The 141,919-nt window shown below is 47.6% G+C and overlaps 4 protein-coding genes across 7 annotated transcripts; 1 reads left to right on the top strand and 3 right to left on the bottom strand.

The window, feature by feature from the left end:
- Nucleotides 1-32,178: 32,178 nt before the first annotated feature.
- Cntn2 (contactin 2) lies at nt 32,179-49,296 on the top strand. The gene is made up of 23 exons (XM_051204019.1): nt 32,179-32,254; nt 36,004-36,148; nt 36,252-36,427; nt 36,610-36,705; nt 37,023-37,232; nt 37,546-37,645; nt 38,604-38,779; nt 39,138-39,274; nt 39,614-39,743; nt 41,170-41,320; nt 41,431-41,558; nt 41,805-41,980; nt 42,401-42,521; nt 42,982-43,140; nt 43,554-43,703; nt 45,338-45,408; nt 45,713-45,947; nt 46,173-46,285; nt 46,655-46,841; nt 47,151-47,263; nt 47,533-47,732; nt 48,092-48,298; nt 49,053-49,296. The coding sequence occupies exons 1-23, from the start codon at nt 32,179-32,181 to the stop codon at nt 49,294-49,296; spliced, it is 3,501 nt and encodes a 1,166-aa protein (XP_051059976.1).
- Nucleotides 49,297-55,131: 5,835 nt separating this feature from the next.
- Tmem81 (transmembrane protein 81) lies at nt 55,132-57,428 on the bottom strand. Its single transcript, XM_051204179.1, has one exon. It carries the CDS (start codon nt 56,338-56,340, stop codon nt 55,564-55,566), a length of 777 nt encoding a protein of 258 aa, XP_051060136.1. The 5' UTR covers nt 56,341-57,428; the 3' UTR covers nt 55,132-55,563.
- Nucleotides 57,429-58,327: 899 nt separating this feature from the next.
- On the bottom strand, nt 58,328-86,018 carry Rbbp5 (RB binding protein 5, histone lysine methyltransferase complex subunit). Of its 4 annotated transcripts, none has more exons than XM_051204177.1 (14): nt 85,798-86,018; nt 79,183-79,208; nt 78,241-78,413; nt 73,779-73,868; nt 72,857-73,019; nt 71,652-71,761; nt 69,877-69,996; nt 69,637-69,790; nt 69,469-69,540; nt 68,837-68,954; nt 67,484-67,553; nt 66,738-66,967; nt 65,579-65,770; nt 58,328-60,200 (listed from the first exon to the last, which is right to left on the bottom strand). In XM_051204177.1, exons 1-14 carry the CDS (start codon nt 85,814-85,816, stop codon nt 60,172-60,174), a joined length of 1,566 nt encoding a protein of 521 aa, XP_051060134.1. In that variant the 5' UTR covers nt 85,817-86,018; the 3' UTR covers nt 58,328-60,171. The 4 variants fall into 4 exon arrangements, with proteins under 4 accessions (XP_051060134.1, XP_051060131.1, XP_051060133.1 ...); XM_051204174.1 differs by having other exon boundaries at nt 73,728-73,868; nt 85,798-86,016; XM_051204176.1 differs by having other exon boundaries at nt 58,328-60,197; nt 73,728-73,868; nt 85,798-86,016.
- Nucleotides 86,019-91,199: 5,181 nt separating this feature from the next.
- Nucleotides 91,200-134,119, bottom strand: Dstyk (dual serine/threonine and tyrosine protein kinase). The gene is made up of 13 exons (XM_051204170.1): nt 133,826-134,119; nt 120,414-120,802; nt 108,507-109,170; nt 103,814-104,046; nt 103,061-103,144; nt 102,276-102,452; nt 101,212-101,341; nt 100,672-100,828; nt 100,179-100,311; nt 98,723-98,836; nt 97,240-97,354; nt 94,962-95,096; nt 91,200-94,637 (listed from the first exon to the last, which is right to left on the bottom strand). The coding sequence occupies exons 1-13, from the start codon at nt 134,088-134,090 to the stop codon at nt 94,450-94,452; spliced, it is 2,784 nt and encodes a 927-aa protein (XP_051060127.1). The 5' UTR covers nt 134,091-134,119; the 3' UTR covers nt 91,200-94,449.
- Between the last annotated feature and the right edge of the window lie 7,800 nt (nt 134,120-141,919).

Raw genomic sequence — 141,919 nt, 5'->3', positions numbered from 1 at the left:
TTTTATTTTTGCTTTGTGCATCTTCCCTTTCCAACCCATTGTCTCCGTTCTTTTTACTTTTGGAGAAAAAAAATTAATAATGTCCCTGGAAAGAAAGAATAAGTGGGCTCTCCCCCCCGGAAAGGAAAAGATGGGCAAAAAGGATTGATCCATGACCCGACGTGCAGAAAAGCTGTAGTATTCAAGCTGCCGCCAGGCCAGTGTGTTTCCGAAGGATGCCTTTCGCCATATGCCTCCCCCACCCCCACTTCCCACCCATCTGCCTCGGCCTCGTCCATGCTGAGCTGGGCTTGGCTCCTTTCTGGAAAATGACAGTGTTTTTTGTTTTTTTTGGCAGGGAGAGGGTGGGCGGGACTCCTTGCCACGCTCCGGTTAGGATGGGAGTGGGGTTTACCTCTTGCTCCTCGGTCTAACTCTGCCCCTGCTGCCGGAGGGTCTGAGAGTGAGCTGCAGACGGTAAGGATGAAGAACGGGTACTGATGAGAAGTCCTGGTGACTGAGCCCCATGCAGAAACAAGTGATTCTTGGATAACGGAGAAAAGAAAAGAAAAGAGAAAGAAAAGGTCTGGGTTTGGGCCTCTTTTGTCTCTGGCCGTGGGACCCAGAGTGAAGGGGAGAGGACCACGCTGCCCAGCCCGTCAGGATCTACGCTGCTACCCTCCGAGAGCTGGGCCCCTGTGATACAGGAGCATGGCTGGGGTGCCTGGGGGTAACAACGCTGCTCCCCGTCCCGTCCTCTCCTTGCTCGGTTGTGTCTGACGTTGACTTGTGTTTGACATGGTATATGAATGGGGATCTGCTGCCCCCAGACTGAGCCTACCCGTCCTTTCATTAGGGTACACATACCTGTCAGGGGACCACAGGTGCACCATTCTCACAGTGCCGCCATGCCATGCCCCTGCCTGGAAGGACGCAAAGCTCTTCGTATGCCTTATGCAGCTCTCATCTAACCCTGCAGTTCCCAGGTCCCTAGCCCTACTCTGCAAGCCTTGATGCCTCCAGTGATGTATGTCTCGGGACCAGGGCAGCCTATGCAAGTGTCCCCTCGGGACCAGAAGCAGCCACTCCACAATTGCCCCTTAACCCCCACTGCCCTAACAGAGACACATGCAGGCCTGCAGTTCCCGCCTTCATCCCCCACCTAATCCACTTTTGAAACCAAAGGTACCTTGCCTCAGCGACAGAGATGAGAGCTCTTGAGCCACAGTGTCACCCTGTAGCTGTGTCTGCAGCCTGAGGCAGTTGTGGGAGGGCGAGGTTGACCACTGCGAATGGATCACCTGCCATTGACCAGCCATTGGCATGGCCTCCAACTTGAGCTGCTAGCCAAGGGCCTAGGCAGGACCGGGGCTGTGCTCTTCAGAGACTTTCCAAAAGCATCATTTGCCATACGTTTAAACCGCAGAGGTATTAGCAAATGCTTGCATCACTTGATAAGCATCCGGTTGAAGGTCAAGCCCATAGGCACACACTCTCCGCAGGTAAGAAACTACATCCCAGAGATGAGCCAATAATAACGTGTGAACCTGAGAATGTGTCACGGTCCTTTAGCCCGACCCATGGCCAGCGCTGCTGCCTGGAGGCCCAAGGGACGGCTCTCAGGGTAAAAGGGGACAGGGTAAACAGCAGAAGGCTGGGGAAGGGGAGTGTCCTCAGGGTCCCCGTCCCTGGCTCTAGTCTAGCCCTTCCTGAATGCAGCTAGGTATGACTGCAGTGTAGGTCACCATTCCTGGAGGGAAGGTTGAGAAAATGTGCCTGTTAGCTCAGGAGAAGGGTCACCCTTTCCAGAAAACACTTTGGATCTGAGCAGAGTGGACCATTAGCTAGTGAACTTGTTGAGCCAACATCAGGCTTTTAGAGGAAGGGACTCTTAGATGTCACCGGGTCTACCTCCCTGCCACAGACAGCCTGGAGAGGGCTGCTTTGACCTTAAAGGTCTGGGGGCTCGGGGGGAGGGCAGTGAATCCGTAGGCTGTCTTTGTGCCTCATTCTAGAGTCCTGTCACGCTCAGTACCATCCTCCTCTGTATATAAAGAGAAGGTCCAGCTGTTGTTTTGCGGGTACAGATAGCTACTCCAGCCACCACTGATCACAGCTCTCCCTGCAGGGACACATCTGGGCTGAAGAGCCAGCTTTTCCCAAATAGTGGTGGTAGGTGCCGCCCGCCCCCCCCCCCAAACAGGTGCATCTGTGTGAGGTTGCAAAGTGGAGGAGGCCGCTCCTTCCCGGGAGGGGAGAAGCCATTTTCCACACAGCCTGCCTGCCAGAGTGTACCCCAACTCAGCAGGAGAGCGGTAATATCCCTCCCTGCACCTGGATCTCAAGCCCTGCTAGTATTTCCCCTGTCTGGTGGAGACAGGGGAAGGGTATGGGTCATCTTGCAGTAATTCTGGGTGTTTATCAAACGCTCTGGGCCAAGGCTTGAGCCCTGCATACCATGTTAACGAGTGAGGTCAGATGTGGCCCCTGCCGGTACAGGGCTGATATACTGGAAATGAGTAAATGAGTTACAGGGACATGGTGCTCTTGTTTGCTTAGACTTCTGATTGCTGTAAATTAGATGTACAGGTCAGGATCAGCTGCCCCCCACCCTGCCTAGGAGATGCTAAACAGGACACATGTGTCTCTGCTTGTGGACACTAGAGGGAAAGCCAGGCCAGCCCCTGCCCTTGCCTATTTCCTCTACCCCCACAGGTTAGGCTAGGAGGGACGACCCCCACCCAACTATGTCTGGGATGATCATTGGGCCTAGAGTTAGCCACTGACTCAGCTCACCTCACAAAGGCAATAAAAGAGATGTCTCTGGTTTCCCTGAACAGAGTCAGCATTGAGAAGGGAATAGAAACATCCGTGGGTATTTGTAGAGTTTCTGGACAACCTCCACACCCACCACACACCTGTGCATACACACACCTGTGCACACACACACTCACACACACGCACACACACAGCAGATCTATACCCTATTGCAGAACACTTCCAGTAGGGACCAGTCTGCATCATGACGTCATCTTGCAGGATATGAGCCCATATCTGGTTCACAGGAGATGAGCTACTAAGGCCTGGGGGAGGGGGCACTTTGGGAAGGGAGAGATTCTTCGAGTTGGTCCTTATTTTGTGATTCCTGTGGACTGAGTGTAGAGAAGAGAGCTGAAGGAGAGACAAACAGGTCTCCATATTTCCTGCCCCCCCCAGGAGCTCCCGGTTAAGCTAGGCTGTCCTAGAGCCACCTTGACATGAGGGGAAAGCAAGCTTTTCTTGCTATTTATAAAGCTGATTCATTGCCCTTTGCAGAGGTAAAGCATCTTGGTCCCTCCATGGTCTAGGACTGAGGCCAAGACTCACTTCTCAGTGGGAGGATAACGGGTCGCTAGGATGCCACCCCAGAGCCCATTCCCCACTTCTGTCACATTGGGGTGGGTGTCCTCCAACCAAGTCCAGCAACCTCTGTCCAGTGCAAGCCAATGTCCACCCAGCTGGGCCACAGTGCTCCCTTTTGCCCAAAGCAAAAGTCCTTATGTGAATTTCACCGGGTAGCCTAGGTAGGAATCCCATGTAGGCTGTCCCCAATTCAAAACAAGAAGTCTCAAGCCAGCCACAGAGACTTCGGAGTGGCAGGAGCTTCAGTGCCCTGGGGGACACAGGTGGGCTGGGCAGAGCTTCCTGTCAACTCAGTGGCCAAATGCCTTTTAATACTAATGCGCTGATAACAGCAGCTGCTGCCTTGAGGACGGAGACGAAGCAGGTGCTAGGCATGTAGCTCCGGACAGAATCGGAAGGAACCTCAGAGCTGACCTGATTGACATGACTCATTGTGCAGACAGAAATGACAGTCCAGGGAAGAAAGCTGGTCGGTGAGGGCCCTGTGGGGACTTGAACTTGGACCTTCTGACTCCGTATCCAGTGTTCTTTCATCTCTACCACAGCTGCCTCAGCAGGTGTTGCTTGAGATCTTTCCTGCGTATCACCCCTCCACCTCACTCTACCATTATCCTTGTGCTCCCAGAGCCTCCCGCTGAGCAACAAAAAGGCTTCTCCTGAAGCCGAGGTCAGCCAGTCTGTGACAGCCCCGTGGTTAACTCAGCCAGGGAGTTACAGGCAGCCCAAGGCCGGAAGGTGGACTGATGAACCCGTAGGTGTTTGTTACTGTGAAACCGGGACAGGGCAGGGCCTCAGAATGGTGTCTCTTGCTTCATCACACACCAGGCCTTCCTCAGAAGTGAGGGCATGGAGGGGGGCTCTGTGCATTCTGCCCTTGACCATAGAGTCCGCAGGTGCTGAGGGGTAGCACGGCCCAGGCAAGTTTACCACCCTGGGATCTGCTGAGCTGGAGTCCGTTCAGCAGATATGAAGACTTCCATGAAGCAATAAACACAAAAGTCTGGGAGTAGATATCCAGAATTTTGTGCACTCCTGTTTTGTTTCTTTTCAACGTTGTTGCAGATCAGACGACCCTGACCTGCTTGCTCTTCTGAGTCTCAGATGTGATGTCCTCGGCCAGTGTTTTCCCCTCTGCCCGGATTCCCAGCTCTTTGCCAACTTCTTCTTGAGCTGATTAGCGGTCACCTGTCACACGCCACTATCTGTCTTGGTCCCCACCACCACCACCTCAACCACACTGGATCCTGGAGGACCTCTTGCCCTGCCCCCAAACACATATACACCTCTCCCTTCCAACATGGTGTTCCCTGTGTCTCCATCAGGCCCCACGTTCCTGCACACATGAGTTGGTCTAATCTTTTTTTCCATTAGTTACACATTTAACTCTCCATGGCAGACACAGGTTAATCCCTCTCACATCCTGCTCCTCCCTTCTTGTGAGTTATTTGTCGTTAACCAACTTTGTCAGCCACAGATGTATATCTGACTGCGTCATGCACGGCCTTCAGCAGGGACTTCTGGGCCATGGAGGACTGTCTAATACATGGACTTATAACCTGACTGCGTCATGCACGGCCTTCAGCAGGGACTTCTGGGCCATGGAGGACTGTCTAATACATGGACTTATAACCTGACTGCGTCATGCACGGCCTTCAGCAGGGACTTCTGGGCCATGGAGGACTGTCTAATACATGGACTTATAACCTGACTGCATGAGCAATGAAAAGGCCAAATTATTCAGATTTTTTTTTGAATCACTGTAAAAAAAAAAAAAAACTGATTTCTTTTGTATAGAGAACACTAAACGTATAATAAAAGTTGTTCAAAATGGCCTTTAGTCATACGATCTGCTTTTTTCTTTGACTAATAGGTAAGAGAGATGTCAAAAGATTAACGACAGGAGTGAATCTAAGGGTTAGGCATGGTGACACACGCAAATAATCCCAGCCCTCAGGAGGCTGAATCGAGAAGCTCAAGGATAGTAAGTTCGAGGGCAACCTGGGCTGTATAGCAAGAGCCTTCGAACAGCAGCAACAAAGAGGGCTCAAAGGATTTCCCACGGGCACCAGGCAGCGTTCACCGTGGTGTAATTCTGCCGTTCAAGCCCTCTTCGTGAAGTTAGTCTTTATTTGGAAAACTCAGCTGTGCAGTAGTGTGTTTTAAAAGTAGAGTGACTGAGATGGGATGTGTGTGGTCAAGGAGACACCTTCTGGTTAGGTGTAGCCATGTGCACACACCACCTAAAACCCATCATACTGGGGAGGCTGGGACGAGACCAGGAATTGGCGATGGTCCCCTGTCCCTGCTCCTCCTGCACCCTGTGCCTGTCCCCTTTTGTCCCTAGCCTGGTGTAAGCAGTCTGGTGTAAGTTCCGCTCTGAAGAAAGAGAACTTGCAGTTCATAGGTAGAAATGGGAAGGAAACAAAGGCCAAGGACTCCTACAAAATGTAGACCCAAATCCCTTGAGCGAAGAATCAACAAGTAACCCCCAACCACCTGGCTCCTCTCCTCCTGAGACACCTCACAATGAATGGGTCACTGCCTTGAGGGGTCACTGTTTCGCTAGGCCGAGTGGGACTTTTATTTCCGGGTTGGGGGGGGGGCCTCCTCTTGAACTGTTAGGTGACTCACTGACTTTTCACACACTACCTCCGAACCTTCTAGTCACCCTCTGAAATTGTTTCCTATGTCCGTTTGCTTCTGTCTCACTCTTGGTTCAAGCCGATAGGGAGAAGGGGCTGGCAGCACTAAGTATGGCCCAAAGCTCTGTCTGATTCATTCATCCTTTGATAGTTGGTTATTTAATCTCCATGAGTTTGTGTACACCTGACTCCAGATCCTGCCTCTTTCCAGGCTCCTCTAAATGCTTCTCTCAATATACCTTCTGGACTATTCCTCCCAGACTCCTCCAAGGCAGCTCTCTCTCTCTCTCTCTCTCTCTCTCTCTCTCTCTCTCTCTCTCTCTGTGTGTGTGTGTGTGTGTGTGTGTGTGTATGTGTGTGTGTGTGTCTCATACACACACACACACATACACACACGCACGCACGCACGGTCTCACTATTGCTCAGGCAACCCTCCTGTCTTAGCTTCTAGGACAGTTGACACCACCTTCCACTCTATTTTATCCAGCTTCACATATCTTCAGCCATCATCCCGGGGGTGGGGGGCATCTTTCCAAGTAGTCTTCCCCGACAGCTCTGTGTTCAGGGGTTCAGATCCCCTCACCGTTGCCTCCCTAGCATTTACTTTATGTGTCATGGGGTTTGACGTGTGAGATTGTCTATTTCTTTGACTACACTGTGACTGTCCTGAGCGCAAGAGACTCTTTTTTTTTTTTTTTTTGTTTCCCACCTCTGCTTCCAGACACCAATGCCTGACACTGGGCTAAATGAGTGAGTTGGTTGACTGAGCAACACCGCCATTCCTTTGAAAAAAAGTAGCTGGGTAAATTCAAGAATCTGTCTTCTTCTCTGCCAGTACTGGATAGACAAATATTGAACAAGCAATGATGGACCTCAGGGTGTGGGGTGTGTGTGGGGTCCATTAACTAATGCGCAGAGCCATCCAAGGAGACAGAAGAGACAAGGGCTCGTCCTATTTGAAGAAAGCCAACCTCCATCGGACGGAGGCCAGACAAAGCACCTGCCTCTCTTCAGAGCCCTGGGGACCCCTGAATATGCCATCCTTCATCCCTATCTCCTGAAGCCTGCACCTCCCAGCCCATTAGAAATGCTAATCTCCAGCTTGGAGTTGGTTTAACAGGCCCAGTAGGGAGGAGACAAGCCATCTACGGGTGTTTATTAAGAGCAAAGTCTGCACCAGCCATTTCCCAGCTGCCCCCAATAGTGCAATCAGGGAATTCATTCTGTCCCTGTATTACATACAGAAATGCGGGCACAGCCACTGCAAAAGCCCCTCCCCCATAGACGCAGCTTAACGCATCAGGGCCCATTTGTTTGATGTCAGTCCCTGCTGGAATAAGGACTAGGCAGTGGGCCTCATAGCAATTTGGAGCCACAGCTGCGGCCCAACAGCCCAGCCCCAACCCTCATCTCCATCCCTACCCCATAATTTGCTACTGATTTGTCTAGACCCCAACACAGAGAAGCAGGACACAATTGACCCAGACTCAGTACATATGGACCATGATCCCTGGCTTGGGCTCATTAGGAATTCACCACAATGAACTCAATCAGGCATCCTAACTGCAGAGAGCCAGCAGCACAGGGTGGGCTGACTTTACTCTAAGACAAAGATTCCCAGTATGGATTTAAAAGTTCCCAGAATTGACTGGGAGCTGACAAATAGCAGGTGTGTGTGTGTGTGTTGATGGCGGTCCTGTTTAATAGAACGGAGACTGGAGACTTCTAGGCAATCAGGGAAATCACTGGGATAGTTGAGACAGGCGGAGGAAAAATCAGAGCAATGCTGTCCACGTGTGGCTCCCAGCTGAAGGCACACCAGAATCTCTTGATTCTGAAAATCCCCAGGCCTGATGTATCAGAAATTCTGGTACACGCTCTAAAACCCTTCCTAGTGCAGGTGGCACGAGCTGATGCTTGAGGGAGATGGGAAAGTGAGTGACCAGCACCTCCATGCCCTCCCTCTGCACTGACATCCATCCTACTCCATTCATGAACTGGCTCTGAGGAGGTCGAAGTTTTAGCAAACCATGTGAATCCGACATCCAGAAAGGAAGGAAGAAGAGGAGGGAGCCTGGATTTGGAGTCTTCAAGGGTGACCAGAAAATGTGGGAGAGCCTCTGACTTTCTCAAGCCATGCAGCTTGCAGAGAATCGAGCCATTTGTAATACTAATGGCAAAGAGGCAAGACGGTACCAGATGGCCTTTGGGTGACGGTACAGTCACATTAAGTGCTGACAGCTACCACTGTGCACTTTATGTGAATGGCCCCTACCCTTTTGCTCCCTTGCAGGGCTGGGGATCAAAATCGGGGCCTTTCCCATGAAGCAAGCACTCCGACACTAAACTATGTCCTCAACCCTAAACGGTCTCTTTTGACCTTCTCACGGCCCTTTGAGGCAGTGGCTCTATCCCGTTACGCATAAGAAAACAGCAGGATAATGAGGACCGATGCCAGAAGTAGGTGCCAGGCCAGCTCCCTCACACACGCTGCTCCCATTACTACACTTGGGGCACGCATGAACATCTGAAGAATCACCCCGAAACGTACAGTTCAAGGTCGTTGTGCCAGCGCAGCCCCTGCAACACCTCTCAATGTGCCGTGGCAGAAATGCACCCTTCTTTACTCACCCTACAGTGGCAAAGGTGCCCAAGAGAAGTCCTGGGCAGTAAGCAACAAGGGCAGGGAAGCAATAGGGTCCTGCCCCTCTCTAGCCTATCGTGAGCTCCAGTAAGAGCTGAGACCCTGCAGGCAGACCAGGCTCTAACTGCGTGACAGCTGACAAGTTACTTACCCTCTCTTTGGCTGAACTTTCTCATCCGTGAGACAGGCCTTGGTAACTACAGCGCAGACTGTTTGTTGTGAGGGTCGGGGCAGTTAAGATGGGACTCCAAGAACAGTGTGTGATTACACTTTTCCTCTCCTGCCTGAAAAAGAGAGTCCTCCCCAGCCTGAACTCTGCCATCAGAAGCCCTCCCCACTCTGTTTAGCATGATCACATCTGATGGTTCTCAAGCCCAGTGCTGCCTGTCCTGGGGGCTTTCTCCTCTCTTGTTCCCTGCTACCCCTGGCTCCCAGCACAGACTTCAGGGTACTATAGTAACGCATCTCTCCCATACCTAGCCAGGCCGCAAGTCCCTGGAGAGCACAGTTAGTGCCCTGTACCTCCCACCCCTCTGTGGTCCCCAGCCTGTCCCTCACTAGGCACACTGTATGATCCAAATGATGATGTTGACTGATCTTTGAGACCAGAGTCCCCAAAGCTGCCAGGCGCTGTCAGTGTTTAAGCTGTCAGAATAACCATACATACCGCCCGGGTGGTTTAGTCTTTGTGGTTTGGGGTAGGAGCGTGAGGAAGGATTTGGGTAATACCTGCCTTTCTAAAATTTAGCAATCTCGGCAGGGTAAGGGCAGTGATAATTGCCAGGAACTGAAGACTTGTCTTGCAGCCCCATTAACTAACTTTCCTGAAGTTCCCCAAGCATCGTGTCTCTCATTCAAGCCTTGGAACCCACACTCATTTATCTAAAAGCACAATTCATTTTTTACCTCTCCCGCCCACTCTTTCCAGTACTGGTAGTTACTGAAGGGACACTAGCCCACTAGTGCGTGTGACTCTAGCAGCCTGGCCTTTCTCCCCCATTCCCTCTGCCTTGAAAAAACAAACAAACAAACAAAAAACTGTTAGATTACATTGCTAAAGCTAGCCACCAAGATCTACTCCCTTATTGACCCAATTCCTCCTCCTGAGACTACCGAGGTCCAGCTGCCAAAGTACTGAAGTCCAGCAATCAGAAGCCCCCTTTGGCTCACCTAGCTAACATGCCCAATTAAAATTAAATGCCTCATCTTAACACAGGGTTTCCACTTTTGTAAGCCACCTATGGGCCATGCCTGTCTCCTCCCTATCTATCCAGGGGCTGTCAGTCGTTTGTCCCTCTGGGGCAAATATCCCTTACACCTCTCGCTTGCTCCTTTTCTCCCCCTCTCTCCTGTTCCCTCCCCCTTCTACTTCTCCCTCTATGTCCTGCCTTTGTCCCTTATACCTACCTGTTGTCCCTCTGGGGCAAATGAATTTCCTTTGTGCTGAGAACTTGGTCTTGGAGCGTCTTGAGCCAACTTCAGGGTTCCCTCCAGGTAGAGCCCACGTGACTAAAGGGTACCCGGCTAGAGGTCTGGTCCTGCTGTCAGTTACCTGGGGCAATTAGAAGGCCAGTGTTTATCCTAGGTAAACTGACCGCAGGGCAGGAGTCAGCGGGGGATTCTTCCTAAAGGGTTTTACAACATTGGCTTTGAATTAGAGTAGTTACTTAACCCCCTGGGGCATTTTACACCGGAGTCTGGGAGCCTAATTCTCCAGCTGGGAGCTACTTACAGACCTTGGGTTTAGGGTTGAAGGTTCCTCCCACCTAATCTCAGGGAAGGAGACTGACAAAGACAATTGCCGGTTCAATGAACCACGCCTACAAAGGAGTTCAAGGTCAGCCTGAGCTACATAGTAAACACCCATTTTAAATAGCCAGAAGAGTTGAAGGCTAACCAGTGCCAAACTACCAGGTCCTGCACAACATCCCTGAATGGCAAAACCAAAGTCCTTCTGAGCCTTAGTTCTCTGTGGGGCCCTGCCTGGCACAGCCAGGTAGTCAAGGGTAACTGGACTAAACCGGCACAGGGTCTCAGAGCAACACATGGTGGGCCGCTCCCCGGGCCCACCCCTTTCTGCTTCCAACTCTCCAGCCCCTTTCTAGAGCCATCAGATAACTCTCGGGGGTCCATCAGTGGCTTTTAACTGAGCCCCCAGCTTTCATCCTATTAGTGAGCCGGGAGTAATTATGACTTCATTAGCCAAATAGGTTCTTGGTTCAGAGACTCTCTCCACAAAAGCAACACATGCATCGGGCTTCCTTGCTTCGAAGAAGTCTTTCCCCCAGGGCCTCCAGCTAACAATGCAGGCGGCTTGGGGGAAATCTGGCAGGAAAGGGGGAAGAGGCCAGGATGCTGGCCAATGAGAAAGAGCCCCCCTCCCCCTGCCCTGCACCGTGGTACATCTGTCAGTTACCCCTGGAGAGGCTTGACAGAGAGGAATGGCACTCAGCAAATGAGGGGCATGATCTCTTACATCTGTCTGTCGCTCCTTGCCCTCTGGCCTGGTTCACCCTCCCAGTCATGGACATAAGCAATAGCTGGTTCACTTCCCAGATGGACAGGCAGTCTGCTTGGCTAAGGGCTCTCCCAATTCCCAGCAACACTAACAGCGTCGGGCATCCCTGGCTTTCTTGCACCCATCTCCTATTGTACACTTCAACCCCTGTAGTTCTTAGGGCAAGAAACCTCTAGGGAAAACGGGAAGGACAAAGTGAGGACAGACTGCTGGGCCGGAGGACCTCTAGCCGCTCCTCTACCACTAGGTCGGACTGGTCCTTGACACCTGGGAAAACCAGCTCTCATGGTACATTTCTATCTCACTCCTCAGCGTCAGGAAATGCTTTCTTCGCAGCTAAGTTAATTCTAAACTGAATTAGAACTATCGACACGAGAAATTGTGTATCACCTTTCTCTTTTCCTATACCTTTAATAGATTTAAACTCCCAGAGCCCAACCTTCCTGCCTCTCAGTGGCACCCAGCCAACCAGATTTACCCCCACACCTCTCTAGATCCTGCAACAGTGCAAGGCTGCTATTCTTGCAGGTCAGAGCCACATCCTGGATGAAGCTGTTCTGGCTGCCTACTCCCCTCGCCCCCATGAAGAAAATGCAGTTTCCCTGCAGACCCTCAGACACGTGCCCTTTTATCCACAAAGCTTCCAAAGAGATCTGGCTGCCTCTTCTGGGGGGCTTTGCAAGTAACAGCTGGTGAATTCTCATTCCTGCTGAGGGCCCCTCTGCCTAGGTCCTCTGCTGGCAGGATGCCATCTGCTGGGGCTGAGTCCAAAAGCGGAAAGATGGATGAGATGACCTCCAGACAGCCCTGTCACTTTCAAGACTCCAAGCTATTGGCAGTCTTGGCCCTGGCTCTGGCTCTGACCTGACCTCTCATTCTGGCCCCAAGCCCGATGACTCAGCCACCTCTGCCCTCCCTCCCCCAACTCCACCCAGAAGCAGCCCAGAGGCTAGGCAGGAGAAGCCCTCCAAGGGAAGGGAGTCCCTAGAGGCCATCCCAGCTGTGCATCCCCTGCCCCCTCCCCACCCACCCCTGTCCCTGCCTGTGTTCCTTCAAAGCGACCATCCTTTTGTTAATCCTGCAATTTTCCAAAGTGCCAGGAGCCTCTCGTCTGACAGCCACAGCATCTGTTCCTCACACTTCTCAGAAGGCTGGTGGGACCCGTGCCAGCCTCTTCCCCACCCCACCACTCCCCCAGCCTCACACTCCCTCCGTGTGCATCTGAATCCAGGCCCCCTACACACCTCGTCTTAGGTAACTGCCTCCACAGCTCTCACCACACCCATGTCCGTGGCCGGAGCCCTTCGTCAAGCTCACCTGACCAAGCTCATGGGTACCTGTGCCGGGTCCTTAGGGGACTGAGGAAATACACTCTTTCCCCGTTTGAGGGTCACCCTGGGCCCTAGCAGGTAGAGGAGACACAGGGCACCAGAAAACTCCCAGACTCCCTTCCCATTACCCCTCCATGCCCATCACCTTCCGGATGCTAAGTTCCAGGATAGTAGACATGAAGGCTGGGCCCCATCCCAGGTAACCTGTGGGGACCTGGCTGACCCTGCACCCTACTGTAGCACAGAGCACCTCAGGCCAGCACTGGGGACATTTGGGATCAGGAAATTGGACATGAAGGACTATCCTTGCAGTGGAAGGTGCTTAGCAGCATTCTAACTCTTCACTCACTAAATGCGACACACATACCCTCTGGTGACAACCCCGAATGTCTCTAGACAGTGCCAAATGTTCTCTGCTAGACAACCACTAAGCTAAACCAAAAGACAGATACCCCATAGTTTTGGATCTAGGCTCCAAATGACAGAGAAATGACCTGACCCAAGGGTTAGCAAGCATTTTCTGTAATGGACCAGGCCATAAATATTTCTGCTTTGCAGCCATACAGCCTCCATTGTAACTACTTATCGGCTGGTGTGGTGAGAAACACGTGAGCATGTGGCTATAAGCCAGTCCACCTCATTTATGGGCACAAGATGCCAAATGAATGTTATTTTCATTGTCATGAAGTATCCTTTTGAATTTTTTCACCATCTAAAAATTACAATGCGTTCCTCACACAAGGACAATACCCCTGGTTTTAAAGACCTCAGAGATCAAGTGGATCAACATGGCTGAAGTGAGCTGAGCAGTATGGACTAAAGAATCATGATGTCACAATCCCTGAGTGTCAGGGAAGGAGCTGGGGCTCCAAACTGAAGGAAGAGTCAAGCTAGGAAGTGCTTTCACCTGATTCAGACTGAATCTTAGACTTCCAGCATCCAAAATTCCAAAATGGTGAAAAGTAAATATATACACGCACACATACATATATACATACATACATACATACATACATACATACATACATATATATATGCCCATCCTATGGTATTTTCTAATAGCAACCTAAGATGCCCAAGTCAGGGAGCTGGGGGACCAGCAGAAAAAGTGAAGAGCCTTGTTCTGGTTGGGTTCTCCAGAAAAACAGAACCACATTGTACATAGCGACTCCTGGCCTTCAGGTTGAGTTATGTCCCAATAAACTCATTCAGATCAAAACGGTAAGTTAAGGTTTATTTAAGGGCTTGAGGGGTGGCTCATCAGCTAAGGGCCCTTACTGTGCAAACACAAAGGCTTGAGTTCGGGCCCTCAGCACCTACATAAAAGCTGGGTGTGACCAAGTGCTTGTAAGCCCAGCACTGGAGCAGGGAAGGGGGTGGCCAGAGACAGAATTGCCGGCCAGGGGAAAAAAATTAAAAATCCAAATTTGAAGTATTCTCTCTATTGAATGAGCCTCATTTTTTAAAAATGTGGTATTAAAAAGTAAAAACAAAATCTCAGGTCAAGAGCTGTGAATGTGTATACACAAAGTGTGTATTATACGCTACATGTATTTTGAGGAATTGGCTTGGGTGACTTTGGAGACTAGGTGGTCTGCATTCTATGAATGGAAAAGCCAGCAACCTGGAAAGTCTCGGGCAGGAATTGATTCTGCCACAGCCAGGCTTGGTGGTACACACATGCAATCCAAGAATTTGGGGGTTGGAGGGATGAGATCAGGAGAACAAGGCCAGCCTCAGCTTCGTGAGACCCTGTGCCAAAAACCAACAAAACAAAAAACAAGACAAAACAAAACAATAGTGAAAGCTGCCATCTTCTGTCAGAGTTTCTTATTTCTCAGGTACAGAACAGCCTTGGTCTTACGGACAGTTAACTCACTGGATAAAGGCCTGCCCCTTTGTCAAAGGACATGTCCTTCCTTGAGTCAATTGATTACAGACATTGGCCACATCTACCAAATGCCTCACAGAACCACCAGGATTTGTGGATTTTGGATTAAACAAACCCAAGCACATGAGCCCATAAAAAAAAGCGACCATTATAGCTCAGGGTTTGGGTTCCCTGGGGTCCTCCACCGGCCCACAGCCAACACGCTTCAAGGGTGTGGTGTGGCCAAGGAGTCTACCGTGCTGCAGGCTGGAGCCAGCTGTCCTGGCAGAGGAGGAATGACCCCAGATCCGGCCTTCCTTCAGGGTCAGTGTGACTCTGTTGCCACTTGAACAGGGACCCATGGTGGTGAAGTGACCTGATTAGGCTGTGCCAGGTACTGATGCTCACTCCAGCTCTAAAAGGGGGCCTCTGTAAAGGATCCCTGAGGGAGAATTGTGGTGATCCCACAGAGACAGAGAACATGAAAGCCAGCCAGCAGGCCAGTCACGTTCCATGTCCAGTATCTCCATCAAGCTGTCTCCTGTTGTGTAGTGGCCATACCCTTTGGGCGTGGTTTCGGGTGCAGACGTGAATCCTCTGCCTTAAAAGAGCAAGATGCCATTACACTTCTGCTCAAGTCCTGTGTCTCCATCAAGCTCTCTCCCTCTGTCATGTTCTGTCTTCATTAATTCTCAGTGTGATTTTAGCAGACCAGATCAACCTTACTCTGTCCTTGCCCCTTATTTCTTTTCCTTGATAACCTTTTTCTTTTCTCCTCTCCCACAGAATGCACTGCGGCTTTGTTTTCCAGGTCTCTGTGCCTCAGTCTCCAGAGAGATGAGACTGCTCTGTGTCATCTGGTAGCATCTCTTTCTTTAAGGAAAACCCCCTTGTCGCCATCCTCCTCCGCTTTGTTGTTCCTTCAATTTCCTCTTCTACTCATATTCCCTCCTCTACTCTCTCTCTGTGTCATCCCAATGAAATCAGTGATCTTACTGTTCTTTTTCTTTCCACTCACACCCATAACAACTAATGCATTACCACACACAGCACTGTCTCTGTCCCTTTGCTTCCTAAAATACGTAGCACTTCAAAGGGCATTGTCATTTATCTTTCTATAGTTGATTATTACTACTCTATTTTCATGATGGAGCTACTCCGGGATAGTAGCTTTTTAATGCAGATGTATTCTGCTCACTGGAGGAAATGGATGGAGAACATCAGAGGAAAACAACCCTTCGGTCCTACTATACCCCACTCCCTCATGAATACAGCAAACACTTCCACTGAAAGAAGGAAAGTGAACTAAATTTTAAAAAGAAAATCGACCAGTGACCTAACACCCGATGGGCAAGTCTCAACACAAAAACAAGTAATATGAAAAACCAAGAAAACACGGCTCCTCCAAAATCTAATGGCCCCCAGTGAGAGCGACTTGGATGAAAGTCCAAAGAATTCAAAGGAATGATGATAAATATGTTCAAAGAAACGAAATAGGACATGAATAAACTCCCAAAAGAACACAAACAGCTGAAAGAAATAAAAAAAAAAAGTCAATGCAGGGTATGAAAGTGGAAATCAATAGCAAGAGAGAAATACTGAGGGGGGGGGAACCAAACTGAAAAGGTGCTGGAAATGAAATTCTTAATAAGTCCAATAAAAAGCACGGAGAAGGGTCTGACAATGGATAAAGACATTTGCCATCAAACTTGATGACCTGAGTTCAATACCCAGGACCAGCATGGTGAAAGGAGAGAGCTGACTTCTACAAACGGACCTCTGACTTCCACACATGCATCATGATGTGTCCTCATAATACACAAAAATAATGCTATCAGGTGGTGGTGGTGCATGCCTTTGATCCCAGCACTCAGGAGGCATAGGCAGGCAAATCTCTGTGAGTCTGAGGCCAGCCTAGGCTACAGAGTGAGTTCCAGGACAACAACAAATATTAAAGTTGAATGACATCATGGATCAAATGCACTTAACAGACATCTATAGAACATTCTATCATAATATTGTGAAATATGCATTCTTTGCAGCCCATGGAGATTTCTCAAAAAATGATTCCTGTCTTAGGACACAAAGCAAGTCTGAACAAATATAGAAAAATTCAAATAACCGTTTGCATTCTATCTGGCACCAATATGGTTAACCTATAAATCAATAAAAAAAAAAGTACACAAACTCATGGAGATTAAATAACCAACTATCAAAGGATGAATGAATCATTGATGGAACCAAGAAGGAAAAACTCTCAGAACTGAATGAAAAATTAAGATACAGCATACTGATGGGAGATGTCATTCTGTATATATGTTTCTCATACTGGTTAATGAATAAAGCACTGTTGGCCAATAGGAAAGGAAGATAGGAGGGACTAGGAGACAAGGAGGAAAGAGGAAGTAGTAAGGAGGAGTCAAGATGGAGAGTCTGGGGAGACCAGACCCTGGCCCACTCCCCAGTAAGGTGAAACCATGTGGAAATACATAGGTTAACACAAATGGGTTAATACTTAAGACAGAGCTAGCCGATAAGAAACTAGTACCTGGCCAACAGCATTATATCAAATACAGAGTCTCAGTGTGTTAATTGGGGCTGATGCGGCGGCGGGACAAGACCAGCGGCCGGCAGAAAAACCTACTCCTTACATATGGCGCCCAGGCGGGCAGAAAAACCTTACTCCTTACAGCATACGAAAACATATGGAATATAATGAAAGCAATCCCAAGAGGGAATCTCATAGCTGTAAGTAACTACATTTACAAAATCAGACAGGTCTCAAATAAATAACTTAATAATTTATCTTAGGGTATGAGAAAAACAAGAACAGGACAAACTCAAAAGCAGTAGATATAAAGAAATAATTAAGATCAGGATTAGAAACAAATCAAATACAAGCAAATGAAGAGAATCAATGAAATGGTGGGTTGTTTCTTTGAAAAAGATAAACAAAATTGGCAAACCCTTAGACAAAGTAACCAAGTGAAAGAGAAGATTCTGAGAAAGAAACTAGAGCTAAAAATGATACATCACAGCAGGTCTCAGTGAAATTCAGATAATCTTAAGGACATACCTTAAAAATCTAAACATCTCATGACTATTAAAATCCCCCAAGAGACTAGGAATGGAGGGAACGTATTTCAACACAATAAAGGCATAATATATGTGGAGAACTTATAGCCAACATCATGCTAAGTAGAGAAAAACTCAAAGCATTTCCCGCTGAGGTCATGAACAAAGCAAGGATGCCCCTCTCCTCTCTCTACTACTGTTTGTATATGACTTTTAAGTCTTTAGCTGAGAAATGGGATAAAAAGCACACAGACAAGGAAAGAATTCAAAGTATTCTCATTTCTGGTTGATTGATTCTATATATCATAAGCGACACTAAGGATGCCACCAGAAAACTCTTAGAGCTGATAAACACTCCCAGCAAAGTGGCAGGATACAGAATTAACATACACATGAGATAGTGGCTGTGTTAGTGTTCTATTGCTGTTAAGAGACACTGTTATAAAGGAAAGCATTTACTGGGGGCTTAGTTCATTGTCCTCATGACAGAGAGCGTAGTGGCGGGCAGACAGGCGGATGCTGTAGCAGTAGCCACGAGTTTTACAGCCTGATCCACAGGCACAGAAAGAGACTGGGCTTGGAGTGGTGGGTTTTTTGAAACCTCAAAGCCCTCTTCCAGTGACACACCTCCTCCAACAAGGCCACACCTCCTAATCCTCAAACAATTTAGCACAGGTGGGGTAGATAACTTAAGCATTCAAGCAACCACTGTGTCTTCCTATGTCAACTTGCTGAAAAAGAAATCAAGGAAACAATCCCATTCACAGTAGCCTCAAAAACCAACCTAACCAAGGGTGTCAGAGGACTCTACAATGACAACCTAAATACTGAAGAAGGAGTTTGAGGAAGATAGTAGAGGATGGAAAGAGCCACTCCCATAGTTTGGGAGAATTAATATTGTGAAATAACCATCCCATCCCACCAAAAGCAATCTGCAGATTCAGTGTAATCCCCATTAAAACCTCTGTACCAACCTTCAAAAAAAAAAAAAAAAAAAGTAATCCACGTGGAAATACAAAAGATTCCACAGAGGCAAAACAACCCTGAGCAAAAAGATGAATGAAAAAAGAATAAGTCAAGAGATTGAACAGAGCCAAAGTAACAAAAGTGCATGGCACTGTCAACGAGAACAGACATACTGGGCCCAGATACAAGCCACACCGCACCTTGGTTGTCCACAGAGATGTCAAAAGCACACATTAGAGAAGGCAGTGTCCTCAACAAATGGTTCTGGGGAAATTGGGTAACTACATGTAGAAGAATGAGACTCGAGTCTTGTCTCTCAACTCTGTACGAAAATCAACTCCAAGTGGATCAAAGACCTTAAAGTAAGAACTGAAACTCCAGGACTACTAGAGCAAAAAGCAAGAAAATGATCTCAAGACATGGGCACAGGGGCAATGTCCCTGAAAAGTGCCCCAGTCACTCAGGGAAAAGCCCAACCACCCACAAATGTCGTAAAACCCAAAAGCTTCTACAAGCAGTGTGAACAGAGGTACCCTGCGTGGGTGGATAACGTTGATCAGAGGCCAATGGAAATCCTAGCAGCAGTGGTAGGCTACCTTCCTACTACAAGTTGTTGATCAAGGAACTCCCCAAGGCCCCTAAAACACTACAGGTAATCGCCACAGCTCCTGGGTGCCCATCAGAACTAGACAGGAAGACCCGATGGCTGAAGACACCACCAGCCCTGATTGTCGGTACGGCAAGAAACCCAGCTGGAACTAGGCTTTAAGCTTCCTCCCTGTTGGCGAGCCCTCACAGTGCCAGAAAGGGCTGTGCCTCGGCTGAGGGGGAAAAAAAAACCTTATCAATGGTCTTAGTTGTGGGCCCTGTATGTAACGATGCCAAGTGGCAAGCAAAATGACCCCACCAGTGCTACAGTGGCACTGGTTAGATCCGATGCCGGCTCCACAGGAGAAAATTCACATCTGCCATTATAATAAACACAGTCGAAAGCCCATGTCTGGGGAGGTGATAGGTCCTGGTGTGGGAACTACTACTGTTGTTTTGCTGAGTAGACATGATGCATGCATAAGATTGCCAAAGACAAGGTTCTAGGACTAGATGGATACCCAAGCATAGTTGGACATCTCTATCACCCCTCCAAGGCTCAGAGGAGATCCCAGAAGAAGGGGAGGAAAGAATGTAAGAGTTGAAGAAATGGGGGGAAGTGGTATGGAACACTGACTTCCCGGTACAACATAACTGTGGTACTCTTGAACTCACAGTGTCGGTGGTAACCGGATCTGCATAAGATTGGGCCCAGCACATCCTCCCTAAGAATTTAGCACACCTTTAATCCCTGCACTTGGGAGGCAGAGGCAGATGGATCTCTGTGAGTTCCGGGTCAGCCTGTCTACAGAGTGAGTTCCAGGACATCCAGGACTGTTTCACAGAGAAACACTGTTATAAAAATCAAAAAATAAAACAAAACGCAAAGGAGAATTTATCCAGTAGTCAATGGTTGATGAGGCTGGAGAAGTACATTAGCATAGCCACTTAAAAGATGCCCCTGTAAACAAACTCTCGCCATGTGCCTGTGAACAGCCCTAAAGTAGAAGGGAGGCTGGTTGAGAAATGGAAGATTAGCTGGAAGGTAAACTCCATTAAGTACATGTATGAAAATAACTAATATAGGCAATAAAGGCATACACACACACACACACACACACACACATATACATATATATATATATGCATTCAAAGGCTACCTGCCTATTCAGGGCCACCACTGCCCTTAAGCCTGTCCCCTCATTCCCAACCCCACCCTGGAGGGTATGCCTCTTGCCAGAACCAGACCTGTCCCGCTGGGATCTTAGTGCAGGGCAGAACTCAGGCAGGTACCATCAGCACCAATACTAGTGCAGCCTTGTCCCACTGCCCAGCACACCTGGCCTGCTCACTGATCTTTGCTGGCTCCAGCTTCCTGGTACCTTGATTCCTCTCTACTCCCTTATTCCCGTTCTCTGCCAAACTGTTTCAACAAAAAAAAAAAAAAGAAAGAAAGAAAGAAAGAAGAAGAACTCAGGGTTCTTTGAGCTAGTGGAGAGACCACATAAATGCAGGCATTATTAGCATCATTACCATTAAATATTAATAATGGCATTAGCATTGTCTATTATAACCCTTAAAAATAAGCTTGGGGAGACCAGGGTTGAAATGGCAAAGAGAATAATTAGGCCCCTCTGGGCCATGGACCCCTCCAGGCCCTGAAGTGAAATTAGGAAGGCAAATGCAAAGATAGAATATGGAGATTTCCCTTCTGGACCCCAACTCAGGTCAACCTGACCCCTCCTGACACTACCTAAATCCTGCTCCCTACACAGGCTCTGCCCACTCCACTCACCCTGGGCGCTGTCTACTGTTCACCCAGTCAGCTTGTTTTCCTGGGTTTCGGCCACGTACCAGGCACCATGCTATGTAGGAGGGTGGGGGCTGGGTAAGGTGCCTCTCTCTCTCCAGATATTGCATGGCCAAGATAGCAGTAGATTGGCAATGGAATATTTGGATAGCAGCTGACAATCCATGAAGTCCTTTTTAGAAATTCTCTGGTTAACCCGCATAGCCACACAACCATACCAAACAGAAGTAAAAATCACCCCCATTTTACTGAATGGATCATAGGGACGGTAACTGGAAATGTACTCCCACTGATGGAGTGTTTGCCTAGTCTGTGCAACGGGGCTCCATCCCCAGTCCCAAGTAAAATCGGATGCAGTTTGCAATTGTAATTCCAGCACTGGGAAGGAGGGGCAGGAGAATCACACTGTCAGAGTCACGCTAGGCCATGCAGCCTGTTCGAGGCCAGGCTCAACTGCTTAGAGACCCTATTTTTTGTTCCTAATGTATTTATTTGCTTTTCCAGGAGAGTGCATTCTTAGAGCAATCACGTCTTAGTCAGTGATAGGAGTTGCCGAGCTGGGACAGGCTATTCTCTCCGTGGCAGAGCTGCGGACACTCCATTCATTGTAGCAGAGAAGAAGAAAGAAAACAAAACCAAAGTGTCCTTGTCATGGGCACAGGCCCTTGTGCTACAGTTGGGCAGTCTCCATTCCAGAACTGCCAAGGGAAAGCCTACTAAGTTAGCTCCTTCGAGTGTATCTCTATGCTGACAACAGCCCTCAGTGAGTGTGCTGGCCCGTCTTTTTTTGGATGGGGGTAAGAAGGTCACATGCCCACGGCCATACAAATACTCAGAAGCAGGGTGGAGAGCCAGGCTGCTCTGTCTTGAGTATCTTGCTGCCGTATTGCTATGGCTGTGGATGGAGAGCCACGAACAGCTTCCAAAATGACCACGGGCGCCTTGAAGGTAGACCACATTCTCTGGCTCTTGAAGCCCTGTCGCGCTAGGCAGCTCGTGGGAGCTCCAGAAAAGACTGTGGAATCTGAAAGCAGAGGCAGCTACGTTACTGGCTTAGAGCAGCCAAAGTAGACACACAGAAACCATGCAAAGCTGCCAATGGCAAGAGGCCATAGCAAGGTCTCGTCCTCCCCTGTCCCCTAGGACTGGGCTCAGGCCCTTGTGGACCGATGGAGCCCCTCTGGACTCCAGTGCTATTGATCTGGTGGGACTAAGGCAGAGAACAGCAGATGGTCTTGGAAGGACTGAACGGTCCTCAGATTGCCTCCTGAGCCTTCCCAGGGGGACACCAATGTTTACAGCCAAAACGGTGGCCCACTTGATTAGTCACTTGGCTATCTTCGGCTGTGTCTTTATCAGTCACCCTATTTGACTCAACTTCAGGTGCCGTGGGCAGATCAGAATCTGATTCTCCATGTAAGAGAAGGTTGCCTTGACAGTCAGCCACAGTGGGGATTCCAGGCAACAACAGGCACCCCAGTCAGGAAATGACCACCTCCTCTATTTCGCGTCCTCTTTACCATCAATAGCAGACGGCTGGCATGCTCAGCAAAGAGTTAAGCCAGAAGCTCTAGGTCAGCCACTCTGCTGCTTTAACTATATATGGACAGCTTCGTAGATGAAGTGGGGAGGACGGAGGAGAGGAGGGTGCCTCCTAGGTGAGTGTGTCACGTAAAGTCCTTAGCACAGCTCGGAGCCTTCTGGAGGCAGACAGCACTTCTACCTCTACGGAGCCCATAGCAAAGCTCTGCCTGGGTCCTCACATGTCCATCTCAGGCACACTCCAGAATAAGAGCATGCCAGAGACTGGCACTGAAGACCCCCGGTGCCCCACCCCACCGCACCCCACTCATCTGGACCAGGCTAAGTGAGCATTCTATACAAGTGAGAAGGCACACTTGGGACCTGTCTTTTGAAACGGAGGTCCTGGCTTGGGAAATATTCTTGTTTCTACCCTGCCTATCAGGATCCACCTGCGGTGGGGCAGGCTGGCTGTAAGGGGCTCTGAGAGAGTCTTTGGGAACAAATTTGCTGACACTAATGACCCTGCCCTAGAGACCTGGTCTTCACCACAAGGGCAGCAGTTGTCCTAAAATAGAGTCGCAAAGACAGCTGTCTCTGTCTAAAACGATCCTGCAAGCAGTTCTAGACCCCGTGGCTCATCAGTCCCACAGAAGCAGAGATGTCACCCTGTTTGACAAGGATTGGCTCCTACTGTCTTCTGCTACAGGCATCTTGTAGAGACCCTGGGTAGAGCAAGGCTGACTCGGGGGGTATTAGCAGTGTGATGTACCTTGGGACCTTGGGAACAGCATACTAGTCCCAGACAGACAGGACCACAGTATCAGAGGCAGGACACACAAGGGGAGTGGGTGTGGCTGTCTTGTCAACAAAATTTAATTCAAAATTGTATGAGAAACAGCTTGTTAAGAGTTTAGGCATCTCTGTATCAAAACAAAGAAGTTGAGCATCCTAGATGTGCCTGCCCTCAGGAGGGGCCCTGGAAAAACAGAGGTGTAAGTGTCTCTAACAAGCATTTGGATGCCTTCTCCTCTCCAGGCCCACCGTCACTGGCCAGTCAGCAAGATCTGGAGCCATGTTCATATTTGACAAGTATAGCATTTAAAACTCAGAGGCTGGCTAGCCTTGCCAGCTGTTGCAGCATCTGGACCACTATCCAGTTTTGCCCCGGACAGCAGGCAAACCAGAGTGGGGTTAGACAACAGTGACAGCCTGTCAGGGCTGATTGGTGCTGCAGATGGCTGGTCCCTCTGCCTGCAGGCTTCAGTCTTCCGGGCATGTCCCCACAGGACAGGAGCAGGGCAGGAGAGGCGTGCTATTACCCAGGGTAAGCACCTGGGATCTCAGAGCCAGAGGCCCTGGCAGTCTCTAACCCTTTTTGATTACCTTTCGAAGGCAAGGTGTTTAGCCAAACACACAGAGCCCACCAATAGCAAAACCACAGAGTACCTACTCAGATGCCAGTCTCAGGAGCTGTTCATTAAGTCACACCATTCGCTGGCAGAAAATGGGCTGGATCTGGGAGTACTGGTGTCCAAGCTCAGTTATACAGTCAAATATATTTTGCAAATTTTGATGTATTTTGTGATCCCATTTTCATAAATGAATCCTAATAACCGATGTAATGCAAATGAAAACATAAACCTAGAGGCGGGTACCTAAATTTTTCAAGAATGGGGGTTGAGGACGTTTGCTATCTATTTTTAATTTTTTTTTTTAACGGTTTGACCATTTTGATTGATAAAAGATCCCATGTTACTTCTGGGCAAAAAACGAGGAAGAAGAACGTGATGGGCGAGGGGACAGGGGTGACAGAGGCTAATTGCTCCATCACTCAGAATTGCTGCCCCACTCAGAAATCTGGAGGTTTGGTTTGGATCCCATCCTCTAAGAAGGGATTAGGGAAGGCACAAGCTAGAAGCCTGGTGCTCATGTGTCGCCAGGATTTCGGGAGCGAGAGACACTTTCTTTGTGCCTCCTCAGCGCACCCCTCTGCAGCCTGTCAGTTCCGGGCTGGGCACGGAGCTGGCCAAGCCTGATGGAAGACGATGGTGCTCCAGCTCGCTCCCTGGTCCTTAAATGACAGCAAATGAGGTAGAGCCAGGAGGGTGGGGACGGCGGGGTGGGAGGGGGCAGAGGAAGCCATCTCCGGCCGAGCGTTGGCTGAGGAGCCGAGCCAGCCAGTGAGCGGAGCCGGTGAGAGGGAGGAGCGCATCCTGATGCAGAGATGCCGCAGTGGCTCGGGGCGCGCTCACACTTACGCACCCTCGCCCGCTGCCGCCGCGCCAGGACAGCCAGTGGCTAAGGCCCGAGGGACCAAGCTGCTGCGAGGCTGGCGGCAGGGTCTACTCATCGAGTGGCCGCAGCATCGCCCCAGCCAACATCCCTCCCGCACTCCAGGTAGGTGCCTATCGTTTTTTTTGTCTGCTCCAGCCTAGGGCTTCCCCTGGTGCTCAGAGGAGGTATGCAGGGCTCAGCCCTTATAAACATCTTCCTTGAAACTTGGGAGGGCACAGGGAAACGCAGCAGACTGAGTCCCGGTTGACCTTTCACCCTGGCGCTACAGTGGCCACCCCTCAGGTTCTTCCCTATCCTGTCTAGGTGGGTCGCATTCTGCAAGGCCTGGTTTACCCGCCCAGGAAGCTGATCCCCAGGAGGGTCCAGAAATCTGAGCAGGCAGTGGCAACAGCCTGCCTAGAAGGCAGCAGCTCGGGGACCTGCTCTGGACCCCAGCTGGTGCCAGCTAGCTCGTGTACGGCCAAGCCCTAGCCTGTCCCTGGAAGTCCTTAGATGGACCTAAGCCTGAGATCCCAAATTTGAGGTCATATGGGGGCCGCTTCTGCCAGATGACCTCTTTCCAAAGTCTTGGTTCTACTGGACTAGGTAGGCTAAGGAACGCAACGCAAGTCTGGGCAAAAGCTATCCAGGAGCCGGGACTTAGGAGAGACACTGAGGCAAGTCTTATCCCAGCGGCGAGGCTGGAATCTAGCCTGCAATTCTTTCTCCTCCCTCCTCAACCTTGCTTCTCCTCAGATCCCTCCCCCTCAGCCTCACTGGTGGGAGGGAAGGATTTGCTCAAAGTTTGGCTTTCCAGGGGATCCTAGAGAGAGGGGGCAACCCCTCTGCCTAGCCTCATGGCTTATATAATGGGGCTGCAGGAGAGACACTGCACCAGCCAGGGAGTGTTCTGTCACCACCTCCGAGACTGGTTGTAGCACTGGAGAGGGGGGGCAAGTGGCTAAGATGAGGCTGTGTCTGTAGAATAGTGCCCTGGGGGTGCACAGGCAGCCTGGACCCAAAGCTCTGCCCACTGCATCCCCACCTCCGCCTCCTGTCCTCAGGGTAAATCTGCTAGAGTTGTTAGTACCCTTGTAATTGGTGTGACCAGCACTGAGTGAGTGTGCATGCAATGACCCCGGCCCTGGGCAAGTTTGAACTCCAAGGAGTCAGGAGAAGGTGCTGTCCACACAGCCTGGTCTTGAGCTCATCTACGCAACTATTCCAGACATTCTTTCAGATGCCTCATCATCCAATTAGCCTCTGAAATGATCTCCTACCTGTCCTAGGTCCCATTCAAAGGGACCAGACGTCACTAAATGACAAGAACAGCAAAGAGTGGACCACCTGTGTGAGGGACCGAGTGCAGCTGAGGTTCCAGGGGTGGAGCAGAGAAATGGTGCGGAGGTTAAAACAGGTGTCATATTTCCGGGCTGACACAGAGCCAGAAACCTTCAGCTCCTCCCAGGGGCCCCACCAGGCTCAGGCAGAACCACTCTGCTTCTGACACAAGGTCAAAGTCCCTCCTGCTGTCCCGCGGGAGATCTGAGACAGACAAGGAGGCTCTGATGGTCAAAGACACTCAAGGTCCACTACCCTTTCTTCAGAAGCCCCTGCCCTTGTCCTGATGAAGTGAGGGGTTTGGGAAGAAAGGTGTGCTGCCTAGGGAGGAGGGTCCTCTGAAGGGACTGCTCTCTTCCCATCCTCGGTCTCCACCAGGCCAAGCCATTTCCTGCATCTCCTTCCCCAGAGCATGTACTCCTCGGGTTCATAGACCCTCTCTCTACCCCCAGACTCCATCCCTAGTGACCCTCCACTGGGCACCTCCAACTCCTGCCACTGTTTAACTCTGAGTGCCCGTGATCCACTGGACAGTTGTATCTCCTGCCTTGGACGGACACCAGCTCTCTCTCTCTCCCCCTAAGGAGTGCATACATGGCAGGATGCTCCCAAGCCAATTTCTGTGCCGATGCTACCAGCCATGCATTGGGAAGGGCTTGAAGAGTGCAAAGTCCCTCTGCCAGAAAGTTTTTCATGCCAAATGATGGCGAGGAAGCATATTTCAAAGTCGATCTGCAAGCATGGGTATGGGTGGTATTTGTATTTTCGGAGAGGCTCTTAGGCGAGGAACCAGAGCATCAGGGAAGAAGTGGTTTATTAGTACACAGGAAAGCACATGCCATCGAAGGATGAGGGACTTAGACCAGACAATAGAAGACACTTCTGAGAAGGAAATAGAGGCTTGAGGCAACCTCCGGTTATATGACTGTAGAGATGGCTCTAGAGCTGGGGTCAGTATCAGGTCCAGGCTTGTGACCATCATGCCTAGAGGCAGAAGTTAGGTTAGTGGCAGATACTTTTCTTCCAGCCTTGGGCCATCCTCTTTCAAATGGTAAAAGATGATATCCTTTCCATCCTCCTGAATGCTGGCTTTTCTGGTTCTTCAGGCGGACCACTGACCCTCATCTAGACCAAAATCCCACGGCAGTTGCTAAGTTGGAGCATTCACAGGGCAGATTATCACCCTCCTAGAAGAAAGTTCCTTTTTGTGGTTTAATGAGTCCTTTTACAAAACCAGGGCCATCTACAAAATGAGTCCATGTTTCTTTGTCTGCTAAATGAGAAATGAGTTGCAACCAAAAACAAAGGTGTGCTCCAAACCCGAGCATCATCCATCCCAAGACACACTAGAATATACCTCAGTATCCACAACCATATAGCCCCCTTCAAACTGTGGAAGTCAACCCTCGCCCTGCGTACAGGCTCCAGAGGGAGCCCATATCATTTCAACATCTGTCAATCCCCAGGACTTTAAGGTTCCTGCTCTCCACCAGCTTGCTGAGAACTGTCTGGGAGCTAGGGGGTTGGGGTGGGAATAAGAAGGAATCTTCTCTTAGTAAAGGAAGCAGGTAGGCCTGCAAAAATTGCCTGCTAATGCATGAGGCCCTCTTCTTCCAAATTTGCTCTTCTGGAAACAATTGTTCATGCTCCTCCAGTTTCACAAAGAATCGATCTTTCTGAGAACTGAGGGTAAAGTGCGCCAGAGGGCGTTCCTCTTGCCTATGGGAGGCTCTGGGTTTGATCCCCAGCCCTGTTTAAAAAAAAAAAAAAGTGTAGGGTGAGATCCTTCTTCCAAGGCCCTTGCTTGCTGTCTGGCACTACACACAGAAGGGCAGGCAGGGTGTGGCAACCCAGGGTCTGGGGTGACTGGACCCCAGTCCCACACTTCCTTCCAGGAAGACCCAAGTTACCCCCAACCCCCATCCCTCTGGCCTCTTACCTCTGAATGGTAGGCTCATCCACTTGGTATTGAGGGTTCAGACAGACCCCTGAGCCTGGGAATCACAGTGACCTTGCCACCCCAGGAACCATGCGTACTGGGGACAGAGAACTGAGGGTTTCCACCCCGTCACTCGGAGCTGAAGGTCCCTATCCCATCCACTGCCCCCTAAGCACCTCTGCACTTCAGACCCTTCCCCTGCCCAGGGGTGCCTGGCCTGGCACACTGAGCACCCCAGCAGCCTCCACACCTCAGCTCGGAGCCCCATCCTCCCTACAGGCCGTGGTGATTGAGACCGCCCCGGCCTTTGCTGGTCCTGCCAGGTAGTGACCCTCACCCTAAGCAGAAGACAAGTGTTGAGCTCAGTCTCCCTCCGCCCGAGGCAGGAGTTGGGCAGTGATAGAAAGTCATTGAGAGTGTCACGAGCACTCCCAGGCCATGTTTCCTGAACATGTGCTTTGGGTACAAATCTGCCCGTGGGCTATCTTGTGCCATGAACTTGGGTGATTGTTAGGGTTTACCTCATTACATCACGCCTGTGGAATGTGAGGGAAAGGCTCTGCCAAGAGAAGGCAGGCGCCTTTGCCATTAGCACAAGACTGTCAGCAAGCCCGATTCTCACAGGTGCAGTGTGTGTAGACATCCTGGGGGACAGGAGGAGCTTGGTTATAAGATCCAATCTTTCCCAAGCACTGGCAGTGTCCCAGGCGTGGCTCTGACCTCATGATCATCCCTTGAGGTGACCCTTCTTGCCCCCCACTTTACAGAAGAGAAACTGAGGTGCAAGTAAGTTGGGTTACACTAGCTAGGGATGCTAGGTCTCATTGATGTGCTACAGGGCAGAGGTCAAGGCGAGCATTCAAGAGGCTCCTGCAATACCTCAAAGGTTGACCCTAGCCCTCTCTCCGTCTTCTGCTCTACTCCAAACCCTCCCCTCACACCACGCTATACACACTACTCCCACACTCTCTGATCTCCTTGACTGGGGGAGAGGCGGGACCAGAGCTGGGTATCTCAGGAAGCAGCAAAATTCTGCTGGGCTATGTAATTTTTTTTTCTGGCTCCACATAGCTGTCCTTAGCCAAGAAATCCTGTCGAGCGCTGGTCTAGCTTATAGTCTGCTGTCCCAAGCTGTCCTTCCCCTCACCCTTTGTTTCCTGGAAACTTCTAGAGTCTCTGACCCTCTCAATGACCTACTCCCCCATAGAACCCCCTCATAGAACCAGCCCCTTGATGGTGACAGCCTGTACCCGACTGTGACAGCCTGTCCCTGCACCCCTGCACCAGGGCAGCTGGCCTGGGCAAGACTTGGCTGCCTCAGAGCTGGCAGGGCCAATCTGGGCCTGGCGTAACTCCATTCCAGCCTCACTCTGACGGTTCTCCATCCTAGGCTTTCCAGAACATGTCAGATGGGTGTGGGGAGATGACTGATCTTATGGCTGCTCTCAGCTGGCCAGGGAGTGTCATAAATGGAGTATCTCAGTCACTGCTTCCCAGCCTCCCATGTATTCAATACCTGGCATGTGGTCACTGAGTCCTGCAATGGGATTGGATGTGAGCACATCCCTGGGATCCCAACTGGTACAGGAGGCTTGTGGGTTCAAGGCATAGAGAAGGCCTTGTCTCCCACCACAAGACACGCATATGTTCACACAAGTACACATGCGCACACCCACACATGCACGCACACAGGAATGCATGCACACATGATAATAGAAATGAATACGCTGGCTGCCTCATCTTCAAGGAAGCAACAAGCTCTGACCTTTACTTAAACTCAAGTGTGATCTCTTACTAGTTTATTCAGAGCAGCGGGGCTCACTACACACCTGATCACACGTGACTGATGTCCAGTGCATCCCAGTGTACCCCACACCCTCCTGATCCCACACACATCTCCTCTGAGGTCCTGGGCCCTGGAGGGCACCCGGGACATTTAGGCCAAACTGGTGGCTGATAAAAAGCCTGGATTAAACTAAAGTTTAAAGTGTACAGTGAGATTGGATTATCCATAATCTATAGTCTTCGGCAGAAAGACACGTAGAATCTTGACCACTACATGGTGGAGCTGACCAGTGTGACTTCACCTCTGCCTTGCTCTGGCACATTCCGATAAACACCCAGATGCCAGCCTCCTCCCAGGCCAGGCTCCTGTGCCTGAGCTGAGTTCTATCTAGCCCTGGATGGCTGGCAAAGGGCAGGAGGAGTAAATGATGAGCACCATCTCTGTGCTGGGCATGGGTTCACGATTCTCCAGTCACAGGAATGATCTTCAAGTCCTTCAACAAGGGAGCGTCCCGGGGAAGTTAAGGGTAGGAAATGGATACCAGAGGAGATGGAGGCAGGAGAAGGGGACCATCTGGAGCCATCCTCTCCCTCTCTCCCCACAGTAGACCGATAGAGGTCCAAATGGCTCTGGAGCTTTGTGGCTCCTTGATAAACAGTACAAGTGATACCAAATGTAGCCACAGGACCACTCTGATGCTGGTATAATCCCCATTTTGTGGACGAGGGGAATAACTCACACCAGGGCGAACAACGGGTACAGCTCCATAGAGCTGTAAAAAGATGAAGTGGGGGGGGTGGCTAGAGAGACGACCCAGTAGTTAAGAGTATGTACTGCCCTCAAGGGCTTAAGCTAGGTTCCTGGTACCCAGCTCCAGGGTGTCTGACACCTTGTGAGTACCTACACAAGTACACATAATTAAAGATAAAGTCATCTTTACAGGGAGAGAGAGACAGAGGAAGGGGGAGAGGGAGGGAGGGAGAGAGAAGGGAGAGGGAAGGAGGGAGGGAGGGAGGGATGAGGTCAGTATTACCAACTCCTGCCCATCAGTTTCCCAGTCGTTGCAATGGTGGTTAGACTGCAAACTGAGCCAGCACCTCCCTGTGTTGAGGATAACGTCCCACATTTGTGTGACATCCACAGGGTTACTTGTGAGAGTCCCTGACACCGGATGCCCTGCAGACCTGAAGACCTGTGTGCGTGTGCGTGTGTGTGTGTGTGTGTGTGTGTGTGTGTGTGTGTGTGTGTGTGCGCCCGAGCGTGCGTGCATGCTGTAGGAGTGAGGTGTGGCATACCCCGAGCCCTCATCTACGTAGTCTCCCCTCACGGCCCACAGGGTGGGGATCCTGACTGCTATCCTAGGAAGTATCAGAGAGCCTGAGCTGAAGGACCTGAAAGATCACAAACGTCACAAACACAGAAGGCAAGGCTCCACGGCCAGTTAGCAGGGAGAGCCTTGCCCCAGGCCTCCGCAGGCAGGAGGTGGGCAGCCAGGCACCCTGGCCCTGTGGGAGCCCTGGGAGGGAGCAATGGGCTGTGGTAACCAGGCTAACGCCAACATCAAGAAGGTAGTTCCTGGGAGTCCCTGTCCCTCAGAAGTCAGGGATTCTTCCTGAGGGGGAATAGACAGGGAGGTGACCCCGTCTCTGCCCTTGCTTCTCCAAACGAGTTCCTCCTCTCCCCAGCCCTTGTCTTCTCTCTGTGACCTAGCCAGGCTGATCTTACCAAGTGTCTGCTAGTCCAGTGTAAGACAGAAGCTGGGCCGTTAACCGCCGTGGCGGGAGTATGGCTGATAGGACCAAGGTCATGACTCCATGCAAAGCACCCAGGTGCTGTGCCTGGGCACCCCAGCCGGGGACAGAGCTGAGGGACAGGAAGTATCCCTTCCTTTGAGAAAAATCACTTCTGGTTCAGAGACTGTCCAGCTCCAGAGGGTCTTAGTAGCCGCCACCTAGGCAGCTGTGGGCCAAGAGCAGGGAGAGAGTTGCCCGGGTCCCCAAGTACCCAAGAAGAAGATGTGTCCTTGGCTCCCTGCCCATGCACAGGCCTCTCTCTCTCTCTCTCAGGACTCCTACTGATGCGGAGGGATCACAATTGCAGGCAAGCAGGCAGGTGGGTTCCTGCCTCCCAATTAACTCTGTTCCGGCTTCCTCTTCAGCACCTGCTGGATGGAGGGAGGGGACTGGGCAGAGCCAGACTCCCCGGGGAGGTGGGCTGGAAGGACAAGGGGAGGCACTCAGCCCTGGGAGAACTCCTTGGTAACAGCCAAGCTTGTCCTCTGGGACCTGAGGAAGGTGAGTGCTAGTTCCCTACAGCACTGTCAGGAGAGCAAGTCACTCACCAGATGTGTTTGCGGCTGGGCGGGGCCCTGTGGCTCAGACCCCTCATCCTCTGTCTCCTTAGGTGTCTCTCAAGTGTCCAGTTGATTCTCCTGGAACTGGGCTGCAGTGACTGACCTCTGGGCTCTGCCTCTGCCTGAAACAGGCACCATGGGGACACCGGGCAGGAAAAAGCCATGCTTGCTGCTGGTGGTGCTGGCCACGGGGGCCCTGGTCTCCTCTCCAGGTAAGAGTGCCTGATTGTGTGGTTAAGTCATTACTACCACTTAGGTAGCAATTCCTCTGCATTGCCGAGGCCTTGCTGAATAATTCCTCCCATTTGTGAATCTTACGTTACCTCTGAAGCTGAGAGGAAAGGAAATGGATCTTTATTATGTTGAAGACGAAGAAAAATGACCCAGAGAAGCTGAGTGGCTTACCCCATGTCAGACAGCACATTATAGCACAGCTAGATCTCAGTGCTAACCATCGGAGCTGCTGCGACCTCCAGAACTACCCTGCACAGTGTGGGAGGCGTCGCCAAGTGTGATGCCCGAGCTAACATATCATTCGAATGAAAATGATGTCCTCAGCTGTGCTTGCCACATGTCAAGTGCTCAGTGGTTACCTTGGACACCCCAGGTCATGGGACACCTCCATCATACCCAGGAATTTTTCCTGAAGAAGAATATCCCAGGGTCCGGGACCCAAAGGGCAACCTGGACGGGAGGGGCAGAAAGAGCCCAGATGAGGCATAGCGGGGTTGCTGACAGAGGGTCCCGCCTCCATGGTACCCTCCACGCTAAGATCAAAGATGGGAAGCAGAGGGCAGAGAAGGGAGTGAGAGCAGCTGGAATGTTCCTGTCCTGGAGCCGGGCATCTCCAGGGCTTGTGCCGAGGGACCAGCTGGCTACTGTTTGGCTGGGCCTGAACTCCAGATTTAAGTCAACAGGAATTTCTTTTTCCCCAAAGAGCTCCATGGGAGTAAGGAGCACTCACCCCGAAGTCCTGGAGTTTAGACTCCACCTCTCCCCCACCGCTCTTCAAGACACAGCCAGCCATGCCCTCTAGATCTTTGTCTGGGCTGACTTGCTCAGAAGCTCTCACCAGGTCCTCTCAGTTTGATGGAGGTGCTAAGAAGTTGGGCTAACCCCAAGACCCCAGGCCTAGCTTTCTGCCCCCCCCAGGGTCCTCCAAACTGGGGGCAATTGCCAGGGTGGGAAGCTCCAACTGCACAGAGCAAGAGATTCCCATTGAGAGAGGCCAGAGAAGATCCTCAGTATGCCCTCTCTTGGAGACAACTCCTTTCGGAAGTAAGAGGTGTCAACACCATTCAGGGTCCCCTGATCTAAATGGGTCAGAAGCAATTACCAAAGGGCCAGGACCTGGGCTGCCATCTCTCACATGTGGCCGGATCGATCGTAGATCTACTCTATACTGGGACCTCTTGGCTTGCTCACCTGATCCTAGAATAGAGCTCTGGACCACTCACAACCTGGGCCAAGGAGAGGGCAAGGCATCTTCCTCCTCATAGCATCCCTCTGGCTCTTTCCTTCCACTGCAACATTCCTTATGTCCTTTCTGGGGAAAACAGTCATCGGGGTCAAAGAATGAGGGATATGCTGTGGGGTGTGGTGTGAGGGAGGCACAACCTGTACCTTGACGCCCTAAACTTACTCCAGCCTCTTTCAGAAGCAATATATATATATATATATATATATATATATATATATATATATATATATATATATATTCCATATTTCTGGATTTGATTTCTAGAACTTGAGATTTCAGTCCTCTAGGGTGGACTCAGGGCCCCAGATGGTTCCAAAATCTGAAGTCAGAAATCGTGGCAACTGTAGTTTAAAATGCTGGCTGCAAGGTGAGGATGGATGAGAGCAGATATCCTCCTTTGCTTTGAGGTGGGACAAGTTATTAAACCTCCCCAAGTCTCAGTCCTTACTGGTCTGAATCTTAAGAGTGCTATTGAGGAAGGATTTGGAGTATAGTATCAGGCAGCAGGAAGCAATTGAATCAACAGCACTATTCTTATTACATAATAACTTAATTATTACCATGAGTAGAGCTACTTATGACAACATAACGTACATATGGGATGAGCAAGCAGGGCTGTTAGCAGCTGTTTCTGCCTGGTGCAGAAGTGCTTATAGATGTGTATCTGGCCATTTGATCGGCCTAGAGTGACATCTGTATATGAACATATGTGTGATATGAGAACCTCTGTAGAACATGTGCAGGTGAGACACGGTGGTGTGTACAGGTGGATAACGGGGTGAGTGTGAAGATGAGCACATGGCTGAGTGTAGAGGGGATGCTTTTTTTCAGGAAGAAAGACAATCTTAAAGTACCAGTGTGCCCAGGCCCCACCCCGCCATCCAGACTGAGTGCCTGGAGGGTGATCGTGTAAGGTGATTCCCAGCAGCCCATTGCCTCCACATCCTTCCTCCTCCTCCCTTCTCTGCTCCCCCTCGCCTCTCTCCAGGTGGTCCCAGCTGGGACAGGGTCCCTACCCTCTACCATCATCATTAACTCTGGATTAAGCTGGGCTATCCATGGGGAGATGACGCAGTTGCTGTCACACACCACCTCTGAGGCTGCAGGCAGCAGCCAAAGAGAGTGACAAGTAATTGCTGTGGGGTGGGGGTGGGCAACGTGAACAGGACTCAAGGGAAGTCTTCTGCAGACCATTCTGGAAGTCCTGCCTCCTACCTCATTCCTCATTCAGAGGGCTGCTTAACAGATGCCCCCATCCCCAGGAGGCCAGAGCTGGGCCTCAGCTGCAGCAGGGGGACCACGCTTGGAAGAGGGCTGGCAGCTGGATGTGCCCAGAAAGAAGGCACTAATTGGTTAATGGAGTCCCCTCCTCCCATCCCTCCACCCCAACCAGGAAGGTCTGAAATCAGCTGCATGAGAGATAGGAGCCAATTAAGGGGCCTGGCTCCCACCTGCTCCCCAAATGGCAGGACCCCTGCTGTACTGATGCAGGTGTGAAGTCCTGTCCAGCCTCCCCACCCTCCCACCCCCCCACCCCCTTGACCCTGTTCTGGTGAGATGGGACAATAGTGTGTGCAGAGCAAGGCAGTAGCCGAGATGTCTCTGGCCTGGGAAAGGTGAACGTGAAACCCATTTGAGAAGCAACATCACCTGATCGGTTGGCCGTGATGTGACACAGTTTATAAAATTGACACCAGTTGACCTGTCGCCGCCATACACGCAACATCCAGCCTTCCATCTCCCACAACTCTCTGTCCCCAGTGGGGTCTAACAGCCAGTGGTTGAACCTGCTCCCTCTGCCTGGCCCTCCCTATTATTCTCCTGGTTAGAGCCTGCCATGGACCTGGGAAATGAATCCCTACTCTTATCGTGGGAAGACACCAGATCAGTACACGTGTGTGTGTGTGTGTGTGTGTGTGTGTGTGTATAACCTGCCCAAGGAGGCCCAGCTCAGCCCCCAAGTGAGCGCCTCCCACTGGTCTACACTGCCTGGAAGAGCACTGGACTCCGGGAACACAGCCCTTTTCTGTGTTCCCTGCTGGCCACTTCTCATGTGCCACACTTGTGCGAGGCGAGGTTCCCTGTGTCTCACGGTATCTTGTCCCTAAAGTACTCTGTGACACGGCGCCCTGTGCTGTCTGCTCTCTGCTTCCTTTCTTGTCCTCCGAGGCAAGGGGCTGTGCGTCTGATTCATTTTCGCAGCCCAGTGCCAGCCAGGTATACAGCGAGTGTTTAATATGTGACTGTAGGCAGGCGGCGGACAATGCAAATGTGGACTGACGGGACGTGCCTATTTAATTAAAATTAAATTTAAATTTGGTTCCTAAGCCGCATTCCAAATCCTCAGTAGCCACAAACGACCACCTACTGGACAGTGCAGAAAATGAGGATTCCCAATAAACTCTACTGGACGGTTTGCTGTTAACATTAGACTTGGACTGTCTCAGACTTGAGCCTCTGGTGGTACCGCCCTATTTGCAGCACGGAGTTTTGTCCAGGGAACCCCAGCCACCTTTGGACCTGTCTTTGAAGACCAGCCTGTAGGCTTGCTATTCCCAGAGGAGTCCACAGAGGATCAGGTGACACTGGCGTGCCGTGCCCGAGCTAGTCCTCCAGCCACCTATAGGTGAGATCCCAGCCGTGGGTACTGGGAGGCTCTGGGCGGCCATATGGGTTCTCCTCACGTAAGGCCGAGGTCTCATCCTCACTGTTGCTCGCCCATGCTGCAGGTGGAAGATGAACGGCACTGATATGAACCTGGAACCCGGTTCTCGTCACCAGCTGATGGGGGGTAATCTGGTCATCATGAGCCCCACCAAGGCACAGGATGCCGGTGTCTACCAGTGCCTAGCCTCGAACCCAGTGGGCACTGTCGTCAGCAAGGAGGCTGTCCTCCGCTTCGGCTGTGAGATCCATGGGAGCCAAGATGTTGGGTGTGGGTAGATGGGGCCAGGAAAAGGTGCCCAGGAAGGACAGGTGGCAACCCCAGGCTTTCCTGCCCACAAATGGCAGTTTCTTCCCCGTGGAGGAGAGGCTGGGGAGCCCCAGGCTTGAAGACGGTGCCTGAGCCCAGCTCTCCATCTCCAGTTCTGCAGGAATTCTCCAAGGAAGAGAGAGACCCTGTGAAAACTCATGAGGGCTGGGGGGTGATGCTGCCCTGTAACCCTCCTGCTCACTACCCAGGTAAGTGGGGGTCCCGGGCCACCACAGGACTTGGGGGGGGAGTGCATTGCAGAGGACCTCTGGATGCTAGGGAGAGGAAATACAGGACAGGAGGTGATAAGTCTCTACTTTAAATAGCCCTGCTATTTCCTAGCTGGACCTGAGAGAGTGTCCCCAGGACCTAGCATCCTGGGGACAGAGCTGAAGCCACCTCTTCCCTCAGTCCCTGTTTGTTGCTGCAAGCCCTCCTGAGAAAGCAGAGCATACAGAATATCAGGGCCCCGCCCAGATTGCCTGGGAAGCCAGCTCTCCCGAATCTCCGCAAACTTCCTCTCTAGGTTTGTCCTACCGCTGGTTACTCAATGAGTTCCCCAACTTCATCCCAACGGATGGGCGCCACTTCGTGTCGCAGACCACAGGGAACCTATATATCGCCCGGACCAATGCCTCAGACCTGGGCAACTACTCTTGTCTGGCCACCAGCCACATGGACTTCTCTACCAAGAGTGTCTTCAGCAAGTTCGCACAGCTCAACCTGGCTGCTGAAGGTCAGGATTGTGAGGCTGGAGAGAGGGCTGAAAGAGTCAATAGGCTTTGGGAGTCCCATCCCCCCCCTCACCCCCGCCAGCCCAAGAGCAGCTCAGAGGTTGATGAGGCTCTGTTGCCAGAGACCTGGTTGGGCACTGGTTGGGCACTGGTTGGGCAATTGGTCTTCCTGGAGCACCTTGCCCAGGCTCCAGGAGAAAGGGGATGTTTAAGGGCTCCAAACATTTGCATTTGGAGATTTGTAGGCTTTGGAAGGCATGGCCCCTAAACCTCCTTGGAAACCTTTGTGTGTGATTTACACATCTCTCTCCCCAGATCCCCGGCTCTTTGCTCCGAGCATCAAAGCCAGGTTCCCCCCAGAGACCTATGCTCTGGTTGGACAGCAGGTCACCCTGGAATGCTTTGCCTTCGGGAAGTAAGTACCGCAAGAGGGACAAGGGTACCCTGGGACTGGGCAGCTTCATTTCAAAGCCCCTCAGGAGCAGGAGGGATCCCACCACCAAATGAAAGCAGTTCTGCCAGGAAGACATCACGCATGAGGGCTTTTCAGGCACCAGTGAATCACATGGTCCTCCCAACAGTAAATGTAGCCCTCCTAGGCAGCTTGAGGAGCACCTAAGGCTAGAGGCAGGAAGCACAGTCTGCAGACCTCATCCTGCTGGTTCAAAGCCCAGCTTCACCCCTTGCTGGCTCGGAGACCTCTGGCTGGACTCCCTGACCGGTTAGGTAGTCATGGTAACAGTGCCCGCCCTGTAAGATGGTTACAAAGATTAGATGAGTTCATGGGTACCGGGCCCTGAGAATGATGCTTGGCATTTACCAAGTGCCGCACGAATGTTACATTGATCCTTTAAAACTTACAACAGAAAGACTCTTTCTCGCTCTCCCAGGAGGGCCCATCAGAGCAGGGCTCCTTGGCCACTGCTGTGTGGGAAGTTATTGGGCCTCCAGAAAACATGTGTAAGGAGCATTTGGCATGGTAATATATTGGCATCCCCTAGAGTCCGTTTTATTATACAAATGACTAACAACTGAGGTGCCTTGGGAAAGTGGGGTAATATGAAAGGGGACCTGTAAAGACCCAGGCCACTGTTGACCGCTGTGGTGAGAGGGTAAGCTGGCTTCAGAGTACAGATCACCTGAAGGGCTGAGGTCGGGGCCAGGGGCCTGTGATAGGAGAGACCTCGTATTGTCTCTTCTATGCATGCGTTCCTAGTCTCGTTCGTCCCTCTTCCTCTCTGTCTCCTCCCATACAAGAGTCCCCTTCACCTTGTCCAGCACTGCAGGAGGACCTGTGAATGCGAGCACAGGCTTTGTGGACACACGAGGCGCATGCGCATCGGCTCACACCCTCTGGCTCTCTCTCCCGTCAGCCCTGTTCCCAGGATCAAGTGGCGCAAAGTGGACGGTTCTTTGTCCCCTCAGTGGGCCACAGCAGAGCCCACCCTGCAGATCCCCAGCGTCAGCTTTGAAGATGAGGGCACCTATGAATGTGAGGCAGAGAATTCTAAGGGCCGTGACACCGTCCAGGGACGCATCATTGTGCAGGGTACAGAGCTGGGGAGCACCTTCCTTTTCCTTGAGGAAACGGCATGAAAATCAGGAGACTGGAAGGCCTCTTGCTTGAGCCTTCTGGCCTTGCCAGAACTACTAAGCATAGTTGGAGAGGCCATCGCAGAGCTCAGCAGGGGCATTAAAACAAAAATGTCTTTCAAGCGATTTAGTTGCTAAAGCAGTCACTGGCACAACCATAGAGTGCCCCCCTTCTTTGTCTCCCCATCCCAGAATACCAACAGCGCCCTCTGCTGTCTGGTACAGATACTGCGACCTTATAATTCTCTATTTAATAATGAGCCTAAGGCCCCTCCCAGCCAGTCCAGGTTTTTTTCTCGCTTACTTCCCCACAGCTCAGCCTGAATGGCTCAAGGTGATCTCAGACACAGAAGCCGACATTGGTTCCAACCTGCGTTGGGCCTGTGCAGCGGCAGGCAAGCCTCGGCCCATGGTGCGCTGGCTGAGAAATGGGGAGCCACTGGCCTCTCAGGTAGGAAACTAGGGCTTCCTCCCACACCACCCTTTAACCATACAGGACCAACCAGGAGGTCTTGGGATGTTCTGTTCCCATGCCAGAGGCACACGGTCACAGGAGGTGGGTCAGCTGCGCAGAATCACAGAGTTATAGGACCCCACCAAACGGGGAAGGGATCCCGAGGCTGGCCTCTAGGAGGCCTAAGATACCTAGCAGCCCTGAAGCGGGCCTGCACTCCTGGACCCCCATCCTGTTGTTGGCCTAGAGCTTCTGCATCCCCCTGCACGCCCCCCTTCCCGCCCCTTCCTGTCCTCCCTCCTGATCTCCCTGCCCGGCCTCGACTTTTCTACACAGAACCGGGTGGAGGTCTTGGCTGGAGACCTGCGATTCTCTAAGCTGAGCCTGGAGGACTCTGGCATGTACCAGTGTGTGGCAGAAAATAAGCATGGTACCATCTATGCCAGTGCTGAGCTGGCTGTACAAGGTAAAGGGCCTAGGAGGCAGGGAGCAAACCCGGAACACGCAGCTCGTGGCTGGGTGGGTCTGAGCTTTCGCTTCTCCAAACCCATGCTTGCATGCATACGCTTGCCCGTGCCCGCACGCACACACGCTTGCATGCTCGTGCATACACACACACACACACACACACACACACACACACACACACACACACAGAGTTTTCTTTGGTTTTTCAATGGCCCCTGAATAGCACCAGTTTCAAGGCACTAGACTGGGAGTTCTCTGAGGATGTGTCTAGATGAAGCATGCTCACTGCAATGCACAGTGATCATTAACCTAGCTCCTTCAGCTCTGTGGCCTGTGGCGAGTCACCTGGTTCGATAATTCAGTTTCCCGATTTATGAAATGCTTCATGCCTTTAATCCCAGTGCTCGTGATCTTTTTTTCCTGCTGCAAGATGGATATGAAGATCCTTTATTAAGTTTTAATAGGCTCAACAAAGACTCCTTTTTTTAAATTTTATTTGTATGAATGCTTGTATTGTATTGTATCACATACCCATATAAGTCAGAAGAAACTGTTGATTTTCTTGGGACTGGAGTTACAGATGGTTGTGAGCCACCATGTGGGCACTGTGAGAGCAATCTGTACTCTTAACCACTGAGCCATCTCTCCATTCTTTCATTCGTTCATTCATTCATTATTCAACATCTCCTGAGAAATGAACTAAAAAGATCACCACTCTGCTTGCAAGGACTGTACAGTCCAATAGAGGGAGAGGAATAAACAAACATGAAATTCATCCCGTATACCTCTAAAAATGCAGTATAAGAAAAATCCAGTAGCACAGTGGTACTGAGGTGAGCCAGTTAGACAGGGAGGTCAGGCAAGGCTCTCTGAGGAAGTCACATTTGGATATGACCTGAAGGAGCTAGCCTTGTAAAGACCTGTGGGATTTTCAGATATTATGCAAGCAAAGAAGCCGGAGGCAAGAAAGGCTTGGTGACTTCAGAGGGTTAAAAAGGAAAGCAACGGGTGGGTGGTGGTGGGGTTGGGAAGATGCTCTTACAGAAGACCCAGGTTCCATTCCCAGTATCCGCACGATGGCTCACAACTATCTGTGATTCAAGTTCCAGAGACTCTGATACCTTCTTCTGGCCTCCTCAGGCGCTGCCAGAAGGTGTTACACTGACATACATGCAGCAATACAGCCATACACATAAAGTAAAAATAAAGAAATCTTTAAAAGAAAAAAGAACTGAAAGCAAGAAAGATGGCTGGAGCATGTTTGAGGGAGAGGGTGGGGCGATATAGGATCTGATGGTGGTGCGGGGGGTCGGCTCCAGTTCTAGAGACGATGCTGCCACCCGAGAGGTTGGTCTCCAGTGGCACCTGGTCAGGTGACATCCTAATGGGGGAGGGCCAGTGTGTAAGTAACTCCTCTCCTGCAGCCCTGGCCCCTGACTTCAGGCAGAACCCTGTGAGACGGCTCATCCCCGCAGCCCGAGGCGGAGAGATCAGCATCCCCTGCCAGCCTCGCGCAGCCCCAAAGGCTACAATACTCTGGAGCAAGGGCACTGAGATTTTGGGGAACAGTACCAGGTAGGTTCCGTGTGCCACAACGGAGATGACTCCGTGGAGGCCGGCCCCCTTTCCATGGCCACGGTGTATCTATCCCTGCGTTGACCAGCTCTTTTGTGTTCTTGTTGCAGAGTGACTGTAACTTCAGATGGCACCTTGATGATCAGAAACATCAGTCGATCCGATGAAGGCAAATACACCTGCTTTGCTGAGAATTTCATGGGCAAAGCTAACAGTACTGGGATCTTGTCTGTACGCGGTAAGGACTGTAGTCTGTTCAGACCCGTGGTCGGCTGCCGGGGTACCGTTCTGCCAGTCATCTGCTCCTGGCCCTGTATACTTCTGCTGCCAAGGCTACCTCGGGGCTCAGTTCCCCTTGGGAACACCCCGGGCCATCCTCCAGAACCTGGCTGTTCATGAATTTTCTTCTTCGGGTACAAGTCCCCTGCCTGGGACTTTTCCATCCTTTATATCAAAGAGCCTTGTTTTTGTTGTTGCTATGTAGATGCAACCAAGATCACTCTAGCTCCTTCAAGTGCTGACATCAATGTGGGCGATAACCTGACCCTACAGTGCCATGCCTCCCACGATCCCACTATGGATCTCACATTCACCTGGACCCTGGATGACTTTCCCATTGACTTCGATAAGCCTGGAAGCCACTACCGGAGGGCCAGTGTGGTAAGGCTGGGGATCTCGTAACTCTCCCTTCTTCCAGTTGTGACAGGGGGCCTGAGATGCCCCCAGTCATCACCATCTTCAAGCTCTCCAACGTTCTCCCTAACCCCTGAGGCAGTGTCCAGCAACCCCATCCTAGGACTGACAGCCACCTTTTCTCAACTCACCGAATGCCCATTCTTCTAAGTTAGAATCAAGTTTTGGTGTTCTGAGTGCCCCAGGAGCTTCTCTCTGCCCCTCTTCCCCAGTACAAATGCCATCGTTAACTTGGCCCGTGCAGACTTTCTTGCGTGACACACTTTGTTGTTCGAGGGTACCAAGTAGTGATTCTTCCCATTGAACAGACAGGAAAACAGAGGGCAATGATGTCCTGCAGCTAGGGCCCCCTCCTGACTCCTCACACTTGCTGTTCCCTGAGCACAGAAGGAAACTATTGGGGACCTGACCATCCTGAATGCCCAGCTACGCCATGGAGGGAAATACATGTGCATGGCCCAGACGGTGGTGGATGGTGCATCCAAGGAGGCCACAGTCCTGGTCCGAGGTGATGGGAGTCATCTGCCCCACTTCCCTGAGAGGCTCTAGGCTAATTGACTTCTCCTCACCCCCCCTCTCCCCTCCCTGAAAGCTGAAAGAAGTCACAGAGATGGAAGCCTCTATTTAGTTCCTCTGTGGTTCTTCGAGGGTCCTAAATGAGTAGAATGTTTCTTCTGAAGCAATACTCAGGCAACAAAATGTCCCCTAAATGCCCCCAAGACTCTGCTGAGCCCAGATTCGGCGCTGGGAAATCTATGCATCCCCTGTGGACAGCCTCTGTGAGCCTACAAGACTGAGACACACCACTCCCTGCTCCTCTGTCCCTGTCCTCTGACTTCCCACCCAGTCTTTCTGGCTCTCTGATGCCCCACCTAGACACTGAGCTGGTCTAAGCTGGGTCTGGAGAAAATGGGCTCAAATTGCGAGCTGTCTACTTCTTACCCGGTGTACTCTGCTTCTTGGTACAGGTCCCCCAGGTCCCCCGGGAGGTGTGGTGGTGAGAGACATTGGAGACACCACTGTCCAGGTTAGCTGGAGCCGTGGCTTTGACAATCACAGCCCCATTGCCAAGTACACGCTGCAGGCTCGCACTCCACCTGCTGGGAAGTGGAAGCAGGTTCGGACCAGTAAGTGTGAGCCCCACATCCCCCACCGGTGTGCACAGCAGGAGACAGGGGCCAGGGGGCCAAGGGCTGAGCACTGGGCTTCAAAGAGAATGAAAAGTTTGTTCTGTATCTCCCGGGAGCACCTAGGCAGGCAGGGAAGCAGTTGTAGCCAGCAGGAAGGCAAGGGAAGGACAGGAGGAGGCGGGTGCCTTCGAAGCCTTCTGAGGACTGTGGCCGGAGACTGCCAGCACGCTCAACATGTGTGGAGCGAGGCGCACATAGCATAGGCCCCGAGGCATCAGTAGTTTTTCAGTCAGGGAAATTGAAGGCTTAACCTATGGTAGTACCATGATGAGGGCAGAATACAAAGGTCACAGGAGCCCTCGTCCTGGCAATAAACGGGTGCTAACCACTGACGCCCCTGGACCTTGCAGATCCTGCGAACATCGAGGGTAATGCCGAGACGGCCCAGGTGCTGGGCCTCATGCCTTGGATGGACTATGAGTTTCGGGTTTCAGCCAGCAACATCTTGGGCACTGGGGAGCCCAGCGGGCCATCCAGCCGAATCCGGACCAAGGAGGCAGGCGAGTGCCTGGGGTTGTAAAGCAAATTCTCAGCAGAGGGTGCCCTAGTGGGAGCTGGAACAAAGTCCCAATCGGTTTCCCGGTCCTGGGCTCTGATGTGAAGCTAGAGGCAGGGCAAACTGCCTGATCCAAAGCCCTTGCTTTGGGTACTGGGGGGACAGGAAGCTCATCCGAACGAGGGAAGAAAGTCACAAGGGGAGAGCCTGATCTTGAACCTAGGACGAGAACCTTGAGCTGTTTTTAAATGCTTACAAACCGCAGAAACCAGCTAACGAGGAAGGTGTCTGTGGGCATGTACAGGCATGTGCTCTGCAGGGGCTAGAGACTCCAGGCCCTTTCCAGCCGGTATCTGTGGCGCAGAGGGGATAATAATCTTGTCTGTGACCCTCAGTGAAAGTGCATGTGTCGAAGGCCAAATGGGGAAGTGTGAGGGAGACAGACATGGGCTGCGTCTGCCGGGTCACCTGCTACACTCTGACCATTCCCAGGGGAGGGCCTGGAATCATGTCACAGCATCATGGTCAGGACCGGCTCCCTCCTTCTACCTGGCCAGGCCTGTGCTTGTGTATGATGGAGGGTCTGCCTCCATGCATCTCTCAAGTTGCAGGCTCCGGAATCACTCAACATTTTTAATCCGGCGTCTGTCTAAGTAGGAAACTCCAGAGGGCATGCTTTCTGAATGAACTTCTTGAGGGTATGGGGGGAGAGGGAGAGGGGTGTCTCCGATTCCAGCATCTCAGGAACCGGTGGGCACAGACAAGCACAATGCAAAGGGACAATGGTGATCTTTAAGATCATAAGAGTGGAGATACAGTCCAGCTGGACTATGCATTGGCTGTGTGAACTTGGACAAGTTAGTTAACTGCTCTGGACCTCAGCCTTTCTGTCTTGGAAATGCTCTCCTCAGAGAATCAAGTGCAAAGCTACATGATCACAGCATGAAAGCTGCTGAGCACTGGGTGCTCTAGAGGTGCTCAGGGCCCTCTGTGAGCTGAGGGAGGCTATCCTTGGGCTTATCAGTCTTGTATAATGTTAAAAATGGGGAGATTAAATCTGCCATCAAAAAAAAAAAAAAAAAGGAAGGAAGGAAGGAGAGGGGAAGGAAGGACTTAGAAAGAAAAGAAGGAAGGAAGGGAGGGAGGGAGGGAGGGAGGGAGGGAGGGAGGGAGGGAAAGATAATAGCAGTAAAATACCTTGGAGTTTCCCCTAACAAAATTAGTTGGTTTTGTTGTTGGTATTAACTGTAGTTCAAAGTTCTTTATCCCCATCAACTTACGTAAGCTGGAGTTGGTCTCTGGTTTAGCTAAGCAAACAGAGGTAAGAGCAACATACAAAAGTAGCCACTACTTGGTGATAGGCCTCTAGTTTAAATTCTTCTCATTTCGACCTTGATGGAGACATTGTCATCATCATATGGAGAGGAGAACCAGGGCCCAGGAAGGTTAAGTAGCTTGCCCAAGGTAGAACAGCAAAAATGGGAATTGTTCTCAGGCTGGCCGGATTGAACCCATGCCTAGAAGGGCTATGGGAAGATAACTCGGGATGTCCCATCTAAGATGCTCTCCAGGCACAGGCTGGGGATCCCCCCCAACCGCCCACTAACATGACATATCTGTGTTCCTTGGCCCTAACAGTCCCCTCAGTGGCACCATCAGGACTCAGTGGAGGGGGCGGAGCTCCTGGAGAGCTCACCGTCAACTGGACAGTAAGTGGGCAGGGACAGAGAAGAAGGCAGGAGTCTTGGCCTCTCAGGAGTCACGCCCCTTTCCCTCCCTCCCTAGTTTATCTCCAGACACAGTGGCAACAAGCAGAAAGGACGGCTGCAGTCACTGGAAGCTGGCAGCTTCCCTCCCTCCCTTCTCCCCATGCACCTGTAGCCTCCCTCTAAGTCCTCCAGAAGGCACAAGCATCCCAGGGCCACTCCTCTGGGTGAAAACTGGGTGGAGCCAGGTGGACGGGCAGGGACACGAACCCATGAGCCCTGGCCCACACCATGCTCTTGCCCCCAGCCCGTGTCACGGGAGTACCAGAATGGAGATGGCTTCGGCTACCTGCTGTCCTTCCGCAGGCAAGGCAGCTCCAGTTGGCAGACCGCCAGGGTGCCCGGTGCTGATGCCCAATACTTCGTCTACAGCAACGACAGCATCCATCCCTACACACCCTTCGAGGTCAAGATTCGAAGCTACAATGGCCGGGGGGATGGGCCCGAGAGCCTCACTGCGCTTGTGTACTCAGCAGAGGAAGGTGGGCTGGTGGGCTGGCCCACCTTGACTGCCCGGCACAGGGAAGGACAAGGGCAGCCCTAGGGGAGGAGAAGCAAGCCTAGGGTATGCCTGGGGGTCCCCTGGGCTTCATCATCTTGGGCCCCGGGAACCCCCAAATCCTAAGCAGATACAGTGCTAGTCAGGGCCACGCTGTGAGGCACAGAGGTGTCTTGGGAATGTATGCCCATTCTTTATTGGTCCCCAGAGCCCAGGGTGGCCCCTGCCAAGGTCTGGGCCAAGGGGTCCTCATCTTCAGAGCTGAGTGTGAGCTGGGAGCCTGTGCAGCAAGACATGAATGGCATTCTCCTGGGATATGAGGTAAGCACCTGGGATATAAGGCTGCCAAGAGGCAAGGCCAGGCCCTCCAGAGTAGGTTGTGACATCTGCCCGCATACTCATCATTCCTCCCGGGACCACTGACTCCTCACCAAGAAGACCAATTCTCCACTGGCTACCAACTTCCTCTTTCACCCATTATCCTGGACACCTCCCTTGGACTAGACACTGCCGAGTACCCACAGATGCGGGAGCTCATGGCCGCATGACCACACTTGCTGGGTGTCCTGACCTAGAGTGCAGGTTATCACACTAGAGTCAACCACAGGACCAGCCTGGGTGGGAAAGGGCCATGCGGACTGGGTAGCCAAAAGCTTTGCCGTACACTTTAGCACACCCTGCCCCTTTTAGATTCGCTACTGGAAGGCGGGAGACAACGAAGCGGCCGCAGACCGAGTGAGGACCGCAGGGCTCGACAGCAGTGCCCGAGTCACCGGCTTGTACCCCAACACAAAGTACTACGTAACTGTGAGGGCCTACAACCGGGCGGGCACTGGACCAGCCAGCCCGTCGGCCGATGCCATGACCATGAAGCCCCGTGAGTGTCTGCCAGGGTTAAGGAAAGGCGTGGGGTGGGGTGGGGGGGGGTCTTTGTTTATTCAGTAAAACACTTATTCCTGCCACACGGTCTGTGCTGGGCAGCAGCAGGTCAGAGCCTGCTGAAATATGGGAGCAGAGTCTCGGCTTCCGAGGTATCTTTCCCTTTTTGAGCTTCTGGAGTTTCGTGGTGACAGGTTGTTCTGAGAATTCCTTCTATGTGGGCAGGCATCAGAAAGGGGCTGGCTAGAGGTTAAGAGGTGGCCATGGAAGCATATGGCAGTGTCTCCCATCTCCCGTCCCCTGACAGCACCACGGAGGCCCCCTGGCAACATCTCCTGGACTTTCTCAAGCTCCAGCCTTAGCCTTAAGTGGGACCCCGTGGTACCTCTCCGAAATGAATCCACAGTCACCGGCTACAAGGTGAGAAAGGGACCCTCAGAGGGCTGCAGTCCCGAGCAAGGAGGATCTGAGGGACAGGACTGTGGCATTTGGGGCTGGGAGAGACACGGAGCATGGGTGCTCTGGGCAGAGACAGCTGCAGGGAGGGAGAGGCAGCGATGGGCTGGGCGTCGGACAAGAGTTTAGCTGCTCACACTCTTGCCTCCCACCAAGGAGAAGCCTGGCCGGTGGGAGGCTGAAGGGTGCAAAAAGACAAAACCTCGAGGGTCCTGGGAACTTGTATTCTACAGATGCTGTATCAGAATGACTTACACCCAACTCCTACACTCCACCTCACCAGCAAGAACTGGATAGAGATCCCAGTGCCTGAAGACATTGGCCACGCCCTGGTACAGATTCGAACCACGGGGCCCGGAGGGGATGGGATCCCAGCCGAGGTCCACATCGTGAGAAACGGAGGTACTGCCCCTCCCCTCTCTACCCCTCAGCTGTATTGGTCCCCCAGATACTGGCGACAGGATTGTTCCCAGGAGCCAACTCTAACCTAGACTCCCCCACCCCCACCCCAAGGAGAAAGGAAGAGGCAGGCAAGAATGACTAGTGGTCCTGTCATTGTCCCTTGTCCACCCTAGAACCACCACCCAAAGGCACGGAATGCAAGGGGCGGGGCCGGAAACCAAGAGCGAAGGCCTTACTCTTGTTAGGCCAAGAACACCACTGGGTGCCAGCTCTTCAGCCGTGCGAGTCCCTCAAGAGAGCTCCCAGTCCTACCACGGGAGGGGGGGGGAGTGGGGAGGTAGGGGGGGTGGTGGGAGGCTCCAGCCTCACAATTTTCACTGGTGGTTCCAGGCACAAGCATGATGGTGGAGAACGCAGCTGCCCGCCCCACCCACCCTGGCCCCATGCTCTCCTGCGTGATGGTACTGATGCTGCTCGTTGGCTACCAGCTCTGATCTTACCACTGCCCGCCACACCCAAGCTGGACACCCACCCCAATGGACACAGCCGCTGGCCACAGCCCCCCTCCAACGCCAGCCACAGTGGCCCAGCACTGAGGCCGAGTGGCTGGCTTACACACCTACCCCCAACAGTACCCTTTATGTAGGAGGAGGTAGGGTGTTTCTATTCTGCCACAGGATAGAAACCATGCAAGGGATTTTTCTTTGAATGGGGGGGGGGCACTGGGCAGTGACTTCCATGATAACACTAGGCCCAGTGCCTGGACCCACCCCTTAGGGTCCTGGGCAGAAAGGACAGGCCTGTGGACAGAAGGCATTTAATATGCATCTCCAGATGGAGCAGATGGCCCTCTGGGGCCACGAGTGGTCACTGCCGTCTGAGATGAGAGTCCCAGGCCCAGCAGGGACACAGGCAGCAGCGGGCTGGAAACCTGGGATATCATCTCCCTCCATGACGCAGAGGGGCCTCTCCTAGTCCTCACCGGAGAAGCCGAGTACTGGTCCTGGCGTGGTCTTCCATGGCTCCCTGGCAGACCTCCCCCCACCCCCAGGCTACTGGGGAGAGGAGCTCAAAGGGGCTGAGGGGCTCCAGCGCCCGATGAGCACCTGACGGAAAGGGCTCCAGCCTGGGCCCGAGGCCTGTGCGCCATGGAGGTGACACTGCCCTCTCAGCCAGCACTGCCAAGCCAACCCTGTCACCCTCCAGACTGATGGCAGAGCCACTCCAGGTTGCTAGGTGACTAAAGGGCTTGTCTCAAAGAGTTGCCTTGCCCCACTGAGATGCCTCCTTCACGGCCCCTCCAGGCTGTGGGCGGGAGGTGTCCGGCTCAATGCTACTCTCTTCCCTGTAGCTGGGCTGTGCACCTATGCCTGCCTCCGCCTCCCATAATTCAGGCCCTGGAAACCGACCCTCAACACAGCATCCGTTCTTTGTCCTGGGATGAAAAGGCCTCTGAGAAGGGCCAGCGTCAGTGTGGCCCTGCCTGCTTTCGGGAGTACCCTCCAACACCTGCTCACATCTGCTCCCCAAACTGCCTCGACTACTCTGATTCCCCAGAAGGAAACGGGGCTAATAAAGGGGGCAGCCTTCCTTGAGTTTGGGCTACATTACCAGGGACAGACCAGACTACCAGAACTGAGGAGGCCTTGTAGCTTGACTGACCCATACCCTGCACTTAACAGAAGAGGAGATGGTGGCCCAGAGAGGGTTAGGGGGCTTCCTCAGGTCACATGGCCCGTAAGTGACAAGGCTTGGCCAAGCACCAGAGTCTCCTGCCTGCCTGTGGGAGGCTCTGTGGAGAAGGGAGGTGTGGTGCTGAGCAGCCACAGCCTGGCCACTCAAGAGGTCGATGCCTCTGAACTGTGAGTCCTCAGCTCCAAGAGGTCCCAGCTGGTGGGAAGATCGGCATGGACGCCAGTCCAGGCAGAGCCCGGGAGTCATCGGCCATCTGAGGCAGGCTTCTGCTGGGAACTCAGCAAGCAAGCAGCGCTGGCTGGAAGCCTCTCAGGCCCTCATCTTTGCTCCAAGAAAAGAGGCCAAAGCAAGGGCAGAGTTCCCGAGCCCAGGACCCTGTGGCGGCACGGCCAGGAAACCCTAGTGTCCACACCCTAGGCCCACAGGAGGAGCAGGACAAGCGCTGCAAGAGGCATTGGCCCGGCTGCTCCCCGGCCCATTTCTGTAGTTTACAGTTAGAGCTCTATTTTGTTACCGTTTTTTAAACGTTAAGCTCTGCTCTGTTTTCCTGGGCAGGTTTATGTTAGTATTTACCCACTACAATTTTTTTTTTAAGGATGTACACTTACGCTCCTTCTCCCTACTGCTCCAAACCTATCCTTGGCTAGGGACTGCTTTCCTGGAGCTGATCCAGTACCCCTCTCCTGCACCTAGCACCTCACATGCAAGGGTGTTAGAGGCTCAGCCATGTGATCGATCATTCTCCCTCACGGGGATCCTACAGTTAGCCTAGAGACCCTCTCCGTCCCATGCTGGCTGAGATTTGGCTCGCTCGGGCTGAGCCCTGGAAAGGCCCAGCTAATCCTAGAAAGGGGTAACTGAAAGAAGCCTCCCAGCTGTCACTCATTTCTCACCGAGGGACGCCAGAGAAGCGGCTATCCAAGGTGAGCTGGCCTGGCACTGGACCTAGCCAGGGAGATGGGAGGCTGCAGCCCCTAAGCTTTTTCTTCTCTCAAGGTCCATGAAAAGCAGGCAGGCTGCTGGGAGACCCAGGAAGAGGGGAACCTTAGCCCTGTGCAGGTAGAAGTTGTTTGGGGGGGGGTGCTTGAAGCCTAGGACTTGAGGTGGAGTGTTAGCTATGGTGTAACAAAACCACAGGTGACTCACCAACATGTGAGCTTGTACGTGGAAAAGACTCTTGTTGAGGAAACATGGGCCCTAACTGGCTTGGAAAAGGGCTAGATTAAATGGCTTCTCAGAGACCCTTCCTGGCCAAGGGCCCTCCTGATTTTTACGGGCTGGGGAAGCTGGTGGACTCGCTCCTGCTATGGTCACGACTGTTAAGAGATTCCATCCTTTCACACTAAGCCACAAGAGGTAAGAGGGACAGCCATAAACAAGTACTCTGCTTGGGCTTAGTGGGCAAGAATGTCCCTAAGGGCTAGGGACAGCGCTGTCTGCTATCGCTTAGGGGCTAGGAGATGCTCTCTGTCCTGTTCAGACAAGGACACAGGTCACCACTGAGCTGTCTCCTTGCCATCTGATGGTGCGGATGAGGGCGGTTTTGCTGTCTAGGGTAGCAGGTGACCCCAGCATTGGGGGGAGGGCGGGGGCAGGGAAGAGAGGTTTGACAAAGAATGGGACAGAATGAAGCCAAGGTCAGAAAAGTCTTAAGGAATGAGGAAGAGGCTTCTTTTGAGTAAGCTTTGAAGAACTCTGAGCGTTCTTGCGGGATCTTGGATGGCTGAAGTCCTGACTTGAGGGGTGGGAGGTGCTGAGTCCTTCTGCAGCTTAGTTAAGAGTCAAAATGCCTAACACAGGAAAGCCTTAGAGGTGCCGTCTGCCACGGTCCCTACAGCTTAAAAAAAGCCATCAGAGGGAATGGCCCACCACAGAGCAGTCCTTACACACTAGTGCCTGCTCCACGGAGCACTGCCCGTCTGCAGTCCCCAAAAGCCAGAAGCCATTCTCAGCTGTGCTCTGGCCAAGAGCTCAGCGTGGCTAGTGACACTTTCCTCCCTTCATGCCTTTCCCAGCAACCGAGGCACCTGGTCTTTTCCTCCTGGCAAATAGCCAATAGGGGCCCTGCATGCCAGGAGACAGCAGTGCCCTCGTGACTACTACTAGCTCAAGTGTGGTGTTCTATCTTGCTAGCTGAGACCAAACCTGGCCAGGGGATCTCCAGGCAGAATTAAGAGGGACCCTAAAGGACCTCAAGAAGCTCACTGCAAACAGTGCTGTTAGCTGGGGGGTGGGGTGGGGTGGGGGGGGACTTGTACCTCGTGAACCTGTACATACGGTCACAGGCTTTGGGAAAGCAGAGCATTAAAGAAAACCTGGAGGCGAATGAAATGGGTCAGACAGCTTTGTCCGGAGCCCAGGTAGCCTCAGAGGCCTACAGCCCATAGCCCCTTTAGAGATGACTCAACCTGCCTTGGCACCAGATACCTCCAGATCGGAGCCTGTACAGCTCTGGTCTCCGGGTTTCATCGGGCCCACCGATCAGAGTCTCTGTTCAGATGCAGCCCCTCCGCCCCAGCCCACTGTTCACTATTGTAATAGTTATTTATTGACTGATAGCAAGCAGTTCTTAATAAAGATGTTTTTCAACCTGCCCAGGCAGTTGGTAGCAGCTACGATCCTTATCGCCTCACTAAAGTGTGCCTCCTGGGCCTGTTCTGCAATCACAGCCACCCCTCACATGGCCAACTCCGAGGAAGCTGTACACCGTACAGACTGCTTCCCCTAATCCGAGGGAAAACCCAGGCCAGGCGACTTGCAGGCAGCAGCAGAGTGCAATTGGCATTCGGCTAGCCTGAGCAGGTTTTACCTAATGCTGGTGGTCAACATACTGGGGTGGGGTGGGGGGAAGGCTGGTCAACATAGTGGGAGGGGACAGAGCCACTTCCAGGTCCCCTGATCTCAAAACATTTCAAGTGCTGACTCTCCTGTCCCAAAGGAAAGTCCCCTCTATGAAGGGATTAATGACCCCCAACTGGTAAGGGGGTGACTAGTGTCTCTTGTTCAATCGGAGTGGCCTAAAGCTTGACAGTCACATCATGAGCATAGCAGACTCCATTATAGGTGAGCACACAGAGATATACTCCTGGCTTGATTCCAGTGTCAAGTGAGTAGGAAGGCATACTATGATGCTGTGTCTTCTTGAGGAAGGGAAGGTGAAGACCCACCCCTGCACACAATGCTTAGCTTCGGACCACGGCCTTTCCAGCATGACAGAGGGTTCACACTTTAGACTCTTGTCAGCCTCTCGACCTTCCCAGGGCAGTCATATGCACACAACTTAGGGAACTGAATTCGAGGGGAGTGTGTGTGTGTGTGTGTGTATGTGTGTTTGCTGCTGAAGCCAGAGCCATTCAGATGCAAGCAGGATCTTGCTAAGTTGCCCAGGCTGGCCATGAACTCACTATGTAGCCTAGACTAGCCTTGAACTTGGAACTCGTCTGCCTCAGTCTCCCGAATAGCTAGGATTACAGGAATATGCCGCCATGTCCAGTTAGAACTAAGTTATCATCTTTACAAAACCCATCTCTGCTCGTTTGCTTCAAATCCTGAATCAAAATCCAAGAGCCCAAGGCACACAGAGAAAGCTATGAGCCGAGAGAGATGCCCACCTCATGCTTGACAACCGGCCTGTATGTAACCGAATGCTGGAAAAGTGTTATTAATGTTTGGTCCTAAGTGGTTTCCATCTACGAAACATGGAGCAGGACCCTTTAGCAGTGTGTTACCAAGTTCCTTACATACAACAGAACCCTTCACGGCCCTCTTTAGAGTGAGCTACCCTTGGGTGTTCCAGCAAACTGCCTAGGACTGGATGACAGTCCCCAACCCCAGCACTGATTTCACTAAACAGTGTACCTCAGGGGATCTCCCTGGGCCCTCATAAACACCCACGCCAAAGTTGAGACTGGCTTTGTCATATGGTTGAACACAGAACAGGGCTAGGAGCCCTGTTCTTCTGAAACTCACTGTTTCTGAGGTGACAAACACGGTGGTTAACACCTCAGCCTCCTGGTGTGGCACGGTAAATATGTACGTATCTGTGTAGGGCTCTTCTTGAAATGTTGAAGTCATTCCTCATGAAGCTAATCAATCACAAGGGCATGGCGAGTCCAGGCTGTGGAGCAGCATCTAAGGCTACTGGAAAAGCCTGACTCCGCAATGCACCAATGTCATGAGAAACAGTGAGGGGCTTGCTAAGACACCGAAGAGAAAGATGCAGCACACGCATCTTCGGTGCTGGATTAAAATTACACTAAAAAGCTTTAAGGGTTTTGAAAACCAAAACTGAACAGAAGCGGGATGTGACGCTGGCAGCTGCTGGGTTTCTTGGGTGTGACAGATAAAGGCACGTGGCTGCGCAGGAGGCAACGCAGCTGGCGAAGTGCTGCATAGGCCCCGAGGGCATAAAAAGCTGTGTATGGAGATGCTCCCTTGTTATCCCGGCACTAGGGAGGCGGAGGCAGGTGGGTCCCTATGGATCAGTGTTAGCCAGTCTCATATAGCTGAGCCCCGTGTCTCCAAAAAGAACCTTGTCTCAAAAATAAAAACCCACAGTGGATGCCGACTGAAGAACCAAGGCTGACCTCTGACCTCTACACCGTGCGCGCGTGCGCGCGCGCGCGCGCACACACACACACACACACACACACACACAGTCATGTTTCTGTCTAGTTCTCAAATGATTTCACAAAATCATCAATATACTCTTGTAAGAAAAAGTTAACAATCGATGAATTTGAGCAGAGTTTATGGGTGGTGTGACCGTTTGAATGAGATGTTCCCCACAAGTCTAAAGCATTTTGGTACTTGGTTCCATTTGGAAAGGATAGGTGTGACCTTGCTAGAGGAAGTATGTCACTGGGGGTAGGCTTTGAGGGTTATCTCTCTCTGCTTCCTGCTTGAGGCTTGAGATATGAGATGTCAGCTACCTCTGCCGTCATGGACTCTGTCCTCCATGAATGGTAAACCCCAAATAAACTTTTCCTTTAAGTTGCCTTTTTCGAGGTTTTTTTTTTTTTGTTTTTTTATCACAATAGAAATGTATCCAACACAGGTAGTCCCTAGACCATGTAAAGTAAGAAGGAAACACTAGTTATTCTTTGGTCAAAATTTGAACTGAATCGGTGTCCCGGGGTTGGGGCTCAGGAATGTTTAGTGCTTAGAGCCATCCGGCTGACTCCTGCAGACACAGGAGAGGGGTGTGTGTGGCCCTCAGGGTTGCTGCTCCTGCAGCTAGAGAAACGTGAGAGGAAATGCTAACCCGCTCTCAGCTGGTGCCCAAGAGACTTTTCTCCAAGGCTTCCATAAGCCAAGGGCCCTAAGACTGGGTGTCCTAAGGGGAAATGTAGGCGACAGTCCTCACAGTGGCTGTCAGAAACCAGTACCTTTGACCTTTCTAAAACACGAACCCCAGGTACAGACAGTGCCCAGAGGAGAGCAAGACAAAGGACGGTTTGCAATGACCGGGCCTGTGGGTTGCCAGGACATTCAATCTGATGCTAAGCTCAGAGGGTCATCGAGGGAGGACAGAGAACCTACTCACACTAAGACTATCAGCCGAGTCGGGTGGCATTGCCCACCTTTACAACATACAGGCATGCAGCCCATAGGAAGCCATCTGTCCAAGGCATGTTCTGGGAAACCCAAGGAAAATGAGAACCAGGCCAGCCAGGGCAGTCCCTACGCGTGAGAAACTCCACATAAAATAACAAAGGGATAGGTTGCCAAACAAGTACTGTGAATTCTCTTTATTGAACAAAAATAAAAAGTTTCCACCCAAACTGCTACTAGTAGGTTCTGGTACAAACACACTGTCCAGAGAAGGGGAATGGAGGTGAGCGGCACACACGCTGTAAAGCACAGAAAGAAGCAAGCTCGGAAGACACAGCTCCCCTAGGAACAGAAGCAAGGCCCATAGTGAGCGGGTTTCCTGAGCACCCGGTATGATAAAACAGAAGACAGTGCTGGGCACTGCTGCCCTGAACTGCAGGGTGAGGGCGAGGTCGCATCCTCCAAGCCTCCTAGCCAACCTCTGGCTGTAGGAGCCCCTTCTTGCCACTTCACTATCAGAGGGACAGGACACTGTAGGAGCCCTTCTTGCCACTTCACTATCAGAGGGACAGGACACTCACCTCCGGGCCAGCTCCCGGGTGTTAAGGGTTCTCTCAGCTGCTCAGGTTGCCGTTGCTGTCAGTCTCCCTCAGCACGGTGTGGACAGCAATGCTCACCAGCAAGCCACTGACGGCTCCAACAGCAATCCCTATGCCCAAGGCTGACGCCACCTTCCTTTGCCACTTTGGGAGGTGAGGCTTGGAATGGTTGTCTAGATTAATTTCCCAGCCCTCATCTACCAACTTCTGGTCCTCGGTGAGGGACTGGTAGAAATTCAGGTTTACCAAATTTGGAGGAAGGACCCTCAGTCCAAAGTAGAGCCTCTTGACAAACCTCAGGTTTTTCAGCTGCTGCACGTCGCACCTGTAAGTCCCAGAGTCAGACTCGTAGGCCGGCTTGAATCGCACAAAGTGGGAGTTGGCTCGGAAGGGTTTGAAGAGCTCGTCATTGGTGGAGATGATGCCTCGAGCAAGCTTCCAGGTGAAGCGGAAAGCTTCATGCCCCACCTCTAGGATGTCTGAGCTGAGGCAGCTCAGCTCCATCTCTTGCCCGTGCACGATGGTGAAGTGCAGCATCCCACAGATCCAGTTGGTCAGGCACTCCAAGCGCTGGGACCTGCACTTCCTCCTCACTCCATCAGGACCCACCTCACAGACGGTTTCTTCCCTGTAGCCGAGGCCGCACGTAACACTGCACGTTGTGGCATTGACGACGACGCTCCCCACAGCTTGTTGTAGCTTCTTGGGGATGGCCAGCGTTTTAGGTGTCGCCAGCACTAAGGGCAGGTGGGTTACCAAGGCCAGGCTCCCAAGGGCAAACCCAGTCTTCATGTCTCAGTAGGCACTCTACCACAGGCACTCCAGGCGAGCGCGCGCTCTATTGCTCTCTAACACAGAGCCTCCAGCTTGGAATACCCTTGGCACGGAGAGACTATGATGCACAGCTGTCAGCGAAAAGGCACGTGCGCTCATGGGCACAGAATGCAGTCCTTATTCTTAGGTGAGGGCACAGGCAGAAGAAAATTAACACTACTGATGTCTGACTAAGTTTGCCAGGGCCATCTTCACGGGTGCCACTCTTGTCGCATCCTCCTAGTGAATTGAAAGCCACAGGCTTCAGGACAAAAGAAGGGAGAGTCCTGGCAGTAATGAGTCAACTGTCTCCCTGCCTTCCAACTGTGCAAGAGTTCCCAAGTCCCACGCTACATCTGACCAAATAGAAAAACCAAACAGAATTAAGGAAGGGGTGAGGCAGGGCTGGGTTGCAATGGTAATTTGAATACCTTTCCTGTGAATGTTCCTAAACCACATAACTCTGGCTGGGCCTTGGTGGCGCACGCCTTTAATCCCAGCACTCAGGAGGCAGAGGCAGGCGGATCTCTGTGAGTTCGAGGCCAGCCTGGTCTACGGAGCGAGTTCTAGGACAGCCAGAGCAGTCTCGAAACACCAAAAGGATGACTGTGGAGTGGAGTCACTAGACTCCCATTTCTGTTCTTCTCCCTTTGCAAACTGAGGTCTCCCTGTCTAGGTTCGGGAAGGCCACTTTGAACACTGCACCTGAAAACACACTCCCCAGTGTCACCACATTCATTTGTAAAGACTTCTAAAGAGACGGAAAGCAAGGTGTGGTGACAACCCCTGGAAGCAGAGGCAGGACTGCTGGGAAATTCAAGGCCAGCCTGGGCTACATGATGAGACCTGCCTCAAAAGAAAAGGAAACGCTCAGTGGAACGAGTGAGTGCTGGCAGAGCGCTCGCCTCGCACACATGATGCTCTAGGTGGATCCCCAGTGCCACACAAACAGGGTGTGGCAACATATCCCCTCTCCCAGCACTCTAGAAGGTCAGAAGTTCCGGGGCATTTTTAGCTACACAGGAATTAGACACACTAAAGATACTAAAGGAAGTGCATGTGTGTGTGCGTGCGTGCGTGCGTGCGTGCATGTGTGTGTGTGTGTGCGTGTGTGTGAAAATTTAGTCCAACACACCCTTCCTGGGAAGCAAGTCAGGCTAAAGCAGAGGCAGCTCCTGTCTCGTTCCAGGTACTCTCTTTTCCAAGGAACCAGGACGTTGCTAGGAGCGAGGATGACCGAGGCTGTCTGACACTAGTCTGCTCTATTTGCCCAGCAGAACAGAGGAGCTCTTTGTTTACATCAACCAAGGTTGCTATGAAACAGCTATGATGATAAAGGGGGGTTCTTAGTGACAAGACAGAAGACCTACTGTAAACAGACCTGTTTGGTATTCATTAGAACGGTTCCACAGTAGCAGCGGTCCTGGTCAGATGACCCTTTCATCAGGTCACATACTGAATATCAGATGTTTACATTATGATCCATAGCAGTAGGGAAATCACAGTTAGGAAGTAGCAATGAAAATAACTTTATGGTTGGGGGCCACCACACCATGAGGAACTGTATTAAAGGGTGAGACAATGAATACTCAGTATGGATGTTAAAGTTATTAATCAGAGAAAACGACAAAGATCCTTGGAAGACTGGAACTTCTAGGAAGCATTACTGTAACCTCCTACGGTGCCTGGCACTGCAGCCTCTTCAAAGTTTATACCGAGTTAAAGAATATGGAGATTCCTAGATGATCCCAGCACCCCCCCCCTTTTTTTTAATTAACGCCAACTTTTAGCTCAAGTCATTTATTTCTAGTTTGTACAAAGGAAGAAATCCAAGCTACCTAACCTTTCCAGATCCGAATGAGCAGAGAAAGATCTAAACTCCACACTTAACTTCTATTGTACAAAAACCAAGTGGCTGCTGAGCTCCCGAAGCAGACAGTTTACAAACACACACCTATACTTGTGGTTTAATAAACATCCCATTTTATTTACAGAGCATTAAAGCTTTAGCAAGAAGTACCCAAGGCTAAGTCTCATCTTGTACAAAACTACTGAACATTTTAAGAAACGAATGGAGAGGCAGGGGAGACCACGAAAAGAAGGGGGAGAATATACATATATTACACAAATCAAAAACCCTAGCTGAAAGTGGATGGAAAACAGTTTTAGAAGCTGATGAAAAACTCCAAAGGCATAAATAATTATTAGGAGCTGCTGCCAGAAACAGTCTGGCAGGGCCTGAGCAGATCTCCTCAGTAGCCAGTTAATGGAAATGGACACAGTCTTAGCATCCAGATGGAGGAAATCAAGACTCTCCTCGTGGGAAAGGCAGGACCCCCGTATCGGTTTGCACACCAATGTTGGGTACTGTACAGAGAGACACGACACAGACATAGTATCTACAAATAAAAACATGTCCCGTGAGCCACTTACCAACCGCAGCTGAGGAAGCAGCATCAGCAATGACTCTGGAGACCTCCTGCAGTGTCCACTGTCACTTCTACCCCACAATGTAAAGCAATCAATGGGTTTGGCTATCTGAAGGAGCCTCCGCCAACTGATAGAGATTTCACAATTAGCATAGAATTTAAACCTCTTTTCAATGCAGAGAGAGTAAAACCCCGGGGCAAGGCAAAAGCTATTGCCAGAGAGAGACATTACTAACTCTTTCCATACTTGGCTTCCAGACTTTGGATTTTCAGAAAATTTCAAACACTTATTGTACACATCCGTCCAATTTGCTATAATAGCAAATGCAGAGAAAGCCAGGGTGAGAAGAAGGGTAAAAAAGCTAAGCAACCTTTCACAGAAAGGAAGTGAGCGAAAACACAGGGGGCCTGGCTCCAGGAAGAGACACACTGTGGCTGGTGGGAACGAGTTCTCCACAGGCAATGATTTAACAAAGGAACCTGATCTTTGATTTGAAGCAAGCTGCTGCTGCTGCTTTGACTTGGGGTTTCACGTCAGTCAGTCCTCACACAGCTGCCCTAACCCCATGATACAGAAGCTTGTGGAGAAATACACCTTGCTTTGTTTCTAACGCTGCAAGTCAACACAGGCAAAGTAATACACAAACTGTTGATGATTCTTAGCTGGAGATGGATAAAACTAATCATACCCAAAAACCATGATTATTCAAACAGACCTGACATGGGAAAACATGCAATGCAAGGGAAATCCCAGATTCTCTTGAGCCCAGCCAGCCCATTGAGCAAAAGGTGGTAAGACAGAATGACAGGCCCCTTCTATCTTCCTTCCTTTTCTGACAATTTGAAATCTTTCAAGCACTTGCTTCTCTGTCCAACCTTTATACACAATACAGAAACACAGGAAGCAGCTGGGAGGGGAAGTTATGAATGAAAGAAACAGAAAATGCATTGGTTTTCCTAGGATACTGGTAGCAAAATTTCAGGGGAAAAAAAAAAAAAAAGTCACTCAAGGACATGCACTGAGGATGGAAGGCAACAGGAGATGGGAAATACATGTCCAAAGGATGTGACTTCAACAGTTAGGTGAACAAAACCCGGGCATTTTTCACCAGCAACACAACCAAGTGTGAAGTTGAAGCGAGTCAGATCTCCTGACGTCTTCACGCATCCTCATTCCTGAGAGCCTATTTGGACGTATGCTTGAAAGGGAAGGCAGGGACCTGTGCTCTTCTTCCATAATTGACTTCTTCCTTCAAACATAAAATCCACTCTTTCCACCTCCTGGGTGGGAGGTAGAGGCCTTTGTTTTCAATTAAAGCCAGTCTCAAATGACTGGCCACACTGTCCAAAGGCTACCTGGCGACAAAGAGTTCCTCCGTCTTCATAGCAGTTCTGAGATTGCTCCTCCTGCTAAAGAGATGAGACACAAAAGTTCCCTTTAGGATCACGGGCACACATGGACCAAGAATGTCCCCTTTGAAGAAAATGACAGAACCCAGCTTCCCATCTAAACCCAAATCCCCACCCAATCCTGTTCAGCACTGTCCCAATGTGTGTGCAGGGAGTGGAAATGGGTGAGCCTCTACCCAACTGCTAGGCTGATAACCAGGTTCTCAGGTGATCATGACAGACAAAATTAATTCCAGGGTACCAACCCTTTCAATTTTTCGTATCTTAGACTAATCAGTAAGATTAACAGTGAACAACACTTCCCTGTCCAAGCCCCACTGTTCCTCAAGTGACATTTTCATCGGCGTGGAACCCCAGATACCGTGTACCGTTGATGAAAGTGAAAGCTACCATCTGCGCTTCTGTGCACCAAGAACCGGTCGGTAAGTGAATAAAACCTAAATAGTAAGATCAAATAAGCACTTCCCTGATGACTCCATAGAAGCCGTTCAACTTCAGAAGGACATCTTTAAATAGGCTTCTGTGAAATTTTAACTAGGAAGCATAAAAAGAGAACAAGGTGAAGAAAGGCCTCCTGGATGGAATTTAAATGAGGGATTACACGACGGCTGGAGTTGTGAAATGGTGGAAATTCATTGTGTAAGTAAAGAAAGAAAAGCATTCACTCACAAAGTTGCTCTGAGTGTTATTTTTAAAATGAAGTTCTAATAAAAATGAAAACATACATTTGCTGAGAAAAGACTGAACCAAGGACAAGGTACATACACGCTCTCTACTGAATGCTATATTTTTAAAAGTAAAACTGTGATTTCAAAAGAGATGTTTGTATTTGGCAAACTTATTTTTCAAGTCTCCTTCAATAGGAAACATAAGGAATCCCCTGAGTTGAGTTAAAATGTAAGATAACAGAATAGTCTACTAGACTCAGTTCACTTACTTCTTTCAGGTTTGTCTCACTGACTGTTCCCATAGGTACCCTGACCAACTGCGTTTTCAGTTTACAAATTAGCACAGCCCCACCATTTTATTTTAACCACTAATCACGATGGAAAAAGTGGTCTGATCACAAGTTGACACCTTTAATAATAGGCACCCAAGACAATGAATGAACACCCTCCACTGTACAAAACAGTTGACATTTCTACACCACCCCCATTCTTAGGAAAGAGGTGCGTGCATATTTACACATACAGGCTTACTGAGGCATTAGACAACAACCTAAGATACAAGCAATACTATTAGCAAAGTAATATACGAGAAAAAAGCTCTACAAAGGCCTGTGCAGCATTTGGTCCATGGGAACAATATTTGGTTGCATCATTCAGGAAATCTCCAGCAGTATAATATTAAGAAAAATTTAGTCTAAGATGAACAACTATTTTTGGTCTCTCCCAGTAGGAGCCTAATTCAGGATGGCCAAAGAGAACATCCCGACATAATATCCAGCTAGGCATCCATAAATTAGCCTTTGAGTGACAATGTATTTCTAAAACAGAGAGGGAGGAGGAGGTGGAGCACAAATGTGATCTCACTCCTGGGCATTTAAAACCAAGGTTGGTAAGTGACTAGAAGGGCGGGGCTTCAGAAGGCAATGAAGTAGCTGCAGAGCCATGCAAGGTAGGGCAATCTGCATGGTGTCCTTCAACAGACCCAGGTGTACATCAAGTCACTGGTGTCTACCACAGGGGGAGGGGAGGTTATATGTGTGACAAACCAGTCCTTTGTGGCCTTTGCCGACGTGGTTTGCTGCTGAGGAACCCTAGGTCTTGGGTAACAAGGAAAACAACACAGCTTGTGCTCTCACCACAAGCTCAGAAATATAGAGCTAAGATAAGAGAAACAGAGATGTTAGGCAGATGGTACCAGCAGGCCTGTCCCTGGAGAGTCCTCAACTCAGGGCTAGCCTTACCAGGCTCTCTCTACGCAGAATCTAATGCTATTCAACACTAATGAGCTGTGTGACATCAAAGAATTTTCAGTAGCCCCAGATTCCAGATTAACAGTGTTCTATTTGCCTTCCCATTTCCCCTGAAATCTGCAATCTCCTGTTGTAACATACAACAGATACTGGCAAATATTTGGTAGAACGATTAAGGTTTACAGAATGGATTCTTCACTAATTGGCCAGTTGCACATATTAATAAACAGCTGACTTTTATTCAGCTTGTGCATAACACAACTTACCCCTACAATTCTGCCTTCAAAAACTTGGCACTAATGCAAAAGTTGTTCAGTTAAAGGGAGTCCACAGAAATGAACCTTGAACTCAAACCTCAGAGCAGACTGGTTTGTTTCTGCAGTGCAGAGAGTAGAACCAGGTCCTTGCACATGCTAGGCAAATTCTAACACTGACCTACATCCCCAAACCATGGGCTAATTTTCAAAGAACTCTCTGCTGTAAGCATCCTGGATGAGTTTTACTTAATATCTGGTAGAAAACTATATACTATCTTTTATTGAAAAATCTCTGAGGTATCAAACAACATGAGTTATTCGTGAAAATACCAGTTTTCTTGAGGCCTCTCGAGGGCCACACGGAAATCAACAGCAGGTCCAGTTTTGGTTTGCTCAGGACCCTCCAAAAACTAGAGAGTCACTGAATGAAGGAAGCCCTTACCTCAACCAAAGAACCCCACACAGAAAATGTGACAGTTTACCCAGGCAGTGACGTTTCTGGGATTATCTGGGACATCCCATGCCACCACTCACAAATTTGCAGCCTCACAAAGCTCCAAGCTCTACTGACCTGTCAGTACAGCCACAGGCAACCATCAAGATCCCTGCTCAAGTTTTGCTAATGATCCCGTTCTCCTTAGCACTGAGGTATTATTTAATCTGTTCTGGAGATTTCCATCCAGGAAAAGATGAATGAACAAAGGCCAGAGAAGAAAGGAGAAGGCAGGAGGGAGGACACATAGTTGCATGGGAGGCGCATGCAATCCCGAGGAGCCGCAGGGCGGAGCTGCTCAGCCTCTTAGACAATGTACCCTTCCTCTCACCCTTCCAGGGACAAGTTCTCTAGTCCCCCTTCAGGACCAGGTTTTAAAATAGTTGCCTCCCTTTAAGGCTGGCCCCCTTCAGCGCTCAACAATAGTAATCAGAAAACAAAGCCAGCATGAAGAACCTGGCTACTAAAGACACAGTTCCCCTGCCTCAGCACTTCCTTCAACCCCGAGGCTAAACAAAGTGACAATGGGTCATCTTCAAAGACCCCAGACAGAGGCACCTACTCTTACTAGAACAGGTTGAAATGCTAGCCTGCATAAATAACCTGTATGCATTTCACATACAGTTCAAAAATTCGCTACAAATTCGTTTTGCCACTAAGAAAATAATACTCATGAGTTTTGCCACTCATGAAATAATACTCATGAAGTTCATTCTCCAGGACTGAGCAAACTTTCCAACATTTTCATCCTGGTTCTCATTTAGACATTAGTTACTGTGGCTAAACATATCGATTAAAATTGAAACTGTGAGTTTTTCTATTTTGAGAAAGAATTTTAAAATTCCGTAGCAGTGTATTTTCTATTTACTATATACACCCCCTACTGAAAAGCACAAGATTAATTTAAACTAATAGCACTGCGTTCTGTTTTTCTGGTGCCGCAGCTGAAGCAGAGGGCACTAGGCAAACACTGCTCTATCAAGCCATACACAGAGCTCCCAAGTCCTTATAGGACGGGTCTCAAGAATGTGGTGGGGACGGTGGGGGGGGGGGGGAGACACAGGCATGGCTGCACACACCTTTAATCCCAGAACTCCGGAGACAGAGGCAGGAAGATCTCTATGAGTTCCAGGTCAGCCTGATCTATGCAGAAGCCATGGAGACTATGTCTTCAGGTGTTTTAATTGACTTTATAGATCTGGCCACATTTTAAATCGTGCTAAAAGGAGCGGGACTTTTATGGCAGGAAAATCTACTCAAACTTCAAGTTGGGTTTCTTCTGAACTGACATCAGTGTACGCAGTGTAGGCACGCGAGCTACAGAAAGACCGTCTGTATTTGTTGGCAGTCCACTAACTGCTCACCTGTAGTCAATTGCTGACCTGTTGTCTTTCTCCTGGCTCTTTATCTACACACAGCTTAGGACTCAGTATGGAGGTGGGACTGCTTACCAAGTGCTATATGTAACCACTGCTTCAGGGGCTCCCCGACTCAGTGGTAGGGTGTCACAGCATGAAAAACTCAAGCCTCGATCTAGAAAACTTAGGGGACTAATGACTCTTGTCTGCTTTTCAGTTTCTCTATAGGAAATAATTCCTATTTATAGGCAACAATTAACTAGTATAAGGTACAAACTGAACAAGGAATCCTGCTTTGCATTCTACTATTTATTATATATGGATTAACATATTTAAATTAAATTTTAAAGTGGAGGGGAAAAAGCTAAATATAATCACTGACATTGCATCTATCAGGTGTCAATTAGCCACAAGAAACAAAGTATTATATTAACAAAAGCAGTGCATTCATGCTTGTGTGTGCGCGTGAGCAATGTAATAAATAGAAAGATGCAGGCTTTCAAATCCCAAGGGCATTTGAGTGGAGATAAGCACTAACTTGATCATTATTTTTCAAACAAACACCCCTTAACTAGCTCACAGGTATTTTCTAGGAACTTCCATTCCTTGATAAAACACCCTCAGTTATATATTATGTGTTGGGGGCTGAAGTGGCTCAGATGTTAAGGGCTAAGGCTCAAAACCAAAAGGACACTTGATGTTAGGAAGCCATACTGTGTCTTTTTTTGGAAATTTCCTCCTATTTTCAGATACTGGGGGAAACCTCAAAACCTGTTTTCTCTTCAACATATGGTACTGATAAAAACTTCTCTGGACTGTCAAGAAAGAATATCATTACTTGGAGCATCCGGATGACATGAAGATACTGAAATTTAATAGTCAGGTTTTCATTAAACCACCTTAGCTTACATATCTGGCTAGTTGTCTGAGGCAAAAATAAAAAACAAACTAAAGAACCATCCACAAATGAAAATTTTAAAACTAAACATCGGGCAGATACAGTCTAAGAAATGTATTAACTGGAGGTTCATATCATTTTGAATCGCGTATTTTCCTATAGAAATCTAATGGAAAGTAGAGGTTCCTCCCCAGAAAAACACTCACGTAATACTCTGTATGTATCTGTAGAACATAGAACCCTTGCAATCTATTTATGGAACCAAGGCTGACAGCCAATGAATTAAGCCAATTTTGGTTTAGCGTGCCCTTAGCAGCTTAAAACCCAAAGATCACTTGGTGCTGGGGAAAAGGAAGGGGAGGGGAGGGAAATCCCACTACAGTTAAAGGAAGTCAGGAGCTGTACAAAGCAAGGCCACAAAGCAAGCCAGACAGTGCTCCCAATGTGTCCTTACCTGCCAAGGGCTGGCTGAGCTCCGCCTGTACTCTACCCTTCGTTGGTCCTTCCAGAGGTAAACCTCTGTCCCCTTTGTAGAGTTTCGGTTTAAATGGAGAATCTTTCTCTTTACCTTTTGATCCTTTAGGCCGGCCTGCTTGCTTCTTCTTGGATTTGCCATCCCCCTTCACACCCAGTAGTGGATGGACTTCTGCAGGAGGAAAACCCATGAAAACCAGTCCGTACCACACCGGTCCCACATCCCAACCAGACCTTTGACTGCAAAGACCACTGCTTTTTATGGCCCACATCACTAATCTAAGAGAAAAAAGAATGCACTATTATTCTTAAAACTACAAAAGAATGGCTACTAAATTGACAACTACTTGCTAGACCAAAAGGCATACACAGTGTATATGGGTTATACCAAACCAGAGCAACTCCAAATTGAAAAACAATTAAAATACCCACTCATTCTAAGTCGATCAAACCTGAACAGGAGTGTGCGGGACATGAACACACAGCACAGGCATAAGGGATCAGAAAATAAATGAAAAGGCCTGGGCAAGAGTTCTGACTCCACCATGTTCTGTGAGAATTTAAACAAGTTAAAGCCTCAGCCCAACTCTTCCCCTTTGCAAAGCAAGAATAATAAAGTACTTGCAGGGTTGATGAAACTGTGACCTGTGGTATAGAAAACTATATCCTGCTACTTGAAATAGGGCATACAGTCAGAGTATACGGTGGTATAATTAATTGATCTACTGTTGGCTCTCAGAAAAAAGAATGGGCGATAGCTAGTGCCAACACTACCCCAACCCTAGCAAATCACTGCAACACATGGTAATAAAAGCTTCCAGCACAGCACCACTGTGAAAGTAGGAAGGAAGGAAAGACCGGTCAGGCCTGACTGGCACTTCACCAGGCAGTAAAACCACACTAGGGGAGAACCAAAATGCTGAACAGTTTAAGGAAACAAATTCTAAGCCATGTACCAGGAGACTAAGGATGTCATCTTAGGCAAGGTACTGGAGGGCAGAATGTCCCCATTTTAAAAGAAATAAACACAAATGCAGCCACCACAGAACTGGAAAGCAATACAGGAAAACCCTCACGGGAAAACGCCTTTAAAGTAAAAAGGACTCAAACAGGCGCCAGAGGGAGGGGGCAGCGCTCACCGTCATTCGGTACACCCTGCAGTTCTATGTTGGTTGTTTTAGGTTTCTTCTTTGGTGGCTGGGACCCATCTGCTGAAGACTGCCTCTTCTTCTCTGAACTAGCCCCTTCATCCATCAAGGAGTTTGGGACTGCATCCGGTGGGGGGCCATATGGATTTTCTTCAGGGTCTTCTACCTCAGGGGCAATGGGTAAATACAACAGAGCCTTTGAATCTTCCAGCTCTTCATCGCTATTCGGAACAGGGTCAAACAAGGGATTGGAAAAAAGAGATAGTTGCTTAAACCACAAGCCCGTCAGCCTTTCCTCTAGCGCCTACATTTAGCACACACAACAGTTACAGAGCTAGACTTTAAGAAAGCCAAGATGAAGGAGAGAAACTGGGTAAGAGGATAGTGAAATCATAACCATAAACAGACAAAGGTCATTACTGCAGCTTTTTTTTTTTTTTTTTTTTTTTTTTTTTGGTCCTGGAGCTAGGGTTTCTCTATGTAGTCCTGGCTGTCTTGGAACTCCATCTGTAGACCAGGCTAGCCTCGAATAATTCAAGGGATTCACCTGCCTCTGCCTCCCGAGTGCTGGGATTAAAGGTGAGGGCCATCACTTCGGCTTCTTAAAGTAGATATCACGTTTTGTTCAGCATGCATTGTCTGCTCGTCCCAGTACTGAGCAGTCAGAAGGGAAGGGGCGCTGGGGGAACTGGGCGGTGCACTGACACGGACTGTACTCAGCCTTCCAAGCCACTCACCTGCTACAGAAGGCAGCGATGGGATCCACGCTGGTGACATCCACTTCCTCGTCTTCAGCAGCATCCGCCCCTGTAGGGCAGATCATTGGAGAAGTTTGAAAAGAAATGGAAAACTGCTTTTTGCCTGAGAATAACCCAATTGTCCATTTTTCCCAATTACTTAACAACAGGGGCTAAGCTCCTAGGAGACACTGGTACTGAAAGTAGTGACAGCCAAGAGAGTTGGGAGCAGCGGCTCTTCAGTGAAACTCTCAGCCTACCCAGAAATAGACACACCGTTCCAACATAATACAGTAAAATAACATGCACTGTGCTTGACGACAAAGACTGGCTAGTTTACGTGGACAGCTGAAAAGGTTCACAAAACTATCTACAATACTTTGTATCCCTGAGGTATTCCTAAAACCCACAAGACACCTAAGTTACCTATAACCCAAAAGTGGAGCAGTTTTTAGCTGGAGAAATCTAACTTTAATCCTGATTCCTAGCACCAGGAAATGGTCCAGATGTCAAAGCTCTGGACATTAATTACAGTGCCAGGAGGCATAGTTCTCTCTCTCTCTCTCTCTCTCACACACACACACACACACACACACACACACACACACACACACACCCTTACTATGTGCAAAGTTCTGCACTAAAAACCATGAAGATAAGTCAAATCTTGAGATAGTGTGTATGCAAACATAAAATCTCAGCCTTGGGAAGATCAGTACAGAAAGTATCAGAATTTGTGCTACATAGTGAGACTCTTGTCTCCAAATAGCAACAAAAATGTCAGATCTTTATTTTCAAGGAGTTCCTATTCAGAAATTTGGAAGATGAGATTAAAAGAACAATGACTACGGTCATGATAACAAAAGACTCTGGGGTTCTTCTTACGAGCTAGGCAGACACTAAGTGTTTTATGAATTAGTCCACTTATCCTCTACAATGCAAACTCATGGGTGCTGCCATTACCCCACCTTAGACATGAAGGAGTCAAGCTTAAGTGTTCTGCCCAAAGCTGTCTGGTAGCAGAGCTCATGCTTTTGACCTTTCTGCAGCTGACAAAGACATAGCAGAAGACACGGCACAAACTAACTGAGCCTGGGCACATCTCTGCGCTTTGCTGGGCGCTGTATGCAAACCCTCCTTTAATCATCTGTGACTCATCAGGAAATATAGATGAAATGTCAAGAGCTGCTTGAGCATTGGTGCTGCATACGGGAACCCTTAACTAGAATATACTTAAGACTCCTCAAGCACTGTGAAAACTACATACGCTTAAGGAAAAAAGGCGACAGATACAGCACAAGCGAAACAACCTTTTCCCTTTCGGAAATACTACCTGCAATTGAGAGGCATTACCTGTTTGCTCAGGCTCACTCTTATCTTCATCTTCAATATCAAACTCTGATTCCCTTTCCTCATATTCCACATTTTCATCCAGTTCTTTGAAATCCGGTGCAAATGCACTCCAATTTTCCTATGACAGAACAGGTTAAGTCCCCACATAAAAAATCAGTAACGACATAAGTTCTGACAGCTTATGTTCAGCATGAAACAGACTAAGCACTCTAAGATAAAATTTGGGTATGTGTTTGCTCCCTTGATGCATTTCCTATATAAACATTTCAAGTTAGTAACTGAATTTCTTTCCTAAATAACTACATCCTTGAATTTTTTTAAAGTGTACTTCACAAAGGTAGTTTAAAAGTGTTCACCAACATAAAATAAACTGAGCTAAAAATATGAAAAGCAAATAAATGTTAAAAGGTTGCAGAAAGTGTATATGCATGAAAACACAAGTTGGAAACCAGCTCAGGACTAAGAATGTTCCTCTGAAATGAAAGTGAAACTAAATATAATGAACTTAATTAAGCTGCAAAACTAGATGCAAAACAAAGTAACTAAAGTAGTATTTAGCTTACTCTGTATAAAGAATTTTTGATAAAAAGAAGTATTTAGTTTCAAAGAAAATCAATCCGAAAAATACTTACTACTTGATTTTGGGCCCAAATAGACACCACTCCACTAGAAATAGAAGCTATGATGGGTCGAACTGGATGCCACTAAATCGCAATTTAAGACAAAGAATTGTTTGTCAGAACAGATTAAAGCCATTCTAGGGTGTGAACGCAAGCAAAGCAATATACCGCTCTACTCACAGCCACGTCCAGCAGGAGCTCCCCTCGGGTCCCATGCAAGATCTTCACCAGGTTGCCAATGCTCTTTTCCCAGATATACAGTGCATGCTGCCGGGCAGAGCCCGCCACTATGTATTCCCCATCCCCAGAGAAACAACATTTTTTCCATGGGGTCCTAAAAGATAAAGAACATCCCCAGGAGAAACTGGAACCGGAGCCCAGGGAAGGTCGGTCACACCCTCTCCTGGTAACAATACCTACCTATTCACCAAGTCCTGCAGTTTCTGCATTGGCTCAGGCTCTCCATCCCTTCCACACGTTAAAATTTCTCTGCCATCATAAACTCTGATTATTCGATCTGCTGTGTTAATTAGAAAGCAACTACAGAAAGGAGAGAGATTATCGCCAGTCAGACGCCTGTCCCCGTTAACAATTTCTACCACTACTAATTAGACAGCACCACACACCAACTAGTTGACTGGAGAGAAACTAAGAATGGCCAAGATTTGATGCTTTATCCTGTGTATCCCCAAACCTCTGGTTAGTATGGTCTAAACTTAACTGAGATGTAAGACCTTTGACACAAAGTCAGCCTGCTCAATTCACAAGTTCATAATGTATAATATTCAACAATTAAATATTGCATTTATCTAGCCTGTTTCAAACACCGTATGATTATTAATAAGTCAATAAGCTAAATGTGTATCCTTTAAATTATGTTTATTTATTTGAGGAGGGACGCACCCGCCACACAGAGCACACTTATGGAGGTCAGAAGACAACTTGGAAGGCAGTACCCTCCTTCTACCACATAGGTCCTGTGAATCCAGCTCCGATCATCAATCTGAGTGACTGGGCTGGGGCTCAATGGTAGAGTGTTCGCCTAGCATGCAAGAGACTCCAAGTTCAACCCACAGATATATACCAAGCACTTTGTAGGGGAATGTACTCCAGACACACGGATGCTCCTAAAAAGAAGGGAGTTAAGTGCTACTGCTGACTAACAAGCCATTTCCTCTCATTTCTGTCACTCCATCTACATCTCACAAACTTAGGGGATGTCTGGAATTAAGCCAGTTAGCACATTTTAAATGCATGCTCACTTGCAATCTGAATTCTGTAACCAGTTCAGGTTATGTGCTGGCTAGTTAAGCTAGAGTCATCTGAAAGGAGGGAATCTCAACTAAAAAGGTGCCTCCATACACCTGCTGTAGAGCATTTTCATAATTAGTGACTGATGGGGAGGGCCCAGCCCTTTGTGGGTAGTGCCATCCCTGGGCCGGTGGTCCTGGGGTCCACAAGAAAGCAGGGTAAGCCAGCCATGAGGAGCAAGCCAGTAAGCAGCACCCTCCACAGCCTCTGCGTCAGCTCCTGCCTGCAGGTTCCCGCCCTCGCTGCTTTTGAAGATGAACTGTTATAGGGAACTGTGAGTGAAACGAACCCTTTCCTCCTCAAGCTGCATTTGGTCATGGTGTTTCATCACAGCAGCAGTAATCTTAAAATCTTACTAAGACAGGTTGTAAACATATTTGGGGCTGGGGATGTACCTTAGTTTTAGAGCACTTGTCTAGCATGAGAGAAGACCTGGGGGTCTGTCCCTAGCACTGATAAAAATAAATAAGTGAAATATTAAAATTTTTACTCAGTGCTATGGCCAGGCATTTTGATTCTAAGCAACAACACTTGAACATCTTTTCCGTACAGGAACTGTCTGGTACCTTTCCAACAATCAAGATGTGACTCCAGCAAGAGGACTCTTATGAACCCAAGAACCAGACAGTGAGAGATTCTAACAGCTTTAATAATTTTATAAATTACACACACTGCAATTATTATTATTTGCATTCCATTCACTTAAAAAAAAAAAAAAAAACCAAGGAAAAATCAAAGACATCACTGGGTGTGGTAGTGCCATTCTGTAACCTTTGCACTCAGGAGGCTGAGGTAGGAGGACCACGAGACCTAGGCCAGAGTGAGCTACATAATGAGATTCTGTTACAGAAAGTCCACACACAGGAAGCCAAGGCCTCACTCACCTCCCTTTCCGGGCAAACTCGATTGACTTAATGGCCGTAGTATTGCTTGTCCCTGTTGTTACTCTGAAGGAGGCAACAAGATCCTGAGAGTCTGTTTTTAGGACCAAGATCTGAAGTTTACAGAACAAAAATAAAAAAGTAAATATTCTGATAACTATTAGTAATTAAATCTATCTTGTTTTTAAATTGTGCAGAAATCTAGTAAAACTCAAACATCTCTAGTCCTAGATATTCAGTCTTATTAAGTGATAATTATGTTTTATTTCTTTTAATAAACTAGAGTCGTAACCATCTACCCTGAAGACGTGATGTTTAACATTATTCTCAGCAGCCAACAAGTGGAAACAACCCCAGGGTCCACTGACAGATAAATAGGTAAAATGTGGCATATACATACAATACGCTTAAACTTTGAAGAAGAGGGAAATTCTGGCACACCAGTTTCCTTGAGGACACAATGCTGTATGAGATATACCAGTTGCAAATATGAAAATACAGTATTATTCCATTTCTATAAAGTGCTTACAGTGGTCAAATTCAAAATGACAGCTGTTAATACACATCTTAACCACAATTTTTAAAAATGGCTACAAGAAACACCTACAATGTATTACCAACCCCCAAAGTTTACACTTCCAAGGGGGGGGAGGATGAAAATCTCAGTACTACAGTTAAACTGGCCTGAATTGTATCATGTTTCTCTGTGTTAATGTGCACACATGTGCATGTTTATACTGGTGTTACACAACTAGATATTAAGACATTTTCATCAGCATGTTCTAGTTGATACTTTTTAATTATGACTCTTCATTACTAGTACTGGTCAAGAACCTTCTGTTCTTTTTCTTTTTTCTTTCTCTTAGTCTCTTGAGTTAAGCTTTGCTATGTAGTCTAAAACTAGCCTGGATCTTACTATTTAATTTAGAGTGTCCTCAAACTTGGGAGTGAACCCCCTTTCTCTGCTTCCCAAGTGCTGGAAAAATTACAAAATAAGCTGCCACACTGTCTCCATCCTTATCTAAATCAAATAATCTACTCTAATTCAAAGTACAGAAATTATTATTAAGGCATTAAAGAAAACTTAGCTATATTTCAGCTGAGAGATTATTCCAGGGATAAAAGAACCTTAAAGTAGAAGAAGTAAATATGAGTCAAGACAGACAGATGCCTAGCCTTTTTTCACTAACCTCAGACTCAGAACTTACCTTGCCTTTTGCATTTCCTGTATAAATATATTCCCCTCGCCTATCAAAAGAAGCCACCACGTTCAAATCGGAGTCATCGTCTACCGGCAGAACAACATGTTTGGAATCTGAAAGGGTCAACATGACAGGAGCAGATTTCATGGGACACACGAGAACCTTGTTCCTGTTTAAAAATATGAACACATATCGGCTGTTGCTTTGGTATCCACAGATTGAGTCCCTGTCCTTTTCCCCAGGCCCCTGACCACTTCCCTGACTGGCTCTCCCAGCTCCAGCAAATGTGAAACCACATAAAGTCTACACATCTGATAACGAGACAGACTCAAGAGTATGAGCGCCTGTCTTGACAAATAAAATGTGACCGCTAAAAATATTTAGCAAACCAGTAAGATACTAAATAAAGTAAAAACAAAATACTGATTTTTAATTATGTTAACATATATGTGTACGTGCATTGAATGTGGCCTATGCTTGAGACACATATAATGAGCATCATATTTACTGAGAATAGATTATGAGAGATCCCCAAAAGTGAGAAAACTGTGTCTGAGTAAATGGAAAACTGGGCAACCTTTCCTAGACTGTAATCTTAATAGTAAAATGTTCCCTCATACGAAAGGATTCTAAAGGCTCAAGGCCAGGGCCCACTCATTACATTATTCCCACCTTTGGTCATCTCCAAAGTTTTAATATTGATCAGTTACAATCTCCTTACAATATATTCAGTAAAACCAACCTAGGCAGAAAAATTATTTAATATGGGTTTGAAAAGGTGTTGTGTTTGCCTCTTAAACCTTAATCTGAAGTTGTCAGAGCCCAGAGTTAATCCACTGAGAGTGAGACCCCGCCCTAGAGAGTGTCTTGAACATACTGATCTCGAGGGTGGTACTGGACTTTTAAGATGGGTGAAGGGAATCGAAACCTCTGGTCGCAATCGCCTGAAAGAACATCCCACTGAGACACGATGTTATCTGTGGAAGCACTCACGAGCTTATGACCATCTCGACTCCAACTAGGGGAAAAGACAGAGGTGAACTCAGCACACAGTCTAATGTAAAGGATATACACCACTACTGTGAACAAAATGTTGACTTAATTGCACAGCTCAACATTTTTTTTTTTTTTAAAGTATAGCCAAATCTATAACAAACTTTCTCGTTACATACCTAGGCTGACCTTGAACTCAATCCTCCTGCCTCCAATTCCCAAGTGCTGGGATTATAGGTATGTGCCACCATGTCTGGCTCTTGTACTATCTTTATATATAGGAACATTACTATTTCAAAATAACACTACAATTAGCACCCACTATAACAGACTTGAGGGTCTTAGTTAAGACCCCAAGTCATCTGACCTTTGAGACCATGAAAAAGGGCTTGAGTCGGGTTTCAGGGATGAGGAACAAGTGAATTTGCTAGTCTTCCACCACAGCACCAACAACAGAGACAAACGTACTATCTCAAAATATAGTACCTGCAATCCTACATTCAGGAGGTGGGGGAAGGAGTATCATGGGTCCCAGGATAGCCTGGGCCACAGACTCAGACTATTTCAAAGGCAAAAACAATAGAAATTAAGAAATGGATAGTCATTTCTTAAATGCAGTTAAGCACAGAAGGCATTCTGTTAAACAAAGGTTGAAAGGTAGCCTGACTAGTTAAGAGACAGCAGAGCCCAATGGACGGATGACTGAAGACTAAAGTCCCTGGATCTTTCTTCCTGCCTCAATAGCCTAGACTGGGTGAAGAAGTCAGCAACTACTTACCGACAAGTTACACACAATCCTCCCCTCTGTCCCCACCCAAGAAATGCCCCAGAGAAAAACCTGCCCCCACTCTGTCCTCATTAGCAAGGTCTGGACAGACAGCTAGACTTCTACCCTGACCTCGCTCTAAGGCCTGCATGCCTCATCACGCGTGCCGTCAGAGAGCTGATGGGAAATGGCTGCATCAGTGAGATCTCACCAGCGCAGCCGGTGCCTGTGGAGGTCAAACAGAAAGAAGGCTCAGGGCCTCCCATCCTTCCCAAATAGGGGGTTGTCAGCGGAGACCTCTGAAGAGTCTCTACTGCCAACCCCAACAGCAGCCTCTGCAAAGGTGGGGAAAATGTAAGGGAAGTCTAGAACTGAAAAATACAGTAACTCAAAGCAACCAAACATTCAGTAGATCCAGCAGTCAACAGAGTGGAGGAAAAGATAAGAAACAGTAAACTGAAAGAGTAAAATCCCCAACATAGCAGAGACCTCAACAAATAATTTAATATCCATGTCACTGGAGTCATCAAAGAACAGAGTGTAGCCTTAAACTATTTGAATAGCTAAATTCCTCCAAATATAACAAAAAAAATCAATAAATAAAAACTACTGACTGAAACAGGTGAGTGAAACCAAACACTGCAAGCCAGAGAAAGCATTCCAGGGGCTGGGGACATAGCTTAGTTGGGAGGCCCTAAGCTCCAACCCTAGTACAGCCCAAAACCAGCACAGGAAGCACAATTGGACTCGGTATTTGGGAGATAAAAGGAGGGTTAGAAATTCAGGGTCATCAAGCAGGGCACTGGTTATGCACACCCTTACTCCCAGCACTTGGGAGGCGGAGGCAGGCAGATCTCTGTGAGTTCTAGGCCAGTCTGGTCTACAGAGTGAGTTTCAGGACAGGCTTCATTCAAAGCTACAAAGAAACCCTATCTCAAAAAAAAAAAAAAAAAAAACAAAAAAAAAAAAAAAAAACAAAAACAAAAAAAAAAAGAAGTTCAAGATCATCCATAACTAACTTAAGGCTAGCTTAAGCACACAAGGTCAGGGCTGCCCCAAACACTCCCACCAAGGAGATCTCTCTGCAACAGAGACCATTACAGAAACTGGAAGCCAATCAAAATGCAGGACTGGAACCCAGTCCTAACTGATCTATAACACAGCTCCTGCCCCTAAGGTTTGGGGGAGTATTGGGAAATATGGGGTAGGAAGACTTTAGAAAACAGAGGATCAGGATGTTTGCTAAGAGACTGTGTCTCCTAGGAATGTCAGAAGCTACACCTGTGAAGTTTCATCAACGTAGCTGCCTAACCCTGACTGAACAAAGACAATAGACGTGCTAACTTGAATGGGGAGAAGCTTGGAGGCCTACACCATAGACAACAAACTGCACGTAACTAAGAAAGGCTAAGAACAAAAACCTCCCTCAGAAAAAAAGCACAACAAATGGTTATCAAATGCCACATGGCCAGCCCTAAAAACATACATTCATAACATTGTATGAACCAAGCAGGTTGTATTTATATATTTAGGGATACATACATATATGTATATATGTACATACACACCAAAAATTAAAGAAAAAGAGGTCATGAATTTTAAAGAAAACAAGGAGAAAGGTAAATGGAAGGGTTTGAAGGGAGAGACAGGAAGGGGTAAATAATGTAACTATAATTATCAAAAATGTTTACTAAAATATTCCAAAACACAAACGTATGTTGAAAGCAGAAACGTCCTCAATCTTAAATCTTTAAAGTGGTAATAGGAAAATGGCACCTCATCTATAGAAAAATAGCAACATAAAGACAACGATTTCTGAAAAAAACTACAGAGGTCAGGAATCAGGCATGGTGGCACACCCCTCTAATCCCAGCACTCCTGAGATAGAGGCAGGAGGATGGAGGATTTCTCTGAGTTTAAAACCAGCCTGATCTACATAGAAAAGGGCAGGCAGGGGCTGGAGAGATAGCTCAGAGGTTAAGAGCACCAGCTGCTCTTCCAGAGGTCCTGAGTTCAATTCCCAGCAACCACATGGTGGCTCACAACCATCCATAATTCAATCTGGTTCTGGTACCCTCTTCTGCCCTGCAGGCAGAACACTGCATACACAATAAATAAATAAATAAATATTAAAAAAAAAAAAAAAAAAAAAAAGAAAAAGAAAAAGAGAAAAGGGCAGGCAGGGATATGTAGAGAGACCCTGTCTCAAAAAAACCAAGAGGCTAACTCAAGTTCTCTAGAAGGAAAGAAAAAGATAAAATGGACTCTTAGGACACTATAGGCTTGCCTTGTGCAGTTCCAATGTATGAAAAGGAAATGTGTAAGAAAATTATATTATACAAGGACAGCATCAAGGGAAAGAAGGCCAGGACTCTATACTTTATCTGAACTATTACAAAGTCAACCCTGGGGTGTTTTAGACTGTGGTTAATCAGGTGTGCAACACTGTATCTAGTAACCACTAGAAGGTACACAAAGAAACACTGTAAGTCAATCAATACAAAAGCCTAAATTTGTTCTAGTAACCCACAGAAGGCAGGAGTCAGAGAAAGGAAATATAAAAAGAACTTAAAGGAAACAAAACATATGAACCTAAACTGGGGGATGAAAAATGCTTGCTATTGAAGAACTTAGCAGCCATTGCAAAAACAGAAGCTCACAAATCAGATTTCTGCTCAAACCTAGACATCACTTAACCTTCTAGCTGTGTGATCCAGGGAAGTGTATGGTTTTTCTGGGCATCAATTCCTCATCTATGACAAAAGGACAAAGTCTTTACTTATAGAGGACTATTGAGGGAATTAGAGTAAATAAATATATATAAAGTTTTTAATTCAATGCCTGGCACATAAGGAGGGTTCAGAAAACACTTGTATCAGGGATGAGGCAATGAATTCCTAGACTCTGGGGACAAATGATGGCAGAAATAAGCTAAGGATTTAACTAAGTTCAAGTCTGCACACAGACAGACAGGGGGACCTTTCCCTCCAGTTCTACAGCACCTGCAATTAACCCTGAGCCTCCATACACATATGCATACACACACGCACGAGGCCACACACATGCAAACATACCTATACACACGCACATTTATTTATTTTTTATATATTTATTATTTTTTCTTATTTTACATATCCATCCCAGTTTCCTCTCCCTCCCTACCTCCCATGCCCCCCAACCACCCTCCCATCCCATTCCCCACCCACTCCCCAGGGAGGGTGATGCCTTCCAGGAGGGATCATGAAAATCTGTCAAGTCATTTGGAGTAGGGCCTAGGCCCTCCCTCCTGTCTCTAAGCTAAGGGAGGATCCCTCCATGGGGGAATGTGCTCCCAAACTCCTTTTGTGCACCAGGGATAACCCTGGCTCCACTGCCTGAGGTCCCTTAGACTGCCCAGGCCTTCTAACTGAGACCCACGTTTAGGGGGTCTGAGTCAGTCCAATGCTGGTTTCCCAGCTATCAGTCTGGGGGGTCCATGAGCTCCCCACACATTCACGTTTAACAAAGGAAAAAGAAACCATGGGGCTGAGGTATTTATATAACTCAGTAGTAAAGTGTTTGCCCGGAATGTATAAGATCCTAGGCTCAATCTCCAATACCACAAAATGTAAAGTAAATAAAAGTTCCTTACCACAGAGAACAGACTGGATGAATGTGCGCACTAATTATTTTAGCAATGCCTCTTGTCAAGAAATCCCAGATAACAATCCGGCCATCGTTACAGCCAACTGCAAGCAGTGTGCCCCACCGGTTAAAGGTGCACGTCAGAGCCATGCTGATGCAATCCAAAGTGCCATCAGCCTCCTACAAGACAAATGCAGAAATGTACACAGGGCTCTCTGTCATAAAAGACAATGTACACAGAAATGATCTCTGCACGTGTTCTTATACCTTTTAACTTGGTTGAAATGAACAAATAATTGTAAATGCTAAGCCAAACCTTTTGGAAACAGTGATGATCAATCTTACACAAACTCTCTGGAGGTCAATGGGCAAAGTAACTAGAACAGTTCTTTGATTACAGAAAAATGTAAAAGCTGTCACACAACCTGTGTGACTGACATTAAGAAAATTACATTATTGTATGTCAATTTCAAGCTTTAAAAAATAATTCCAACGAAGCACAGGAAACGTTACACATGGTGATAATTATTACTATGTAAATACATTCATCAAAACTTGCTAAGCACACACAAAAGTTCCTGTATAAGTGATGGAAATGTTTATTTAAGAAGTCCTTCAATAAAATTGTGAATAAGTTTTCCCTTTTTAAGAAAAACGAACCTTTCTGGGTAGTGGTGGTGCACACCTATAATACTAGCACTAAGGAGGCAGAGGTTCAAGGACAGCCTGGTCTATAGAGTGAGTTCCAAGACAGCTAGAGCTACACAGAGAAACCCTGTCTCAAAACAAAACAAAACAAAACAAAATTACTGTTGCTCAAAGCTAAACATTTCATTTTCATTTTTACCAACCATAATATAAGTATGGGTGAGTCATATTTAATTATCTGTCAGCATACAAATAAAAGGCAGTCACCATTTTTCACACGTTACAACAAAACTAAACTCACCTCTGGATAGTTCTGTCCAAAGGACTCTGCAACAAGGCAAAGAAAGAAAGTGCATGAAACATAAGCCACACACAAGGGCCCACACACCCCATGCATATTACACAGCAGTACTAGCCAAGTGGGGGGGTGGAGCTGACTCCTTTTCAGGTCTCCATGAGGTCACACTACTCATCACCAGACAGATGGCAGATGCTTTTTAAAACTCTAGTCATTTCATAAGCATACAGGAAAGTATACCGGAGCTGTGAGATCTTAACAAAGTAAGTACAGAAGCAGATGTGAATCCAACCAACTTCTCTTTAGGCAAACACTAATGAGACTGGTCAAAATGCAAGATGATGCCATCGCTCTCGCTATGTTCCTTTGTTTTCAAAGTCCAAAGCCAGGGATCCTAACTCTGAGCGTTAACACTCACCTGGTGCAGTTTAGAGGTGTCCTGGGAGGGCAGACAGACTAGAGTCAGAGTCTGAAGAGCTAAAGGCAGGAGCTGAGATGGTGGAGAAACAAGCCTAGGTGGCTAGAGTCAAGAGAGCCATCAAGGGCACAGCCCAGGGTCCTAGGATGCAGAAACCAGGAGCTGTGTGTGCTGGCAGCCGTGCCTAGAGCCGTAAGCTTCTGCTTAAGCACCCGTTTGCAGCAAGCCTCTGGCTCTGAAACCCTGGAGCCATAAGCCTCTAGTTGTCCAGCATTAGAATATAAAACTGAGTTTGGAACAGTCGGGGGGCCATTAGAATGCAGGGTCACCAACTGTCCTCCCTGTCTATCCAGGATTCCTAGCTTACAAAATCAAAGAACCCCAGCCAGTCGCTTGTAATACATTCACCTATGAAAGAAGGAAATGAAAGCAAATGCTGAAACGTATCAAGAAAAGTGTCACTGAAAATTGTTTTTGAAGTTACTAAGACAGAACACGCGCTACAGAGAAATGCGTGTCTGGGGCTGGAGGGAGCTCAGTGGCTGAAGTGTTTGCTGAGTGGGCACTGAACACTTGAGCTTGCACCACAGCACCCACCTGAAAAGGGGGCTTGCAGCAAGATGGCTCAGGGGGGCATAAAAGCACTCGCCAAGCAAGCCTGGTGACCAAGTTCAATCACTGGGACCCACAGGAGAAGGGGAAAACCAACCCCTGGAAGTTCCCTCCGATTTCCACAAGAGCAACATGGTATGCACATGTTGATACACACACACATACATACACACTCTGCACGCACGTACTCACGCATACACAAGAAAAGTGTAATCAAAAGAAAACAGCCTTCAACCACTTGGCAAAGTGAAAGCTTATGTTCATATAAACATTTGCTCAGTTTTTAAAATAAAATACTATAATATTACAATGATCCTGCTCCTTTCACTTACTAATAGAGACAGTGTTTCTTTCCCAATCAATAGAATATATTCACATGGTTGAGAAGTAAACAAAAAGGCAACTCATTTAAACATTAGACACAAAACTCACGGTCAGTGGGATGGCTCAGCAGGTAAAGGCACCGAGAGCCAAGCCTGCAGTCCTGAGTTCGATGCCCAGGACCCATAAAGTAAGAGGAGAGAACCCCCTCCCACACAGCATGTTCTTTGCTGTCGACATACACCCACACATGTATTTCTCAATATAAACAAAAAATATCATTTGGCAAGAGATGGGATTTCAGAGCCTCAAAACCCACAAAAAAGGGGAAAGGGGCGGGAAAAGGTACAGGGGAACAGGGCAGGCAGATGCCAGGCACCCTAGCCAATCATAGACCTCCGGGTTCAGTGGCAGACCCACCTGAAAACAGGAAGACACCCAACATTAGCCTCTGGCCTCTACACATACAAGCAAACATGTACCTGCACAAAATGCGCGCACACACGCACACACACACACACAATCATATAAAGAAAGGCGTTGCTATGAACACCTTTACATATCCCAGCAGTCAGGAGACAGAGCCAGGGCTGCATCTGGAAGCTATGTATGTGGGATTCAAGCCAGGGTGGGCCTCTACACATCCCACATTCTACCTAGTCAGTCCTCTTGACTCCCTACTCCACAGGCATTTGCACTTCATTATTACAGATGAAGAGAGCTAGTCATGAAGCTACAAACTGGCAAGGTTCTAACAGACCCAGAAACAGCCTGCGCCTGCAACATAACTCCCGAATTTGCCCATCAGCTGACTACTCTGTGATCTACAAAACACACTGCCTTCTCCTGAAAGTCAGGATGCACCCATCTCCTTTTCAGCACAGCTGATGCCCCATTTCCCTCCACTCCTAAGGATGATCAACAGTGACGTCGCTCACAAGCTCTTCGGGGGTCAAGAAATAAAATTCAACAATGAAACGTGAGCTAAGAGATCTACCTAGAATCTTTACCTAAAGAGAACTTTTTTTGGCAACGACCACTACTCATTTTATTCTGTTAGTTCCAAAACACCATTCGTTTGCCATAGAACCAAAGAAAAGGTAAGAGTTGAACCACCCACTTAGCCTTTGCCCCTAACTCACAAGGTCCTATATCAGAGTACTGAAAGATGACTGTTCTTAAGCAGCCCTCAAGACTTCTTTGTTCTCCATGTTTCATAAAACGGTGAAATCCTTCCTTGTCCCCTTACTCTTACAATCTTGGCTTCAGTTGCAGTAGCTTTCCTGCCTCTGTTCTTAAAAGCCTGTGCTACCCTCCACATATACACCTTCGGCTGTAGAGTCTCTTTGAGCCTGATGAGTTTGGAAGCTGAATTCAGTTATTACTGCAATCTCATAGATCTTCCTCTCCTGTAGGATCCTTGCCTCAAATGGCCGTGGAGTAGTCCAGGCTTCTCCAGCCTTCCCCTCAATCCTGTCATATGGGATAATGTCTGCATCTCTTTCAAGATTTGGCTGTCAAGGGCTTCTCTCAATAGTCCTATTTGTTTTCTAATTGCCAACAAATCCCTCCCTTTCAGAACAGTTTGAAACCATCGTAGCAGCCCATTCTGCTGCCTCTGAAAGCTGATGGCTCTGTCAAGAATCTTTCAGAGAAATCCAATTTACAGGTATGTAGACAATGGATACCACCCTACCTTTAGTCTAACACAACCACACCTGCCATATTGCCTTGGGCCGAGTCTCGCCTCCCTCCAACAATCCTTCAAATAACTTGCAAGTCTAACTTCCTCCATCCAAAACCATAAAGCAGTACTCACTCACTTAAAACCCTTCTATGCTAAACAAAATGAATAAAACGCCTTAAGTATAATTCTGAAAAGCAATGTCAGCTTGGCCCTTTTTGTCTTTGTACTATGGGCCCCTGTGCCAGAACTTACATTAACCATGCCCTGAGTACCAGCTGCAGAATACACCATTTCCTTCACATGCACACTCACGCATGCCTAGGGATGTGGAGGCAGCTCCACAGAAAGCTCCTGCTCCATCTTTTTTGTTGGTTGATTGGTTTAGCATCTCCATCTCAGTATTTTCAGTTGAACAGGACCTCTATAAAATTCCCCAAATTTTACATTAATCCCACCCACAGTGTAGAACCAGCTGCTTTCATGTGGAACCCTCACAGTGTACTAAGACACTGCAACTGTCTTACACAGAGTTACTTGTTTCTCTTTTCCTGGATGATTTTATCCAGAATAAAAGCAGTCATCTTATTCTGTTTTCAGCTGGTATAATTCAACCCACACCCATAACAAGTAAATCATCACAGTCTATTTAGTGCAGAGAATATCAGAGGATATTAAGCAAAAGGATTAAGTGAAATTTTAAAATTCTAGGGCTCAATGGTTAAAAGCTGAGGCCTGGAATTCAGATCCCAGCACCCACATGGTCCAGCAGGACCCTCACATGCTTGTAACTCCAGCTGAAGGGGGCAGAGACAGGAGAGGGTTTGCTGGTTACCAGCTGAAAACATGAACTCAGGTTTATAGAAAGGACAGAGAATGACAGAAGAAGTTTGCATGACTCCACTGTACACATGACTTCTCTGGCCTGAGTGCACAAACAGGCATACATCACACAGACACATCCATGTCAAAAATATTCCAATTACACATATACATAGGGGTTGTGAAAGTTTATTTCTTGGGCCAGTGAGACAGTTAAGGGCATGAGTTAGAACCCCAGCAGAACTCCCCACATGGCGAAAGGAGAGAGAGGACTGCCCAAAGTAGACCTCTGATCTGCCTGGGAGTTGATGCTGCACACACTAAATAAGTTTAAAATTAACTTTTAAAACAAAACATTTCTTAATGAGTTATAGAAAAAAAAAAACGAGCTTTAAAAACTATCCTGAGCTAGTGATGTAGCACTTGCCTAGGTGTGCGTGCCCTGGGGAGAGGCTGTCTTAGTGATTTGCATCTATAGCATAGAACACTTGTTACACAGCAACATCTCAAAAAGAGGTGGGCTGGTCACAGAAGTAAAATTAGTAAGTATCCTATCTAGGAACCATCTGAGTGGCCACACTCCACAATCTACTATTCTTCCTTCATTTCCTTTATCTGACCAGATGTCCTTTATAGTGTTCCCATAATAACACTCCGGTTCCTTTTCCTGCTTAGATACAATCATTAACTTTCTCACTTTAACACTCAGTCATTTCTACAGAGATTTTTTTATCTTTTGGAGACCCAGACCTCTCTTAATTGTTGGATAAGCCAAAGCTAAATATTCCTAAGTTCCCCCCTTACGAATCTTCTCTATCATTCAAAAGAACTTTCCCCATGACACTGCTAACTCTTTCCCTCTTATAAATAAGGATCATCTCTTGGTCTCTACTTCACCCACACCTTCCTAAGATCCCTCTAATCTACCTTCATCTTAGACTGTTACAGAGTACAAGTTGCCCAGGGGTGAAAAGGAACAGCCTTTTATCGGTTTTCAGCCCCAAATTGCTCTGCAATTTGTTTCTATGGGAGGGAAGTACTAACCTGTATCATCTTCTAGCTGCTGTACATAGGGAAATACATGGGAGGCACCTGAAAATATGCCTAACTCAGGGAAGCGTTGCATATGTTAAATAAGTTATAATCATTTGCTCATCCCTTTCCCTCCAAATACAGGGAAGTAACCAAAGATCTTGTCCCTGGCAGTATTCTTTCCTGCCCCTCACATCCTTTCCCTTCCACTTATTCACAGGGTTTCAATAAAGCGAAATGATGATAAGTCAAAACTTGTCTCCCAAGCTCTCAGTCTATATTCAACACATCCAAGCTACCTTTCAGATGCCCTTATATCTTATCAATAACAACATTATTTTTAAGTCATCTTCTAATCACCACTATACTCAAATTCTGCCAACACTGCCTCCTCAATGTTTTTTCTCTCCATGTCCCAGCTCACACATTCCTTATCACTCATGCTTTGTGGCCCTCCAAACTGATTTTATATTGTTTCAACTACATATTTTTGTCAAATAAATTTTACAAATCAGTACTCCAACTGAGTTGTCAATGCAGCCGCCCCACCTTCCTTAAAAAGCAAACTGTCCAGCCAGGTGTCCATGAGTCTCCACAAAATAGCACCAACCTATACTTTTGATCATCTCTTTATCACACTATACACACTTTGGTCAAGCAGAAAGTCTCTCACTGGGGGGAGGGGGGCTGGAGAAATGGTTCATCGGTTAAGAGCGGCCGCTCTCCAGTGAACCTAGGTTTGATTTCCAGCACCCACAAGGTAGCTCATAACCATCTGTAATTCCAGTTTCAGGGGCTCTCTCTTCTGGCCTCTGTGGGCACCAGACACCCCACCGGTGCACAGACATACATTCAGACAAAACACCCAGACACATAAAATAATAAATTAATAAAATGTCCCTCACTTATGTCTTATCTCAGACACATCTTCCACATATTTTCATGCTTAGTCTGTCAGTATTATATCCATGTGCATGCATGCACGCTCCAAAAAGCTAAAGACAAAGAACACTATTAAAATCTGTCCATCCATCCAAGGCAGCCAAGTCATGCAGGTCTTGAAAACAGACGTCAACAGTTTGCCACGCTAAAATACCACCTCATAGAGAAGGCCATAAGAAAATACCAATGTGGATAAGGGGTTGGGAGGCAATGACTTAAAGACATAGTGAGAATTTAAAAAACTGCCTGTGTAGTTCACACTTCAGTGATCTACAATCCCCTACGGTTAAGGACCTTAAACTAGAAGTCAAGATAACCGGATTCCAAGTGCCAACTACGTCACTTAGTGCCCGGCCACAACACTCTTAACCTTGTTTTATAAAATCTGGCTAAATAACCCACTTCCAGTATGACCCACTCTATCTAGGTGCCCGATCCCCTGACAGATCTTCACAGTCTCCCCCTAGTTCACTCCGACTCCGATTGCATCTCCAAAAAAAAGAAAAAAAAAAAAAAAACTCTGGTCCTGCTGGCGCATTTCCTTCGGCACCTGCGATCCCCGAAATCACAGCTCATTCAAAAAGTGCGCCTAGGACTCCGCGGCGGATCTGAAAGCGGCGTCGGGGAGCTAATGCATTCCTCTCGGACAGAAGCTGGTCTCCTCCTGCGGCTGCAACTCCACACCGCGAGCACCCACTCAATGGTGTGAGACGGTGTCCCTGAGCTTGCAGCCTGCGCTTCCTCCCGCCCGGGTCCCCTCCTTCCCAGCACCAAAGGCCCGCCTCACCCAGCAACTCGAGGTTCATCCCTGCGGACGCTGGCCGCCTGGTCTCCGCGCCGGCAACAGTTCCTTCTCCCCCACCCGCTCAGGAGCGCCGCGTCCAAGTGGGGGGCGCCGCGAAGAGCCAGGCGCCAGCTCCGGAGACTTTCCGACTTAGAAGGCCCCGCGGCTTCCGCTTTCCTCCCCCGCCTTCCTTGTTCGTTTTACGTAGCTGTCCACGTTTATCCCCAATTAAAAATAAAAATAAAAGATTAAAGGCTCTTGGAACCAGCAAATTATAATAGTTTTGAGATATTAAAATGTTGTCGTCGGTCAGAACTCCAAAAAAAAAAAAATGCAAGGATGTAAGGCTTTTCTCTCCGGGACCTAATGTAGGTGAGCGGAACGCTTCAGGCATATCTCTAACCCACTAACGCTTACTGCGCCGTGCGTTCCTGGAGTTGCTCCGGCGGCTGCCTGTGACTGCGCAAGAAAGGTTCCGGGTGATTCCTCCGAAGGCAGGAGAGCGGGAAAGCTCGGCCCCTAGTGCCCGAGTGCTGGAGCTGTTTGGCGTTGTCAGAGCGCGGGCTGGCTTAGGTCAGTCACCCTGTGTGTGCGGTAGCTACCTTGTGTCTGACTTGATTTCGTGAAGATTGTTCCATGTCTCTAAACGTATGACATACACCATGGAAAAGAGTGCGATGGCATTGTTAGGCCTTTTCCTACGGTTTTACTGGGTACAGCGTGTGGATTAGCGCTCAGGAAAAGAACGGTCAAGGGAGATGGACTGAGTTCCCCAGCTGTCAGACTTGACGTACACGGAGCAATCAGAGAAGACCAGCTGATGGTAAATGATGGGCGTGGGGTAGGGAGTGTTTATCCTTCTGTAGACGTGGTGGGCATTCACACACACACACACACACACACACACACACACACACACACACGGAGACAAGCTAGGTTCCCTTACGTAGATATTATGGCAGTAATCTTGAGGTCCTCCTGACTCTCCCGTGCCACTGTTTCCCTGTGAGTAAAATGGATAACAATACTACTACTTACAGGACTGTGAGGATTGAATCGGTTAGCATACAAGCGCCTGAAATAGCAAGCAGGTGACAGCAAATATTAACCAGCATTCACCAATTACCTTGTCCTAAATACTTCACTTCCCTGTAGCCATTGAACCCAATAACAGTACTTGAGGCTCAGAGATATTAGACAATTTTCAGTCCTTTGCATATCCAATTTCCCCCAAAATTCTACCCAAATACTATAGTGCCAGGAATAGTCTATCGAAGTCTTTCTGCACTTCTCACAATGACTTATTATCAAGTCTCTTCAGCTATACCCACTGGATAAGTGAAAAGAAAATCATTGTTTAACTTGTTTAGTAATAGTGATGAACTTTTCATATGTATACATTTTTTTAATTTTTCTCTTCTGTGGGTCAATTGTTTGGTATCCCTTGCCAATTGTTTTAATGAAACAAACATTTTTATAAAAAAAAATTCCAAAGAAGGAATAATATGATCAAATTGATGTTTAAGAAATAAACCTCCTATCTAGTCTTGAAGCACATACATATAACATCAACACTCGGGAGCCTGGGCTATATAATGATCCTGGTGTGAGAGGGAAGAAAGAAATACGTTTTAAAGGGTTGTTTTGTTTGTGTGTGTATGTGTGGTTTTTTCTGTTTGTTTTGTTTTCTTTAGTCTGGTGCTGGTGACTGAACCTAGAGCCTTACCTTACAGGCCCTATCCATAAGCCTAGCCCTAACAATAAACCTCTTAAGAACACTGATCAATAAGGATTCACTTGAGGGGTGGAAACTCTCCACAAGTTTACTGCAGTGATCCTGAATCAAATCTATAGTAGAGGAGGAAAACAAGCAATGAGTTGGGAGAAATTAGGAGACAGAATCAGAGACAGCAGAACAGGAAAGGTTTTTTTTTTTTTTTGGGGGGGGGGGGGGGGGGGAGATGTCATGGAGGTAATATGCCTGACACTCTACTTTGGGGGACTCCATTTGTTAGTGCAAAGGACACAGAAAAAAAGAAACAGCTTGGACAAGATAGATGGAAGAGCTCAGTTTCAGATACATTGGGTTTAAGAAGGTCAGAGACCATAAAAACAGAAGGCCAGGCTACAGATGTGCTGTATTTTGTCGATATTTTAATACACATAGTTTTGTATTTTAAAGTCTCTAAATTAGGGACATAGCATATGTGTAATTAGCAGTGTTTTTTTTTTTTTTTGGTTGTTTGATTCATAGTATGCTATACATTGTATGTCTTATAATTCATTGTATTCTACTATAATTGGCAGGCTTTGCTTTGTGAGGATTAGTTACAGCTTATTAATACAGGGCATCTGAATTTGTGCGCTGAAGGGGCCTGGAGCAATTTGCACCTGTCATTGTGACTGAAAAAAAGAACTCGGTTCTTAGACTGAACTTTATTTTATGTCCTCCATGCATTAGGCCAGTTAGGATTTATCTTTCTTCCAGATAAAAATCAGAAATTCTGGGCTGAAAATAGTCAGTGGTAGGGCACTTGCCCTAGCCTGTGTGAAGTTTTGGGTTTGATCCTGAAACACCATGGGGGGAGATAGGGGTTGGGAGATCTCTTCCTGGAATAATTGTGCTTCACAGTCAACCAAGAAACCCTCTGGGCAGTGGGCTTAGATAACATGAGTATTTGCAAGCTCCTACGAGATTCCAGCATGCGGACAAGGTTGAGAACTACATCAGAGGGCTGGGGATGGTACCAAAATACTTACTGATACAGGAATTAAAGCCATCCTCAGAAAAAGTGTGCCCAATAAATGCCGTCCGTGTTTATTGTCAGTAGAATTAGAGTCAATGTAGTTAAAGAGAGGAAACCTCTAGTCCTAGCACTCAGGAAGCAGAGGTAGGCAGATCTCTGTGAGTTCAAGGCCAGCCTGGTCTACAGAGTGAGAGCCAGGAGAGGCTCCAAAACTACACAGAGAAACCCTGCCTTGGAAAGAGATTGATTGGTTGGGGAGGGATGGACAAGGACAGTTACAACACAGCTCTGAATTAGAGGGGTAGAGAGAAGAAAATTGAGAATGGAAGAAAAGTATATAGGTATAGATGCCATTCACTTGAAGACACATGGCCAACACGCACGCACGCACGCACGCATGCATGCACGGTTATTTCTTGCGGTAGTATCTGTAGTTGCTATATAATTGAAACAGTTCTTTTTTTTTGCAAAGCAGGGAGCTGGAACTTTTCGTTCTTATTCATTCTGCAGAAGATATGTCGAGATTATTTCAAAAATCTGTTATCTTTTTTAGCATTTTATGTTTATCTGTAGACCAAAGCCAATCTCTTTGTAGGAAATCCCCAGGAGTTTGTTGTGATCACAGATTACACATGAAATGACCAACAGTAATTCGGTTTATCAACCATTGCTTCCTTCAATACTATTTATGCTTTGTAACTCCATTGAATTGCTGAAAACATGTTTTACAATTCCTAATAAAGAATATATTATAGATGGGCGCTGAAACTATTTACCAGTAAGAAACCCTCATCCCTCACATTATTTTAAAAATAATGTGTCATTATTTTTTTTAAATATTTTTAAAAAATAAATGTGTCATTCAGAAGTGACAGTGAAAGCATAAAAATAAAATGACTGCAAACCCTGCCTTCCATTAGGTGACGCCGTTGACGCCTGAACCCCAACACCCAGGAGGCCAATAAAGGATGGCTGTGAGTCAAAAGCTAGCCTAGGATACACAGTGGGTTTGAGGCCAGCCTGGGCTACAATGTGAGACACACCCCTCCCCTTTGGGGATGAGACTGTATCTCAGCATAGAGCCCTCGACTACCAAGAATGCATGAGATCCCGGGTTCAAGCCCTAGCACTACAAAAACAAAAACTCCATTCACCTTTGTGACAGGAAGCTTTAGAAATATAGTGGAAAATGTTGTGGTTTTTTTCTGTGATATTATATACTTGCAAACTTAATTTATTCAGAAAAAAAGAACTACTAGCCATAGCAAATGTTGAAGCTTTTAAAGACAGCCCAAGGGCAGGCATGGTGCATGCTTTAATCCCAGCATCCGGGTGGCTGAAGCAGGAGGACCTGAAGTTCAGGGCCAACCTGAGTCATGCAAGATGCTGTCTCAAAGAAAAGATAATAAGCTTAAAGAGAAGTCAGGGAGGGAGAGGAGAGGGGAGGAAGAAGGGAGGAAGAGGGAAGGAGATGACCGTGGTAGAATGGAGAGGAGAGACAAAATACATCAGAAAGGGAAAGGGAAGGTAGATGCAAGTTTTTCATGTGCTAAGATTTTCCGTGTCTAGCTTTCCCAAGCATTACCCTATTCTTGCAGCTGCTTGATCTTTGGGACGTTTCATCATCTTGAACCATTCATATTGCTTTGCTTTCTTGCTGGGAACCAACTAGACAATTACAATCAGAATTCCAGGTAGCAAGAGTAGGCACTAAGTTTATCCTCTCCTCTACCGCTGGATTAATTTTTCTCTCTTGAATATCGTTCCCTTAATATGACTTCAACTACCAAAAACAAAACAAAACAAAACCAAACCCCCACCCCACCAGAGTCTCCTGGGCCTTTCCCTTCTGCCCTGATGCCCACCTCTCCCTCCAGACTGAGAAGGGAGCACACCTGTGCATCTCAGCTGCCCTGGGTGCTCACCTTGCTTTGTTAGCTGCCCCTTGGATGCCAACCTTGAGGACCCCAGACCTTGGCAGGGTCTGTGAACCGTGTATTAGACTGTGTTCTTTCTGTCTCTGTCACGCTGCTGTGAACAGCGTGTAGTTTTCATCATAGCAGGGAACCAAGTCCCGTCACAACTGCCAAGATGTAGCTGCCGTCATCTCTGCTTACATCACATCCAGCTCCTTGTCTGTGGGGTGGTCTTGGGTGGTCTCCTTTCTGGAATGGGCGGAGGGTTTTAGAAGCCATTCTCACGGTTTCATCTGTCGGGAACCAGCTGCCTTGGAGATATGGAAGTGCAGCAGTAGCTTGCGTGTGTGGGGGAAGGGGTCCCATGGGAGTGGGGGCCATGCAGCCTGCTGACACTGACATTGTTTGTCCTCAGAGTCCCTGTCCTTGCTCTTATCTGCTCAGCTGGGCTGACTCATACACGGCTGCTAAGCCCTGGGTTTTTTTTTTTTTTTTTTTTTTTTTAACCTTCTTCAGTGTCCCTGATGTCAGCACTTTAACCCTTTTTAATTCATTCCTTTTTAATATTAACATTTGTTTTCACTGCAACAAACCCCACGGCTCTGTGCATGCCAGACATAGTGCTCAAACACACAGGCACACGCACGCATGCACACACGCACACACACGTAGAAGGGTCCCACTGTAACGATGCCACCACGAGAGCCACACTGCACAAGAAAGGAGGGCACAGAGGCTGAAATCTGTGTCAAAGTCACCTTTTGTTACTGCACTTTATTCTACACACTTAGTATGTTACACTTTTATATAATACTGTAATAAACATTAGTCCTTTAAAACAATAAAAACATTACATAAAGACACAAAATAAAAAACCAGCAAACCATCCGGACTAAGTTTATTGTCAACCTCTGGGCTAACTGGGGTCCCCACGTCAGGGTTCCCAGTCTCCACCACGATGTCAATCACACTTGGTTCTAACAAACCAGATGAAGTTAACATAAAACTTTTAAGAGCACCTGTACCACTTGAAACTTCTAGGGGAGTTTGCAGTACCGGTGTCTTAAGGCCACTCTACTATCACAGTAGTGCTACCTCACATAACCCAACACTTAGAAGACTAAACCCTCATTTTCTTTTAAGGAAAATGTGGACTTTTTGACCTAGCACATGCAAAGTGCAAGTCCTGAACTCTTAAAGCAGCTCCTCCTTTGGAATGCACTTTCCAAGGCTGTTAATCCACCCTGACTGATGCAACACGGGCTTGGGAGGTCTCCCTGTAAGCTACATAAAACAAGCAGGGCATCTCTCCAGAGCAAGACCAGAGGGTGCCTCAGTTTCCCTAAGTGTGACTGTACTGACCCATCTCCTGGGCCTCTCAGTGCTAAATAAGACAACAACGACAAAAATAAAGTGTCATTTAGTGCAGTTGTCACTTTACAGCCCCAGTACCCCAGGCCACTTTTGTCAGGAAGAACATTCTCCAACCCCTTTGACCTTTGTGTTGTGTTTTGTTTTGTTTTGTTTTGTTTTGGTATTAGACCCTGAACCCCAGGCCATGTGCACACTGAGCACATTCTACCACTTAACTCCACATACCCTGAGTGCTCTAACCTATCGATGACAGCTCAAGCGAAAATACAAAATGCACTTGGGGAACGGAGCAGTGTTCCGAGTTCACCATTCTCCGGCTCCAGCTGTGTAGAAAGGAGTCCTTTCCTTGGTTTCCTTACGCTTTAGTGTTAATGTTTTGACCCAGTGGCTGCCTAGCCCTGCCCTTACAGTGGATGGAGTCAGAAGTGACTCTCTTTGGTCTAGGAACAATCAGGGCAGTCCTTTTTTGCAGGCAGAAAGACTACTCAGTCACGAAGCCACTCAGCTGTGCTGCTGCTGGCTCAAGGGCACCGGTGAGCCACGCAAGGGCCAGACTGCCAGCATTGCTTCTGATTGCTCTGCACGAGGGCCTGTCACTCATTCCAAAGCAAATGGGTAAGCAGACTTTCCGCTCCTAAGCAGCAGCCAGCTGGTCACTTCCGGGCTGGAGTAACTGCCCTTATGGAAGCTTCTTTGAAGGATGGCACGTGGTAAAGTAGCTCTCTATGCCCCCCTTCTTCTCCCCACGCCCTGTACTTCCTTAGTGCCAGCACACTTCTCTGAGGACCTAGTGTCTTCCCAAGTGACATTCAATACAGTACATCTCATGGCATTTTATCTCTGAAATAATAACAGATGCCAAAAAACAAAGAATCCAAAATTAGCTTACAATGTTATAAAGTAAAATACATACAAATTAGACACACATGTTCGCACACTCAGCCTGCTGAGCACTGAAATACCACCACCAAATACCCCCATGTGGCCTCTGACTGGCCCGGACATTTCCAGGAATATCTTGGACTTTTTCAGATACTTTTTAATGAATGAACTACCAAACTACTCTTTATATTCTCTCCCTCCTACTGGTCAGGAAAATGGATGGAATCTTCTTTTTAAAAATTAAAGATTGAAAAAAATGAACCTATAATCTGGCAGAAGACTGAAAATGGACTCTGGATGGGAAAAAAAAGTCTAAACTCCCACTTATGAGTCTGAGGATGAGCTCAGATATGCTAAGAAAGTTAGTAATGTGGTTTCCATACTGGACCTACAGCCTCTGTATTACAGTTAGAGTTCAAGAACAAGGGTCATCTTTTAAGTTTCACACACACAGACCTAAATAGTAGAGATGACTCATTTCTTCTTTCTTGACACCTGGCTTCCTGTACATTCTACTGTCTCCAGAGGACAGCAAGTTAATGGCTCTGAGCAGAGTAACTAAGTATAGTTGAGTAGATGTTAAAATTCTAAGAACTAAACTAAGCATTCTACCAAAATGGGGCCAAAGATACTGGGCCCTTGTCTGGTACAATTTGCGTGTAGAGCACTGTGTGGAATTCTTAAGAGCTAGAGTATTTAGGAGACCATTATGCCCGACTGCATCCTCTTCAGAGCTCACTATGCCCAATATCAAATGTGAACTTTGAAAGCTCTGTGAAGCTGGAGTGTGGCGCACAGGAGAGCACCCACCAGCAGTTCTGAGGATGTGGGACTGACCCCTAGCACTGAAGAAAGAAATAAAAGAGTGAGTTCCATAGTTAAAAGCTGGACATGGGAGCACATGCCTGTAATTTCAGCACTTTGGAGGCTAGGCAGAAGGAAGGGATTTTAAGGCCAGCCTGGGCTACATCCCATTAAAACAACAACAAAATGGTAGTCTATTTCTGTCTGATCAGATGAAGTCCAAGTACCATGCTATCTGGAGGATTCCCTCCTTTTTAAGGGAAAACAAGGGTAGGAGGTAGGGAAAGACCCTGAATCAAACAAATTTTGTTCTGGGTTAGCCCTGCCCTGCAGAAACCAGGGCTCCTTGGGCTCCCTGGAAATGTAAACACTGGGTTGTGAGGGCACACAGCCTCACACCCAGCTGTCTCCTGGGGCTTCTGACTACAGAGAATAAGAACCCGGCAGCCACAAGGTATATTTGGCTGGGTCGGTTTGCTCTTTGCCCTTGCAGTCACATGAACTGAACTTAGGCTATGTGCTCTAAGTGGCCTCTACCATTGGACAGAACTGAGCTGCCCCAGCCGGAGCCATGAGCATGACTGACAGTTTTCTACCCTGCACTGCAGTGCCCCACTTGCTTTAGAAACACATACAGTGAACACACAGCGGAACAGTTGCCTCCTTCTCAGTTGAGTCCAGAACATGACATTCTTCAGCTTCTGCACATCTGAGACAACCATTTGCTAAAGAGATAGTGTGAGGCAGTACAAACACTAAAACAGCCACTGAATTCTTCACTGTCCAGGAGCCATCTCTCCCAGGAAGGTCTGGAGTTGCAAACAAGCACCAATTCCCTTGGGAGCTCCATTAATGAACAAATGACAAATTCTCCCCATGGCCAAAAGGTAAGAGGGAAAGAAGGAACAGAGTGAAAGAGAAAGGTTTTGTCTTCAAGTAGAATCATCTAGTCCTCTGTTTGGTCGCTCAGAATTGCACTTGCAAAGCCGGTCCATAATGCCTTGGAGCATAGGCTGGACGATGCCCAGGAGAGGCCTCTTAGAGGGGTCACCATCCCAACAGGCTTCCATCAACTGCCAGCACTCCTCATCAAACACAGGAAGACGCTCTGGGCGGGTCCCTAGAGGGGAGCAAGGAGATACAGCCAATCAAGGAAGCCGGGAGAGCGAAGAACGTGGGTTTCCACTGCAGACAGCTAGATTGCAACCCAACAGGAATGGTGAAAAGCAACGCACTGGCTTAGAAAACCCAACACTAAAAGTCGTAGCAAAAGCCGTTTTTGAGGTAATCAATATAGTGCTGTCCAGTAGCAGAGGGACGTTTACAGCATCCCTTTGCGCCCTGTCATGGTCACGCAGGGGCCAGAGCACAAGTGTCCCCTGCTGTGGTGTCCGCTGTCTGCTCTCAGTGAGGGAGTAGAGCAAAGCAGCTTGGTGGCTCTTACCTCTGCGCACATTGTTCCAGAGATGGTCTTTGCTAGCACACCTCTCAAACGCCTCGGGGAGCTTGATAGAGCCTGAGCAGATATACCAGAAAAGGATCCCAAAGGCGTAGACATCCACAGAATTATCATACTTCCCTACAGGAAAGAGACGAGCAACAGTGAGCCCCACCTTGCCTCTACAGGTCCTTACACAGTTTCAAAGCGCTCACTCCTCACAGCTTGCCTGGTGAGCAAGGCACATTTATAATGCTCATTTACAATACAGAAACCTAGATGCTAAGACAGAAAGATGAGAATTTGTCAAAAGAGAATGAAAATCATTTTAATGGGACAGTCAGCAAGATCAATTCTAAAAGGCCATATAAGAGAATTACAGAAAGGAACCAGAAAATAAAGATTATAAAAACAAGACAAGCAGGTGTGATGCACACCTGTAATTCCAGCACTCAAAGGACTGAGACCAGAGGATTATTTGAAGGCAGTCTAGGATACACAGGAAGACCTCATCTCTCATAGAAGACTATAAGGACAGAGAGGAGTCTAGAGTTAATGGTCATTGCTTTTTTAGAGCAGGGATACAAAAGAACATTTTATAATAGCCATTCTGACAGCAACAGGGTAGACACAATAAAAGGAGTTTAAGAAGAAGCTGGCAAGGCGGGATAACAGCATCAGGACCAGAGCGAAGTAAAGCTAAGAGAGAAGTCTATTATTTGCTTCCAGTGAGGGTCAGACTACAGCTGTTTACTAATTCCCAACCCTCTGTACATCACCCAGGGAGGAGCCAGGTGACAACCTCCATGAAACGAATGAAATCTGGGGGCTGGAGAGAGAGCTCAGTTTAAAGCACTTGGCGCTCTTGCAGAGGCCCAGGCTTTGACTCCTAGCATCCACATGACTCACAGACACTGCAATTCTACCTCCCGGGGATTCAAACAACCTCTTTTGACCTCCTTGAGCACCCAGACATACTCATGGCACACATACATACATGCAGGCAAAATATTCATGTATGTAAAATAAATCTTTAAGAAAAGAAACTGGAATGCATTGCTGATTCCCCCTATAGATACTAGCGAGTGACCTGTGATTTCTTTCCCATCCTCCTTGGGACAATGCCATCATTCTCCATCCACTACGGCTCAGAGTTTCATGCCAGCCACCCTTTTCTATTTTAGCACTCACATCCGGCAGTAAAAAGCTTCCCCGTTGTCCTCTGAATTTACCTCAAATCTGTAACTCTGTTCATTTCCACACCAGTACCAACCTAACCATGGACATGAATCTTTGCCTAACTGGTCATCTCACACTGACTCTTCTTCCTAGCAACCCTTCTACCCATGGTTGTGAAGTTGGTCCAGGCATATGTTCTCTGCCATCCTCCCCTGCTCAAAAGCTCAGCCCCTCCTAAGGTACTTGCACAAGACCCTAACCTCCCCAAGGTTCTCAGTCTTTGGACTTCTCTGGCCTTGTCTGTCACTGATTTGCCAGGTGGATTTCCTTCCTATCATGAATATTTCCCTTCTTCAACCTCCAGTTGTTTCTGTCCTCGGGACGACTTGCAGACAGAAAGGCCTCGATTCAAATCACACTTCACTGCCTTCTACCTCGGTGTTTTGGGGGGTCAGTTACTTCATCAATCCAGTCTGAATCTATGAGTCTGACATAAAAATATCCCAACATCATCACAGGCTTGCTGAAACGATTAAGAGAAACAAGGTCTCCAGAAACATACCTGCTCTGCCTACTGCAAAGTGTACACTTAAACCCGAGTTCCCTTCCCACTGCCGATTTTTCCAGAGAGGACTCAAATGTTACCCCAAATCTCATAAAACCATTCAGCAGTCTAACCTTACGTTGTTCTTTCACTCTGGATCAACAGAACATCGTAGCACCTATAATTTAGCATTTAATGCTGCCTTACACTGCTTCCAAATTATTTTACCTCTCAGTATATCTCTATGTTGGTGATAAGTTCCTTAATGACAGGTTCCATCATTTAGAAGGTATTCAACCAATACTTGATGACTAAATAAGTGCTAAGTGTGGCAATTATAGCACGAATAGCCCAGAGACACACCCACAAGAGTACTTGGTAACTCCCATTGACCTCTCCTTCTCCCTTCTTTGCCTCTTTACTCTTCCTCTGTTCTGGGCTCTTCATGGCCTGTGTCACACCTGCAAGCAGTGCTTACACACACTACTTACCCCAAGGGGAATCACCCCTAGTCAGAGTACCGAGGTCTGTCTGAACCCACTCTTTGCCCTCTAGTTTTACCTGTGAAAAGCTCAGGGGCCATATGGATGGGGGTCCCAACAATGCTTCCTGACATCATCGCTTCTGGCTTGCAGAATCCTAAGTCAGTGATCTTGGCACGGTTTTGTTTATCCAGCTGCCAAAAATAAAAGTCGGTATCACCTTGTGTCCACACACCCAGCCTCACGGCAGTCCTGAGTTAAGTCCTTCCTTCCTCCAGCCTCACTCTCTCAAGCTTGTTCCTATCACCATTCTCTTTCCCACTGTGAGCAACCTGGTGGCAGGGACTGTTTCTTTCATCTTTATATCTCTGTGTCCCTGGGACACACTGGGACCACTATAATCTTGGAAGAATGAGTAATGACGGTATAAAATGAGGAAAACATGTTGGCACCTGATTTTCCTCTTTGTCAGCTGAAGCGATCCTCTGACACAGGGCTGGGTAGAGCTCTATGGCAAAGACCTGAACAAGCACGCACAGACCCTAGCTCTACCCCAGCACAGCAGAAAGAACAATGACAAAAAACAAATAAGCAAAAATGGATTCTAGAGAATAAACGTGTCTCATGTGGTTACTGACTGCCTCTTAGATTTCTAGGCTGTCTTTCTCTCCCCTAAAGTACAACTCATTGGGCCTTACCATGTGGGAATGGAAGGTATTTCCCCTAAATTATGACATGTTATTTATTTACTTAGTGTGTGTACAGATCAGAGGACAAGTTGTAGGAGTCTGTTTTCTCCTCCTGTGTAAGCAGGTATCACAGCTTGTTGAGTCATCACAATGGATGTTTTCAAGGAGTCGTCAGAAGATTCTTTATGGCTTAAGCAATGTGACCTTTCAGGTGCACTGTGCATGTTGACGCTCATCTAGCATCTCTGATCAAGCCCTACACATTAACAAAGGCCTGGACCCCTCAAAAATACCAATGACATAAAGGCAAAAAAGAGCAAAGACTATTCTAGATTGAAGAAGGCTGAAATAGCATGGTAACAAGATATACTGTGGCATCTTTGGATTAGATCCTAGATTGAAAGAAAACCAAACAACAAACAGACCGTATTTGCAGCAATTGGATATAATGGAGACAATAACAGATCAATGTTAGATTTCTTGAGTGTGGTTTTTAATTATGTAGAAGATTCTTCTTTCTTAGGAGAGACACACCCACATATTTTGGAGTGAAGTATTATCAGCAACTTACCTTCACATGGTATAGAAAGGTAAAGAGAAAATACGACAGTGAGTGCGTACCCTGGCAGGAACACAGGATACAAGGTTATCTGGGTTTCCATTATGCCACTTTTAACTTTTCTATGAAACTGAAATTTCTCAATAGTGGAGGGAAAAGTATTTGACACAGGTAGTCTGTTGAAACTGCTCCTTAAGCTTACGCTCAGGACCCCCTCCACCCACCATGATATTAACACTCCTGCATTCCATATAGACTTTTCCACAGACCCTCCACAGAGGCAGGGATCCTCTCTGACTAGAGCTGTTACTTACCAGCACGTTTTTCAGTTTGATATCCCTATGGACAAGCCCCTGGCTGTGCAGAAACCGGATTCCCTCCACCACATCCAGGGCTATCTGCAAACGTGTCTCCAGAGTCAGCCCAGCCTGGGAAAGGAGGCAAAGGAGCCTAGATGTCAGAAGAGCCCAACTCCATAACCCAACTGAGACTTCCAATTGTGAGCAACTAAATGAGTTCCGGTGGCATAAAAGGGCAAAGCTGTGATGGCAGGTGCAGGGAAGACGACGCTGTACAGGACACAAAGCAAAGTACGCCCCCTGCAGGCTGCAGTTGGTCAGCAGGACCACACCCAGATTGGCACAGAAGAGGCTGGAACTAACAGCATCTCACAGCATCTCGCTCCCAGCGTCAGAGTGACTCTGTCACTGCCGCACAGAAGATTTGCTCTCACAGGATTGGTTAGCCCAGGTTTGATTTTTATGGGTTCCAATTCCAACGTCACGATGATTATTTTAACTTAGAGTCTTTGGGATCCTGAAAACTGTCCTATTAATTTTCTCCAATCCTCAAATGAACATTCTAGCTTGTTTACAGAAAAACTTCAGGGGCTCCTGAGATAGGGAGGGAACTGCTTGGAGTCTCTTCATCTCGCCAATTTCTTGTGACTCCTGAAAATACTAAGTTCCCTCCTTACTTCTCAAAGTCCCCATGTGAGCTCACACAGGGTCCACACGCTCTGAGGTCAGCTTCTCTCTCTATCTACTCGGCTCCATGTAGGGGACAGACAAGAACCTGATTCCCTTACCAGTGACTTTTTAGATGAGAGTTTAAACTCAGCATTCACCTGAGAGTTTCACCGTTACTCGGCAGCACACCCCAATTTATTTTTTAAAAATCAAGGTCACATAACAAGATCTTACAAGTGATTTTGTGGTTGCCCCCACCCCACATCTGTCTCACTGACTACAATGGTCTTAAATATGTCTGGAAATTACATATTTTGCTATTATCTGATGGTGCTTAACAGACAGCCTTGCACAAAACAGTCATTAACAAAAACTTGTTCACATGACAAAAACTGGCTTTACCCGGAAGAGTAACAAGAAGCTATTCTACTCTTCTAAAGAATCTACATTTTCGTCACTCCACAGGACATCAGAGGCATCTGGATCTCCTGTGAGTTAGAGGCCAGCCCAATCTACATAGCAGACTTCCAGGGCAGCCAGTACTACATAGTGAGATCCTGTCTCAAAAAAACAAGCAAGCAAATGAAAACAATTTTTTAAAGCAGCGAATAAGAGCATTACAGAAATATACTGCAACAACAACAACATCAAAAAAAAAAAAAAGGGATTCTGAGAAATGTCTGACATTGTTCTGCAGTAAAGCCAGATTGCTCCATCAATTTCTATGAGAGTGAGAAGTTGGGAATAAACAGGAAAGAATGAAGTCCAGGAAGGAAGGGCTGAGCCTGGCTGCCTCACTCACCTTCAGCCCTGTGTAGAGGTCCCGGTGCAGCCGCTCCATAATAAGCAAAACAGCAATGCTGGAGCCTCCACCATAGTTGTAATCAATGACCGAACCGTGAAGATCCACCAACCGCTCGTGCTTTGGCAAAGACCTGTGAGAGAGAGAAAGGTTTGGGCCATCACACTCCGCCTCTAATTCTGCATGAGATAGATACCAGGACGTAGAGAGAAAGGACCGCCCAGCTACATTTAGTCCAAGTGCAGCCAGAGGGAAAAGAGAACTACTTCTTCACCAAGGTTAAAAACCATCCTGACAGTCTTAGTGGCTACGGAAGATAACAGAGTGAAGAGTTGAGAAATTATGATGGGAAAAGACTGAGCAAAGACAGCATGTGTGGCCTAAATCTACAAACACGAGTTAGGACATTTTGAAATCTAGGTATATAGAGACCAGACATGCTGTAGCCCGTGTACAGAAGCCAGAGAGACTGACTAATGAAACCAAGACCTACCTCATGTAGTGAAACTCCAATGCCAGGTCATTCCAGTGCTTCTCGTCTGGAGGAACAACTGACTTGAGGGCACAAGGGAAGTGTCCCCCCCAGTTGTCACACAGGTACACCACACCATACTGGCCCCGGCCTAACTCCTGTCCTAATTTAGGTTTGCCTATAAGATAAAAAGACAGCAATAAAGCAGAATGACTTTCTCTTTAAGATTCTTAGATGCAATCCTGCCTGGAGGCCAGAAGTTGTTGTGAGCCTAGCCTTTAACGGCTGAGCCATCTCTCCAGCCCGAGGCCAGAAGTTGTAATCATGCAATGGGAAGAAACTCAAGTGTTGTTCTAACTCAGTAGAAAGTAACTGAGCTGGATCATTTTGAATAAACTTTGATCTTGTTATTCATATGACAGAAGCAGCAGAACCGTGCAGGAATTCAGGAGTATCACAAAGTGCTGAGGCAGCTTTGCCGAGATTCTTGGGAGGCAGGCAAGAGAATGCTAGAAGACCCTGCATTTCCTCCAATTTACTTGGAAAGAAACAAGGACTCACCATGAAGCAAGACATCCTGTAAAGACCGGCTCTCTAGTGAAAGGCGGGCCAGACGAGGGGCATGATCTTTTCGAACCTTTAGCCACAGATCTTCAGTTTTCTCCAGCCGGCCAGAGTGGCCAGCTTCCAGCTAGGAGGGAAACAGAAGAAAACATAAGAATCAAGTCCCTCACCTCAGCTTTTCCACCTGATACGCAGAAATAATAGCATCTCTTTCACGCTAACAATTGTGTATATGACATGCTTAATACAATGACAGTGAATAGTCAAAAGTCATTATCCTCTTGGATGCATAATAACATCTATTCATCTCTCTCTCTCCTGAGGGAGCACATAATTGCAATGTAAGAAAGTCATTCCTCTGTCATTCTTTATGTTTGTTTGTTTGTTTTTGTTTTTTGGGTTTTTTTGTTTGGTTGGTTGGATGGTTGGTTTTTCGAGACAGGGTTTCTCTGTATTGCTTTGGAGCCTGTCCTGGAACTAGCTCTTGTAGACCAGGCTGGTCTCAAACTCACAGAGATTTGCCTGCCTCTGCCTCCCGAGTGCTGGGATTAAAGGCATGTACCACCACCATCAGGCTTTCCTCTGTCATTCTTAAAATATGATATAAACTTACATAAAGTATACTTATATATAAACTTACATACTCATATCTAAACTTACGTACTTGTATATAAACTTATATAAAGTCCTCTATGTTCTTTTTTCATTCAGTTATATGGGAAGAAATCAACTGTACTCACTCTACCGTTCCAAGAGTTATAAAAAGGTCCACATGCTTCCCTGTGGAGTGGGAGGGAATGGGATGAGAGGGAGGTGGGGGGTATGGGAGGGAGGAAGAGGGAACTGGGATCGATACGTAAAACAAGAAAAATAATTTTAAAAAAAGAAGAAAAAAGACCCCCATGAAAAATTTGGTGATGAACCTTCCTATAACATATTATTCTTTAATAGAATAAACTGATTTTTTTTAAAGTATAAGGACAGCAGAAAGCAAACTATTTCCCTCTAAATGAGGCTCTTTTCTGCTTATTGCAGCTCCCTCCCCTCTCCTGCATACCAACCTGCCTCAAGGAGGCTGCAAAAGCCTCATGGGAACTATTGAGCCGAGTACGGAACTGGCTGCAAATGCTCTTGGCCAACTTGGAGGCGCTGAGGCTCTCGATGGCTTCCTGGGCCACCTTCCTCTTCCAGTCTAGAGTGATGGTGGGTGGGCTCACCCATGTGATACGCTGAATGATCTGCCAAAATGAGGGCAGAAAAATCACTGAAGGTAGAAGGAGGAACCCCAGGCAGCTCCCACAATGCCCTTCCTTCACTAGGTTCTTACTCATCAGGAACAGCTAGCTCTTAATGTAGGAACCTATGAAGTCCAACATCCTATCTAACCCTGTCTATCTCAAAACCAGGGATTAAATGCATGTGCCATCATAACCAACTCAATGTCTAGATTTTTGTTGTTTGTTTACTCCTTTGGTACCGGGGAATCAAACCTATGACCTTGCTTATGTCAGGCAAATCATCTACCACCATGCTATATCCCCAGACCCAACAACACCTACTTCTGAGGAAACATTTAGGCTGAATAAAGGAAAGATGAAGAAACTTATAAGGTGGAGTTTTGTGGCTTCCTCAAGTATTACATAAATCTATGGCTCCTTACGGGTTAAAGGGAACATTGGTAGCCATTAATTGAGAACAGGCATACAACAGAATTCTCTCAGAGAGGCAAATCAGAACAATGGCCACCCTACTTTAACGGCATATTCTAAGACTCTGTTCTGCTGGAAAGTCTAAGATGTAAGTGAGCCCAGCATGGATTGAAATGACTTCTCTGAGGGACACTCACCTGCTTGATTTGTTCCCAAAGCATCCTTGTAACTGAGGACCCTGAGTGAAACGTGACTTCCACATGGTAGGCGGCATTTAAGATCTGAAAGAGAGCACGTGAAGGGGCATATGCAGACAGTCATTTCTGAAGGACGTCAAGAGCAAGTCCAAGCTGGCTGTGCTGCTATACGCCTTTAATCCCTGTACATGGGAGGGAGAGGGAGGCGGGTCTCTCTCAGGACACCCTGCTCTACGTAGTAAGTTCTCAGCCCGGCCGGTCTACAGAGTGAGAGGCCATGTCTCACACATAAAGAAACAAAGAGCATAGTGGAGCCAGACTCAGCACGTGTCTGTAATCCCAGTACTTGGGAGGTGGAGGGAGGAGAATGAGGAGGTCAAGACTAGCCCTGACCAAAACAGCAAGTTCAAGGCCAGGCAATCTTGGCTACATGTGCCCCACTCCTACCTTCTGCCTGCTCCCCACACGCACAAATTACACTCCAGTCTGAAGGCTCGAAAATCTAACCCTCAGCATATATAGAGTCAACTCAGGTTCATCACCCCTATTTTGTGACTAATTAGGTTCTTTTACTTTCTATTTATTTTTATCAACTATAATTTTACAACTTATCAGCACCTCTCCTAGGCAGTAGTCATGTAGTAGGAAAACAAAATGAAGGGAAATCCTTGGCTAATTTGAGATTGGGCTTGTGTGTGAATTATTCTAGATGTTATCTGTAACACAGTATCTTAGCAACCATTCTTTTCATACCTGTTTGAGATAATTGCTGGTAATGTGAACTGAGACATCCTGTGATTTTTCAAGGCTCTGCAGACACCGTTCCAGGGTCCCGACAAAGCTTTCCCGTAGGTAATCCACTGAGCTGATCAGCTTGTTGGCCACCGCCTGGTTGAGCCTGGAGATGATAAGCTCTTGGATCTGTCGGATGCAGCATTTGATCTCTCTGGTGCCCACCGTTTCTCCATTCTCAGGGATAATGACATCTACAGAGGTAGAGACTACACTAGTTAGCAATGATGGAAAGGCACAGCCACAGTAAATACAGGCATCTCCCAAGTCATCACCAGTGAACTACCATGATGGCGGCTACGAAAAGATACGGTTGGTTGTCAAATTCTGATTCTTAGTGTGATCAGAGCCAGGCAGTGCTCAGCCACTTACATTAAATAAGTAAGATCCTGAAAATGAGCAGTCATGTCTAAAACGAGTCAGACTTAACAGCTTTCGGTTTCAGGACAGGAAGAACAGCATTCATTCTGTGGAAACTATTTGAAGGGCACAATAATAAGCACTATATACAGGTACTCTAACTTCACCTTCACAGCACCTTCGTGTAGATAATAATGGATATACTCTGTACATCAGGAAATAGCCTCAGGAACAAGGCAAAGTGGGCAGAGAGAGAGAAGTGCAGTCAGGAAGGAATACAGCCAGAATCTGAGCACAATCCTCACTTGGTCCAAATCTCGGACCTTTCTTAAATTTCATGCTGCTTGGCATATTAATCAGACAGACACTGATACCACCTGTGCAGGTGCAGGTATCAAACTTTAAACCAACCAACAATGACAACTGTTTACATTCTCTAAATAGCCATGCTTCTGGAAATTTTTTCTCTAGAACTCTGTCCTCACAAATCTCAGATTGCGTGTACAATGCTGTTAATTCAGTCATTTGTAATAGCAAAAAAAAAAAAAAAAAAGTCTAGATAGTTATCAATAGGCTGAAAATGCTACAAGATATTTTCATTAGAAGACAGACTTAAATGAGCATTTCCAGAAAGCTCTCTGAGATATATATTAGAAGCAGAAGGGAAATGCAAAAGTACCTAACCCTGAATTAAACATCATATATATGCATTTATCTTATTAGGGGGAATACAGCTTTATGGTATATTCCCTAGCATGCATGAGCCCTAGGCTCAATTCCCACTACTATAAAACAAGGAAAAAAAAATTTCATATAAGTCCCTACATAGCCCAGGCTGACCTCACACTTACGATTCTTCTGCCTCTGCCTCCTGAGAGCTGGGAGTACAGGCATATGCCACCATACCTAGATTAAAACATAAATATTTTCTAAAGTATGTGCATCCTGTTACCCAGCATACATGCATGACCTTTATTTAAAGACATATAGCAATAGAAGTCTGGTTCTACCAGATTGTGTGCAACCTGTCTTTTAAATCAATGTATTATTGCTTCAAAGGCACTCAGAAAGGACTCAGAACAAAACAAGATCAGATATTAAATTGCACCTAATGTGTAGCTTTTTAAGTATGTGGATCCACAGACCTAAATGCAGAGTCAGACATTTGATTGCCTGCTCCAATTATTCCCATATCTGTTTAAGCTAAATGCTGTATAGAAGGCGCCAAACTTGGTATGCCTGCTGCAATCCAATCCAACACCACACTGTCACCTAAGCCTGCTGCCCCGGCCTGCTGCCACCACACGGGTAAGACACAGCACTGACGCTCCAGAGCGCTTAGAGAATGTGCAGGGGACTCCTCGGGGCTGCCCCTGAGATGAACATGTCTCAGCCGCTAAGGAACGACATCCCTATTCATTTCTACTGAGAAAGGAGAAGGGAAGACGGGAAGAAAGAAGGACATTCTTTGTTTTTTTGCTGCAAGATAATGAATAACCCCGAGTTCATATTCAACTCTGGCATTTCAGGACACAGAAGCGTACACTACAAGGAAGTAAAACATGACAGAAGTTACAGGTGAAATGTCACGGGCATAAATGAGCACAGCTGACAGAACACGACAGAACTAATGACTTCACAAAAAGTGGCATCTGAAGGGTAGGTAGGGTTTGGGAAAATTCACAGAAAAATAAAAGACACTTCAGATTTGATGTCGGGCACAAGCAAAGAAAGGTCTAGGGAGTGTATGGAGGACAGCAAGCAGTTAATACCAACGCAGTTAAAACCACAGGAAAGTGAAGAACGGAAAACGAGGTTGGCATGGTTGACAGAGGCTTTGGAATCTCTCAGGCTAGACTGAGGTACTCAGTACTAGTCTGTGGAACAGTGAGCCAGCTAATAAAGATGAAGTAGAAAGAAAGAAGCAAGCTAGGAGCCTGACTAGGTAAAAATACTTCAGACAGATTAAAGAAGACAGAATAGAACCAGCGGTGATTTGAATGCCAATATCCCAACATTTAATGAGGCTGAGGCAAGAGGATTGTAAGTTCAAAACCAGCTCAGGCTACACAGTGAAATTCTGTCTCTAAAAATATACAGAAAAGCAAAGCATGCATAGATATAAAATTGCAAGGGACTCATAGGTCCTTGGCAACTGGTTAAAGGAAAGAATGCAGGAGAAAACACAGTACAGGGTATGCCGAGGCTCTGAAGCTGGATACAATAAAAAAGGGGGGTGGGCTGGGAGCAGTTTAAGCCACAGGTTCTCAATCTTTCTAATGCTACAACCCTTTAATACAGTTCCTCAAGTTGTGGTGACCTCCAACTATAAAATTATTTCACTTCTACTTCATAACTGTAATTTGCTACTGTTATGAATCATAATGTAAATACCTGATATGCAGGATATCTGATATGTGACCCCTGTGAAAGGGTTATTCAACCCCCAAAGAGGTCACGATCCACACATTGAGAACAGCTGGTTGAAGCAGTAAAGCACTGAACTATAAACTGTGTGTCCAAGGACGGGGTGTGGTGGTGTATTCCTTAAATCCCAGGAAGCTAAGGCAGGGGGATCTTTGTGAGTTTGAGGTCAACCTTGTCTACATAGTGAGTACCAGGACATCCAGGGCTATACAGTGAGACCATGTTAATACACACAAACATACACACGCACACACACACACTCATGCACACACACTTATGCACTCAAGAATTGAACTGTCTCGGCTCATAGTCTGCCTCTATTATTTACTAGTTGTAGGACCTTTGGCAAAGTTGCGTGCCCCTTTAAACTTTTTGTCCCTCATCTAAACAATGAAAATAAGCAGCATCTATCTATGGAAGGCTCTGTCAAATGCTAAGGTGGCCTTTCATGGTTTTAGCACTCTGAGATGTTGTGCATGTACTCATTACTGTAAACCTAACAAGTAACTGAACACAGTGTCATCTTAACCCACTGTGCAGCAGAGCGAATGCTCAAGCATGGACACTTGTCAGCATAAAAGTCAGACCCCCCAAAGCCCTGACTGGTGGCTTTGCCCAGTTTTGTTGATAGTCATCCGTGATGAATGGGAGACTGACAGAAAAGCCAAACACGCTTTCCCGAGTTGGGCTTCAGGGGCAGCCTGAGCAGAAAATAGATCGCGGGACAAAAGGTAGCGCAGTGAAGGGGTTGGGCCACGCTGGCAGAGCAGAGGAGAAATACAGCACTGTAAATGCTGCCCGCAGCTCTTCTCGGGAGTACAGGGATGCAGACAGAGGTGGGGACTGGAGGGTGCTGAGACAGACGAACTTAGGGACAGCCAAGACTGGAGAATGCTGAGGATGAACTTAGGGACAGCCAAGACTGGAGGGTGCTGAGGATGAACTTAGGGACAGCCAAGACTGGAGAATGCTAAGGATGAACTTAGGGACAGCTAAGACTGGAGGGTGCTGAGGATGAACTTAGGGACAGCTAAGACTGGAGAATGCTGAGGATGAACTTAGGGACAGCTAAGACTGGAGAATGCTGAGGATGAACTTAGGGACAGCTAAGACTGGAGAATGCTGAGGATGAACTTAGGGACAGCTAAGACTGGAGGGTGCTGAGGATGAACTTAGGGACAGCTAAGACTGGAGGGTGCTGAGGATGAACTTAGGGACAGCTAAGACTGGAGGGTGCTGAGGATGAACTTAGGGACAGCTAAGACTGGAGGGTGCTGAGGATGAACTTAGGGACAGCTAAGACTGGAGAATGCTGAGGATGAACTTAGGGGCAGCCAAGCTCATGGCTTGGGAAGGGATGAAAGTGAATCTAAGTCCATGACAGCAAGAGAGAGGCCACCTCGTGTAAAGGGTTAAGGTGCTGTGGTAGTCTGAGTGCAGTAGGGGGAAGCACTAGAGGAGGTATGACCCTGCTGGAGTAGGCTTGACCTCCCTGGGTGGAGGAAGTGTGTCACTGTTGGGGCCCAGGCTTGAGATCTGCTATGCTCAAGCTATGCCCAGTGTGGACACTGACTTCGGATCAAAATGCAGAACTCTCAGCTCCTCCTCCAACACCACGTCTGCCCTTGTGCCACTGTGTCCCACCATGATGACAATGGACTAAACCTTTGAAACTGTAAGCCAGCCCCAACTCACTGTTTTCCTTATAAGAGTTGCCATGGTCGAGGTGTCTCTTCACAGCGATAGAAATGCTAACTATAATGAGAGCGCCCTCCTGCTGGACCTTAAGAATCAGGGTATTCAGCTTCTAGCCCAAAGAATCAGAGGCCTCCGCAGTCCCAGCACCCCACTAAGCTCTAGAACCTACCTTTAAACTCCATGTTGGCAGCATCATCCAGAAGTTCCTCTTTCATGGTGTTAAGAGTCTCAACAATCATATCCTTCATTTCCTCCTGCTTCCGGTTGGCAATGTTCATCAATGACTCGTACAGTTCATTCTCCTTTCTTCTAGTATATTCCAGGCGTTTGGGAGTGATCTGCAGGTCCCGCTGCATATCAAAAGCCTGGTTTATGAAAATGTCAAGGCTTCGGCAGTGGAGCACGTTCAGGGCCTTGGCTGCGTCCACCAGGCGGGTCTGTAGCAGCTGCTGAGAAAATGCACTCAGCTGCCTCAGTTTCTCGCCTTGCTGCACCAACATGCTCTGAGCTCTGCTGTCCTGCTCAGGGGCTACGCAGCTCCTGTGACTGCCACTCAGATAGCCCAGGTCCATTAGCTGTCGATACAGAGGTGATCTTTCACTCTCTGCTCTCTCACAGGAGGAGTCCATGATCTCCAGCGTGGGTGCTTTGAAAAAGAACACGGGAAAGGAGAAATACTTCCTGATTTCCTGAAGCTCTTGTTCATCCCTCTCAGACAGCTCATCTTTGCGAAGTGCATAGGTTATCACAGGCAAGGAGTCATTCGCCAAGTCACCCAGAACATGTACGGCAGGCTGGTGGCTGTGGCATGGAGCCACCACAACGTCCACTTCCTAGAAGGAGAAGGGGTCACATCAGCACTGAGACCAAAATCCAGACGAATAATGGAGCAATTGTTCTTCAGGGTACCCCAGTCACTTGCCAACCTCCTTCCTTGGTCCCAAATACCCCCTCCTGTGACCTACGAAGGCAATTATTCATCTAGATAGTGAAAAACTAAAGAGGAAAGAGGGCAGTCCTTCCAGCAATTTCAGATGAAAAGAGTAGCTAGTCCCTGCCTTCCTTTGATTCCCCATGAAAAAGAGACAAATGGTATAAGAAAAATGAATTCTTAGGGCAACTACCAGACAGGAAGTAATCCTACAGTCTCCCTCTAGTCTTGCTCTCACACCTCTATCCCCACCTGCTAGCCTGGCTAACCCCAGCAGCCTTTAACAACTATCAGTGTGTAAAGCATGTCACAGCTTACAGTCTTTCCTGTTACAGGGACCCTGGCACTCTATTTCTCCTTATCCACATTCAACACACTCACGGTTAACTTATGTAAAACCCATCTTGTTGAGACAGAGGTGTGGCACACCACCTGGGGCACACAGTGAGTTCCAGGCCACCCTGGGCTGGAACCCAGGGAAACCCTATCTTAAAGGGGAGGAGGGAGAAAGGGGAAAGAGAAATGAAAACGAAAACTGATGAGAAGAGAGGGAAGAGGAGGGGAAGAAATGGAAGGGGGAGGGAAAGGAAGACGTGGGAAGGGAAGAGATTCTGTTCCCTGTGAGCCTATAAATCCTTTAAAGGCAGAGGCCATATTTACTTACTATTGGAATGCCAATGTCTAGCATAAGTAAATCCACAATATAATTAGTTGTCAAACCAAGAGATCATTCTGCAAACTGACAGCCAAGGTCACCAAACATTTCTATCATATTCCAAGACTCCTCAGACCTCTCAAAGGCTCAGTCAAGTTACACTGTGGTTTTACTGTTGGGGAGGGGGCTCACTGGGTAAGAGCACTTGCTGCACACGCATGAAGACCTGAGTTCCAATCCCAGGAATGGCCACGTGAGCCCCCTGGTTCAGTGAACTTCAAGTTCAATGAGAGACACAGCCTGGTCTACAGAATGAGTTCCAAGACAACCAGGACCATACAAAGAAACCCTGTCTCAGAAACCAACCCCTACCACACACACACACACACACACACACACACACACACACACACACACACACACACACACACACACAGAGCAAGACCAAACAAAACACACACATAAAAACTTAAACCTATTTTCAGGTAAGTCACATGATACTTTAGTCTCTTGAACTCCAAGAAATCTAAGAGCCTTTTAGCATCTCCTCATTTGTAATTTGAGCAAACTACATAAACCCAAACCCAGGTCAAGAGGAATCTGCTGTTTCATCTCTGCCTTAAATTGCAGGGAGTGTTTTCTAGGTGGAAAACACGCCTGGCTCTCATCTTGCTGTCCAGAACAACCCTTTTTACTACCCTGACTTACACATGCTGGAATGTGAGCCGTTACTTCGGGGAAGCTGGCACGTAACTAATTTCAAGGTTTAGATTAGAATACACAATTGCATAAATACCAGCAGCAAAGTCACATTAATGGTAAGAAGACTAACGAGAATCCTAAGGAGCAGAGAAAGAGAAAGGTGTTTGTTCGATGGGGTCAGAAGACTTTTCCGGAGTTGGTTCCTTCTTCGGTATTGTGAAGCAGGACCTCTAGCTCCTGCTACTGGTCCACTCAGCCCTCCGGTCACTGCTGCCCATCTCACCAGAGGAGTGCAGGGATCCCAAGGGCTTGCTGGCGCATCAGGCACTATCATGCTTTCCTTATGCCGTGCTGAAGACTGAACCCAGGGAACTTGAGGGAATTCATAGCTGGTACCGAAAACCTAATCAAAAGCCCAAGGCTGGGAGGTCATAAGTCATAGGAGGGCAACACCCACTGCTGCCTTGCTAACTGACCATGTTGTTAAACTGCTGACCTCAGCCTCAGCCAGACAAGCTTCTGTCTGTAGTGGTCGGCAATTAACTAACAACTCATAACTGCTCAGAATGCTGAGATGATGTGACTGGGCCCTACCCAGGACCCCTATATAAACCCCACATGCATTAAGGCTTAGGGAACATTGTGGAAAAGAAGGTAGGAAGAATGTAAGAGTCAGAGGACAGGGAGGGGAGCCGAGAGCCTTCTAGAAGACATGGCCAGAGCACTCGTGAACTCACTGAAACTTTAGTTAACTGCATGAGCTAAGTCAACTAGACCAGTCAGCATTCCAACAGTCAACACTAGCTGGACTACACGGGTTACAAGAAAGTGGGGGTGGGGTGGGGCACGTGAAGAGATGGGGGAGGTTAGGGAGAGAGGGGAAGAGTCAACGATAAAAATGATGAAGATGCACTGAATAAGTAAAAGATGTATTTCATCAAATTAATTTTTTAAAATAATTTTATATGGTTAAAATTTAAAAAATAACACTTCAGGTTTTCCTCAAAGGACCATGTTGTGCATAAGAAAACCATCAACCAAAACTGCCAAGTCCATACATAAGATCAACACTCACCTTTTAAGAGAACAGAAAGAGCCCAGTGGTGGGCGCACACCTTTAATCCCAGCACTCAGAAAGCAGAGGCAGGTGGATCTCTGTGAGTTCGAGGCCAGCTTGGTTGTAGACCAAGGACAGCCAGGGCTACACAGAGAAACTCTGTCTGGAAAAGGAAAGAGAGAGGAGGGGGGAGGGAGAGAAGAAAGGGGGGAGGGAGAGAGACAGAGACAGAGACAGTTGACTTCGTTTACTCATAGGTACAAATTCATGATTACTGATTAAGGGCTTTGGGGGGGGCAGTGTCTGTGCCTCAAATTGCAGGGATTGGGTTCTGATTGGGAAACTTGTTTGACACTTCATTGTTGTTCAAAACAACCCCTGCTGTGCCCTGACTTATTGTGCGGACAGTGAGCAACCTTAGGGAAGGAAGCACCTTCTAGGCTCAGTGCACATACATTTCCTGGGCTCACTTTCACCCCTTGCTACACAGCCCTGGCTAGCCTGGACCTTGGCCCCAAACTTGTGTCAATCCTCCTGCCTCACATCTAAAGTGCTTGACTACAGGCATGGACACCTGGCAGATTAAGGGCGTTGTAATGATACCCTGGCACTTCTGAGAAAGGCTGTATACTCCTAACCTCTGCGTGGCTGTTTTGTAGCACAAAGTAGACTTAAACTTTTTAATCTTCCTGTTTCAACCTCCACAGCACAGGAAGAACCACTATGCCTGGCTATTTGTAAATGCATGATGCAATAAACAAAACTGGACGGAGAGCAGAAACAGTGTCCCCGCCCTCCGTTCACTGTCAGCTGGTCTCCACGGTCTCCCAGGGTCTCCCACGGGTCTCCACGGTCTCCCAGGGTCTCCCAGGGTCTCCCACGGTCTCCACGGTCTCCCAAGGTCTCCACGGTGTCCCACGGTCTCCACGGTGTCCCTACAGCCTCACACTCGAGCAGCAGTCAAATCAACCCAGACTACAGTGCGATTTGTGACCCTGTAATAAGGCTATGGCGAGGGGATGACTCATATTTTGTGGGGATAAACAAAGGAAAGCCAGTACTGCCTTCTTGAGGCACAGAGTAGAAAATAATAATTACTACTGAGTGGATGACCAGAGCTGTCCTAAGCCCATCATAGCCACCTGAGACAGGAAGTCTGACCTCAACTGTCTAGTTCAGGAAGGATTTACACCTCCCTACCACCCAGAACAGTGCCTGTAACTTGGACAGTACACACTAAGAAACTGTGGGTTAACTGATGAAGAAACGATGCTCTTATTAATTCAGGTCACACCACACACACTTATCTGAACTGGCTGTTTTCCCACCTTCTGGGTCACATCTCGCTTTTATCTGACACTGCTGTTTGAAGCAATAAGTAAGCATTTTGCTCCTGGGGCAGGGGGGACCGGGGGGGGACCTCGGGGAATCATGACCGAATCCTTCGAGGTCATCTGAATTACACCAATTCTTCCGGCAAGGTTAAGAGAGTGTGTAAGGAGAGAGACGAGGACTGGGGAGTGAAGGGAAGGGAGGCTGTAGTCGGGGTGTATTGTATAAGAGGAGGAGTTTCTTAAAAAGGAAAAGCTTTTAAAGAAAGAGAACGTAAAAGGAAGTGCTTGCTACTCTCAGACCAGCAGAATAACAGCTCTTTGGTTTTGTTTTCCGTATGAAGTGGCAAGTGCCAATCGTCCATCGTGCAATCATTGAAGAAGCTGACTGCTCCCTAAGGATATTTCTCGTATTGGCGGGGACTGTGTAGCACACAGCACACTGCTAAGTTCAGCTACATAAAGGATGGTGTCCTGGCTGGATTTGTCTTGTCTTGTTTTTGTCAACCTGACACAGCTAGAGTTGTGTGAGGAGAGACGAGCCTGTGGGGTATTTTCATAATTAGTTATGGATGTGAGGTGGCCCAGGCCACTGTGGGTGGCACCACTCCTGAGCAGGTGGCGTAAAGCAGTCTGGGAAAGCCATGAGACCAAGCCAGGAAGCGCCAACCCTCCAAGGCCCCTTCGGTTCCTGACTCCAGGTTCTACCTCGAGTTCCTGCCCTGACTTCCCTCAGTGATGGAGAATGACCTGAGAGCTATAAGCTGAAATTAACCCTTTCCTCTCTGGGGTACTTTTGGTCATGGTGTTTACCACAGCAGTAGAGCCCTAAGTAAGAGAGGTAGTTGTCCTAACTGTAACTCAAACAGCTGTTTGGGCTGACGTTGGGAACTGGCAAGTGCCTTGGCTTTCTCCACATCCTCAGGTAAGACCACGTGAAAAGCAGCATACACTAATCCAGTAATAGCCCTGCTCCTGCAAAGCCGCTTACACAGTACAGCGTTTGCCCTACCCACCTCATCCATTATTCAGAGTTTTGGGAAGGGCTAGAGAGGTCCACACTCTGCTGTCCTCCACAGGCAGGTCTTTGAGGTCTCTCTGTCACTAAGAGAGCTCCACCCATCTCTGCCTGTAGTTTTCCTCCGAAGCCCCTTTCATTGGCACTTGGAAAGTTCTTAAAACTTGGCTGTATTTATTGTTATGGTGTGTATGGAAGAGGACAGGTGGTCGCCGTGTGCGATGCTACATATGCAGCGGTCGAAGGACAAGTTGAAGAAATGTGTTCCCTTCGCCTACCATGGGCTCTCACCCAGCACTTGTTCCTGCTGAGCTATGTCACCTGCTCCTCACTCTTAAGTATTAATTATTAAAGTATTAATTATTAATTATTAAATATTAAAGAAAACACTGCTCTACCCTCGTCAGATTGTAGAAAACATACTGACTCTGGTTGGTACAGATACTCTCCAAGGGAAGCTTAAGCAAATGGGTTTCTAGGCCATGAGATACCTCCTAAGAAACTGGGGTTAATGTGAGGCCACCCCAGAGCTCTGTCTCAGAAGCACAGGGAGTAGACAGAGCACCTCACTGGGAATCTGAAACTTTATGAAGCCACTGATGAGGTTCCCAGGCAAAGAGAAAATGGATGGAAAAGGAAGACCTCAATTAAATTCTGTGCTTATAAACAGCTTCTCCTTTCATTTTACTAAGAGCAAGTCATAATGAATTATGAAGAATTTTACTTCTAGTAAGGCTGGAGAACCAAAAGTTAGCTGGCACGAGGACTTCAGTTTGAAAGAAAAGAGAAAGTCTGTATTTGGCTAATTATTAGGGAAGAGACAAATGACTGAGAAAATAGGAACTTTGTTCTTTTCAAAATTAAAAAATTTAAAGTGTGTGTGTGTGTGTGTGTGTGTGTGTGTGTGTGTGTGTGTGTGAATATGTGTGAGTGCAGTACCTGAAGAAGCCAGAAGAGGGTGTCAGATCCCCTGCAGTCAGAGTCATAGGCAGTATGAGTGGCTCCACAGTGTTGGGAACTGAATTCAGGTCCTGCAAGAACACTCAACCACCAAGCCACCTCTGCAACCCAGGAACTCTTCCTAAGGACACTGATTTATTCATCTAAATGGAAGGAAGAGCTGGACTCTTTGTATATCTTGTCTTATTTTAGCTTCACATCAATCCTAAAAGATAGGGATGACCAGGCCCATCTCACAGAGTTACAGAGCTCAGTGACAAAACCAGATGGCCACACAGTTCCTCATCTACCTAGCCACAAAAGCCATGTCTAACCAGTTCCTGACAGACGACTGTATATCAGGAACTATCTGCTCTGATGTCAGGGAAGTTCTGAAAGAGAAGGCATGGCAGGCCTTCACCATATGAAACAACAGCTCATCATCTAAAACTGGCAGAGGTATCTCAAAAGAAATCAGAGAAAATATTCTCAAGAACCTTAAAATCAAGTTCCTGCCTACTGACAATTTATTCAGTCTCTTGAGAATGAGTAGACTCCCTCCCCACACTAGCCTTTCCTCAGAGGGAGACATAACAGGTTTTGAAAGGGGGGGGGGGACAGTATTGTGCAGGATAGTGGTAGCAAAGGGAGAAGATTAAGACTTTAAACTGTCAGATAACCTCCAAGAGTTAGCTTGGAAGGTCAAAGGCAAACGAACAGTGAACTGAGAAAAGACAGATTCCTAAGAAAGGGTTTATTTGGCTTACTCTTCTGTATCACTGTCCATCACTGAAGAAAATCAGAACAGGAACTCAAACAGGGCAGAAACCTGGAGGCAGGAGCTGATGCAGAGGCCAAGGAGGGTGCTGCTCACTGACTTGCATCCCTTGTATTGCTCAGCCTGTTTTCTCACAGAACACAAGACCACCAGCCAAATAAGCCAAATAAACCCTTTCTTCCCCAACTTGCTTTTTGGTCATGGTGTTTCATGGCAGCTATAGGAACCCTGACTAAGACAGGTAACACACAATGTTTGTTTTATTAGGCACCAGAATAATTTCCAATAACTAGCCAGAATGTGAGAAAAGTGAGTCTTCTGGAAACAATCAGGAAATTTCAGGGTTAAAATTTTGTATAAATTTTTTGTTCTCTCATGATGCTTTGTGGCGACTGGATTTTTAAAGCATTAACTGCTAAAATATAATTAAAAATCAGTATATGTATTAAAAACAGGTTATTCCCACCGATGGCTAGTAGTTGATGGTTACAAAGAGAAATATTTACCACTGTAACCAGTTAGTTACAAATATTTGCAAAGTAAGTAAGACCATTTCTGGAAGTATTAGTCTTCCTCTGTTCCCTGAAGTATCTCACCAGACATCATGTGAGCCAATAACTATGCCACCAATCCAGCTGTGTGGCAGGCTAGTTGAGGTGACATGTACATTTCCCAAAGGCCAGGAAATACCTGTGGGGATGAGCAGGCTACTGAACAGGGCAAAACAACACAGCTAGCTGTTGTGGCTCGTATTTAAAATCCCAAGCATGTGGTAGGCTATGGCAGAAGAATTGTAAGTTCCAGGCCAGCCTGTACAAAGCAAATAACGCTGCTGCTGCTGATGATGGAGGAGGGGAAGAGAAGGAGGGGGAGCAAAAGAGGAAGAGCAAGCCCGGAGCAACTGAAATTATGTAACGGTCACAGTAAAGGAAGCATTGCTGAGCTGAGGGATCCTCTCAGATTGAGCAATTCCATCTTCACACAGGATTCATACACACACCACACACAGACCACTCACACACACACCACACACAGACACACCACACATACAGACACACACAGACACACCACATACACACACCACACACAGACACACACAGACACACATACACACCACACAGACATACCACACACAGATCACACACACACTCACATACACACCACACACAGACAACACACACACACACATACACACCACACACAGACACACCACATACACACAGACACACCACATACACACACCACACACAGACCACTCACACACACACCACACACAGACACACCACACACACACAGACACACCACATACACACACCACACACAGACACACATACACACCACACACAGACATACCACATACACACACAGACACACACAGACATACCACACACAGATCACACACACACTCACATACACACCACACACAGACAACACACACACACAGACACACCACATACACACAGACACACCACATACACACAGACACACCACATACACACACCACACACAGACCACTCACACACTCACACACACACATACACACCACACACAGACACACCACATACACATACACACCACACACAGACATACCACATACACACACAGACACACACAGACACACCACATACACACACCACACACAGATGAAACACACACACATACACACCACACACAGACATACCACATACACACACAGACACACACAGACACACCACATACACACACCACACACAGACGAAACACACACACATACACACCACACACAGACATACCACATACACACACAGACACACACAGACACACCACATACACACACCACACACAGACGAAACACACACACATACACACCACACACAGACATACCACATACACACACAGACATACACAGACCACTCACACACACACCACACACAGACACACCACATACACACACAGACACACACGGACACACACACAGACACACCACATACACACACCACACACAGATCACACACACACATACACACCACACACAGACACACCACATACACACACCACACACAGATCACACACACACACACATACACACCACACACAGACACACCACATACACACACAGACACACACACACAGACACACCACTTACACACACACACCACACAGACGACAAACACTCACATACACACCACACACAGACACCACACATACACACAGACACACACACATACACTACACACAGACGACAAACACACACACTCACACATACACACCACACACAGACACACCACATACACACACCACACACAGACGACACACACAGACAACCACACACACATACACATACACAAGCACACACAGACACCACAGACACCACATACACACACAGACACACACACAGACACACCACGTACACACATACACATAACACACAGATACCAGACACACCACATACACACACACACACACACACACACACACACACACACAGACACCACACAGACGCACCACATACACAAGCACACATACACAGACACCACACACACAGGCACACACACATAGACACCACACAGATACACACACACACACACACACACTTACAGGACTGTGCAAGCCCTGTAAGAGGAGACTTTTAAAGAAGATGGTAGATGCAGATGCTAGAAAGTGAGTGGGGGTTGGGAAGGGAAAGTGTTTCTGCATATAAAATACTGTATATTAGGAGTTATGAAATGCACTGCCAACTGGGGAAAAAGCCACATCTGAACACTAGATAAGGTCTCAAATACTAATGATCTGACCCCTTATTCCTCTTATTAAAGTGTAAACCAGGAATCTCAGGGGATCTAGACGAACAAGCTGGAAGTACCACCCAGTGTGAGTTGATTTCAGTTGGTCTCTTGGAATATGCTGAAAATGATGAGGTTGTGAGGACTTTAACATATTAGAAAAATGACCATTGTATAATAGGGCAGGGGGAAATTCTGCCTTGATAGTTTGACAGCTCAAAGGGACATCCATTTCCCCTAATTCAATTTTGGTTTCCTTTAGCTAAATGTTTCCTTTATTTACCACCCCCTCTCCAAATCAAACAGAAGCATGAACTCATTGATCCTAAATATAACTGGAGCCGAACAAAATATCTTTCTCACGGGCATGTGCACTCTCCAGGTAGCTGTGCCCTGCTCCCAGCAGTGAGCTCAGAACCCTTGATTACTGGCAGATGAAAGCCTGTGGTGAAGAGAGTGGCAGCCAAACCCACAGAGGTCACAAAGCCCCCAGCATGACAGGAGGCTACGCTTACAGTCCCGGAGTCTGCTCCCAGCCCCACATCAGAGCACTGCAGAAGAAAGCAGATCTGGAGAAACTGCATAAAGGAAATCTTATCATCCACAGGAAAAGGCAGGAGAAACTTGAGAACTTCTCAGGAAGAGTGAGAATCTTCATTTTAACTGTGCCAAGAAAAAGCTACTCTAGTATTGTAATCCCAGTACCCTCCTCAATTATAATCTGTGTGTGTGTGTGTGTGTGTGTGCGCGCGCACGCTCCTGTGCATGTGTGAGTGTGCGTGCATGTGTGTGTGTGTAGTATGTGTGTAGAATGATTGATGAGCATCTGACATAATGCTCTGGCTTCTTCCCATACACCAAACACATATACGTATGCGTACAAGCACGCACACACACACTTAAATCAAATAGGGCTGCTATGTAGCTCGGTAGTAAAGTGTCTGAAAACAGAGGAAGCCCACCACTAAAGCTGAACTGAGAGAGAAAATGTGGATTGTTACATAGCCCACTCCACATATAAGAGAGAAGAACCGTAGGAGGAAATGAGAAGATTGTCCCTGTTAGAGGCCACAGTTGCTGGCTGACACCGAGTCTCTTGGAGGAGAGGTGGATGGAGAGAGAGGCACTAACAAAGGCAGATGCACTCTCCCAAGTTGGCCAAACTGGCCCATCCTGTCTAGCAGTCAAACAAGGTGATGAACCCCGAATTTTGAGCATTATCATGTTCTTTTAATCCTACCTGGTCTGACCCCAATCATCACATCCTTTGCCAATGCCCATTTCTGTCTAGCCATGGCCTAGTCCTAACTACTTAGTAGCAAATGAAGGGCAGAAAAAGAGACGAGTCCTTCTTGTGTGAAGGCGGGAACGATGGAGAGACAACACACATACGCTTCTTTAGGGGTTTACAGAAAAAGAAGCCAGGTGTTCTCCAAATGATAGGGATGCTTTGCCCCCTTATAATGAACCAGACCCGGGTTCCTTATAAGGTTGGGGACATGAACTGTCCCACTCACTCAGTAAATTAACAGCTAGTACTGAGAAGCAGCAATACCATTTTTCACATGGTCTCAGTTCTACTAAGAGTATTAATTTTTCATCATATCACCGCCCATTTAGAAAGGGACGGCAAGAAACAAAAAGGCTTTCTTTGATAACTTTGATAACTACTCTGTAAGAACTTGTCGAGATGCAACAATCACATATCCCTACCTGTCTGATGGAGGCGAACATTCCCCAGGAATGATGAGCAGAGGCAGGCGTCAAACTGCTACTGCCTGCCAGTCAGCTTCGTGGACCACATTCCTCTCATTCTATGCTCCTTTCAGAATACACAGCACCAGACTCCTTTCTAAAAATGTCAGAAAAGAAGCTGGTGCAGACATACGTGCAAGGCCGGTACCTGTAGGAGAGCGTGATGCATTGTCACCTCCAGCTCAGCTAAAACATGAGCGGCATCCTCGCTGTCTTCCTGAACCTCCAAGTCCTCCTCAGGGATGGTCTCCCAGTTGCTCTGGTGTGCAGCCAGCGTGTGCACCAGTTCATACTGGCCGGGGAGTGCCAGGCTGACCCGAGTCTGGGTCCCATAGGTGAAGCGGAGTCTCCGGAGCTTACAGCTCTCATCACCGTCCAGCTTGATGGTGGGAAGCACCTGCACCCCCAACAGCAGGTTCAGCAGCTGGCGCTTGGCGTTACAGTCCTGGCCGAGGATCAATATACAGGGAAGGCAGTCCACAGCCTGCTCGAGATACTTCTCTTCCTTGGGTGGGAAGGAAATGCAGCTCAGCTGGCCTGGGTCGGGGATGGGGAGGGTAGAGGAAAAAGATGTAGATAAGAGTGACTTCCAGAGACCCCACTAAAGGGCACCGTCCTAGAGGGAGTTTTCCAGGAAACTTGTGGTTAAAGGAGGCACCGGGAAATGTCCTTCAACTGTCAAATGTCCACCTGGCCAGCCTATCACAGGGAAACAGAAGGTAACAGTGATCTGACAGTCCCTCCCCCTTTGCACAGTGGAGGGGCAGCTCACAAGGATTCCATCACAAAACACCAGATATTACACGGCAATAACTAGGGTCTGAGTCCAAGAAGAAACTGTATCTAAATGTATCACACTGAAAGCTTCCTCTGACCGAAGGTGAAAGACTTGAATTCACAGCCCCTTTAAGTCCCTACCCTATACAGTTTTAGCTTGTGCTCCTCGTTTAAACTTATTTTATGCCTATATGCTGATAGGGACACACATGGGGGGGCAGTAACAACCTCTACAAAATGACATGAGCGCAAAAGCATTTTCCAGTTCATCACCCTGACAGCCAACAACGGCACCCAGCTGCCTAGTTGTCTTGAGGTACTGGATGCTTAATTGGGATGTACATTCCCCAATGAACTCATATTCTTTCTGATGATGGCTGACAAGACCATGAGTAAGAAAAACGGACAACATAAGACAAATGGACAACCCTGCCCAAGCAGGGTAAAATCCAGGCAAATCTAAGAGACGTAATCTCAAAACTAATCTCCTTTGGGGATACCACCATTCACCTAAAGGGCTCACTTCCTCAAACAGATTTCAGTAGAGTTGTGCAGGCTGAAAAGCTTAAAAACCTGCTGGGAACTGGTTCCTGGAAATGCTCAAGGAAGAATTTTCTCGGTCCCAAACTTCCTCAGCAATGGAGTCTGCCACCATCTAAGATTTGGGGAAGCCAATCTCTGAGCCAAACACACACGTCATAATTTAAGCTTAAGGTGGTAATACTGAGATACTATTTGCCTTAGTCACCTAACAATACAGGATATCAAACCACTTGTGGTATTGTTTTGTTCATGAGGCAAGAGGCCTGACTCACTGAAAAAGTAGTTCTTCTGAATGTACCTGCCTCATGCTCCCTTAACCTCCACAAGTAGCATCATCAGAAAGGTTCAAGAGGTCTGACCTCCCTAAGTCCCTCTCTGCATTTATTATGGTCCTCTGTTTCATGTCTAGGTATGATGGCCTCAGCACACACATTAGCACACTAGAAATGGGAACCCTGCTCTCCTGGGGAAGGCGTAGTTCCTCTGAAAGCCTAGAGAGCATTTCCTGAGTACCTGCTTCTGTCCCAGCTGTCTAAGAAGCACAGGAGTAGACCACACCAGGCTACTCACTGGTCTAACCCTGCCGTACACTCTAAACCAAGGAAGGTACAAACAATGGTCTGTGCAATGTTACCATCCAGCGCAGAGGCTCTCCCGTTAGTAAGTGCTTCTAAGAGTCAGAGCATGAAGAACTTTCTATTTCTCTGCATCCTCAGCACCCAACACAATGGCTGACAGCACTGAAAATGATGTGTCTGTCCTGTGTAAGAATCCCTTGGTTATGAAGAGCTGTCTACAGAAGTGACCCTACTATGTGTTCAAAGCACAGTGTTGTGATGAAGTTTCAAGGGAGCCACCCTTCCTAACAGGCTCCCTCGCTGCACAGTGAGTAGCTGTGAAGAAAACAGAAGCACAGAATGTGAAAGGAAGATGCCAGCTAGCCTGCCTTCACTCTCGTCTACATGTCCTCATCCCCTCTTTTCCTAGCCCTTCCCCGATTCTCACCTAAAAGGCTCTTCGCACTGACAACCTCGCCTTTCCTATCACAAAGGCAGAAGTAAAACAGGCCAGCAGCCCTAAGGCTTGCCACTGCTGCTCCCTGCAGCAGAGTGCTAATAAAGAAAACCCACTGAGCCTCTTCAGGACACCTCTGACACAAAGTATCAACAACAGGAAAGCCAAGAAAGCATGCTGCATCAGCCAAAGCCACAGAGACACACCCATTATTCATCTGACCCAAATCATCATCCTCCCGTGTTCCATCTCTCCTACAAAAATAGCCTGCAGAGCCGAGCTGCTGCAGTCAGAGCAGCCAAAGCCGTGCTATGTGCTATGGCAGGGGTGGAGGCTGGTGTGACCCACGGCAGGGGGCTGAGGCTGGTGTGACCCATGGCAGGGGGCGGAGGCTGGTGTGACCCACGGCAGGGGGCGGAGGCTGGTGTGACCCACGGCAGGGGCTGAGGCTGGTGTGACCCATGGCAGGGGGCGGAGGCTGGTGTGACCCATGGCAGGGGCTGAGGCTGGTGTGACCCATAGCAGGGGGCGGAGGCTGGGCCCAGTCCGCTTCCTGTTTGTGGCACTCGCCAGGGCTCCACGTGCCAGGGTTCCTTCTGAGCTGGGTGAGCCTCTATCGCTGCCCCCGTGTTTTCCCCATCACTCTCCAAGCCCCCTGCCCCTCCATGAGGGTTAGCTTTTCCACTGATCTCCAACATGAGAGACATGGAGCCAAAAGCAGATGGATGTCTTCCTTTTCTGGGCAGCTTCGTGACAAGGAGGGCAGCTGGCAGTGGGGACAGCCCTGGGATGATCACTGGTCCTGGCAGTCTACTGGCCCTGACCCCTGACACTTACACTGCTCATCCACGGACTGGCAGAGTCACACCATCTTTCTGCTTCTACATTCTCATCTTAACTGGCCTGGTTGTTGTTAATGCTATTCTGAGATAGGGTCTATATAGACATGGCTAGCCTGGGTACTAAGTAGATAAGGCTGGCCCCGCACTCAGGGATCCACCTGCCTCTGGTTCCTAAAGGTGTGTGTCACCATGCCCGGCTGTTTTTATTTTTAGATTATACATGAATTTACTTACGCTAGCTCCTCCTGAACTACTCACTATTAAGTACAGATCAAAGGTGACTAAACTAGCCCCAGGCTCTCAGAACCTACAATGCAGTCTTAGCAAGTTCTGAAGAAGAGATTAAAAGCTGCATCTGACACTGGAGGGAGGAAGGAAGCCTGCTCCTGAGCTGCAGCAGCTGCCGGGAGACAGCTAAAGGACCTGTGAGTTGATCCAGTTTTCTTTGGTAATTAACACAGCAGCATCTGCAATATGGGCTGCCAGAAGGCATCAGTGGGGTTTCTCAGCTGTGCACATTAACCCTGCCAACTCTGACTGCAGGAAAATTCAAATCAAACTGGCCTAAACGCAAAGCAAAGCGAGGCTTTATCTCTCCGCCTTTCTTCATGGTGGTTGTTCCTAAATCCAGTTATCTTGCCTGAACTTCCTTCTAACAAGGGTCTCAGGGTAGGAGGGAGGCGCACAAAGGAGAAGCCATTGTGTTTACTGTCCTAGACAGCCTGCTTGGCTCCCTTTCTATACCCTGCTCTGTTTGCCTTGTCTGCCCTCCTTTATAAATTACGGAGCAGCCTCAAACCAAACTTCAAAAGCAGCCCAGGCTTCTCCACTTACCTTTACCTAAGGACCTGAGACAGCTGTGCGGAGCTGTGCCCCGGGCTCAGCAGTGATGCTAGGCAATGCCATTTCCCTAGCCAGGGTCAAATACACAAAATTTGTCATTGTAGAGCTTCAATGTAATACAAACTGATAAACTGCTATGAATGTTACCCTAGACCATGAGGAATAAAGGCCTAGGAAGAAATCAGACAGACCTGCCTGGCATGTGGGCTCACACCGTAAGCCCAGCACGAGGAAGCAGTAAGGCCAGGTGTCTGAAATGAGACTAATGAGAAGCTGCAGAAAGAAACAGGCTGCAAAGATGAGGGCTCAGTGGTTAAGAGCACTCGCCACTCTTCCAGAGGACTCGAGTTCAGTTCCCACCCCGCACGCATGCAGACAACTCCCTCTCCTGCGGTTCTGGCTCTCCTGGCCTCTGCAGGCACCTGCCACTCCTGGGTTACACAGCACCCACAGGAGTGAAAGTATATCCTTTGGGGGGGGGGGCAGGTGTGTGTTCCCAAGACAAGGCCTCACTATGTAGCTCTGGCTGGAACTCACTGTGTAGACCAGGTTGGCCTTGAAGTCACAAAGATCCACCTGTGTCTGTGTCCAAATGTGTTATGATTAAAGGCTCTATGTCGACGGGGCTGGCCTTGAGTGAGTGCTGGGATTACTGATGACCCGCCTTACTTAACTTCGTTTCTTTCCTCTAGATTTCAGCAGTGTCTTGCTGCACACTGAGAGACTGAACAGACAGGCCACGCTGGTCTCCCCACTCTGCCTGTACATTAGACCATTCCCGGCTATGCCACTCTCCACCACGGTCCCTTCTTCACCGACCCTAAGCCCCACAACTACCTTCCCTGGTTTGGGGTCATCGTTTATGAAGCTCCAGCGCCGTTCTTTGCCTGGTAACCTGGTTTTGCTACAGGAGATTGGGTTTTGACCTTGAGATGGAAAAGGAAAGTCACCACACCTTAAGAGTGAGTGACAAGGACTTGAGGGTTCATTCAGGTCTTAATCCAGCTGGTGTTTGTTTGTTTGTCTGAGGCAGGGTCTCATTCTGCGGCTTGGGCTGGTCCCCTGCCTCTACCTTCCTACTGTTGGGACTGCAAGTCTATGTCACCACAACCACCGTTCAGGTCATTTGTTTGTCTGTTTATCTCATTTGTAACTTAACTTCTCTATATACTATGTGATTTTGTGGCAAGCTACTGTACATAAGTCCTGTCTAAAAGCAAATCAAATAGATTCTATAGTTAACTGAAAGGAATTGTGACACAAACATACACTTCCAAAATAAGTACTGAAATTTTACTTTCCATTAGCTACATGTGCCAAGAAGAGAGGTAAGGATCAATTAGAGGTTGAAAAAGAAATGCTACATAGTCTTTCTACTTCAATCAATTCTACTATAAGTTTTGAAGTATTGAACTTGGAACAAAATTCCCAGGAGCTTAGAGAAAAAAAAAATTCTGGATAACAAACATATTTATCATTTCCAAGGGACTCTCTGAGCACCCCCTAAACATAGAAGATTCTGAATGATACGGAGACACCTCTCCAAACACCATCGCTTCTATCACAGTTCCTTGTCCTACTTGGTCCCAAAGGATCTAAAACTCAGGACAAGCGACTGTGATGGAAGGGATGGTGTAAAAGCTAAAAGTATTCAGGTAACCAAGGATTGTTTTGTTTTGTTTTGTTTGTTTATTCAGTTTGGTTTTGGTTTTCCAAGACAGGAATTCCCTGTGTAGCTTTGGAGCCTGTCCTGGAACTTGTAGACCAGGCTGGTCTCAAACTGCCTGCCTCTGCCTCCCAAGTGCTGGGTTTAAAGGCATGCACCACCAACAACGCAAGGCAGTAACCAATGCTCTTATTGCAAGCTCAAATCCAGCTCCTGGAGTATGGCTAAAGTTATTTTGTGTGGTAGCCCTGGGAAGATCCCCATATTTTAAAAGTCATGAGAGGGTGTGCTGGACTGGAAAAAGAAGGGAGGCCTCCCTGGTAACTGGTACCCGGAGCCTGTGAAAAGATGAAGACACTCAGCAGCCTACCAACAAGTTCCTTCCCGAGTGAAAGTGCTTCTCACACCATCATGGTGCACAGGGAACAGAAACACAACAGGCAGCTGAGCCTGTCATTATGGGATGCAGAAACAGAAGCAATTCCTCGAAGGAAGTGAGGCCTATGCATTACAGAGGCTTTAAGTTCTACCATTTGTACAAAAGCATTAGGAATGATTACAAGGTGAACACATACCAAAAGGACACTGCCACCAGCCTGAAAGGGGTCTACAAATCAAACAGAATAATTTAATCATAGAATAAAAATTACTAAGAGTTATGACCTACTCAAAAAAAAAATTCCCAAATCCAAGTCCACAGTGATAAAAATAAAACAAGCTGTCTTTAGAACAGCAACGAGACAGGAAGAATGATGGATATGGAAACTACCACTGAGCAGTGAAGACTGTCAGAGGATGCTAATCTAGAGCTATTCTAGAGCAGCGGTTCCCAACCTCCCTAATACTGTGGCCCTCCAATACAGTGCTTCATGCTGTGGTGAGCCCAGCCATAACATCATTTCATTGCTACTTCATAACTGTATGTTATGAAGCATTCATAACTACTGTTATGAATCATAATGTAAATATCCGTGTTTTCCAATGGTCTTCAGAGACCCCCGTGAAAGGGTCATTCAACCCCTGCCCCCCACACACACACACAATGGGGCCTGGACCCACAGGTTGAGAAACACTGGTCTAGAGAAAGTAAGGGTTTTGAGGAACAAGAGATCAGTAAAATCTGAGAAGACATTCCCACAAAAGACTAGAGCAAGGGAGAGAGGATGACGTTAAAGTGGGGTATCGAGAGGATACCCACCTAATTCGTGGTCAAGCTTAACATCTCCACAGTGGAAGCATGCAGCCTGTGCTCTGGGAGGTGAATGTGTCTCATGTCCACTGTCTGAAAGTCTTGAGGGCTCGTGACTGAGTCTAGTCATAGTACACTAGGTAAGTAAGGCCTTTAAATTTGCACAGATACAGATATCAGGAAAAGGGTAAGGGAACTGCTCCTAAGGGAGTCTGAAGAGGGGTGACAGCTAAATGCAACATGTGTTCAAGGGAAATACCAAGCACATGTGTTGGGACAGTCGCAAGCAAGCTCCAATACGGCCAAACACCGGATGGCAGGAACCCATACTGACGTCCTGGTTTGGAGAGCGCCATGATTATGTGGAATGGCGGCCTTGCCTGGGGAACTACACACTGAAGTCTTCAGAGATGAGACAACCTGTCTGCATCTTGCTCTTAAAGGCTCTGAAGAGATGACACATAACACAGAGGACATGGGCCAACTGGGAAACACGAACAACTGGTAAACTGTATGAACAAACACACAAGCTCTTTGCATGCTTCTGAAAGTGTTCATGTGTCTTTGAAATTATTTCAAAATACTTTGTGGTTTCTTCTTGTTGTTGTTGTAGTATTGTTTTTTGTTTGTATGGTTTGTGTTTTGAGACAGGGTTTCTCTGTGCAGCTCTGCTCTGGCTGTCCTGGAACTTACTCTGTAGACCAGGCTGGCCTTGAACTGAGAGATCTCCCTGCCCCTGCCTCCGGAATGCTCAGATTAAAGGTGTGCGACATCACTTCTTGGCTTCAAAATACTTTTTTAATGACCCAAAGCACAGTTCTAGACCCCAAGAAATAGAGACCAAGAGACATACATTGACCCTACAAGGAAAGAAAATGTCAGAAACAGTAACAACAGGATTTGGTATATTTTAAAAAAAACTTAGGAGTTCTTGTCCTCACTGCCGCCCTGCACAAATCTTTCCATCCGGGCACTAATCTAAGTACTTCAGGATGAAGTTTAGAATTCAGACCCACAAGCCGAGACAGCGGTACTTCAACACAGTACTTAAAAGTTCATCCATCAATGGAGAAGCTTGACTTCACAGTGCACACAAAGGGTCCTCCTGCTCGCTCGGAAGTAGAGGAGAGGACCCGGATAAGATTTGGTCTATACTGATAAGACCACTTTTCCAGGCCAGGTTGGTAGGAACTCTCTGCCTCTCTCCATGGAATATGCACAAGAGAACATGTCAGCTGTTCTCCAGAGAATGAACTCAGCTTCTCTAGAGACCATGTGTGCCAGCCCCACACTCCCCTGTCTTCACAACTTCAGATCTAAAGTCTCTTCTACAGAACAGTCCTAAACAGCAAACTCGGGGAACAGCTCAGCTATGGTCTCTCTAACCTGAATAGAAAGCGTGTTCTTAGAAAGCAGTCTTGTAACCCAGCTCCTTCTGGGCTCTGCGAAGTCTAGGGGAAGGGTGGGTTGGGGGGGTGGGACAAAGACAGGAAACAGGAGGAAAGAGACAAAAGAGAAAAGAGAAAGATGGAGGGAATCTTGTGAAATTCTCTCCCCACTATCCGGAGTGGAAAGGGTAAAAGCCACCAAAGAGAAGCCAATCTGACATAAATAATACATTAAAGTTCTTAATCTGATTAATCTAAATTTAGATACTTTACATCCACCCAAGTAAAGAGATAAAAGTCACTTTAAAAAAAAAGGAATGTATTTTAAAACTCAAAGGCTTTTATGAATACATAATCAAGACATTATTCTTCAGAACAATTCTGACGCATCAATTAGTTAGACATGTGAAAAGCAAAACAGTTCTGAAACCCTACTTCCAGCTTCCTGGCCAGAGAACAGTGCCCCAGGGAACAGAAGCGCAATTCCAAAGTGAGCCTGGCCCAGAGATTCCCAAAGCCACACGGCACAGAGCTGGAGAATACATCCAAACCACTCACATTACCCAAGACAGGGCAAAAAGTACACTGCATAAGACTGGCACTTCAAATGAGGAGAGGACGATGATGGCTTTCCTTCAGGGTTTTGGTCTGGACTTGAGAGGAACATAAGGGGACATCCACAGAAACCCTGATTTATACAGCTCAGAGGAAGAGTTCATATATCTCAACCACCATTACACTTGTTCTCTGTCAGGCCTCAAGTCCCAAGATCCCAAAACCAGGCTCTCTCTACATAGTCATGGCTGTTCCACAGCATTCTGTATAGACTAGGCTGGCCTTGAACACACAGAGATCCATCAGGAGCCTCTGCCTCCTGAGTGCTGGGACTAAAGGAGTGCACCAGCATGCCCTGCTTAGCTCTTCAGTCTCATATGTCCTTGATCGCATCAAGCTCCATCCCTTCAAAGTCAGGTGATGGCTAAGTAGGCAACCAGCCTGTAGAGGGCCCTTTAGTGGTCCTGATGAGGCAAGCACTGAGCTCCCTCTCCTAACTGCAATCTGGAATGGCTCATCTCAGGCCCCAAGGTAGACAGAAGGGCTTACACAAAGAGCTGCTGAGCTCATGAGCGTTAAGACCTCACTTCTCATACGTGGCACTCTGGTCTAGTGAGTATTGCATGAAAATCATTCTTTGGGACATGAACATAATCACTTTGCAAAGGACATGGACTCTAACTTCAGCTCAACTAGGCAGTACCACACACCCAGAGTCTCCTCACTCTGGGAGGTGAGAAAGGGTTACAGGGTTGAGGCTAGCCTGAGCTACATCTTGAGGCTCTACCGAAAGGAGAAAAAGAGGGAGAGGGAGAGGACACTGGTACCCACTCACCTAAGGCCCTTGCCTCTTTAACCCCGTATGTACCACCCTGACCAGCACATCCCAGACGCTCCCATGTCTATCTAGTAATGGCCACCATGGGGCTGGGTGTGGACCTGTAATCCTAGCACTCGAGATGCAGAGGGATCATTAGAACAGAGCCCCGTAAGACCGGCCCAGACACACGGTGGACTACCAAAAACAACAGGCAGCTGCTATTTCCCAGCACCTTAGCAGGCTGGTCTAAAAGTGCAGTATTAACTCCCAACAATCCTAGAGGTAAGGACAATGGCAAACCCCGTCTCCAGAAGAGGAGGCTGTGACACAACATAGTCATGATCAGTTAAGACCAAGGGAGGTGCACAAATGACAACGGCCCAGGCAGACACACATGAGTCATTCCAACTCCTTAAAGTGGGGAGCTGTGAGAGAGCTGCAATAGCTAGCACCTCTACTGGATCATAAATAAGGCAAACACTTTTCCTCCTTCTATTGTGTAATGCTCTACCCTGCTTCGCCTAAAAAGGGTTCAGAGCCTTTGTCTCACTGCTTCTGAATGCTCTAGCACAGGAGAAAAAAACAAACAAAAACCCCAACAGATCAAGGGTCTCTCCTGGACAGCCACATGAGATGACTCCAACAGCAATGTACAGTTTTCTTTGTACAGGCAAAGCTACTCTCAAAACCACAGTATTTGAAGAGTTCTACTTAATCCATGTCACTAGCACCAACACCACTGCCCAGCCCAGGCTGACCCACAATTCTCCCATCTCAGCCTCCCGAGCACTAGAGTTGCTGGCACGTGCTGCCATGCCTAATTTCATCTACTTTTTTCTTTTCCTTTCTAGTGTTTTGGGGGTGGAGGGGTTGTGAGATGGGCTTTGCTAAGTAAACCTGCCTAGTCGGGAACTCCCTACGAAGCCCAGGCTGGCCCTGAATTTAACAGAGACCCTCCTGACCATGATCCTCCTAATTGGCTCCAGGGCTGGGATTACAGGCACACACCGGCCAGCCTGGCCTTCCATCCACATTTCACTTGTAAAATACTGGAGCTATTTTATGTTCTATACATGGACTTGAGTGAATATATACCTATCAAAACTAAGAGAGAGCATTATTTTAGAATTCTTCCCAGTTCTCTGTGGTTGAAAGTAAAATTAAAAACAAAGTAAGCAGGGCATTGGTGTGAAACACTTTTAATCCCAGCACTTGGGAGGCAGAGGCAGGCAGATCTCTGTGAGTTTGAGGCCAGCCTGGTCTACAGAGCAAGTTCCAAGACAGGCACCAAAGCAATACAGAGAAATCCTGTCTTGAAAAACAAACAAACTAAAAAGTGGTATCATATGTTATGATAAATGGTATATAAAGAAATATTAAAAATTGCTGTTATTATTTTTAGTCCAACAACTTCACTGTATAGTTAGCCCTGGTCTTCAGTTACTCAAATACCACACACTGCAATAAACTGAGAGGGGCTTGTTAGGCTGAGAACTGAGTGCCCTTTCCTCCATGTTCTGAGTCCCTATTAATCAGAAACCAACATTCACAAAAGAAAGCTGAGACAGCCTCCCAGTGACTCTGACCTTACCAAAAAGCTCCAACCAGCACAAGGAGCTGATTGTCCTTTATGGAGTGGTTTTACTTTCTAACACCTTTTCCAAAATAACAGGGATGACGGCATCCTTCAACCAGACACAGAAAGAGATGCTTACAATTTTGGTGCAGTTGCACCCATCAAACATAAAACCCTACCGATGATTGGGAAGCATGGTATGGAACAAAATCAAATTGTTCCCCCATCCTGTCATTTGTGTCCTCCTGGAATTTTATTAAGATGGGCACATTCCAAAGGAGGATGAGAAAAAAAGGTTTAAGGATGCAAAACTTAGATCTTGCTGCAGTCAACCAGAAAAGCCAATTAAGCAAAAACACAAAGGTGTTCTTTGTATGTCTTACACTTGCCTTTAAAGAAAACAAAAGCCCCAAGCCAGTGGTGACTCCTACCTTTAATCCCAGCACTTGGGGAGGCAGAGGCAGGCGGATCTCTGTGAGTTCGAGACCAGCTTGGTCTACAGAGCTAGCTCCAGGACAGCCAGCACTATCACACAGAGAAACCCTGTCTCCAGAAAAAGAAAACAAGGCCAACCAAGATGCTTGAAAATTTGAAACTCTCCATCTAATTCTGATTTTAAAAAAAACTCTGAAATAGTCATTTTTAACAGTCATTTTTAAGTAAGAGCAGCAACAGAGAGCTTTTAAAGTAAAACTACAGGAAGGTCTTCTGATGGAGGAACTTGCTTCAAAGCACTTCTAGACAGCAAGTCTCGGGCTGTGTCCAGCAAGTGCTCTTTGTCTCCTGAGGTAATCTGCCTGGCAGTGGTGGCAAAACTCATTTAATTCCAGCACTCTGGAGGCAGAGGTAGGCAGAGCTCTGTGAGTTCAAAGCCAGCCTGATCTATAGAGCAAGTTCCAGTACAGCCAGGGCTGTTACAGAGATTTCCTACTTTGATAACAACAACAAAAGATCTTTTTTTAAAAAAAAAAATACATATATTCAGCCCAGCGGTGGTATCCCACACCTTTGATCCCAGAACTTGGGAGGCAGAAGCAGGTGGATATCTGTGAGTTAAAGGTCTACAGCCTGGGTTCCAAGACAATCAGGGCTACACAGAGAAACCCTGCTTGGGAAAACCAAAAATAAGTAAACATATTCATTATGTGTGCATGTGTGTGTGGTGTGCTGACCAAGAGCAGGTTCTCTCCTGATCAGCTCAGACTTGGTAGCAAGTACATTTTACAGGCTGAGCTATCTGGTTGGCCTAAAACAAGGGTTCTTTAAGTTGCTATCCTGAACAATAATCTTTAAATTCCCCCTTTGGAAGCCTCAGACAAACCTAAGATACTAATCATGCACATGAGTGTGGAGTCCAACTCACCTTACACGCAAATTTGTCAGCAGTATCTAAATTCATATTTCTGAAAGTGTTACTAAAACACCTGTACCAGATCCCAGCATCTCTGAGTGCTAAACCAGACTCTTAGGACCCACCTACCGGTTACACAACCAGAATCCGTGAGATGGAGCATGGGACATGGCACTTTTTTAATGCACTCCTGACATTATTTTAACCCACATGGCGGCTTGTGAATCAGTAAATAAAACCAAGCACCTATCTGCTATTATGTTGTCCACAAACCGTACCCATGTGGAATGCCAATGGCCTCTCTGTTCCATCAACTTCCTAAGGAGACGTCTGCACAGGTTTCCCTCCAGTTACCCTCCAATTGCAGTTTGAAAGTAATTAAGGAGGATCAAAGATCTTGCAGTATTTAAAGCGATTTGGGACCTCTGACACATCCTGGGGGGGGGGGGGGGAATCAAGTCAAGAAGGACAAGTTCTTCAAGGGCTCAACACCGCCCCACTCCACCTCCAACAACAACAACAACAACAACAAGTCTTCCTTAACTCTTTGACCATAAGCGCAAGCAACACCTCTGGCCAATTAACTGCTGGCACTCATTAGCTATCTTTTTCCTTCGGCGACTCCAGATCCTATTTAGAGGGCATCTTCTTCGCAGGGCTGCCTCTTGATTGGATTACAAGCATTTTACACACCCAAACCCCGCGCGCACACACACATCCCAGTGCACAGGCGTCCGGGGACTCCAGGGACACCTAATGCCTAACTGGAGGGACACGGCCCCCCCAGACTGCACACTTCCCACCCTGCTCGGGTTCTGCTGCCCGGCCTGCAGCCGCTCGCCACCTCTCCCCGGGGACGTCCCCCCACCCCACCTGGGATCCCCGCGGCGCAGGCCCCGCGCGCGGCCGCCTCCCCCCCCCCACCCCGGGGCTTGTTTTGCTGACCCGGGTGCCACCCTCCGGTTTCCCCGTCTCCTCCCGGCCTGTCCTCCTTACCCGGCGGCAGCAGGGCTTCGGCGACGTCTCCGGCAGGGCCAAGCTCGGCCGCGCCGCCGCCCTCGGGGGAGGAGGGACAACTGTGGCCGTGCGAGCAGTGGATGTCGCGGAAGAACTTCTGGGTCTCGCGCAGGTTCTGGCGCAGCCGCCCCAGGTAGCGGCGGTAGCGGCCGAAGCCCCGGCACAGCTCGCGGATCATTCCGCCGCCGCCCGGGCCCGGGCCCGCCACGGACTCGCCGGCCCGCGGCAGCCCGTCGGCCTCCATCGCTCAGCCCGCTGCCTCCGCGGCTAGCTGCTGGCTGCGCCGCTGACCCGGCCCCCTCCTCCCGCCCCCTAGCGCCCAGGGAAGGCGGAATCCGCCTCGCGACGCCCCCGCCGGCACTCCGCCGGGCCTCCAGCCTCCGTCACCGCCGCCGCAGAGCAAGCAGCCAGGGCGCCAGGCGCCGGCCAGAACCTTTCTCCGCTCCCCCGCGGAGGGAGTGAGGGAAGCGCTCGCAGAGGCACCGTGGTTGCGCGGGCTCCTGGGACTTGTAGTCTGGACGGGGTGGAGTGCCACACGCCCACGGGCAAGCGCCGGAGCGGGTGGATCCGACTGATCCCGGTGCTTAAAACTCGTTTCGTTTAAAACGTGTCCTTGCTCCGCACGCAAGTGCCAGAGGAAAGGCCGAACTAGCAGAGTCCGAACGCCGGGAGAAACGGGGTGCCTCAAATCAAGATTTTTTAAGAGTCGAAGGAGGAAATAAGACTGAGGGCAGAATATCTCTATGGTTACTCCAAATGGACACAGCAGATAGTAGAGAATTGACTGAAAATACCCTGGGGAAAGTGAGAACTCTGTATTGCAGTCTATGTTTTCTTTTTTCCTCTCCCTATTGTGAAAGGATGGGTGAGGGCAGTTGGTTTCTTGTGGAGCCGGCTGGGTAAGGGGAAGTTGAGGTTTGTAGGCTTCTTAAGCTTTCTGATTATCTTACTAGGCTTCTGCCAGTGTGGCAAACTTCCATCAGTCAGGGCCCCATACCACAGTCACAAAAGGGACAGAACTTGACATCAGTCACCTCTTCACGTTTTTCCCTGACACACACACACACACACACACACACACACACACCTTGTAATCGTAGGCAAGACCCTGTTTTATGGACTCTGATGTCTGGACAAGTCGATTTCTAAGGCTTTTCAGGTCCACAAGTCTAGCTTTAAAATTTTACACACATACCCAACTCATTGCATCTCGAGTAACCTGGGCTCTTAACTAAATGATGTCCTTATGTTAGATGAATTTGATGTGAAATGTGGAAGCTTTAACAGGAGCGTGTGGCACTTGCTAGAAGTTCGCCAATTCAGATGAATCTGCACTTCGATGTAGGCTAGCTACAAAGAGGGAGCCTTGCGCTCCTTCCCATCTACTCCTTCCTCTGCGCTCTCCCTGCTGCTCATCCCTCTCCTGTCCGAGACTGCACGCCCCGTGCTTTCCAAAGAGCTCAATAAAACAGAAGTGAAAACACAAAATGGTAATTCCAAGAAAAGAAGGTCGAGAGAGTTCTTTAAAAATAGAACGTGGGCTGGGTGTGGTGGCACATCACTCTAATCCCCACACTTGGGAGGCAGAGGCATGTGGATCTCTGTGAGTTCAAAGCCAGCCTGATGGACACAGTGAATTCCAGGCAAGCCAGGGTTACACAGTGAGACCCTGTCTCTATGCTCACTAAGCAATGCAGGATGATTCATCACACACAAGAATTTCCAGTTAGGGACATCAGTGGAGAGAACACTCAGGCTGGAGGAGGAGTCTATCTAAATGAGACACAATGAGACACACCTGTAACCTTCAGGAGGCTGAGGAAAGATAATCACAAGTTTGTGTCCAGCCTGGACTGCATAATTAGACCTCATCTCAACATCACAAAACTATTTATTAGTACTTAATAAATACTTAATAAATAATAAGTAGGAGGGAGCTGGAGAGATGGCTCAGTGGTTAAGAGCACTGACTGTTGCTCTTCCAGACGTCATGAGTTCAATTCCCAGCACCCACAGGGTGGTTAACAATGGTCTGTAATCCAGGGTTCCTTGGTGCCCTCTTCTGGCCATCATAGGCACTGCACACATAGTGCACAGATACACAGGCAGAACAGCTACACACTCAGAATAAAAATAAAATAAATCTCAAAAAAGTTAAGTTAAAGCTGAGGCAGGAGGATGGTGAGGCTTCAAGTCCCAGGCCAGACTTAGCTATTAAGACTTGTCACCTAAAAGAAAAGTAATGTAAGAATTTGGTATAAATTTCAGAAGATGTAAATGGTACCTGAGGAAAGCTAAGCCTCCCTTAGTTCTTCTATACCTGTCTCCTAGTCATGCCGTTCCCTGCAGGATGCAGCCACCATTGCAAAAATTGCACACGTGCTTTAAACATAAATGAACGCTGCACTCATACTCTGTTACAGCCTTAAAGACTTTTATACCAGAACATAAAAATCTACTTCATTCTTTTGAGCTGTGTAGTATTTGACATATGGATGGCATGTAAATCTATGCATCATTTGAAAATGTGTTAAGCACATATCACCATTTTCGAACTGCTGAGAAAAGCTGTGTTTGTTGTTACTTAGAGTTTTTAAAGTTAGGCTGATGTCACTCAGTTGGTACCATGCTTATTAAGCATGCAAGAAGCACCGGGTTCAATTCCCAGCACTGCATACATTGGCATGCTGGCACAAGCCTGCAAACCCTACATTCAGATAGTAGAGGAAGGAGAATCAGAAGTTTAAGCTCATCCTTAATCACAATGAGCTAGTTTGAGATGTGATGTTGTGGGGTGTGTGTGTGTGTGTTGGGGCTGCCGAGATAACTCAGTGATTAAGAGCACTGTCTGCTCAACTCCCAGCACCCAACTGACCCCAAGTTCAATTCCCAGCACCCAGAACCTGGTTTACAACCATATGTAATTCCAGTTCCTGGAATTCAAAAACGTCTTGGGGCTTCATTGGGCACCAGGCACACACTTGGTGCACAGATATATATACCTGTCATGATTTTAAAATTTTAAGCCACAAAGGCTGCAACAGTGAGCTGTTGTAGACTATTAGTTAAAGATTTATGCCATGGAACATTGTTTAATGATGCAAAGATGTGTTAACATTCTTTTATGTTGCATTTGTTTGACTGTTACTTTGCCTGTCTAAAATACCTGCTTGGTCTACTAAAGAGCTGAATGATCAATAGCAATGCAGGGAAATGATAGCTGGGGCTGGCAGGCAGAGGGAATACTTAGAAGACCATGAGAAGGAATGAGAGGAGAGGGAGAGGGGTCAGCTACCCAGCAACACAGCCAGCCACAGGGTAAGAAGGAAAGAAAAGGCATGCAGAAATAGGGGAAGGTAAAAACCTAGAGGCAAAAGATAGAAGGGATCATTTAAGTCAAGAAAAGCTGGCTAGAAACAAGCCAAGCTAAGGCACACATGAGTAAGAATAAGTCTCCCAGTATTTATATGGGAGCAGGGTGGCAGGCCCCCAAAAGGCCAAAGAAAAAGAGTAAAAAAACAAGTAAATCCTTCTTAAATAAAATAATCTATCAGCAGTGAAAACAGATATTTTATTCAAATATTTAACTCAAAGGGTAAATGAGGGTTTGAGTGGGAAGAGCAGAGAATTAAAGTTAATATAAAGAACTGACTAGTTAAGTAATTAGTGAAGATGAACTCAGATCTACTTTTATTTCATCCTAGAATGCCTTTATAATGATAAGGATTTTTTTTTAATTTCTTGGAACAAGATCTCACTATATTCCAAGCTGGCCCGGAATTCATTCTGTACTCCTCCCAAGCGCCAGAAATTGGGGAGGTTGGCACCTTCTTGTGAGTTCTGGAAGTATAAGCTGTACAGGGGCCGTGAACAGAAATTAAACAAAGCTATGAAGGCTAGAGAGATGGCCGAATGGTTAAGAGCACTACCTGCTCTTCCAGAGGGCCCAGGTTCTATTCCCAGCATCTACATGGTGATTCACAACCGTCTGTAACTCCAGTTTCAAGAGATCTGATACCCTCTCCACTCAGTACACAAACATAAATGCGGGCAAAACACTCACACATATAAAATAAACAATAGTTTTAAAAGTTGAGAAAAAGATTAGAAGATTTTAAGGGACTAGTGAGATGGCTCAATGAGTAAAGGCACCTGTCGGCAAGGCCTGAAGCCCTCACGACAGGAGAGAAGAGACTCCCACAAGTTGTCCTACAGCCTCTACACACTTGCCGTGGCAGTCCCGTGAGCACGCACAATACACTCACAGAACCGCACAGATTAGTAAGCATATTTTTTATTTAAAGGATTCTAAAAGTGATGTAAGAGCCCTTGAAGCCTTGGGTCTTCTTTAAGTTTCTAGCCCAAAGACTGAAGGGGTTATTCCCTAGACAGGATCAAACAAGAGTTCGCCACCTCCGCAGGAAGCGTAAGCGAATGTATGGGGAGCTCGGCGCCCTCACTCTCTGACCAGCAGACAGGCCTTTGCCTCCCAGGTACTTATTCACCAAATGGGAAACTAGAGGAGTCCTCTTCGAGGAATCTGACCAGCTCATGAGGAAAGATTCAAGGACACAGAAAGCAGGCGGTGATGTGGGGAGGGTTGTTTGGTGTGTTCCTGCTATACTTGAAGCCTCTAGAACAGCACTCCCTGTCCTTTGGTAGTCACTCATTAGCTATTTGTTACAAGAAGGAGTGTTTGCTCTGGACGTTTCTGAATATCCAGGAAACCAGGAAGAGGGGGAAAAAAATCACTCACGTTCTTCTTTTTTTTTTCTTTAAACGATCTTATTTTACCTACCAATCCTAGTTCCCTCTTCCTCCCACCCTCCCACTTCCCCCACCAACCCTTCATCCCCCCCACCCCATCCACTCCTCACAGAGGGTGAGGCCTCCCATGGGGAATCAGCAAAGTCTGTCACATCATTTGGGGCAGGACCTACCACACACACCCCACACACCTTTAATCTGAGCAAGGTATCCCTCCAGGGGGAATGAGCTCCAAAAAGCCAAGGTCCCACTGCCCCATAGACTGCCCAACCCCCCCCCCACTGTGATAATCCCCATCACCTAGGTCAACTAAGAAAAAGATGCCATGTTTATAGTAATGATGATGCACGTGACAAAAGCAGTTATTCTTCCGGCGGTAATGGCACACGGGACTTTAGTTCCAGCACCCCAGAGGCAGAGGCGTTTAGAGCTCTGTGAGTTCCAGCCAGCCAGGTTCATCTAGCTCAGGCCAGCCATAGCTAGCTACCCAGTGAGACTCAGTGTCAGGGAAAACAAAACAAAACAAAAACAACCCCTCCCCTGAAAAAGCAACTATTCTTTTTAAAACATACTTGGATCTATTTTGAGGTTATGTTGTCCTTTTAAATCAATTATGTAAATAAAGTACTATCATTTTCATTTTACACATAAGGAACTAAGACTAAAAAGCATCATAACTAAGGGTGTATAAATTGCAGGTGCAGAACAAGGATTTTAATGCAAATGTCTCTGTCAAACTTCATTTCTTTAACCCTTTGCTGACTCCTGTAAAGTACCTTTGCATCCTCGTTGCCCAAGTTATGGTCCATAGGTCAGCAAAATTGATATCACCTGATAGCTTGTTATAATTACAAAATCTAAAGCATCTCACAGGCTTATGGCCCAGTTAGCTTCTGCTGCCAATTTCACACAGCCGGAGTCATTTGAGGAAGTCTCAATTGGGGGGATTACCCAGATCAGGTGTGAGGAATTGTCTTGACTGATGACTGATGTAGGAGGATCCAGCCCACTATGGGTGACACCATCCCTAGGTAGATAGGCCTACACTATATAAGCAAGTTAGCTGGGCAAGCCACAAAACAGTTTCCTCTACAGTTTCTGTTCTAGTTTTCTGCTTGAGTTCTTGCCCTCTTCCATCTTGAATGTCTCGGTCCCTCTCTGAGTCTTGCTGAATTCGAGCACCTACATTCCCCCTCCCAGTCTCTCTCTCTCCTATCCAGAATTCCCCCTATTCTCTCCTGCTCAGCTCTTTATTAAACTAATCTGAAAGCGCCTTGGGCAGAAACGCATCTTTACAGTGTAAACAAATATTCCACAACATATTTATATACGAGTGTGCATATATGTATATGCGTGTGTGTGTATATTATAGAATCAGCTTATATTGAAATCATGACAACAGCTGTCTCACACCTGAAAGGCTAAGAATCGTCCAGAAGGCTGGGTGACTCAGCAGTCCCAATCTGGTACCAGAAGCCTAGAGGTTCCTGGGAAACCGCTGGCCCTTAGCCTGGACATGCTGGCTCTGATATCAGCAAAGGAATCAGCAGCTGTAGCTGCCCAGTAACTCAGCCCAGGCAAGAGGGAAGGCAGAGGAAACAGAAGGCAAACTATCCTCTGCTGTGACCTATTTATCCAGGCTGCCACCTGAAAATGCCACCCACAGTTTGGAAAGATCGTCCCACATTAATCAAGGCAATGAGGGCATTTCCTATGGTGCCACACCCCGCTCAGGTGATTCTAATATGTGGTAAGCAAACTTTAAAACCACAGTACCCGACATAATGGTAATGATAAACCTGATGTTCAGCTGACCAGGCCCTCCAAGACAAATGTAGCCACCGTCTAAGGAGTTCAACTACAGTTTGGTTCAGCAACAGACTGAGGCATCACCCACGTGATGCTGGGTTTGTAGGCATGCAGAATGCAATCATAAGGTCTCGAAGGCTTCTATGACCCTATAATGGCTTCCTTTCTGTTCAAAGGAAGGCTGGGGAGGTTGGCAACAGTGAAAGGTCAGGGTCCCTGCAGGCAGCCCAGAGCCGGTGGTTTGTAATTCTGTGAGAGTGGAACCTACGTTGTGATGGATACACGAGGGAGTTGACGAAGCCAGAAACCTGCAATGTTGAAAGCTAGAGGAGCTGGCTGGGGATGTGGCTCAGTTGGAAGAGTGCCTGTCTCACAAGCTCTAAGACCTCTGAAGATGTGGATCAAAATAAATCCTAGTACCTCACCTGATTGATTACTGGGAAGACGAAGTGAGTCATGACACGTGTATGACACTTTTAAAAAATAAAAATCCTGTAAAAGATTTAGAGAAAAACAATGGAATCAGACTAACCCATCTAGGCAAGCAAATCACTTGGCTTCTCAGAGCTTTAGGTTTTATTGTTAAGAGGGACCAATAACACTAGAATGGCAGAATTGAGCCTTTCCAGTGAGAAATCACTCCAAGCACTTCATAGATTAATATGGAAAACTTTAATAAAAGCATACATCCTGATCCAGGGTAAATGCCTATGGGACTCTGGCCATGAACAGAAATCTTCCATAGCTTATATAAGTTGAGTCGCAACACAGTGCACTTAACATGTGCTCTCATCGGTAGGTGGCCTTTTAGGCTCCTGCCTCATTATATTTTCTGAACAATTGGGTGGGTTCTACAGAAACAGACACTGCAGTTTGGGTTATCTTTAGATGACACTCACTGGGCTGCCAGACACTGATGCAGCTTCCTATTAAATAAGCCAGGTTTGTTCTCTGAGCAGCTGGCAGCCAAGGTCATTTCCTCTCTGCTTCTTCCTCTGATGAGAAGAGGGGCTCCTCAAGAGCAAGCAGTCCCGAATGAGTAGGCTCTAAAGAAACATCCTCACTGAATCTAAATTCTAATTATCTGAGAAGTACAACTCTACCGCCCATTATCTTTCATGGTCTCTGAGAAGCTTGATTAGTATGCCTCGCGTCTTCGAGTTATGTCTGAGGGAATGTCTCTTCAGGCAAACACTACTGCTGTAAGACTTAATATTTTCTAAGCAAACTCATTGGTAAATCCTCTAAGACACTGTCATTTTTAATTCTTTTCTTTAATAGCACTTACTCCATAGCATTGTGGGGGTTAGACATTAGAATGTGCAAAGCTGTTACCTGCTTCCTGTCCTGTGTAATGACTTCCTTTCTCTCACAGCTAGCCTCATTCAGGATTATGGGTTTGTTTTTCCCCAAAGAGGATAGTATTTCTAAGAATATTTTGTTTCGGCTTATGAAATTGCCTATATGAATATTTATCAGCTTGAGGATTAAGGATCT

This window comes from Phodopus roborovskii, unplaced genomic scaffold (genome assembly GCF_943737965.1).
Source record: "Phodopus roborovskii unplaced genomic scaffold, PHOROB, whole genome shotgun sequence".
Lineage (NCBI taxonomy): Eukaryota > Metazoa > Chordata > Mammalia > Rodentia > Cricetidae > Phodopus > Phodopus roborovskii.
The sequence above is the reverse complement of the archived record's forward strand: the minus strand, read 5'-3'. Positions and strand labels throughout refer to the sequence as shown.

Bases quoted from the DNA above. Each gene is read 5' to 3' on its own strand.
- Cntn2 (XM_051204019.1), top strand. From the start codon at position 32,179: ATGGGGACACCGGGCAGGAAAAAGCCATGCTTGCTGCTGGTGGTGCTG. The intron at 38,780-39,137 runs GTACAGAGCTGG...ACTTCCCCACAG, and splicing joins GGGACGCATCATTGTGCAGG to CTCAGCCTGAATGGCTCAAG. The intron at 45,948-46,172 runs GTGGGCTGGTGG...ATTGGTCCCCAG, and splicing joins TGTGTACTCAGCAGAGGAAG to AGCCCAGGGTGGCCCCTGCC.
- Tmem81 (XM_051204179.1), bottom strand. From the start codon at position 56,340: ATGAAGACTGGGTTTGCCCTTGGGAGCCTGGCCTTGGTAACCCACCTG.
- Rbbp5 (XM_051204174.1), bottom strand. The intron at 78,414-79,182 runs GTGAGTTTAGTT...TTTGTCTTGTAG, and splicing joins TTGGACAGAACTATCCAGAG to GAGGCTGATGGCACTTTGGA. The intron at 60,201-65,578 runs GTAAGGACACAT...TCATCTCTTTAG, and splicing joins GCTCAGCCAGCCCTTGGCAG to CAGGAGGAGCAATCTCAGAA.
- Dstyk (XM_051204170.1), bottom strand. From the start codon at position 134,090: ATGGAGGCCGACGGGCTGCCGCGGGCCGGCGAGTCCGTGGCGGGCCCG. The intron at 103,145-103,813 runs GTATGAAAAGAA...GCTCTCTTTCAG, and splicing joins CCAGCAATTATCTCAAACAG to ATCTTAAATGCCGCCTACCA. The intron at 100,829-101,211 runs GTGAGTCCTTGT...TTTATCTTATAG, and splicing joins ACAGGATGTCTTGCTTCATG to GCAAACCTAAATTAGGACAG.